This window comes from Eurosta solidaginis, chromosome 3 (assembly GCF_040869045.1).
Source record: "Eurosta solidaginis isolate ZX-2024a chromosome 3, ASM4086904v1, whole genome shotgun sequence".
NCBI classification, from domain to species: domain Eukaryota; kingdom Metazoa; phylum Arthropoda; class Insecta; order Diptera; family Tephritidae; genus Eurosta; species Eurosta solidaginis.
Genome location: NC_090321.1, coordinates 73726999 through 73864429, shown reverse-complemented (window position 1 = coordinate 73864429; position 137431 = coordinate 73726999). Strand labels below are relative to the sequence as shown.

The 137431-nt window shown below is 39.1% G+C and overlaps 3 protein-coding genes and 1 long non-coding RNA gene across 8 annotated transcripts; 1 reads left to right on the top strand and 3 right to left on the bottom strand.

Moving 5' to 3' along the window:
• Positions 1 to 21691: 21691 nt before the first annotated feature.
• Positions 21692 to 24901, bottom strand: LOC137243956 (uncharacterized). 2 transcript variants are annotated; one of them, XR_010950689.1, is made up of 3 exons: positions 24428 to 24878; positions 21854 to 22482; positions 21692 to 21772 (listed from the first exon to the last, which is right to left on the bottom strand). It is a non-coding gene; the product is annotated as an uncharacterized lncRNA (long non-coding RNA). The 2 variants fall into 2 exon arrangements; XR_010950688.1 differs by having other exon boundaries at positions 21692 to 22482; positions 24428 to 24901.
• A 4669-nt stretch (positions 24902 to 29570) lies between these two features.
• LOC137243954 (uncharacterized) lies at positions 29571 to 41516 on the top strand. Of its 2 annotated transcripts, XM_067772332.1 has the most exons (7): positions 29571 to 29749; positions 32228 to 32346; positions 32428 to 32865; positions 36036 to 36181; positions 36532 to 36780; positions 39579 to 39915; positions 41209 to 41516. In XM_067772332.1, exons 3-7 carry the CDS (start codon positions 32597 to 32599, stop codon positions 41315 to 41317), a joined length of 1110 nt encoding a protein of 369 aa, XP_067628433.1. In that variant the 5' UTR covers positions 29571 to 29749; positions 32228 to 32346; positions 32428 to 32596; the 3' UTR covers positions 41318 to 41516. The 2 variants fall into 2 exon arrangements, with proteins under 2 accessions (XP_067628433.1, XP_067628432.1); XM_067772331.1 differs by lacking the exons at positions 29571 to 29749; positions 32228 to 32346 and having other exon boundaries at positions 32366 to 32865.
• Positions 41517 to 54405: 12889 nt separating this feature from the next.
• On the bottom strand, positions 54406 to 122192 carry Galphas (G protein alpha s subunit). Of its 3 annotated transcripts, none has more exons than XM_067772325.1 (9): positions 122020 to 122192; positions 94443 to 95025; positions 94198 to 94294; positions 83367 to 83487; positions 80301 to 80429; positions 80050 to 80229; positions 76122 to 76246; positions 73836 to 73909; positions 54406 to 54647 (listed from the first exon to the last, which is right to left on the bottom strand). In XM_067772325.1, the coding sequence occupies exons 2-9, from the start codon at positions 94716 to 94718 to the stop codon at positions 54501 to 54503; spliced, it is 1149 nt and encodes a 382-aa protein (XP_067628426.1). In that variant the 5' UTR covers positions 94719 to 95025; positions 122020 to 122192; the 3' UTR covers positions 54406 to 54500. The 3 variants fall into 3 exon arrangements, with proteins under 3 accessions (XP_067628426.1, XP_067628427.1, XP_067628428.1); XM_067772326.1 differs by lacking the exon at positions 122020 to 122192 and adding an exon at positions 121860 to 121999; XM_067772327.1 differs by lacking the exon at positions 54406 to 54647 and adding an exon at positions 64329 to 65925.
• A 9774-nt stretch (positions 122193 to 131966) lies between these two features.
• On the bottom strand, positions 131967 to 134225 carry LOC137246455 (probable methyltransferase-like protein 25). The gene is made up of 3 exons (XM_067777543.1): positions 133702 to 134225; positions 133432 to 133638; positions 131967 to 133005 (listed from the first exon to the last, which is right to left on the bottom strand). The coding sequence occupies exons 1-3, from the start codon at positions 134092 to 134094 to the stop codon at positions 132067 to 132069; spliced, it is 1539 nt and encodes a 512-aa protein (XP_067633644.1). The 5' UTR covers positions 134095 to 134225; the 3' UTR covers positions 131967 to 132066.
• Positions 134226 to 137431: the final 3206 nt, after the last annotated feature.

Here is a 137431-nt window from a genome sequence, read left to right as displayed (position 1 = left end):
GGTCTACCGTAAGGTCCCTATTGAACACAACTAAGCACAACGACTAAATATCCATCGCATTCGGCGATAAAGTGCTTTTAGGTTCGAAAAACTGCGCGAACGGCTACCTCCCTGATCTCTCCAGTTTTTCGCCTCGCGAAACCTGACATTATCAGCGACGAAATCATCGGCGACCTTATTTACAACATGGACGTCGAAAATGTGGACCATTTTGAGCATCCACGTCAATGGTACTACGCTATCGACTGTCTTACACCGCAAAATAGCGTAGAGCCATCGACGTGGATGTTCAAAATGGTCGACATTTGGGACGTCCATGTTGTAAATAAGGTCGCGGAAGATTTAGTCGGTGATAATGCCAGGTTTCGCGAGGCGAAAAAACTGGAGAGATCAGGGAGGTAGCCGTTTATTTTATTGCATAGCTCATCGATCTGTGGGCCTGGGCCTGTGGCCATTACTGTGCAGTCATCGGCGTAGGAAACGATTGTGACTCCTTCCGGTGGTGAAGGTAGCTTAGATATGTAGAAATTAAACAAAAGTGGGGATAGGACACCACCCTGTGGCACCCCTTGTTTAATTCTCCTTGGCTTTGATGTTTCGTTTCTAAATAGCATCGATGCCTGCCGACCACCCAGATAATTTGCGGTCCACCTTTTAAGACATGGGGGAAGGGTAGACCCTTCCAGGTCTTGCAGTAACGAGCCATGGTTGACCGTATCAAAAGCTTTTGATAGGTCTAGCGCTACGAGTACTGTTCTATGGTGGGGGTTTTGATTTAAACCGCAATTTATCTGGGTGCTAATGGCATTTAGCGCGGAAGTAGTGCTATGGAGTTTTCTGAAGCCATGCTGATGGGAGGCTAGTTGCAAATTTGCTTGGAAATAAGGGAGCAAAATGGCTTCGAGCGTCTTTGCTACTGGCGATAGGAGAGATATCGGACGATACGACTCTCCTATGTTAGCTGGTTTACCAGGCTTTAGTAGCGGGACCACCTTGGCCATTCTCCATTTCTCGGGTATGACAAAGGTGGAAAGAGACAGGTTGAAGACCTGCGCTAAATATTTGAAACCCTCTTTCCCTAGGCTTTTAAGCATCGGCATGGCTATGCCGTCTGGGCCCACTGCTTTGGATGGTTTAGCGCGACCAATGGCGTCCTCAACCTCTTTAGCGGTGATGGTGATTGGTGACGCGCTGAATTTGTGTCTATGTGCGTGTCTGTTGGCCCTCCGTCTAACTTTGTCGACCGTAGAATGCATTATATATTGTCGGCAGAAAGCGCTCGCACATTTTTTCGCATCCGACAGCACTTTGTCGCCAAAGGCGATGGAAACTTTGTCTTTGTGCTTAGTCGGATTCGATAGGGACTTTACGGTGGACCAAAGTTTACCCACACCGGTAGAGAGGTTACAACCTCTTAGGTGCTCCTCCCATTTCGCCCGCTTGTGTTCATCCACAAGCAATCTGATGCGTTGGTTTATATCCCTTATTTGGGGGTCGCCTGGATCAAGCTGCCTTATAAGGTCACGTTCTCTCGCTAAGTTTGCGGCCTCCGCCGGGAAGTGGGGCCGGATTTCGGGAATTCTCCCGGCGGGAATGAAACGTGCCGCGGCGGATTCAATGACCTTGCGGAAGGCACGCTCCCCTTGGCGGGCATCAGTCGGGATAGGGAGGGCAGCAAAGAGGTTGTCTGTAAAGGATTTATATTCTTCCCACTGAGATATCTGGCGAACTGTGACAGCTTCCTACCATACGTGTGGGGGCGTCTCCGTTTATTGTGCAGAACGTCGTTTCTTCTATTTGATCCGCCAACATCTCGCCCCTACTGTTCGCCCGCAAATTTGAATGCCATAGATCATGATGGGCATTGAAGTCGCCTAAAATAATGCGATTGTTTCCAGTGAGTAAGGCTCTGATCAATCGGTTAGGTGGCTTAAAGAAAGATGACCACCTCAACATATTCCGTTAAAAAGCGATGTTGGGGTCATTTATATACTGAGTTGAGGCCATTTTCAGAGCAAATTTTGGCATTTCAGTATTGTTAAACTATATTTTTATTTACTCCCAAATTCATCTGGGATGATTTTCGCGAAATGATGCCCGCACCTGCTCTTTTATGTGATTCGAAAAGCAAGCGATGCGAAAGGGAAACACGATAATCACTCTTAATCGGCACAACTTGTTTTCTTTGACAGGAGCCTAGCTGAAAGATAAGAGCATGTCGAAGTGAACTTGACCTTAAAAAGGTGGATCAGCTTAAATTAGCTATCAGTAGTACCAACAAAACTGAGAAATCTGACTTTCAACAAATTCAAGGAGAAGACACAAACTGAATATCGACTATTAGGTGGAACATCGGCCCATCTCGGCTGCCGTTTCGAAAACGCCCTATCTCAGAAAACGTTTGAATAGCGCCCTATTTCAGAATTTGTTTTAAAAGCGCCCTCGGCATTCGGTTGAAGAACGGGCTATCTCAGAATTTGTTTCATAAAAGCCCCAGCAAGTGTCAAATGTATTGAATTTAAGCTTCGGTATGAATTTTATCTTTTACTGAGTTCTAAATAATTGTGTACAAAACAAGTGTGACATCTTATCCCTCCACTGCTTGACGGAATGTTCATGGCTACATAATGATGACGGCTACTTTTTAGCGTTTTGAGAGGATATTCAATACAGCGACGCATACAGTCGGCTATCTTCAGCGGGCGATAGAAGCATACAGGTTGAGACCACGATAGACACATTACAAATCAGGTGATCTGTTGTAATTGTTTTTTTTGCTTTTTTTGACGTCTATGCTGAAGATATCACACTTGTCTTACCGACAATGTTACAGAATAAACTTTTGCAGGAGCTTCATAGGTCTCGAAACCTACTCTGTCAGATTTTAAAAATGAGTGCAATGCGATTCTCAAAGTTATTGTGGAAGTTTGGAGTGATATGTTACATGAATCAAATCTTTCGAATAAGTAATGCCAAAACGCAGCGTATATATATGGGGTATTCCATCCCATTTCGACCAATTTTGAACCCGACCCCTTTAGAATTGGCTGAAAGTTTTTCTTCTTTTTCTAGCTTACGAAATACGTTTTTCAGAAGTTTTTCAAATTTTTTCATCCAACTCAAAAAAAGTTATGAATTTTTAAAAAACACCGTTTTTGTTTTCAAAATGCTATAACTTTTTCAAAAATTGACCGTTTGGGACCTTTTTTTTTTTTAAAATTTGTTTCTAAATGTACTTTTCGGAAAAAATGCAAAAAAATTAAAAACATTTTTTTTGTAATTTTTCAGTTTTTCGCGATTTTTCGAATTTCGCCCTTTTTTTCTCATAAAAAACTTCAATCAATTCTGCAATCATCCCCACTAATCCCGGAGTGGGCCGAGAACTTTTTTTTTTATTTAATTAAAAAAACTTTAAAATTTTTTTTGTATTTTTTCCGAAAAGCCCATTTAAAAACATATTTTTACAAAAAAAATGATCCCAAACGGTCAATTTTTGAAAAAGTTATAGCATTTTGGAAAAAACACCATTTTTTTTAAATATTTAAAACTTATTTTGAGTTGGAAAACGGTTTTTTCAAAATGCTATAACTTTTTCAAAAATTGACCGTTTGGGATCATTTTTTTTTGTAAAAATATGTTTTTAAATGGGCTTTTCGGAAAAAATACAAAAAAAAGTTTAAATTTTTTTTTTTCAATTAAATACAAAAAAAAAAATTCTCGGCCCACTCCGGGATTAGGGGGATGAGTGCAGAATTGATTGAAGTTTTTTATGAGAAAAAAAGGGCGAAATTCATAAAATCTCGAAAAACTGAAAAATTACAATAAAAAAACTTTAAAAATTTTTACGAATTTTTTCCGAAAAGTACATTTAAAAACAAATTTAAAAAGAAAAAGATCCCAAACGGTAAATTTTTGAAAAAGTTATAGCATTTTGAAAACAAAATGGTGTTTTTTAAAAATTCATAACTTTTTTTGAGTTGGATGAAAAAATTTGAAAAACGTCTGTTGTAAGCTAGAAAAAGAAGAAAAACTTTCAGCCAATTCTAAAGGGGTCGGGTTCAAAATTGGTCGAAATGGGATGGAATACCCCATATGTAGCGGTTTTAAAACTCACTTTTTTCAAAAGGCCAAAAGTGCGATTTCTTCATACATGATTCACTCAAGAGCTGAAATCTTTAAAAAAAAACACCCCATTTCAAGCTGTATAAGAAGTCGAGTTCTTACTCCGATCACTACTAGCAGCACTCTATTTTTCGTATTTTGATTTATTTAAAAAGCGAATTTTAGCATCACTAAGCTGTTAGTAAATAAAGGCACAACAACAATGAAGCAAGCTGTCACTCTTGTGTACATGAATACATGAATTTAATCCATTTACACACGTACATAAAAGGTCACGAAGAATAACTCACGTACACACTTGTGGTCATCAGTCGGAGTAGTTGCTCACACATACACACGCATATATGTAGCTCAATTACCAAGCAGGACATACAGCAGTTCCAGAAGGCGAAACGTCTAGACTTTAGTAGAAATATGCGAGAGAGGCAACGGAGAGTATAAAAGCAGCGCAAGCTGAGTAGTCAGCAATCAGTTTGATTTAAACACGCTATTAGTTGCGAAGTGAAGTATAATTGTGAAGTTTAATTGTACTACTCTCAAAGTAGTCTAATAAAGACCATTTTGCAATACAGAATATTGGAGTGATTTTTTCAACAGTTTGGCGATTCGAACGTTAGCAGAAGATTGCAAATAAGCAGAATTTCCCCAAATTCGTTACAATAAGATGAACAGGAAAATAACCTGCAATCCAAAAGCTTTCTATGTGTTCGTAAACTCTAAGCGTAGGGTTAAAGTGTTTTGTTCTGATATGAAACACCGCGATGATTTCTCTCCACGATCAAGATATTGTTAGCTTCTTTGCACAATTTTTCAAATCTAAATATTTTGCTGAGCTCAATTACATTACATAGCCCCACAGAAAAAAAAAAAACTGGGATGTTCAACGGAGGAGACAGGTCAATTCTTATGGATTTTTGGTCGCTGAACACGTATCCATTGTCAGAATTAAAAGTTAACTCTTTTTTTTTCTTCTAACCTCAAAAAACTCCCGCTTTTCGAGTTTTTGAGACATAGGAACAATCCACGAGTTCAATCTCGTAACTTAATACAATAATGACCTTGGATATTGATCACTCGACCCTCAACATATTGTAACGAATGTTAGCAGCACTGAGCGATGCTATCGTCTCTAAGCCGATGCTAAGCAGTGACGTGAATTCACATCCATAGATCAATCATTATGTATCTACATAAACGAAACAATAATTGCGTCTACACATATGTACCATGTACGTATACGAGCGGCGGAGAGTCACTGCACAAACACGTGCATATATCTGAGATACTCCTGAAAGTATGCAATGAGAAAAACTATAAAATCATGCAATTGTAGTTACAGCTGAGAAGTTTGAGAGCTGCTGGACTAGTAGATTCTGGAAGCACCTAGAAGATGCGAACGTTGAAATCCGAGAGTTTAAAAGGCGGCAATTGTAGAGGCGATGAAATTCAGTTTGATTTGAGATTTCGATTAAGACGCTATCTAGCGAGCAAGAGCAGTATTATTTTGAATAGTAAAGTTTCATTGGAGCTATCAATCAGTTTGGTTATTAAGCAAGCTATTCGTTGCAAAGTTTGAGTGTTATTGTGAAGTACTTTAATAAAGGCCATTTTGCATTATTAAATATTGGAGTTATTTATTCAACAGTTTAGTGAATCGAACTCAGCAGAAGATTACAAATAAGAGGAATTGCATGTAAAATCGTTACAATTGGTGTCAGAAGAGGAATTGTTGAATAAATTCCGAAGATTGGGAATACAACTTGAACATGGCAAAGTTCAGTGAATTGAAGATCCAGCAACTGAAAAAGGAGTTGGAGAACCGTGGATTAAATACAACCGGCAATAAGATCGAACTTCAAGCACGGCTACGAGAGGTAATGGAGTCGCAAGGAATTGATGTGGACGAGTTTGTCTTTTATCCTGATGGGGAAGAAACAACAACAAAAATTGAAGAGAAAAACGAAACATGGCAGACAGTTACGAGCACAGACTTGAACATGATATTGGCTGCAATAACTGCTCAAACATCGACAGTGGCATCTCAGCTGGAATCGCAGGAGACACGCATAACATCGAAGATTGAAGCACAGGAAACACAAATTTCTACACAGCTCGAAGAACAGAAGACATATATGGCATCCCAACTGGAAGAGCAGAAGACATATATGGTATCCCAACTGGAATCACAGGAGGCACGTATTTCAGAAATGACGTCGCAAGTGTCATCTCAACTGGAAGACCAAAAGACATATATGGCAACACATGGAAGCACAAGAGGCACGTATATCTGAAATGTCGGCAGAAATTTTGGAACAGGTAGCATTAAAACTGGAAGCGCAGGATGCAAAAATGGCTCAATTTCAGGCAGAAGTAGATGATTTAAAAGGTCGTATGGAGCAGATACAACTAAATCGGCCAGCTGTTTCAGCAAGAAATCCAAAGGTAAAAACATCATCCTTTGACGGGTGTGTTCCTTTCCAGGTCTTTAAGCTACAGTTTGAGAAGACCGCAACAGTGAACAACTGGAATGCTGAAGATAAAGGTGCTGCACTCTTCGTAGCATTGAAAGGACCAGATGCCGAAATCTTACAGACTATTCCAGAGTACGAACGGAACAGCTATGAAGCATTGATGTCCGCTGTCGAGGGACGTTATGGAAGCGAGCATAGAAAACAGATATTCCAAATTGAGTTGCAAAACCGTCAACAAAGAGCGAATGAGACTTTGCAGGAGTTTGCCTCGGATGTTGAAAGGTTGGCACATTTGGCAAATGCGGACGCACCCGTGGAGTACACCGAGAGGGTAAAAAGCCAGAGTTTTATAAATGGCATACGGGACGTAGAAACGAAGCGAGCGACATACGCAAACCCAAAACCTACATTCGCATAAACGGTATCCCATGCACTGACTCAAGAAACAGCGTCACTTTTGAGTAAGCCAGCGTACAAAGCTCATCGCGTGGAAATGGAAAGGCCAGACTGGGTAGACGCAATTTTGGAAGCATTGAAAGGTACGCAGCAGAAGAATAATGATGCAGTCAAATGCTTTAAGTGTGGAAAGCCAGGGCATATTGCGCGTTATTGCAACACCAACCCTAACAGTTCCAATAATGTGGGTGGTAAACGCAAAGCTGGAGGAGATGAGCAAGAGCGAGTAAGAGGCAGAGATCGAGAACTAGATCCAGCTATTGAATGCCCTGTGATATCTGTGTTGCAAATTGGTAGAAAATCGAGCAGTCTTACCGTCAGAGAGAATGTGGATGGCAAAGAACATGTACTGACTGTAGATACGGGCGCATCTCATTCCTTGATTTGGTCTACAGGAGAGTAAAGTCATTACCTGGAGCAAGGTTGCGTACGGTCACAGGCGAGTATAACCAAGTCCAGGGAGAAGTGATATGTGAAGTCCTAATTGGAAAGGTCATGGTTTTACATAAATTCGTTGTGGCGGAGATCGTTGATGAAGTCATATTGGGAGTGGACTTCTTGGTTGACTATGACATCAGGATCGATATGCGGAGAAAAATTATGCGCTATAAGAACCAGGACATACCACTTAACTTTAGTTTGGAAAAAGGGTTCAGCAGTAATCGGGTACTGGTGGAGTAGTTCATTGGCCAAACAACAGAGTGTGAAGGAACGGCCCAGGGTAATGAGTAGTAAGATGAAACACTGGCATGACAAGAACTTTAATTCGGAAGGTTTCTTGGCGGGAGATTTGGTACTGTTAAACAACCCTCACCGGCGGAGAGGTATTCCAGCCAAATTTCGGTGCAGTTGGGAAGACCCGTATAAGGTTGTGAAGAAGATCAGTGATACCCTCTACCGCATACAAAGCATTGAGAAACCACGGAGTAGAAGAGTGGTACATTTGGAGATGCAAGCGACGTTTAGATCGGGAGATTTGTCTGATCGGGACGATCAGACTTAGGTGGAGGGCAGTGTAACGAATGTTAGCAGCACTGAGCGATGCTATCGTCTCTAAGCCGATGCTAAGCAGTGACGTGAATTCACGTCCATAGATCAATCATTATGTATCTACATAAACGAAACAATAATTGCGTCTACACATATGTACCATGTACGTATACGAGCGGCGGAGAGTCAATGCACAAACACATGCATATATCTGAGATACTCCTGAAAGTATGCAATGAGAAAAACTATAAAATCATGCAATTGTAGTTACAGCTGAGAAGTTTGAGAGCTGCTGCACTAGTAGATTCTGGAAGCGCCTAGAAGATGCGAATTGAATAGTAAAGTTTCATTGGAGCTATCAATCAGTTTGGTTATTAAGCAAGCTATTCGTTGCAAAGTTTGAGTGTTATTGTGAAGTACTTTAATAAAGGCCATTTTTCATTATTAAATATTGGAGTTATTTATTCAACAGATTAGTGATTCGAACTCAGCAGAAGATTGCAAATAAGGGGAATTGCAAGTAAAATCGTTACAATATATCAAAACGTTACTTGTGACTCAAACTAACTAATCCTAAGCTAAAAACGGTCAAATTCGATCAAAAATACCGTGAAATTTTGTTCTTAAATGGTGCAGGCTTAAAACTTGGACAGAAAAATCCACAGCCACAGCAAGAACCTATGAGCGTAAAAACGTAACAGAACGCACCCAAAACTAACCTGACCCTACATAACCTAACTTTCCCTGGCCCAACCTACTCGATATCCTGTCTGAATATCTAATCTACACATCACATTCAATAAAGTATTTCAATTACAAAATTGCAAACTAAAAATACAGCATCTTAGCTATGAAAATGCAATTGCAGTATTTTTTTATACGAGCATATACATATGCACTTAAACATTGTATGGACTGCTAAGTGCATAACTTTATCTGCACTTATGAAATTGTTGCGCATAAAATTAGTACTAAAAAATGTGTGTTTCCATCGAAAAATGAATTGATTTCTCAAGCTTCAAGGCATAGAAGAGTGTTGTGTCTTTTGAGGCAGTGTAGAACTAAATTAAATAAACTTTTTCGGTGTTTGTGTAATGATTTGAACTCTCATTTGATATAAAGGATTAAATTTTTACCAGAAATAAAACTGTTCTATCCTATCTTAACACATAACAAAATAAAAATTTCTAACTGTTTATTACAATACAGGAGCCATATCCTGATATACGATCCGTGATCGAAATCAATTTTTTAATTCACAATATCTCTGAAATAGTGTACCTTTTGAATGATATATTCTTGCTAGTGACCATACGTACTCATTTGATCCCTGTTTTATTACAATTTTGTAAACGGTTGGACAGATTCCTAATTATCATTTGAGTGAAACTGGGTTTTCATCCGTCATCGTATAACAAGATACGCCAACAGTTTTATATCTCGACGCTTAACAAACGTCTATGAACGACTCGGCAAAAACAAAATCCGTTCGTGATGCGGATGCGCCCCTTGTGTCGACTGGGTACCAGTACAGTACCAGGTTCCAGCACAAAAAGATACACCAAGCCACTTGGCTGTACTCGGATCGAAGAACACGAAACCAAATCAGCCACGTAGTGATCGACGCCAAACATAGTTCCAGTGTCCTAGATTTGCACACTCTACGATGTCCAAATATCGACTCGCACCACTACCTTGTGACAGCCAAGATACGTACACACCTTTTCACGCAGGGCCGTAGAGAGAAAATGCGTGCCCTGGACTAAACAATTTACGCCGCCTATAAAAAATAAATAAAAAAGAGCTGACAATAAAATTAACACGGAATATTTACTATTTCTACTATTTTATTGTAACGTAGAAATAAAATTCTCTTTTAACAGCCACATATTGTCTCAAATAATCTTTTCTAGTCATTTGGTAACATTTTAATACATTTCTGATAAATTTAATGATGATTATAAATTTTAATTATTCAATATAGAAAGTTCGGATATTAAAGAGTGGCTTTTCTTGCTTTTTTGCTGCAAAATTTATAATAATATCAAAATTTAACTGTCCTGCCAAAACGGATTCAACACAAAGCGTGGCGAGTCCTGAAACTCGCTCTTGAGATGAACACGATCTATGAAAGTTTTTGATTCTGTGACAGGTATACTGCAAAAGAAACGTAAAGCAACACAAATGTATACAGACTTTGAACATATGTAGATGGCATTTAGCAATTCCAATGGTGACCGACCTTTATCAAAATTTGCTTCGTAAATATGTTTCAAGTGAATTATTTCGCATTCTAAACTTTGAGAAACGTCCGACTTTTATTTTTCGACAAATTTTGCTGCGCTCGCCCGAACCGTAGTTTCATCCATGTCTTCAAATTGCCACAAAAAAGAAAACGTCTCGCTCAAATTTCTCACACCTGCAAATCGTTCAGTAATGACAGTCATTACCGAATCAACGATCACCAGGAATGTATTGTTTTTAAAATCAGACTCTGAATCATCCTTTATCATCTCATTTAAATTATCTTCAGAACGTCTTTTGGGTTTTCTCTTTCGAAAGTCCGGAAACTTTGGCGAGATGTTCAATTGAATAGCAACTGTTTTGCATTCGTTTAAAATTGTTTCCCATTGGTTCCTGATCAACTTCAAATCAGCTAATAAGGCATCTAGATGTCGGACCTCAACATCTATGGTGGCGTCTCTAGCTTGGAGGACCACGCTTCTTTCATTAATGGTAGTCAGTATTTTGTACCAAATTAAGGACAGCAAGATGCATTCGAATTGTTGATATACTTGAGAATTCCGGTAACATCTCCGTATGCTTGCGCAGTCAAATTTGGCTTTTGGCTGAAATGCTATGAAGAGAGCTCGGTACATTTTTTTTGAGGATGTCCCATCGTTGTGGAGTGCCGCTGAAAATAGTAAAACATTTTTGTACAACTCCGAAGAAAGTAATTGCAGCCGTACAACATTCTGCAGCATCAATACCACATAAATTGAGACTGTGGGTTGCACAAGGCGAGTAATCAGCATTCGAGTTTTTGTCGAGAATGTGACGTAGTGCTCCGTTGTAAGCTCCTTTCATATTGGCGCCGTTATCGTACGTATTGTGCACGACAATCTTCAATCAAGTATGACGAATTAGATCATCGGTTTTATGACCAGTTTTTTGGTTACAATTCACGAAAGCCAAAACCGTTCTTGAATTGTAAAATTTGTTGCTTTCGAATTGAAATGGAGTTAGCGCAAAATGAACGTAGTCAACGTGAATAGCATCAGGCATAGCATCAACGATAATAGCAAAATACTTGTCTTTCTTGCCTTGATCTAATATAGTTTCCCTCACATGCTTTGCACAAATTTCTATAAACTCATTCTGAATGTCTGGGGAAAGATAGTTAACTTGTAAACGTTTGTGCTGCTATTGTGAAATCCTAACTTTCTCCAAATTATCTCTAAGTATCGGATCATATTGGCTTATGAGATCTTAGATTCGTAAAAAATGTCCATCGTTTCGTTCACAAAGATATATACTTTTGCCTTTGTAAGCTAGGCCTCTTTCACCCAAAAATAAAATAGTGTCCAAAATTCAATATAAAATTTCTTTCCACTTTTGAGTTTCAGTGATTAGCTGGTCATTGATAAGTGTATCAATTGTAGTCTCCTTTTGAATTAGATTTTGTAAAGATCGCCATTGAATATAACATTTAATGTGATCTTGAGTATTTGGCTTAAAATTTGCACATGGACAAACTAAAGACTCTTCTGAATTACAAAAAATGTCTTAGTACCTCTAAATCGTGGGCCCCCTGAGAAACACATTTTTGTTTGATGTTTTTATTGTCTCCTCAGGCCCACGCAAAAAATCATTATCAATATTCGTTTCTTTTGAAATTCGGCTTAAAATTTGCACATGGAACAACTAAAGACTCTCCTGAATTACAAAAAATGTCTTAGTACCTCTAAATCGCGGGCCCCCTGATAAACACATTTTTGTTTGACGTTTTTATTGTCTCCTCAGGCCCACGCAAAAAATCATTATCAATATTCGTTGCTTTTGAAATTCGGCTTAAAATTTGCACATGGAACAACTAAAGACTCTCCTGAAAAAATGTCTTAGTACCTCTAAATCGCGGGCCCCCTGATAAACACATTTTTGTTTAACGTTTTTATTGTCTCCTCAGGCCCAGGCAAAAAATCATTATCAATATTCGTTGATTTTGAAATTTGGCTTAAAATTTGCACATGGAAAAACTAAAGACTCCCCTGAATTAGAAAAAATGTCTTAGTACCTCTAAATCGCGGGCCCCCTGATAAACACATTTTTGTTTGATGTTTTTATTGTCTCCTCAGGCCCAAGCAAAAAATCATTATCAATATTCGTTGCTTTTGAAATTTGGCTTAAAATTTGCACATGGAACAACTAAAGACTCTCCTGAATTACAAAAAATGTCTTAGTACCTCTAAATCGCGGGCCCCCGGATAAACACATTTTTGTTTGACGTTTTTATTGTCTCCTTAGGCCCAGGCAAAAAATCATTATCAATATTCGTTGCTTTTGAAATTTGGCTTAAAATTTGCACATGGAAAAACTAAAGACTCTCCTGAATTACAAAAAATGTCTTAGTACCTCTAAATCGGGGGCCCCTGATAAACCCCGAGCCCGGGGGGAATCCCCCGGTGATGTCTAAGTTGTTTAGTCTGTAACTAAGAATTCGCTGACACCGCGTATTCCTCTTCTCCAACATTTTCACACGCTTTCAGCAAGTGCATTGAAGCAACTTATGAATGTGTGTACGAATGTGTATGCATACGCTTGGCTACATGACTTGTTATTTTGATAGATTTAGTAAGAATGTAAGAATTAGAGTAAATATGTATATGTTTATGTAGTTACTAAGTAGCGCATAAGAATTATGTATAAATACGCTAATAACTAATTTTAGTGTCAGTTGGCTACCCCTTCAATGTGGGTAATCTTGTCGTGGAGAAGGGGCTTAAGTAGCATGTTGGAATCTCCTCTGCGAAGGGGTCCCAACACGAGACGAACTAAGAGGAAAGCCCCATATGTCCTACAACATCGATGGCGTGTTCAGAAGAACGCATCACTTGTCGCTGCAGGAGATGTGAGGATTGCCGCACCAACAACACCCAAGCCAAGGTGTTGAGGTACCCGTGCCGATGGCTGTGTGGTCAGCGGGTGTATATTGAAAGGCTGATCGTAAACGGTCCCCTCCGATGCCCGGGCAAGGTAGGTTGTATAAGTGCCTTACCCCCGGTATGCTGGCTCTGCCGTGGGCTGACTAACCATTCCATGCAAACTCGTGGGAACTGTATGCCCAATGTAAATAAAAATAATAAAAAGTAGGGGGAGAAAGGGAGCGTTCTGGGAACGCTCTCTGAAGACGATCTTCTGGCGACGCCAACGAACTCCTGGGGGTGCTCAACCTGGCGGAGCTGGGTGAGGAGGGGTCGTAAATCCTCGGAAGGCGAGCAGGCGAGTCTCAACCCAATGCTCAGGGTGGCTAAAATTAACCTGCAGCACTCAAAAGTCGCCTCGGATAACCTGCCGGTCCTCCTCAGGGAGAAGGACATTGATATCTGCCTAGTGCAGGAACCATGGGTCTGGCGGTCATGGGCCTAAAGACCCGAAACTATAACCTCTTTTACACACATGGAGAAGGTAAACTGAGGGCTTGTATCCTCGTTAGGAATACTATTAATGCTTTCTTTTTACCTAATTTCAGTAGTTACGACCTTGCTGTGGTCAAGGTCGAGTCAAGAAGCGGCCGAAGCATGACGGTCTCCTCGGCTTATATGGCCCACGATCGACCCGCTCCTCCAGAGGAGGTCGCGCAAATGATAGCACAAACAACCAAAAAGGAAACGGTCGTGATGGGTGACGACGCCAACGCAACGCACGCGGTTTGGGGGAGTAGCGAGATAAACGAACGGGGTGAGTCTCTGTTTGAATTTATATATGCTAACAACGTTTACGTATGTAACAAGGGTAGCTCTCCCACCTTTAGTTTTCCGAGTACGGCGAACTACCCGGGGTGGGAGGAAGTCCTTGATATAACACTAACATCTAACTCCCGGGAGCTTACGGTAAGAAGACTTGGAAAAAGAAATAAGTCAGCCGCACAGAAACCCTAAACGGACGTCCTGGAGCCTATTTGACAAGATAGTCAGCGATAGACTCCATAGAAGTAGGAGGCCTATACAATCTACAGACAGTCTTGACGACCGAGTTCGGTCTCTGGAGAAAAGTTTTTAGGTGTCCTTTAAAGTTGCCTGTCCAATTTCGAGGAGCAAAAAGACCTTCCCCACCGTGGTGGGACATAAATCTCAGCGACCTGAGGTCAAAGCTGAGGAGGGTCTTCAACGACTGTCACTTCAACAACGATTTCTAGAAGTACAGGACGGCTCTGAGGGAGTATAAGAAAGCCATATGGACAGCAAAATCAAGCTCCTGGCGAGAACACTGCGAGTCGATTGAATCCACGAAGGACTCAACCAGGCTTGGAAAGATTCTTGCCAAGAGTCATTCAAACAAGATATTTGTCAAGCGCGCCGATGGAACATGGGCAGGATCGGCGGCTGAGACTCTAAACAACCATGTAGATGCTCACTTCCCGGATGGATCGGGCCTGTTGGCCTCATAAACAACCTTTTAGCGGAGAAGAAAATTGCCTGGGCAATAGATAGCTTCTCTCCATATAAATCACCGGGCGTGGATGGTATTCTACCTATTATGCTGCAGAGGACTCAGAAATCTTTGGTTAAGGAACTAAAGGAGATCTTCGAGGCATGCATTCGTCTCAACCAAATTCCGGTCTCTTGGACGAAAACAAGGGTGGCTTTCATCCCTAAGGCCGGCAGAAGGGGGCATGAAGTAGCCAAATAATTTCGGCCAACAAGTCTCACGTCCTTTGTTATGAAAACGTTCGAAAGGCTACTCGATATACATATACGGGAGCTTCTAAGCGAGGCTCCACTTTCCACGGCACAGCACGCGTACCTGAGAGTGAAATCCACAGAAATCGCGCTACATGAGGTAATTCGAACGGTGGAAAAGTCCCTTCATCACAAGCAGTTCACTCTGGCTGCGTTTGTTGATGTGGAATGCGCGTTTAACAATGTAAGAGCTGAAGCGATTGAGGCTGCCCTCGGTAGGGCAGGGGTTGAAGAACCACTACGGCTTTGGATTTCAACCCTGCTTCGCAACTGCGAAATAACAGCAGGCTAGTGTTGGCAAGCAGGTATGCAGAGGCACAACACAGGGTGTGCTTTCACCTCTGCTTTGGTTGATCACCATAAATTAAATCCTAAGAGAACTTAACGCAGGGGGGTTAAGATCGTGGCGTATGCCGACAACGTGTCGATCTTGGTCTCTGGTCCCTTCCCCTCCGTAATGAGCGAAATCATGGAAAGGGCCTTGTCTAAACTCAGCAGGTGGGCACAGGGATGTGGCCTTAGGTTAAATCCCGACAAGACGGACCTGCTTCTCTTCACGAGGAAGTACAAGCCACCTGCCTTCAGACTACCATACTTAAACGGCCAGCAACTAACCCTGTCATCGAGTACCAAGTATCTGGGACTAACAATTGACTGCAAGTTGAATTGGAAAGTATGTTTGGTAAGAAATGGGGACTCAAGCCAAGCATGGTACTTTGGATGTACGAGGCGGTGGTGCGACCGGTGCTTACCTATGGTTCCACAGTCTGGTGGGAAGCTCTTTGTAAGAGCTACAATCTCACCAGCCTGCAAAAAGTCCAGAGCACTGCGTGTGTTGGTGCCATAGGGGCCGGACGCACTTGCCCCACAGCTGCTTTCGACCCCATTTTGCACCTGCTTCCTTTGTACATCGTCACAAACCGCACTGAGACTCAGGGAGTCTGGGTGTTGGGAGGATACTCAGCAAGGGCATAGTAGTATCCTAAATAAACTTCCGGATGGTACATGTAGTACCGAGATAGATTACTACCCTCGCAAACTGAAGTTTGAGTACGGTTGTAATACCGCCATTCCAAGCAGGAACGAGTGGAAGAGAAACCCGGGCATAAGGGTCGACGACATCCAAATCTACGCTGACGGCTCCAAGATGGAATCGGGGGTGGGGCCGGAGTCTTCTCTGAGTCCCTAGATTTGTGTGCATCAATCAGACTCCCATCGCACTGCAGCGTGTTTCAAGCAGAAATCCTCGCGATTTGGCAAGCCTGCAAATCACTGGAGGGCTTGAATGTAGCTCGTAAAGTTTGCATCCTGTCGGATAGCCAAGCAGCGATAAAAGCGCTTTCCTCGCCACACATTAACTCAAAATTAGTGTGGGCTTGTAAGCGACTCATATCCCAGTTGTCAACCAATCTAGAACTACGCGTTATCTGGGTCCCGGGTCATAGGGGGATAGAGGGTAACGAGAAAGCCGACGAGCTAGCACGCAGGGGCTCATCGGAGATGAACGAGGAAATAACCAGTGTCAAAGTAGGCATACCCTTAGCAGTATCCAAGGGGAATATCTAAAGCTTCTACTTGAAGAAAGGACAAACAAAGTGGAATAACATCACCCCTGCGCAATATCAAAATCCATTTGGCCAAACTATGATGGAAAGAGGACGAGAAGTCTTCTGAACAAATCCAGGGCTAACACACACAAACTGATAGTAGTCTGCACCGGTCATTGAGCAGTAGGTAGGCATGCGGAAAAGATGGGCATTCCATATAACGAATACTGCAGAAGCTGCAAATATCCAAATGCCTCTCTCTCTCTAGCTAGAGCCCGGCTAATGTTCCTTGGAACCCCGTTTCTAGAAGACCTCAGAGGGTTATCTGTGATAGCAATCCCGAATATTCATAATTTTATCAAAAACTCTGGTTGGTTATAATACATTGACCGTAACATTCCGTAGGTTTTTAGACGAGTTACATGGCATCAAAACGGCTGTAAATAGCTACTTGGGCGACCAGGATGGCAGCCATTTCACCTACCTACCTACGCTCAACGGTGCCACCTCCTTAAATAATCTTGTTTAAACATTTAGGGGTATTCGGCACTTAATGGTGTCTCCACCCAAATAAATAAATTTATTTATTTTACAATGGTACGATGAGGAATGTTACGCTGCGTACGGGCGCGGCAGCTCGTTGTTAGGTTAGGTTAGGTTGAACTGGACGGTCCATGAGGACCTCACATAAACTGAATGAGTCCGTAGTGTTACCAGAAGTTGGTTTTAACGACCAAATTGAAAAACCCTATCAAAAACCAAGACCTATATTATAAAATAACTCCGTCCTCTTGGCAACTATTAGCAGCTTTCTAGGACTTAAGCCATTTGCTGCTTTTAGATCTGACAACTGTATCACTCCTTATATCTGAAGTCTTAGCCTGGCAAGCGCAGGGCAGGAGCACAAAACGTGCTCGATCGTTTCTTCCTCCAACCCGCACTTCCCACATCTGCTATCACTAACCAAACCTAATTTAAAGGCATGTGACGCCACAAGACAGTATCCAGTCAGATACCCGTCATGAGTCTCCAGTCCTCTATTTTTAATGATAGAATCAACTTTGTTAGTCTATGGTTGTAAGACCTACACATAATCTTCGACACTTTACAGCCCCGCGCTTGAACCCACGCCTTTCCTGCTTGATCGAGCATGTGCACCTCACACCTTTTAATCTCGCTCAGTCTAATTGGGACATCTACGGAGCAAGCTTCAAGAGATGCACCCTTTTTAGCTAGTTCATCTGCTTTTTAATTCCCATCTATTCCCATACGCCCTGGGACCCAATATAGATGTCCCGATTCTCTCCAGAGACTGCTTACACTCTAACACGCATTTAGATGCTGTGCTATGCGAGATTATTGCCTTAATTTCTGCTTGACTGTCAATATAAAAGATAACACGGTTGCAGCTTAAGCTATTATCTTCCATTGTTTCTACTGCTTTGGTTACGGCTAATATTTCCGCTTGGAAAATGCTACAGTAATCTGGCAGCCATACACATGTACACATGTATCGCCTCGTCCGCCCTTTGAGCACCCTTGTGCCAACCATCCACCTCTATTGTGGCCTTAAGATCTCCCTCGAAGCGCAGATAGGGAATCAGGTAGTCTGTTCGTCTTGTGATGGATGACGCAATACTACTGTGGCCGTATGGTCGGCGCTCAAGCTGCCCCGAGGCACCAAGTCTGGTTGCTATGTTCTTTGCTACAAGGTCTACAGGTGGAATGTGCATAATGGCATACAGTGCAGCCGTCGTGGTTATTTTCAGGGCTGCCGTAATGCTAAGCATTGATAGTCTGCGTACCCCCTCTAATTTTTTGAGGTAGGCAGCTCGCTGTATATTGGAGCGTTATCGTGAGGCGAAGGAGGAAGAGGTACGCCTACTTCGAAGGAAAAAACGTGAGGCAGAACGGCGTGAGTGCGAAGAGATTCAGATGCTGACTGATAGGAATAATTCACAAAAAATCCGGCGGATGACAAAAGGTTTCAAGACCGGGCAGATTCCCTCAGGAACGATAATGACGGCCTGGTAATTGACGTATTGAGTATATAACAGAAACTGCTTGTGGCAGTGTTTTGACAATTTTCTCCAGTGTGTTGCTTTCAGTAGCTAGGAGTGTTTCTTCGTCTTTGCCCCAAGTGTTTAAATATTTTCTTGCAGCTCTACACTAGAGGCGCAATAGCAGTTGCATGCTCCTCAAAATGCAGGTCATTATCGAACGGCACACCCATTTATTTTGGTTAGCGGACAGTTGATAGCACAGTGCCATCGACGCGAATATTCAAGATTGCTGACACTTGACACGTCCACGCCATAAACAAGGTTGGTTGGTGATAGATTCAAGTACGGGAGACGAAAAAACTGGAAATACTAGGAAGATATTTGTTAATTATACAGCATTGCCCATCTATGGAACGGACATAACATGATGCCATTACCATGCAGTCATCGGCGCAAGAAACAATAGCAACTCTTTCTGATGGGGAATGGAGCTTCGAGACATAAAAACTAAACAAAAGTGGGGATTGGGCACCGCCCTGTGCTACTCCTCGTTAAAGGCTTGGATGTTGCATTCTTAAACTGGACCGATGCCTGGCGACAGCACAGATAGCTTACCGTCCACCTTTTTGGAACTAGAGGGTAGAGTATACCCTTCCAAGTCTTGCAGTGACTTGTCGTGATTGACCGTTTCAAAAACTTTGACAGGTCTAGCGCCACGATTACTTTTCTGTGGTTGGATTCTTAGTTCAATCTGACTTTATTTGAGTATTAATGGCATTCAGCGATGTGGCGGTGCTTTGTAATTTTCGATGATGCTTCGCAACCTGCAGGATCGCAATGCTATAAGGAAGCAGGATGACTTTCCTGTTTCTTGAACTTTGAAGAAGTAAAACTCACAAAAATTTTTTTTTTAATTCCCATTTTTCAATTTTAACCAATATGGCGAGCTTTGTTGTTATGTATACAAAAATTCATAGCTCAGCTATATGGTTAGCTCATCTCTACAGCAACAACAATACCTTTGTTCAGATTGTCAAAATCTGTGTGTTAGTGTTAGGTAAATGGAATGGAATGAAAACATAAAACTTACAAATTTTTGTGTATTGTAAGAAAATTTTGTCAATGTGTTGGTTTCATTTTGAGTTGCCATCTCCTTTTGACAATCTCTACTCCAGTGAAATGCACAAAAAATAAAATCAGCTGATGTGATGAGCCAACGATATAGTTGAGCCATGCAAAAATCCAAAATATTTCTGTTTCCGTCAAAAATTTTCAAATGAACTTACATTGAAATTCTTATACCGCGATTTACATAGTTTCTATCTTCATATTTTAGCAACGCTTCTCGCTTCCACTTTGTCGTCAACCAAAGTATTGAATCATAACATAACTTTAATTTATTTTGAAGCAATATTTCATGTATAAAAAGCGGGAGGATTACATACCTGTTACCTACCTGTTATGCCAATTTTTACCAGGAGTCTTAGTTGCGGTCAGAAGAAGCATTATGCTATAAAGTTATAGCAAACAAGTAAGGAAGTCTAAGTTCGGATGAAACCGAACATTACATACCCATTTGTTTTGTGTGCTTAATAGTGTTGCAAGGCTGCGCAATAATACATATACATATGGTTCTATTCTGAACTAATTTTCGTTTAAAAGAAGCAAAAAGGATACAGAGGCTAACACCAATGACCTTGAGCGGGCAATAATGCAGATTTCCTTCAGATATGGGGATTTCCCTACTGTTTATTTTAAAATAAAGATATAACAGAACAATAAACACACAAGTGCATTGTACTAAAAAACGTTATTACAAAAAAAGGGCAGGGTTATTAACGAAATTTTCCAACTTTTACTAGAAATAGCTTATTACCTGCAACTACGCACTTTTACAAAGTCTGTTATATAAAAGAAGGCGATTTAACCGATTTAGTCCATTTTTACTGAAAATATTTCCCGTTATGGCGTTGTAATATGCATTGTAAGAAAGGAGCGGTGCCACGCCCATTTTTAAAGATTTGAATTTTTTCCCATTTCATGTTATGATGGCACAAAATACGATTGGTACAAAATTATTTTATTATTATTTTTGCCTACGACCCTTTTTAAAGTCATTTATATAAAAGTGGGCGTGGTTTTTAACCGATCTCGTCCATTTTTTCTAGAAATATTTCCTGCTATAGGGAAAATTTGTGTACCGAATTTTATTACGATCCGTTAATTTTTCTTCGAGTTATGGCTTCTGAAACATAGAAAATTGCTTAGTCATAAAAGGGGCAGTGCCACGCCCATTTTTTTCAATTTGAAGTTTTTCCTATTCATTGTTAAAAATCCACTTGGGAAATGAAATACCATTGATATAAAGCTCTTTTTTGCAAAGATATAGCTTATTTTATTCGTCCACGACCCTTTTAAAAATCTTTATATAAAAGTGGGCGTGGTCCTTAACCAATTTCTTTAATTTTTCTTCAAGGCATTCCTTATAGTAAAGGCAACCTCTCTGTCGCATTTTGTAATGATAGGTTTAACGATTTTTGATTTATGATTAATAATATTTGTAAAATTGATTTTATAACAAGTGGGCGGTGCCACGCCCATTTTAAACATTTTTTTCAAATTTTTATCAAGAGTCTCAATATCACGTTAAATTTCAACATTCTAGGTGTATTATTTACTAAATAATCAGGTTTTTTGTGTTTTCCAAAATGTTATATATATAAAAAGTGGGCGTGGTTATCATCCGAGTTCGTTCAATACCAATCTATTCTGGGTCCAGATAAGCTCGTGTACCAAATTTGGTGAAGATATCTCAATATTTACTCAAGTTATGGTGTTAACGGACAGACGGACAGATAGACGGACGGACGGACGGACGGACATGGCTCAATCAATTTTTTTTCCGATATTGATGATTTTGATATATGGAAGTCTATATCTATACCTGACGGATGGGCCGATCAATGGATAAGTAATGCCCCTCTGCTAACGTTCGTATCGCTGAACTGTCGAATAAATAACTCCAATATTCAGTATTTTAATATGGTCTTTAATTTCTTGTATTCCGGCCTTTTAGTTAATATATTCAAAGTGTGTTTGAGCTCTAGGCCAATATATACATATGTTTATTAAAATACAGCAAATGTGTTTAAACAATGTATATTTATTTGTCGAATGGTTTGTCTTGCCAATATTTCGACTTCAATCTGAAGTCATCTTCAGGACTGAAAAAAAAACGAAAAACATTTATAGAGACATTGGTACATACATACATAATTATACAATTGTCGCAAGTGCCAACTTACACTTATGACTGCACCTGGTCGACTAAATTTATATTTTATATTTTAACAAACAAGGGTAAAAGAACATTAAAAAACATAAACAATAAAATACAGTAATCGTAAACAAATTTTTATACAAACAATACATTAATTCTCCAACCGTAAGCGACGCTCACATCAGCAGCAGGTGAACAATTGTGCAAACGAAGTCACACTCTTATTATAAGCCTTTTTTGTTGTTGTTGATAAGTTCTCTATAGGCGTAGGCGCAATGGTCTGTGTCTGATTTGAAATTTATGCGTTTGTCACTTGGTGTATTTATTATGTGTAACATTTCAAGTATATAGCGTTTATTGCTGTTTCTCTCATGCTGCATTATTGTTACATTTTCCAAGTCGGGAGAGTGTCCAGTGGTTCTACAGTGCTGAGTTAAAGCTGTCTTATTGTCATTAGGGTTGTCACGATTTTTGATATTTGATTTATGTCCGGAAATCCTCGTCTTCAATTTCGATTTAGTTGTCCCCACATATACTTTGTCGCATACGTGGGACCAATTGTGGGACCAATTATAACTCGAATCATGACAAGGCAACGATAGTCAACACAGCCAAGAATTTTGTCAGAAGAGTTCTCTCCATTAGTGATGAAGTCTACCACGAGGAGAATATAAAAGCAATAAAAAACATATTAGAGAATAATGAGTTTCCAACACATATAATACAGAGCTATATAAGAGATTATTTCGTAAAATTAAATACAAATAAACCAACTAATGATACAAAGAAAATGTATAAATCGACCACATTTGTATCTGGTCTGTTTAATAGAATAAAATATTCAAACATATATGACAGAGAGAGATTTAAATTAGCTTTCACATACAACAATACGTTGCAACGGAGGATTTTTAGCAATACGAAAAGCAGAATAGAGAAATTTGACAAATCGGACGTTATATATAAAATTAATTGTAATGGCGACGGGTCCCACGTATGCGACAAAGTATATGTGGGGACAACTAAATCGAAATTGAAGACGAGGATTTCCGGACATAAATCAAATATCAAAAATCGTGACAACCCTAATGACAATAAGACAGCTTTAACTCAGCACTGTAGAACCACTGGACACTCTCCCGACTTGGAAAATGTAACAATAATGCAGCATGAGAGAAACAGCAATAAACGCTATATACTTGAAATGTTAAAAAAAATAAATGTAAGGCGCGATAACCTCCGAAGAGATCTAAGGCCTAGCTTCTCTTCCAATTTGCGTCGTGCTCCTCTTGATTTTTCCCTACAAATTGGCCGGACGGGACCTACATGTTTTTATGCCGACTCCGAACGGCATCTGCAAGGCAGATGAGTTTTCACTGAGAGCTTTTCATGGCAGAAATACAATCGGAGCGCTTGCCAGACACTGCCGAGGGGCGACCCCGCTTAGAAAAATTTTCTTCTAATTGAAAAATCTTATTTCTAAAATTTTGATGTTGCTTTGCCCGGGAGTTGAACCCAGGGCATACGGTGTGATAGGCGGAGCACGCTACCATCACACCACGGTGGCCTTGAAATGTTACACATAATAAATACACCAAGTGACAAACGCATAAATTTCAAATCAGACACAGACCATTGCGCCTACGCCTATAGAGAACTTATCAACAACAACAAAAAAGGCTTATAATAAGAGTGTGACTTCGTTTGCACAATTGTTCACCTGCTGCTGATGTGAGTGTCGCTTACGGTTGGAGAATTAATGTATTGTTGTTTGTATAAAAATTTGTTTACGATTACTGTATTTTATTGTTTATGTTTTTTAATGTTCTTTTACCCTTGTTTGTTAAAATATAAAATATAAATTTAGTCGACCAGGTGCAGTCATAAGTGTAAGTTGGCACTTGCGACAATTGTATAATTATGTATGTATGTACCAATGTCTCTATAAATGTTTTTCGTTTTTTTTTTTTTTCAGTCCTGAAGATGACTTCAGATTGAAGTCCAAATATTGGCAAGACAAACCATTCGACAAATAAATATACATTGTTTAAACACATTTGCTGTATTTTAATAAACATATGTATATATTGGCCTAGAACTCAAACACACTTTGAAAATATGGTCTTTATTTAGTCTACTTTGGGACTAGTAAAATTATACTTCAATATCGCGTACTTCACAAAAGCGTGGTTAAATCAAACAGATCCTACATTTTAAAAGAGGTTACTTCGGCTAGGTATTTTAGCTTATCTGTCGATTCGACTCCTCATGTATCGCATGTTGATCAATTGTCTATTATTTTAAGATATTTTTCTCCGAACGATTTTCAACCAGTCGAAAGGTTTATAACTATGTTTATAATTATTTTTATTGGGCCGAGTAAGAATTTTAATAATATTTTTATTGGAGCTTTTCGGCCGGGGTTTTTTTCCTTCTTAATAAAACAACGTTTTATTTAAACATCCTACGCGTTTCGACGCAATTTTTGCGTCTTCATCAGGGATTTTTTTAATTATCTGTTTATTACAAAAACGAAAAACAACTACATTAATACTTGCTATTTTGAACATTTTTTTAGAATTTAACAAATTTGACTTACAATTTTTTGTACATTAACACTAATAATTTTTTTGTTAAATAACATTTAAAGTATAGAACATACACATCTATAAATACATCATTGACACACTGTACACCCTTTGCTTTCACCAGTCAAAAATCTACTGTGATTGCGCTAGCATAGGCGCAGTTTATGCAGTCAACATCGTCTCTATAATTTACTGTTCTCGCAATGTTTTGATGTATGCGCAATCCTTCTATCGTCATTCTTCTTCTAATTTTGTTCTCCACATCCAGTATCTTTACGTTGTCAAAATCAGCTGTGTGGTTTTGATCAGTTAAGTGTTGCGCCAACGCTGTGTTATTCTTTTTGTTTTTGGCATCTAGTTTGTGTTCGTTTAACCTCGTTCTTAGCTCCCTTTTCGTTGTACCGATGTAAACTTTATCACAGTTTTCGCCTTCTTTGCCCATGCATGGGATTTCATAAATCACTTTGTGTAGTTGTTCCTTTTTGATTTTGTCTTGGGTTTTTGTGTAAATGCTTTGAATTGTGTGATTTGGTTTGTATGCATTGTGGTATTTAATATATAAATCACTATTTAATAATAAGCACCATTTATTTTTATAAAATATTTTTATTTAACCGCTCCTAAAAGTATGTTACAAAACGTTTTTTAAATATTTCAACCCAATGAAAATTTTTGAATGACAATATTTTACAATTGAAAAATAAAAATTAACAAGAACAAAAAAATTCAATTTATTTAAAGTAGGTACATTTAAAGTTGAATATAAATATAACCCTACAATACTCCCCCTTCCGGAGATTTAATGTTAAATAAATTAAAAGTAACTTTCTTTTTGTTTTTGTGTTAGGTATCTGTTTTTTATCAATCATTGCTGGTTTTAAACGATCAATAGGAATAGATTTAATTTCATTGTTTATTTCAATTTTAAAGTTTTTAATATCTTTTTCAATAACTCTATAAGGACCTTCATACGGATGTTGTAAGGAATGTTTGTTTATTACACGTACAAAAACAAAATGACAATCTTTTAAATCTTTTGGAACAAAAATACCACTAGAATTTTGATGATGTTCCAAATTTGATTTAAAATTTTTAAAATGTTAACGCAAACTACTTAAAACATCCGTTGAAGTTATATTCTCTGTAGTTGAAACAAATAATTCACCAGGTAATCTTAAATTTTGTCCATAAACCATTTCAGCCGGTGTTGCTGAAATATCTTCTTTAAAAATCGATCGCAAACCCATAAGTACTATTGGTAACTCTTCATACCAATCTCTGGATCCATTCCTAGCCATTATTGAAGATTTAAGCTGTCTATGAAAACGTTCTATCATTCCATTAGCTTGGGGATGATAAGGAGAAGTTGTTATTTGATGACTTCCAAGAAGTTTCGTTAATTCTGAAAACAAGTTTGAAGTAAATTGAGATCCCTGATCTGTTGTTATTTCTAATGGAACTCCAAAACGTGAAATATATTCTTTAAAAAATTTATTTACAACCGTAACTGCAGAAATATCTCTTAGTGCGAATGCCTCTGGCCAACGTGTAAATCTATCAATTATAGTTAATATGCAACGATATCCTTTTGAAACAGGTAAGGGTCCAACAATATCTAAGTGAATGTGTTCAAATCTAGATTTTGGAATTGGAATTTTCATAACTGGAGATTTTGTATGACGATGTACTTTCGATTTTTGACAACTTATACATTATTTAGACCAAGTATTAATATCTTTATTCATTTTAGGCCAAAAATATTTCTTAACTATCAAACGATGTGTAGCTATACTACCAGGATGTGAAATCCCATGTAACATATCAAATATTATTTTTCTTAAATTGTTTGGAATGAAAGGCCTAGGATTTTCTCCTGACACTTCGCACCATATATTAAAGTTAAGAACAGGAATTTTTATTAGTTTCAAATTTAAAAATGTTTGCTCTGAGGTAAGTTTGCTTAATTCACTGTCTTGTTGTTGTTCACTTTGTAAAATTTTTAAATTAATGTCCGAATTATTAATGTATCAGCTACAACATTTTCTTGTCCTTTAATATACCTAATGTCATTTGTAAACTGAGCAATGAATTCCATATGTCTAGTCTGTCTTGGACTGCGTTCTGTTTTTGAATTTAAAGAGGCTTGTGATCTGTGAAAACTGTAAATTCACGTCCTTCTAGAAGGTAACGAAAATGTTTAATGTCCAAATAAATAGCTAATAGTTCCCTATCAAATGCACTATATTTAATTTCGGATGGAGACAATTTCTTTGAAAAGAATGCAAGCGGTTCTGACTTATTATTAAACGTTTGATGTATGACACCACCTATTGCCGTATTGGATGCATCTACATTTAAAGAAAGTTTTGCATCTTTGTTAAAATGATTTAACAATATCGCAGATGCAAACTTTTCTTTAATGCATTCGAAAGCTTTATTAGATGTATCGTCCCAAATTAAAATCTTGTATCGCTTCTTATTTGTTCTATTAATTAAATCATAGATAACTGTCGTAAACTCTGCTAATTTTGGTATATATCGATGGTAATAATTAACCATACCAATAAATTTTTGTGCCTGCTTAATAGATTTTGGACGATCAAAATTTCGAATGGCTAAAACTTTTTCTTCTGAGGGTCTAATTCCCGTTTCAGAAATATTATGTCCTATAAAGTCAACATTTGTTACGCCAAAAGTACATTTACTTGGTTTTATATTTAAACCGTACTCCGTTAGACGCTGAAATAGTACGCGAAGATCTTTGAAATGTTGTTCCTCATTTTCGCTTGCCACTAAGAGATCATCAATATATGTAAAAACAAAGTCTAAATCGTTAACTACTTCATTAATAAATCGTTGAAAAGTTTGCGCGGAGTTCCTAAGCCCGAAAGGCATTCGTACAAATTCAAACATGCCAAAAGGCGTAGTGATTGCAGTTTTATAGATATCCTCTTCTGCCATTGGAATTTGGTGATAAGCTCTTACCAAATCTAATTTTGAAAATATTTTCTTATTTCTTAGATTCATGTTGAAGTCATGAACATGGGGCAAAGGATAACGATCAGGAACTGTTACGACATTTAATCTTCTAAAATCTCCACAAGGACGCCAGTCATTTAACTCCTTCTTGGGTACAAGATGTAAAGGAGATGCTACTGCTGAATTAGAAGGTCTACATATCCCTGTCTTTACTAAAAAATCGAATTCAGTTTTAGCTACTTTGAATTTAGACCCCATTAACGTTTGGTTTAGAAAATGGAAAATTTCCTTCAGTGACTAATCTGTGAACTGTTGTATGTCTAACTGGTTGTGAATAATCTGGTCAGAAAATAAAGAAGGAAATTCTTTTAGTAACTTTGTAAATTTGTTATCAACAGCGAAAACTTTTGGTAGCGAAACATTACAAACACATGAAATTGTGTTAACTGAAAGACTTGTTATCGGATCTACTAAGCATTTGCGTTTAACATCAACTAAGAGACCATATTTACACAAAAAATCAGCACCGATAATTGGTTTAGCTATATCCGCTATTAAAAACGTGAACGGAAATTCGCGACGCAGTCCTAAATTAATATTTAAAAGTTTTTTACCGTATGTCGAAATCGTTGAACCGTTAGCTGCAGTTAAAATAATATCTGATGACTTTTTCGAACTTGAAGATTTTGAAACCGGAAGCACTGAAATTTCTGCTCCACTATCTATTAAAAAATTAAGTTTGTTTGTTTTATCAAAAATAAATAAGCGACGTGTAAAGGTGTCTAAATGTCCGTTGTTTGTCGCCGTAACAACGGATAACTTTAGTTTGACGAACTATTATTTTTAAAAGCGCATGGTTGTTCGCACTTCAAAGCCTGATTACCAAACTTATAATGATACCTACAGAGCCAATTTGGGTTGTCACGAGACTTTGATCGATATCTAGAAGGACTTCTAAAACGATTCCTACTAAAAGATCGGGACCTTGAATAATTTTGACTCATCTGATTTTTAATTTCACTGATCTCTAATGACAATTTTTCAAAATTTTTGCACATCATGTTAGTTGTTTGAATCAAATTTGAAATAATTGCATTTTCGCTTTTAGAATTTGGAAAATTACTAACTGAGGCTATTTCATTTTTATTATAAACTTCCCAAATAGTATCGGCTAATTTAACTAATTCACTTATTTCATTCAAATTCGAACTAGTAAGAATAATACTTAAATTTTTGGGCAACTTCCTTATCCAAAGCTTTTTAAGAATTTCTTTGCTAAAATTGTTTCCAGAGAGTAGCACTAGAGACCGATAAAACTCAGAAGGTTTACGATCTCCCATTTCTGAATCGGATAACACTCGATCTAATTTGGCATTCTCACTTAATGAGTGCCGTTCAATTAAAATTTTCTTTAATGCAGAAAATTTGTCATTTTCAGGAGGATTTTGAATAAAATCAAGAATTGTCATAATTACATCCTGTGGAAGTGCAGTTATGACATATTCATATTTTGTCCCTTCCTGAGTAATGTTCTTTCGACTAAATTGCATTTCAGCATGGATGAACCATGCTTCAGGGCAATTAGTCCAAAATTGGGGAAGTTTTACCGATGTAGCAAAAATTTCATTTTTTTGATTCGCATATGGATTTGGTAAATCATTTTGATAATTTTCATTATCCAAATCAATAAGTGAATCGTTTACTTGATTTCGTGGTGTAGATGTACATGTATTTGATGGTGAATGAAACATTGTTAATAGAAATAACTACAAAAATTATATTATAGGAAGAAATAAAAATGTCCGGAAAGGAGCGTTTATAAAACCCTAATTATTAATCTTTTTTGATACATATACAGATATATATAAATAATATTAATACTAGATACAGCTCACCAAATATTTGTCGCAATGGTTTTAAAATTGATTGATGAATTTAGACAATGTATTGTGCAATGGCTTTAAAATTGATTGATGAAATTGGACAATGTATTGAGCAAAGGCTTTAAAATTGATTGATGAAATTAGACAATGTATTGTGCAATGGCTTTAATTGTTTTGTATTTGTAGCTTTTGTTGTTGTTGCTCTTGCAATGTTTGATTGAAAGGCTGATGTTAATGATGCAGCGGTAACGCCTGAAATAATGACAATCCAAAAATACGACGAAGGCGACGTCGTGCAGTTGAAAATAAACTAATTTTATAGAAGTGAATCTAGTTTTTGGACCACCACGTCTACGTCAAATACGCGTTAGAGAGGGCTCTTGTGATGTTCACGATATATTTGGTATATATTTTCAACTTGTTTTTCAGATAATTCTTCGAGTAGTGAGGACACTTCACACTAGTTTAAAGGTACGAATTACAAAACTTTTAGCGAGTTAGAGCTGGACGTTGCAAGATGTTACGCACTTTATTTGAAAGTGAATTTAAATAAATCTCTTCGCTGGTCTTTTGTAAATCAATTAAAGTTTGTTCAAGTGCACCACCTTTAACAATTTGTTTAAGAATTTGCTGATAAAAAACGTAATAAGTTGGATATAGTAAACAGAACTATGGTATCGTTTTCGGAAGTCAATATGGTTTCCAATCGCATAATATATAACTAGGAAGAGAATAAATCGATTTTTGCTGAACATCAACTGGTGGCGTTATTATTTCATACAGCATACAAGAATTAAAATTTGATTAGTTGTTTTTGAAGGACGGTTTTTATGTTTGGCTGGCTAGATCGCCAATGTGGTATTTAATATATAAATCACTATTTAATAATAAGCACTATTTATTTTTATAAAATATTTTTATTTAACCGCTCCTAAAAGTATGTTACAAAACGTTTTTTAAATATTTCAACCCAATGAAAATTTTTGAAAGACAATAATTTACAATTGAAAAATAAAAATTAACAAGAACAAAAAAATTCAATTTATTTAAAGTAGGTACATTTAAATTTGAATATAAATATAACCCTACATGCATAGCTTATGTTGTTGGTTTTGATAATTTTGTGCAAGGTGTTGTTGTCTGTTAGTCTTGGTATATATATGTGACTACTGTGTATATTCTTCTGTTGCTATCATATGTTGTTGTTGTTGCGGTATTACTCTTTTTATGTTTTGTGTTATTTTCGTTGTTTTATTAAGAAGGAAAAAAACCCCGGCCGAAAAGCTCCAATAAAAATATTATATGTTTATAACAGTTGGAATGTTATACTGGTGACAGTCTAGCGAATCAAACATTAAAGTTTCTTACTGAAGACTGTGGTTTAGATATTCAAAATTGTAGAGGACAATAATACGGCAACGCTTTAAACATGTCCGGAAAGTATAATGGTATGCAAGCAAGAATATTGAGTTTGAATGAGAATGCGATCTATGTTCCCTGTTCCGCGAATTCCCTTAATTTGGTTGGAGAGCATGCTGTGAAGTGCTGTTTTTATGCAGTAGATTTTTTCACCATTATGCAGACATTATATAATTATTTTCCGCCTCCACCTAACGTTGGGGTATATTAAAAAATAAAATAAACAATGAGAAAACTTTGAAGAAATTGTCAACTACGCGCTGGGAAGCACATTCGAATGCAGTTTACGATTCATTTGATATCATATTAGAGGCTCTAGAAATCATTACTGATGATGGATGAATCACTAAATACTGATACTCGGTATGAGGCGACGTGTATCGCGAATAAAATGCAAAAATTCGAATTTGGCTTCATATTGATTTTATGGAACTCTATTTTGACTGCTATGCGTTCAGTGAGTAAGTCATTGCAAAGTGAAAAAGCAGATTTGCAAACGTGTGGTTTTTTGTACGGATTGTTTAGTTTCATTCCGTGAAAAGTTCAATGATTTCGAGAAAAAACAAAACAATTATTACCTGGTGTAGGTTATACAGAAATCGTAAAACGTACTCGTCGTAGAAAAAAAAACAACCCAATGACGGAAATACTACAGAAGTAGAATGTTCGCCTGGCTATGATTTTAGGACAAAAGGTTTCCTCGAAATCATCGACAATCTTCACAGTGAAATCAAACGACGTGCGAAAGTGTATATGGAAGTTTCAGAGAGATTTGCATTTCTCATGAACTTTTTTCTAAGTCATGGAGACCTCCACGAAGCTATAAATAACTTAGTTCGTTTTTCAAGGTTCGATTCGAGCTCAACGCCAGAACAATAATTTTTTCCTAATGATAATTATTGTTATTTTTTAATTTTTCTAAATTTGAAAAATTGTATTTTGTTTTTGGAATAGTAAGTAGAAAAATTTTCAGACAACCTGCCATAGCTGCGCAGATAGATCCATTTCGAAGGGTGCTAAGCCTTCATCATCAGTGCGTTTTAGGCACGCTGCGCTAACCATTTCTATTCTAGAGATTTGGAAGAATTTTTAATTGAAATGAAACAATTCCAAAGTTACGTGAACTCCTGATACACTGATGCACAAAAAACTCATAGTCATTTGTATAAAATTCTAATGGAAGATCAATTAGCCGATGTATTTCCTAGGACAGAAATAGCTCTTCGGATTTTTTTAACATTAATGATCACAAATTGTTCTGCCGAACGATCCTTCTCGCAATTAAAAAGAATCAAAGCTGCTGAAAGAGCTACAACGCGACAAGAGCGACTCGAGATGTTAGATATACTTTGCATTTTGTCAGATTTATTGAACAAAATCGATATTGATGATATAATTGATGAATTTGCCGAAAACAAATGTAGAAAACGACATGTTTAAAATTTAGATAGTAATTTTATTGATATTATTACATTGTGACAGTAAAATTTGTATGAAAGATATAATTTTGTATTTTTTAATCCAAAAAAGGATGGAACGGACGTGAAAAAGGGCCCCCAAATTGATGCTTGCCTAGGGCCCCGTTGAGTGTTAATCCGGCCCTGCCTACAATAATGTCTCTCTGGATCTGCTCCTGCGTACATACATACGTTAGTACTGCTATTTAAAATTTTGGTTTGCCTTTATTATCTACCAGCATGTAAACTACATTGTTAATATTTTCTTTTAAGCTTTGCTTTGGTGAATCAATGTTGTTTTGGGGAAATAGTTTCTCAACTTTGATTGCAGAGGGCATACAGCAATCAGCGCTGACAACATATTACCATCATAACTCATAAATAATAGGCAAAAATGGTAGCAAAAAGTGTCGCACAAAACAATATTTCATAATGACTAAAAATGACTTCGAAATATATATATTTACATATTTTAATTATTTTAATATTAATAAAAGTGAATTTTGGCAATGAAGAATATGAAGATCTACAAGATCCAGATGAAATAGATCAAATAGGAAGTGATGAGTTAAGAAGCGGACGTAGTTGTCAACGTTGTATTGGGAAACTTCAACCATCGGGTTTAATTAAACAATTAAAGACCTTGAGAATAAATAGACGGTGGGAAAAAGAGAAGGAATTTCGCAAAGGTGTACGCTTCAAATATTACAGGTAAATCAACTTACATATGTATTTACATACAGTGGTGGCCACATAATAGAAACACGAATGTTTTAATAAAAATATAGGTTGTTTTTATGGTTTTTAATAATTTTTATCTTTTATTGATTTCGAACAAGTTTACATCTTCACTGTCGTACCTAACTTTAATCAGGAATAAAATAACTAGATTTCTCATATAAAGTCCACCATCCGCTAATCGGTGGTTATGAACGAATTTCAGAGAAAGACAGGCGCGGATCTACGGGGGGGGGGGGGGGGGAATAGGGGACATTCCCGCTACTGGAGAAAAATGATATATTTTTCGTAGGCCTAGAGATTGTTTCATGCTTAAATGAAAATACGCTTTAAGAGTAAATGGGCAGTAAGTAAACAATATGGCCGTCGACGGATGACAGTTAATAATAAGCTTTATGAGACGAAACACATGTGAACTACACCTTTTCCAGTTTAAGTTCAGAAACTTACAATTCAAGTTCAGAAAATTACAATTCAAATTCAGAAAATTATAAGTAGGGTGTATTTTTTAAGTTATTCCAATTCATACTACGGTATGTAATACTTATATATGTTATTTGCGGAAGTGTTGATGCTTCGTTGACAATGGTGGTTGGATACACAGTACCCCAAGTTTTCTCTAAGGAGTGAACATCCCGAGCTAAGAAATCAAAAGGAGGATAACTCTTTGCAACAAGTGCATGAATATACTCCGGCCATGTAAGAACTTGGAAAGTAAGTGAAAGGGGGAGACCTCCAAAGAGTTGCGAGAGGCAGGTGGAGGTAGACTACATAGATCTGTGCACACAGTACTTATACGTTACTTGCGGGATTGTGTACGCTCCGTTGATTTCGTCATGACTACTGTCATACTTAATGCAGATAAATGCTTGTGACCTTTAGAATTAGCTAGATGTACTTGTAACTGAACTCTTATTAGAGGAGAGAGAAGAGAGGAAAGTTTATTTTCCTAATTATCTCCTTCATTTGAGCAAAATTGATTTCATATCGTTGTATCAAATTATAAGTGCTAGCATTTACCATCTTACATACTTTAATTTGCATTGCATGAAAGAAAATATTCCTTAAAAACTTTCTGAACTTGAATCGTAATTTGCTATGTAAACTTGAATTGTAATTTTCTGAACTTGAATTGTATTTTTCTGAATTTAAATTGGAATTTGTGAACTTTAATTGAAATTTTCTGAACTTCAATTGGAAACTCTGAACTTGAATTGTAAATCTCTGAACTTGAATTGTAAATTTCTGAATTTAAATTGGAAATTCTGAACTTGAATTGTAATTTTCTGAGCGTGAATTTTAATTTTCTCAACTTAAACTGGAAAAGGTGTAGTAGATAAAGTTTTGTGGTTTTACTGTAGATTAGTACATGTTGCTGTAAACGTGCTCTTAAGGCCACACTTTGGATCAGCAGACCTCGAGATCAAATATATTATTAACCAGCTATTACCGTAGAAAAACTAGTTTCACAAATCAGCACTTGTTTGATAAATCCATAATTTTAAAATATAGGAAATATACAGGTACAGTTCATGCTTGATGTACTGAAATGGTTGAACGTACGGCAGATATTGAAGCTGAATACGGTTATGTTTGTACACCTGACTACTATGGGGAAAAGCCACACTTCCTTAGTTCCTTTAATTTTCCTTCCTACCTACATCCTATTTTCCCAATTCATATCTTTATCCTTTACACCTCCTTCTACGTTCCGTATCTCTCTCCCCAAGCTGTTTTTCTGTCGTCCTTGTTGATCTTTCTCTACTCTTAGCTCTCTTTCTAAACCCTCTTGCTCCTGACGTTGCCAATTCACTGCACAAATAATATAATTTATAATAGGTCGGTACTTGGTGTACCTCCCGGTAAGAAAAGTGTTTCAAATATTAACCGAGCCAAAGTGGTAGCTATGTACCAAATGTCTAGCGAATCGCACAATAAATAATATTTTTTAGAAAATTTCAGTCGCATGAATTCCCGAGAAAAAGGGAACTCCTAAGATCTAGTGAATAAATAGTTTCGGAAAATTGCTAAGGCTACATTTAAAATAAAAAAATATATGTTAGGCGCGATAACTTCCGAAGAGATTTTAGGCCGAACTTCTCTTCCAATTTGCATCGTGCTCCTTTTTAATTTTTCCTACAAATTGGCTGGACGGAACCTTCATGTTTTATGCCGACTCCGAACAGCATCTGCAAGTCGGATGAGTTCTCACTGAGAAGCTTTTCATGGCGGAAATATACTTGGACTGCCTGGCAAATCACTTCCGAGGGGCGACCCCGCTTAGAACACTTTCTTCTAATTGAAAAAACTTATTTATAAAATTTTGATGTTGCTTTGCCCGAGGCGTGATCCCAGGATCTTCGGTGTGGTAGGCGGAGCACGCTACCACCACACAACGGCGGCAGCCGTTTGGAAAATGTAAAACGGTGGTTAAGTACACTTGCATTTTCCGCGTAATTTTCTTAGTTTTTTTCTTTCATACGAGCCCTGTCCTGAGAATAAATCTCTGGGTGCAAAATAAAAAAATGCATTTTAAAATAATTAATTAAAGATATCCTTGCCTGAATATTTCTAGGTAATCAACTCGCCAATAATTTTTTTACACGCGAAATTGCATGCAAAGTGTAAGAGCAACCTTCACAGTTGTTGTTGTTTTTGTAGCGATAAGGACACTCCCCGAAGGCCTTGGGGAGTGTTATCGAGTTGATAGTCCTTTGCCGGATGCAGATCCGGTACGTTCCGGTACCAAGACCGACCATCTCGGGAACGATTTGTTATGACCACATGCGACCTTCTAGGCCATCCCGCCATACCGCCCTCCCACCTCCTAGATCCATGGGGAGTTCGGGGTCACCAGAGCCTCGGCTGTCAATGAAACAGGATTCGCCACGGATAGGTGAGGTTGACAATTGGGTTTGGAGAAGCTGTGTATTGCGCTGGCAACCTGAAAGGCATCAGTCGTATCCCCTACTATAATAAAATAGTCAACATTTTGTTTCGAAAACTGATCTTTCTAATTATGTGACCACCACTGTACATCCGCTAGTAAATGATAATGGGTGGGGCTTAAACACATTACATTACCGAAACAAGTTGTAATATCATTTACCAAACATAAATTAAAATAAATTGTATCAATGTAGGGATGGTGTAAAAGTTTACGAAACTGCTAGTGACGAAACCAAAGCCCTCGCGAAGTCAGGCTGCTCGCCGGATGATAAATTTGCGTTTATACTGCATGGTTGGCGCCAAAGTTGTGAGACCGAGTGGGTATTAACACTTATCGAACGTAAGTAAAACTTGATGTTGGAATAATAAAAATAGCGCCAAGCTAATTTTTAAATAGCCGTCCATAAAATACAATTTAAATCGCTTTGCACCTGGTCATTCCCGCGGAGTGGGGGCCGCCCTCTTCCTCTGCTTGCATAGTCGGGTTCCGATAAAAATACTTTTTTGACCAGAGCATCATCTTTCAATCGTATTGCATGGCCTAGCCGGCGTTACCGCTGTGTTTTAATTCACTGTAATATGTTGCTGTCTTCTTAAAGCTCGTACAGCGGATCATTAAATCTTCTACGATTCGCAGCGTCGCCGAATTTTTTATTGCCGTAAATCATTTAAATTTTTCTCCATTTCTAGGTCTCACCTACCATCGTGGCGGTTGCATAATATGCATTGATTATGAAGTTTTTGCTAAAGATTCCTATATGTGGTTATATAGGAGTTTCCGCCGAATATTAAATATAATCACAAGGCGAATGGAACTTTTAATTAGCGAAGGTTTCAATCCGGATAAGGGATACATGTTTGGCTTTAGTTTTGGTGGGCAGTTAGCGTCGGCAATCGGACGGAGTTTAGAAGATCGATATCTATTTCGCAGCATCGATAGTAAGTGCAGAATAAGTATTCCTGCTTAGAAAATATTTTGGATATCTTCAATGTGCGGATATCTATACCCAGTGGTGGTTACAGCTACAAATATACAGACCAAGGTTGAAGAGAAAGCTGCAAGTGCAACAGTTCTTGTACTACAGTACTAGTTTCAGTTTGACAAGATTTCTACAGATCCAACTTTTTATCTTGTTTTAATAGTTGTTATTGTTGTTGTAGCAGTGCTTCGTCCCATCCAATAGGTGCGACCGATCACAAATTGTCAACAATATCCTCTAACGGGAGTCCAAGGAAACTTGCTGTTTCAACAGGGGTGGACCATAATGAGAGGGGTGTTAGAGGCGTTGGTTCCACAATACAGTTAAAGAGATGGTTGGTGTCATGTGGGGACACATTGCAAGTAGGGCATACATTTTATGTCGGGGTTGATTCTGGATAGGTAAGCGTTTAGCCTGTTACAGTATCCAGAACGAAGTTGAGCTAGAGTGACTTCCGTTTCCCTATGGAGTGTGCATTCCTCCTCTGCAAGTTTGGGGTATTGTTCATTGAGTACAGGATTCACCAGGCAATTCCTGGCATAGAGGTCCGACGCCTGTTTGTGAAGTTCACTGAGGACCTGCTTGTGTTGTTTGGCTTCATACGGCTATGTTCTCAGCTGCCGTATTTCCTACATAATGCTTACGGGGATGGCTCCTTAAGCCCCTGGGCGGTGTTGGCTCATCAATCAGATGTCTGTTGGAATGCACAGGTTTCTGGGTATTCAACAGGGTTTGGTTAGCATTTCATTTCTCTCCCTAATGGGGAGTATTCTCGCCTCATTATGTAGATGGTGTTCTGGGAACATAAGAAGACAACCCGTGGCGGTTCTGAGGGCAGGCTTGTAGCTTCTTCAAGTGAGTAGTCTTTAGGCTTGGCGACCATATCGGGGACGCTTTGTAAGTGGTTATGAGCGTTTCTTTATCTTCACCCCAAGTACTGCCAGCAAGAGATTTGATGATTTTATTACGGCTCTGGATTTTCGGTACAATTGCGGCTGCATGCTCACCAAAATGTAGATCCTGATCAAACGTCACACCCAAGATTTTGTGGTGTAAGACAGTCGGTAGCGTATTGCCATTGACGTGGATGTTCAAAATGGTCGACATTTGGGACTTCCATGTTGTAAATAAGGTCGCCGATGATTTAGTCGGTGATAATGTCAGGTTTCGCGAGGCCAAAAAACTGGAGAGATCAGGGAGGTAGCCGTTTATTTTGTTACAAAGCTCATCGACCTGTGGGTCTGGGCCTGTGGCCATTATTGTGCAGTCGTCGGCGTAGGAAGCTATAGTAACTCCTTCTAGTGGCGAAGGTAGCTTTAATATGTTGAAGTTAAACAAAAGTGGGGATAGGACACCACCCTGTGGCACCCCTTGTTTAAGTCTTCTTGGGTTTGATGTTGCGTTCCTAAATTGCACCGATGCCTGCCGTCCACCAAGATAATTTTCGGCCTACCTTTTAAGACTTGGGGGAAGTGTAGACCCTTCCAGGTCTTGCAGTAACGTGCCATGGTTGACCGTATCAAAAGCTTTTGATAGGTCTAGCGCAACGAGTACTATTCTATGGTTGGGATTTTGATTTAAACCGCAATTTATCTGGGTGCTAATGGCATTTAGTGCGGTGGTGGTGCTATGGAGATTTCTGAAGCCATGCTGATGACAGGTTAGCTGCAAATTTGCTTTAAAATAGGGGAGCGAAATGGCTTCAAGTGCCTTGGCTACTGGCGATAGGAGAGATATCGGGCGATATGAACTCCTATGTTATAATAATTCCTTCGTTGGTTTCGAATGGCTAGGATACGTACTTCCCAATCTTGCTAGTTATCCAGGTTAACTGATAGTCTGACAACTCTCGTTGGACAAATTCCTTTATTTGAACCTAACGGGAGTCGAAAGAAATTTGCAGTTTCAACAGGGGTGGACCAGAAGGAATAGCAATTGAAAAGATGGTTGGTGTCATTCTCCCCACATTAGGGCGGTTGCTTTCCTTTACTGCGAGTTTAGGGTATTTGACTTTAAGACCGGTGTTCGCAGGGCGATTCCTGGCATAGAGGACCGATACGTTCTGATGAATTTCTCTGAGGACCTTTTTGTGCTATTTTTCTTCATACGGCTGACTTCAGGTGCCGTTGACAAAGTGATAAGGAACTGCCTGTGTATTCTGACAAGGCGACGATCTATGGTGTGTTTTTTAACTTCATCGTGCGATGAACGTCAACAAGACGAGACTGTTGCTATACCCCAAAGAGATATTCGGCGCACCTGAGCCTTGGTAGCTTCGTTAAATTAAAAAGTAAAGTCTTCTCTGGACTAACAATAGTCACGATGTATATGTGTCTCATCATATCTGCTCTGATATATTGCCCGAACCCTGTCAGAAGCATATGATATGATTCTAGGAGTATTCGAAAGAAAATATGTCTGGAACATTTATGGTTCTTCCAATTGGTCCAACGGCTAGTATCGGAAGAAGTTTAATAGGTTGGATGAGCTCTACGGATGTAAGAACATAGATGAAGGGTGACGTGGCCTAAGCTGGCTTGAGTTATTCTTATATATTTAGTACCCATAGGGAATGTATCTGGTATTATATATAACCATATTTCAGACCACAAGAGCGCCCAGTCTCGCGACTAAGGGCGATTAAACCGCCATTGCAATCTGTTTTAAAAGCTATCAAAATTTACCACTGGGTATGTGTCACACGGTCGGTTTCATTAAAAGTAAAATCATCTTGTTTGCTTTTTCTTCTTTGTGGAGCTTGTGATATGGCTGGGCCTGGTTTCGATGTATTTGCCAATATCGATCATCGAGAAGCCGCACGTCATGTACAATGTCTACATTCGAGTAGCGATAAAGGCACACAAATATACAAATGTCATCAGAATGTCCGATTAGGTCGATGTGGTTATTCCCAACCGGCTGCCGCTAGTCAACCCTATTACAGTAGTCATGGATTATGCGTACAAATTTACATAAACGCCTTTGATTATCCGTTTTATGCTATGCAATATGAGCCGACATGGTGTGCTTCAAAGCGTGCTGCCACCAATATACCATACAAATTCACAATTGGCTACAATGAGACACCTGATTCGTAAGTATTAACTGTAATAATAGCTGCTTTTTCTTGCAAGTGAGCTTGAAAAAAATGCTTCAACTAGCTAAATAGTTTCATCATGGCGGGTTCATACAGGTGGTGGAAGGAAATGAGCTAATTGATACTTTTTTAGCTGCTTTGACATTTCTACTTCTAGTGCAGTACGTTTTTGACACTAAAGGGCCAATTAAACTTCCTTAACCCTAACGCCATAGTCGTAGCCATACCCATATCCAGAACCATCTCCAATGTGATCGATTCATGGTGTCTTAAGCTAAAAATCGTGAAAATTTTAGAAAAACGAAGAAAACGCAAAAAATTACAAACAAATTCCACAAAAAATAAGTATCTTAGTCATAACGTATCCAAAACAATGAATAAAATCTACAAAAAGTTATTAAATTCACCAACTCAAATATTTTTAGGTTATGGATATGGAGAAAAACCAATTGGTTGGCTATGGTATGGTTATGGCTTTAGCATTATGGTATGGCACCATTAATCGATTACTTACATTGATTTCCATAAGGTTGGTTCGATCAGCTGTTTTATCTGGTTATGGTTAAGTCACCACTAACTGGCCCTTTAGCTAGCTTATACTATGTTCAAACAGAAAAATAAATTGAGGAAATTTCGATTTGAATTGAGTGCTGTTCATACAACTCGATTTAGCTTACACAATAGTAATTTGATAGCTAGTTGGCTCATCTCTACAGCAAGAACATACCTTTGTTCAGACTGTTAAAATGAACACGCACATTATTAGGCGAATGAAATGGAATGAAAACATAAAACTTTGAAATGTTTGTGTGTTGTAAGAAAATGTGTTCAATGTTTTGGTTTCATTTTGATTTTGCCATCTTCTTTTGACAATCCCTACTCCAGTGAAATGAAAGACATAAAATCAGCTGATGAGATGAGCCAACCATATAGTTCAGCCATGCGTAACTGACGTTTAAATATATTCAATAAACACACTTTACAATGTTGCATTTGCAGTTTGGAACAATTTATTACGCAATTTTTTTTAAATTGGCAATTTATTATTACAATTTATTATATGACAAATTGCGTAATAAATTGCCCAAATAGTATAAATTGCCAATTTGGTGTGTGTTTGAACCTAGTATTATTACTTTGTGTTGTTGCTTTCTATGCAATTCGCTAATCTACCTAGCGTTTTATTTCCCCTAGCTTGGAAAAAAAATGCGGTTAATACAAGTCTATCTTAAAAGAGTGCAGAAGCTGCAAACATTTCAATAATTCTGGTTAAATATTTTTATTTTTTAGATCAATCCGTGGTGAAATCTTTGTGCCAACTAGTCTACATTTCCCATATAACTTTTCTGAGAAAGAAATGCTAATGTTGGGATTTTTCGATGAAGATGAAGAAATTTGAAGCGCCAAAGCATTTGAATGGTTTTATATAATAATACCTATATACCAACATTTAAGAAGTTTCAAGGAAATTTTTGACAAAGTTTGATAAAAAAAAACTTCATATATTAAAGGATTAATACTCAAGATCACTCATGAAAGATAAATATACTATGTATTACGAATTGAAGAAACAAATATAAATTGCATGTAGGATAAAATTTTCTGGTACTTACCTATGCATATTTGTTTGTTGTCGCTTTGTTATTGCCTTCTCTGGCTTGAATTAAGAAGCGAAAAACTGGGTCTTACGGTAAGCAATGATAAGGCGATCAGCGCCATCATTCGCGCTTTGGCACCCACGTCACTGTTGAGGGATATAAACTCGAAACAGTAAAAAACTTCATCTGGGAACCAGCATAAACAGCGAAAACAATGCCAGTTTTGAAATCAAACAGAATAACTCTTGCTAACAAGTGCCACTTTAGACTGACTAAGCAATTGAAAAGTAAAGTCCTCTCACAACAAACAAGAATCTTGCTCTATAAGTTTCTCATCATACCTCCTAACCCCACTTAATAGGTTTTCCCTTTTTTCGAATATTGTTCGGTATAAGAGGAAATATATTTTTATTCTAGAGTAAAAGGAATAGAAGACGGGAAAAAATTGACGAGGAATTTTTGTTTACAGTCGCAATGAGATACTTCTTCACGAATAATAGAAATGATAAACTGTATGGGAGCATGGATATGTGACACGCCTAGGAAAGGAGGTGGGAGAGGTAGTTAAGGTCAGCGTCATCTATGGATCTATCACTTTCGCCAGCAAGCAAGCGTCAGTATGCGTCCTGCAGGAGGAGGAAGGTCAAAAAGCAAAAACATGGAGCATCACGTAATTTATGCAGCGTCCTATGCCAAACATCGGCGAAGCGCGGTAAAATCTGCTTACTCCACTTTTCACTTAAAAAGACTTTTTGATACTGATGCAATAGGAGACGATCTCTGCATAGTAAAAAATACAGTGCGTATTTAATATCCAGATTAGCTAAAAATTACTAAAAAATAAAATCTGCAAACTCCAACAAATATATGAAAAGCTCAAAACGTTATGTTTTCAATTTCAACGTTTTCATGCAACTGCATTTTTTGTTCTATTGTAAAACTTTGTTGGAGTGAAAAGGTCTTATCGCGAAGATATCATGTTTGAGCGATTATTTTGTGATAAAGCTTAAATAACTGTGGAACTCGTCCTGGAATAACTTTTAAACTAGTCAACTTGGCAAAATGTCATCTCAGAATTTTTTTATTGATACTTAAATTTTCTATAAGAACATGAATTTTACAATAATTCTATCAATAAATACAAAATCCTCCATGCAATTTGCATAGGATAACGAAAATCGCGTCGAGGCACCTCTAAACATTAAAAATAAAATTCTGGAATTTTTACAAGCTAACTTTTGAGTGTCCTTAACAATATTTTCACTATACCAATATTTTTATTTGTCCCACCTATATTTACATATATACATATAAAGCAAGAGTTCGTGGCTGTCAGGTGGGAGTATGTGCTGGCGAAGTTTGAGCTTCTATAAAATGCCGAAGATTTGGGAGTCACGGGCTCTTAGACTATTAATTTTGTTTACTAAATTAAGTTAAATATTATATATTTCATATTTCTAGATTCCATTTAGATAATTGATTAATTGAAATTTGGTCTGGGAGACCGGGTATGAATTTGTGCCATATCACCTGTATGAAGAAAAGTTAGAAAGCTGTACTTCGGATTCTGTACAGAAGCAGTTTACCAACTTGGCGTCATAATACTTGAGTAACACAGCAGGCAATCTTTCAGAACCCGCAAATTTGTTGTTTTTTAATCAGTGTGTTATAACTCGTACCTCCTCATAGTCGCGGGTATTGAGTATGAATTGTGTCATCTTCGATTGTAATCTTTTGTCCACTATATGTAATCTCTGGTTGCTGTATAATATTTTTTCTTCGTCAGAGTAATCTTTAGTCGTAAATACTTTTTGGATAGATCACATAGCAGACACTAGCGCAGTATCAACAACACAAGAAATGAACAAGTAAGGGTGTCTAAGTTCGGGTGTAACCGAACATTATATACATACTTAGCGTAAGTTTCAACTGTACAGTTCATTTGCGATAAATTACTTTTATAATCCTACTGAGGCATATTTTAAACTCAAACTATTCCCAAAAAATTAAAGGAGTCTAAGTTCGGGTAAACCGAAGTTGGATTTACGCTGCTGTTTATTTTACATATTTATTTACATATCTTCATTTTACGGAAACATACCTTAAACTTGAAGCTTTTGATATGTTTAGATATTATGCATTTTTGTAACATAACGGTTGATCGCATCGGTATAAACGAATCGAGATATACATATATACACTTCCATATATCAAAATGCTCAGGATGAATGAGATGTCTTATTCAAATTTGGTATATGGGTTCCTTGACATTCATATCCCATCGCTATTTAAAATTAATGAAATCGGATGATAACCACGCCCACTTTATATATATATATTAGGGCGGGTCGATTTAAAAATCGCTCATTGCTCTGTGAAAATCGTATTCTAGGGATCAAATTAAGAAACTTTGCCGAAGGAACCATACCTCTAAAACGAATTCTGATGTCCCCCCCTTTGGGTGGAGCTTTTGAGTTGGGGCAATTTCAATTCTACCTGCTGTGTCTTGTGGTGACTTAAAAAAAACAACACAAGCAATTTTACGATCTGCAATTGTGTCACAGTGATACCTTCATTTTTTAAAACGGTTGAATAAAAAACCCACACAACTATGTTTACGACATGCAAATGCATCACAGTGATGCCTTGGTTTTAAAAGGGAGTTGTAGAAACGCTAATTTCTAATAATTTTTTTAATTTCTTTTCTATTACTAGGTTAAATTCATTTTTTCATTTACATATGTTCTGACTAAATAAATTTCTAAAGAGAAAAATAAACTCCAAAAAGAAAAAACATAGGCATTTCAAAGTGGGATTTTTCAAAATTTGCCCCTACGACCCAAAGGGGGGGACATCAGAATTCGTTTTAGAGGTATGGTTCCTTCGGCAAAGTTTCTTATTTTGATCCCTAGCATATGATTTTCATAGAGCAATGGGCGATTTTTTTGCCTCCCCACAAATCGACCTGGCCTAATATATATATAACATTTGGGAAAACACAAAAAGCCTCATTATTTATTAAATAATACACCTAGAATGTTGTTTGTTATGAGACTTTTTTTGTTGTGTATCGCCTAATCGAAATAGGGGCGTGGCACCGTCCATTAAAAAAATGTCTCCCAATTTCCTCTAACAATAAAACTTGTTATGTGAAATATCATTGATACAAAACTATTTTTCGCAAAAATATAGCTTATGATTCTAGTCTACGACCCTTTCAATCTACTTTTTTGTGTGTGTGTGGTCTGTAACCGATCCCGTCCCTTTTTACTAGAAATATAATAGACAGTTTTTTGATTTATGATTAATATTTACAAAAATCGGGCATGTCCTTGTAAAAAGAACTAATTCCGTTTTTCCCGGGTTGACCGCCAATCCACATGATTCAGCCCACCTAGCTACAGTATCCAGGTAGACCTGCAGAACATCGCGCAGGGTGCCCAGAAATTTGCCTCTGACTAGGATAGCGAGGTCATCTGCATAGGCAACCACCCGACAAATATTGTCTTTCAGGTCCACAAGAAGCTTCTTGACTACCACAACCCAGAGCAGAAGAGATAGGGCACCCCTTGTGGCGTGCCCCTGCACATCTTCCTCTCAATTATGGCCCCTCCTCACTCCGTTGCGACAATTCTGCCGCATAGAAGTTTGCTAATAAATTCAACCAGAGCCGCCTCGACTCCTACACCCACCATAGAGTGCTCTTTCGATTTCCCCCGGTAAGACACTGTTAAAAGCTTCTTCGATGTCTAGGAAGGCACCCAGAGCAGACTCTTTGTGTATTAGGGACCCCTCTATTTGCTTTACAATCGAATGAAGAACCGTTTCCGTCGATCTACCCTTGCAGTACGCATGCTGTGAAGCCGACAGTAACACCCGAGGTATCATTTCCCGTAGGTACAGGCCAATCAACCGCTCAAACGTCTTAAAAAGAAACGACGAGAGACTGATTGGCCTGAAATCCTTCTTCTTCTGCCGGCCTTCGGAATGAAGATGACCCTAACCGTGTGCCAAGACTTCGGGATATAGTTAAGCCTGAGGCAGTCAGTGTATATGATGGCCAACCAGCGGCAGGAAATCCCTAAAGGCTTTTGAAGTTGCGCAGGAATGATCCCACCCGGGCCCGGAGACTTATGGGCTTGAACGACACTATAGCCCAGCTTATTTGACTTTATCGTAGTGGAATGGCAGGCACTTTTGCATGGCCAACAACCGCCGACCATGCAGGCGAAGATCCCTGCGCAACTGGGACATCGGGAAAATGATTGTCCAGTAAAATCTTTAGGGACTCCTCGCTACTCATCGACCAGTCCCCACCATCATTTCTCAGACACCCCACGGGGGCGGGATTCCTAGAGAGTATTTTTCTAAGCCTCACCTTGAATCTCGCTTGGCTATCCATATTTCATATTTATAAATCCCCAGACTCACCTTATAGAGCTCTCAGTCCGAGGACGCTCTTAGGTCGTCAAGATAATCGGACCACCAGGGCGGCTTGCCTTTCCCCTGTAAGCTTTCAATGGAAAGGACAGTTGAAAGGCGATATTGCTTGCCGAGGTGAAGTTTTCCACCAGAACGTCTATCTCAGATTCGGACAGGTCCGAACTAACGGTGGGCGCCGCAGGCAATAGCTCCCCAGCTTCCTACAAGTCTCAGTTAGTACTTTTAGGGTTCCTAAAAGATATTTTACCGGGACGTCAGATATCCGACCTTCCAGTTCTCTACTAACCAGGGTGAGGTCCAGGACCTCCTCCCTTACCGCAGTAATAAAAGTCGGGTCATTTTCCTTATTACACATACAAAGCACCTCATCTACAATAAAAGTAAATAAAGACTCACCTCTAGTGTTGGTATCCGAGCTTCACCAGATGCTATGAAGGGCATTAGCATCGGCACCAATGATCACGCCAACACCTCTCCGCCTTGCTTCAGCGGTGATTTCGCCCAGTATCGCAGGTGTTGGCCCCGCTACGTCCCCATGGGGCATGTAAGCTGAGACCACCCATATTTCATTACTACCTCGCTCGAGGCATACCATGGTTACGTCAGCATTGCTGAAATTAGAGAGAATAAAAGCTTTAATCTCTTTTTTAACAAGCACACAGGATCTAGGCCTACCTGCCTCCCCATGCACCAAGGTGTTGAATTTTCCAGTCCTTAATCCAGAAATCTTTCTGCCGTTACTACTCAGCCACGGCTCCTGGACAAGGACTATATGCACTCCGCCTTTTTTAAGGCAGAGCAACAAATTTGCTGAAGCCGCCTTAGAGTGCTGAAGATTGATTTGACGGATTTCCATCAATACCGCTCTTCTTCCGCACCCCATCCTTGGCGGATTGGTGTTAGTCGTGTCCATTCTAAAAAGTCCCCCCTCAAGGCGGCTATCCGGAGCCGATTGTATAGTAGCCCTTCAACGGTCTCGTGGTTATCTATGCTACGCAGGGAGGCCACGCGATGGTTGACGCAATACCTTATGGGTAATGCGTTCAGAGCCAGACAGGACGCAAAGCGGGAAAATTTTCAACCGCACCTACACCACCAACTTAACGACGACGGAGCCGGAATGTATCTTGAGGCCCGCCACGGTTTTAATGGGACGTGGGCAGGTGCAGCATTAGCCTACCAGCCATTTCGGTAGGGTCTCACCCCGACCTACTAAGGTAGCAGAATACCGCACCTACCAGCCCAAAGGCATCAAGTCAAAAATCAATGTAAATAATCAAAAGCCCTAATATTCCAGTTCGTCCCCATTATGTACCGATCTTGACACCTAACAGAGTCCTCCCTCCCCTCAGCTCGGCACAATGACTCAGGGGTGCGGGTTTTATCGAGTTGTCCTCTCTAGATCCGCCATTATCAGTAGAAGCAGGGGCACGTCGTGCAAGACGTGATAACTAACCACGCGTAACAGTTTGTCACTATGGCCGGTCTAAGATTGATAAGAGTGCCTGATCCAGAGCCCAGAACCACGTATGATATCAAAGCCAAGTATCTTAGCCACCGTTCACAAGGGTAGTTCAAGAAACCAAAACGCAATAAGTGCACCCTTAACTTTTTTTGAAATATGGATGGAATTGGCTTCTTTTTCTGAAATGAATGCAATAATCTTAATGTTAAGTAAAAAAGAGAAAGATTAGATTATCTGGAACATTCCAAAAAATACGTTTCATAGCAAAACGCAATAATTTCATAAAATTTTTACATTTTTTGAGTTGAAAATTTTGTTATGTTTATATGAATGAGGATAAGTCGTGGAGTACTGCTATACTTCTTAAAGCTAATTTAAGGCATACTTTAGGAGTATAAGAGGATGAAAAATGTGGTCCTTGGCCGAGATCATCTGCTTCAGTTCGGGATACTCCTTCAGAGTACTCCATGGAAGACCTACGGCCGAGAACTTTCCAAAAAATCCCAAAAAATTGCTTAACGAACTACTCCCAAGCAAAGCTAGAGTTGGGCCATGTACTTCATATTGGAGTAATAATATGTCAAAAATGGTACACATGATTCACCCATCTTTTCCACATTTTTAAGAAGGTTTGCCATTTTTAGGGTTGCCACCTCACCTTCTTTTTTATATTTCTTTGTATATCCACTACCATCTCGGAAACGGATTAACCGATTTGAATCAAATTTGGTACATCGATATAGTATTACATTTTAAGACTTTTCACCTAGGTGTTGCCACTGAGGATGTTTTCACAAGGTTGCCACCTTTTGCCAATAAGGGTAACAGTCTCTTACAAAATTGATCACCACTCAAAAATCGCGGGTATGCGCATCCGTTTTTGTTATTAAACTTTGAAACAAACACAAGCTTGTGTATTGCCAAAAAATTAATAACATGATATGCCATAAAAAAAATATCTTTTTATGTTTGTTTGTTTAATGGTGTGTTCAATTTATACTTATTATTTAAGAATTCATGAGCTTAACACCGGCTTATAATAATTGAATATTCAATTATTATGTTCTTCTAAGAGAAACTGAAAAGAAAGAAAGCAACATTTACTGGCATATTGCGATGGTACCATTTCGAAAACCGCCACGAATTCATCATGAGGCAATTTTCGTTTCTTTTTTTCCTTTCAGTTTCTCTTAGAAAAACATAATAATTGAATATTCAATTATTATAAGCCGGTGTTAAGCTCATGAATTCTTAAAAAATATATTTTTGTTTGCCAGGTTTTTACAAAATTTAATATTGAAAAGGTATTACAAGTAGAATAACTCAGTTAAAACATGCGGTATAAAAAATCGAATATATAAGTTAAAAACATAATTACCTGTCCTAAAAGAAAATGTAACTACGAGTTGATTAAGGCTAAACAAGCACGCATTTAGGTAAGAAGGGTATATTGCTTTTTAATCCAAAACTACATCGAACTGCATAAAATTTTTATACAACTTTAGATGTGCGCGGTTAGCTCCGTTGACGTTGCAGATGGGTTTTTGGGGTATGTATACTATTCAGTGGACATCTAGGAACGCTAGGGGGAATATTTAAAAAAATTGGAAAATTTTGAAAAATCGATTTGTGGCCAGCTAGATTTATCAAATACTCCACCGTCCGTAGCTTCTTCGTTGGGCTAACTGGCGTCAATTTAAATCGTTTTCTTTCTGGCCCTTCCAGCGGAGTGGGGCCGCCTTCTTGCTCTGCTTCCACAGGCAGTTACCTATAACAATACTTTTTTGGCCGGAGCATATCTTTCATCCGCATAACAAGACCTATCGAGCGTAGCTGCTATGTTTTAATTCACTGGACTATGTTTTAATTCGCTGGACTATGTTGGTGTCTGCATAAAGCTCATACAGTTCATCATTAAATCGCTGTCGCTGACGCGTAGAGGCCCATAAATCTTTCGAAGAACTTTTCTCTCGAACACTCCGAAACCCCCCTCATCTGATGTTGTTATGGTCAATGCTTCTGCACTATATGCGATAAGCGACTTGCAGAGCATAATCTTCGTTTGCCGAGAGGAGACATTCTTTTTCAACTGCCTACTCTTATTCTTCGCTGTATCTAGACTTACGTTGTTTGCGTTAATTCTGGTTCCCAAATAAACGTAACCGTTTACTATTTCGAAACAGTGATGTGGTTGGTTGCCAAAGCGCAAATGCGCTGACTCTTTGCTTAATGACATCAGGTACTTGGTTTTGTCCTCATTCACCATCAAATCTATCTTTACCGCTTCTTTTTCCAGTTTGGAGTAAGCAGAACTTATGGCGCGGGTGTTCAGGCCGATAATGTCAATGTCTTCAGCATACGCTAGTAACTGCATGCTCTTATAGAATATTGTTCCACAGCGGTTAAGTTCTGCTGGCTGTATTATTTTCTCCAGCATCAAATTAAAGTAATCGCGCGATTGGGGGTTAGCCTATATGAAACCTCGTTTAGTTTCGAACGGCTCGGAGAGGTCCCTCCAAATTCTGACTGAGCTGATAGTGTTGCTTTTTTGCACAGCCGTATAAGTTTTGCGGGGAAAGCAAATTCGGCATATGGCTCCATTTTGTGCTGCCGTAGACGGTTTTAAAATAGACGAAGATGTGATGTTTGTCAATTATTTTTTTGCGGTTTTTTTTCAGATTCGGCGCATAGTGAAAATGTGGCCGATAGTAGATTTACCAGGTCTGAAGCTGCACTGACAAGGTCCAATCAGCCGATTCACGGTTGGCTTTCGATCAATACACTTGGCAGGACCTTATATGCGATATTAAGAAGGCTGATTCCACGACAGTTGTCGTAGTTTGCAGGATCCCCTTTCTTGTGGACGGGGCAAAAAACACTTAGATTCCAATCGTCGGGCATGCACTCGTCCGACCATATTTTGCAAAGACTCTGATGCATGCGCCTTACCAATTCCTCGCCGCCGCACAGTGGTCTAGATTTGGACTTCAGTGGACTTAGGGAAATGAAAAAAATATTAGTTAATAACACAAAATTTTGATGGGGATCGATCTTAAGTCTCATTACATGACGTTTTTATATATGAGTATTTTTTCATAAAGTCTTAAACAAAAAAGTTATAGCAAATAAAAAAATTGTATGTATGGGAAAAATCACATTTTACCGTTAAGTCATTTTCCTCACATTTCCTCATAACTTGATTAATTTATTTATATAGTTAGGGTTATATACTATGCAATGTACTCGGTTTCATGGTTCGAAAAGGTTCGCTTTTTTTTTGTTTTTGTTTTTTTTTTTTTATGTTTGTATTGTGATTCACTTTTTAATTCTGGGTAATATTTAAAAAAAAATATTTGATAATTCATATTATACATTTAATTGTTTTATATTGAATTTACATTTAACAATCCAAAAAAGGTTCGAATCAAAAATTTAGCTATTCCAGCTTGTTCGTAATTTTTTTTTTTTTTTTTGATTATATGATGCTTACTATTCCAGCTTGTTCGTTAGCACCAAAAGAGTGATTAAAAGCAAAAATTTTTCGATGGGTCAATAGTCCGTGAAATCTCCAAATATACATATAGGTATATGGCAAAAAAAAAAAAAACACTAAAAAAACAATTTTTATTAGTTTAAGTAAATGTTGCGTTTCATATGTAGTATGTATATTCGTGCCCAATTAAAATTATAACCTCTAACCCTCGGCGAGTTCTCGCGAATTATCCACACATTTTTAAAATAAAATCGAAAGCTTCTGGGTTAGACCTTGATACATATTTTTATTGAGAAATAGTAAAAATTATTTTAGTGAAGCCAAAATTGCTGGAAATTGGAAAAAATACCTAGATGTACACATATGCTCGTTAGGGTATGTCGATATGAAAACCGGTAGGTTTTACGAAAAACCGTTGTATAACAATAAATTATGGAAAAAGATCACAGAATACGAAAATGTACATTTAAAGTCCAAAGTCCCAACTTTTCAATTTCGGTCCACTGTGCGCCGTATTTGAAAAGCACCGTAGGCAAACCATCAGCGCTCGCGATCTTGTTGTTTTTTAATATTGTTACGAATATTAGCAACACTAAGGGGTACTGTCATCTCTAAGCCGATGCTAAGAGTGACTTCTATGCACATCCATAAATCAATCATTATGTATTTACATAAACGAATCAATCATTATGTCTACACTTATGTACGTACACGCAGCGGAGAAGCAACGCACAAACACATGCAGATATCTTATCTGAGATGCTCCCAAAAGTATGCAATTGTAATTGAGGAAGTGTCGCTCACAAATACACGCGCATATGAGAAGCTATACACGTGCATCTGTAGTTATAATTATATGGCAGTAACTAAGTAAATTCTGGAAGCGCCTAGAAGATGCAACGAGGAAATCACAGAGTATAAAAGCACCAACAGTAGAGGCGCGAGAGTCAGTTTCGATTAAGCACGCTATCTGTCGAGCAATAGAAGTATTATTTTGAAAGTACTTGAATAAAGGTCATTCTGCATTATTAAATATTGGAGTTATTCATTCAACAGTTTAGTGATTCGAACTTAGCAGAAGGTTGCAAATAAGAGGATTTTCAGTAAATTCGTTACAATATGGTTATTGCTACTGTAACTTCATAAGCAGGTGTGGAGACATTAATCATCTTCGATTGCGGGATCGGGTTCATCATCCCTGGGCGGCACATCGGTGTATCCATTTAGAAGAACATAAGTGTTCCCACCGTAATTTTTCTCTGGGCATCGGTTACAAGGTCGCCGTTTTCATTCTTACAGGAGTTTGCCCTGGACTAAAAACGTTCCGTCTGTCGCCGAATTTTTTTGTAAAACTCGCGGATGGCCAGTATCTCAAGCTCTTCACACTCACGCCCTTCTTCATCTGCGGTAACTTTCACACTCTACTTTTTGCGCTCGCTTTTAGCGTAGCCCTGTAGACAGCGTCTTTTCTTTCGGCTGCAAAAGGGAATTCTTTATCGTACCAGTTGTAATTCCATGGTCGCCGGTAACCAATTTTTCCTAGGCGGGAATGCTTTCCGGCCGATTGATGTGTGCTCTCAGCGAGCAGGTGTGAGAGTCAATTTGCGAAATCATTGACAGTCTGTTACGATTGCAGCCTTTCGACGTCGAGCTTTCTTTGTGTTTTTTGTTCCTTGGTTTAAGCCACGCAGAGGTGGGCTCGTATTTTGGCTGCGACGAGATAATGGTCGAGTCGATGTTAGGTCCTCGGATCGTGCGAACATCTAAAACACTGGAGGCATGCCGTCCGTCTATCACAACGTGGTCGATTGATTTCATGTATTTCGATCTAGGGACAGCCATGTAGCTTGATGTATATTTTTATGCATGAACCTCGTGCTGGATATGACCACGTTTCGAGCACTGGCGAAGTCAATCACCCCAGTGCATTACGAGAAGTTTCATTGTGTAGGCCGAATTGTCCAACTTTGGGGCCAAAAAACACGTGGGCAGCGCTCGTATGCGCGTTCTAAACGTTCATAGAAGGCATCTTTCACCTCAACGTATTTCTCCTCTGTCCGTGCATGGGCGCAAATGAATTATATATTGATAAATTTTGCTTTTATTCGTATAGCGGCGAGACGTTCGTCCACAGACGTGAACGCCAGTACTTGGCACAAAGTCTCTTTCCCACCACGAATCCAACGCCGAAAATTGCATACACATAGTATGGCCGCTCCAGTAGATATCACAATTTTTAATCTTCTTCCTTCCTTGCATCGTCCAACGCATTTCTTGGATGGCGCTGATGTCGGATTTTCAGCTATTACATTCAATTAATACGAAGCAATTCGTACAATCACGTATTTTGTAATCCCAAAACAATATTTTTACTTACTTAATTGGCGCTTAACCGTTTAAACGGTTATGGCCGTCGAACAAGGCGCGCCAGTCGCTTCTTCGCTCTGCCAACTGACGTCAATTGGTCACATCAAGGGAGTTTAAATCGTTTTCCACCTCGTCCTTTCAGCAGAGTGGGTGCCACCCTCTTCCTCTGCTACCAGAGGCCCGTTCCGATTGAAACACTTTCTTAGCCGGAGCGCCATCTTTCATTCGCATAACATGGCCAAGCCAGCGTAGCCGTTGCGTTTTAATTCGCTGGGCTATGTTGATGTTTGTGTAAAGCTCGTACAGCTCATCAATAAATCTTTTTCGGTACTCGCCATCGCCAAGGCGTAGAGGTCCATAAATCTTTCAAAGAAATTTTCTCTCGAACACTCCCAGAGCCGCTTCATCTGATGTTGTCATGCTTCTGCACCATATAACAGGACGAGATCGTTACGTGACTTGTCAAGCATGATTTTCGTTTTCGAAGTAGCATTTATTGGCAAGAGTGATTATTTGCTGGATCTCAGAGCTGATGTTGTTGTTAGTGTTAATGCTGGTTCCCACATAAACGAAGTCTTTTACTATTTCGAAGTTATGGCTCTCAACATAAGCGTGGTTGCCAAGGCAAAAATGCGCTGACTCTTTGCTCGATGAAAGCAGATACTCCGTTTTGTCCTCATTCATCATTAAACCCATCTTTACCGCTTCTTGTTCCAGTTTGGAGTAAGCCGAACTAACGGCGCGGGTGTTCAGGTCGAGCAATTGCACGCTTTTATAGAATATTGTTCCAGATCAGTTAAGCTCTGCAGCTATCAGCTTTTCTCCAGCATAAAATTAAAGAAATCACACGATAGGGGTTCACCTGTCTGAAACATCGTTTAGTTTCGAACGGCTCAGAGAGGTCCTTCCCAATTCTGACTGAGCTGATGGTGTTGCTCAACGCCATTTTGCACTGCCGCCTTCATAACTAAAATTTTTCGTATGTCGACTTGAGTGGTTATTGCATAAGACCGCCGATATACTTTCTTAACACATACATATATGTACTTTTGGAAAATTGAACACATTAGTAAAAAATAACACAAAAAAAAAAATAAAATGGAAAATAAAAAACAGAATAATCTGTCTTTGATCAAACATGGTATTTTTATTTAATTGTTCTTAAAGAATTTTTTTTATTTGCATATTTTTATTTCCACTGACACTAAAAATAAACCTATAACAACTCATATTGGCGAAGATGCATTCTTTGAATTATATCTCGACAATCATTAAACACTCTTTTGATATTTTCCGTATCAACTGCACATGTAAAATGCGGATAACAGTAGTGTTTGCCATCGCCACTAGCAGTTGAGATACGCTGTAATGAGGCACAAGAACAAACGAAAGGAGCAAATTTATATTATTTGTTGGTTTTATTTTGTAATCAATTTCGGGGTAGTGTGTATGTATGAATGACCAATAATGACATAATGAAGGGATGTTTGAAATTTGAATTAAATGATTGTTTTATTTCGGAAAAAATGAATCAGACATACGTATTGTCACGGATATTAGCATCACTAAGCTATACCATCACTAAGGCGATGCTAAGGCCATGCTAAGCGATATTTACGTCAATAATCAAATCATGTATACACATATATAAGGCATCCGAGAGATGCCACACACAGATGCATTTACTTATACGCCTATGTGTGCGCGAGAGACTGTAAACTACAAACATTCACATCAATAATTCAATCATTATGTCCACACATATGTAGGTAGACGCAGCTGAAAAGGCACAACCATATGCAGACATCTTATTTGAGATGCTCCTAAATGTAGGCAATTATAATTGTGGAAGTGTCGCTCACACATACAAGCATGGGGTATGAGAGAAGCTATAAAATCGTGCAATTTTAGTTATAGCTGAGAAGTTTGAGAGCTCATGGACAATGCTAGTAGATTCTAGAAGATGCGAATGAGGAAACCAGAAAGTATAAAAGGCCGCAGATGTAGAGGCGCTGGAATTCAGTTTGATTTGAGTTGTCAAGCAGTTACGACTAAGACGATATCGAGCAATAGCAGTATTATTTTGAAAGTCAGTTTCATTTAAGCTATCAGTTTGGTTATTAAGCTATTCGTTGCACAGTTTGAGTGTTATTGTGAAGTATTTTAATAAAGGCCATTTTTCCATTATTCAATATTGGAGTTATTTATTCAACAGTTTAGCGATACGAACCTAGCAAAAGGGCAAATAAGAGGATTTGCAAGTAAATTTGTTATAATTGGTGTCAGAAGAGGAATTGTTGAATAAATTCCAGAGGACAACAAGGACATGGCAAAGTTCAGTGAATGGAAGATCCAGCAACTAAAGAAGGAGTTGGAGAGCCGTGGATTAATACAAGCGGCGTTAAACCTGAACTTCAGGCACGGCTACGAGAGGCAATGGAGGCAGAAGGAATTGATGTGGAAGAGTATGTCTTTCATCTTGATGGAGAAGAGACAACAAAAATTGAAGAGAAAAACGAAACATCGCAGACGGTTACCAGCACAGACTTGAACATGATTTTAGCTGCAATATCTGCTCAAACATCGACAGTGTCATCTCAACTGGAAGAGCAGAAGACATATATGGCATCACAACTAGAATCGCAGGAGACACGCATAACATCAAAGATTGAAGCACAGGAAACGCGTATTTCAGAAATGTCGGCACAAATTTCAGCACAGATATCATCTCAGATCTCCACACAACTAGAAGAGCAGGAAGTCCGTATATCATCTAAACTGGAAGCGCATATGGAAGAAAAACTAACCCAGTTTCATGAAGGCTTCAGTGGTCGACAGGATAAAATCGAGGCCGAGGTGGATGCTTTGAGAGGACGTATCGAGCAGTTACAACTAAATCGTCCAGTCAGCGAGTAATCCAAAGGTAAAAACACCATCCTTTGACGGTTCTGTTCTTTTCCAGGTCTTTAAGCTACAGTTTGAGAAGACCGCAGCAGTGAACAACTGGAATGCGGAAGATAAAGTTGCTGCACTGTTCGTGGCATTGAAGGGGCCAGCAGCGGAAATCCTACAGACGATTCCCGAAAGAGAGCGGAACAATTATGAAGCATTGATGGCAGCTGTAGAACGACGTTATGGAAGCGAGCATAGAAAACAGATATTCCAAATTGAGTTGCAAAACCGCTACCAAAAAGCAGATGAGACATTGCACGAGTTTGCTTCAGATATTGAAAGATTGGCTCATCTTGCAAATGCGGACGCACCCGTGGAATACACTGAAAGGGTAAACATCTAGAGTTTCATAAATGGCATACGGGACGTGGAAACGAAGCGAGCTACATACGCAAACCCAAAGCTGACATTTGCTGAAACGGTATCACATGCATTGACTCAGGAAACGGCCTCACTATTGAGTAAACCAGCATACAAAGCTCATCGGGTGGAAGTGGAAAGACCAGATTGGGTAGACACAATTTTGGAAGCACTGAAGGGATCACAACAGAAAAATGCCGGAGTTATTAAATGTTTCAAGTGCGGCAACCCAGGTCATATTGCACGACATTGCAGCAGCGGTCCAATAGCTCCAACAATGTGGGTGGTCGTAAACGCAAAGCAGAAGGTGATGAGCAAATCTCCAAGACCACTCAATCGTTAAACTAAATCGAGTCAGCCGCAAGGGCCGACAGCTGGCTCCCGCAATTGAATGCCCCATAATATCTATCTCGCATATTGGAAGAAGATCGAGCAATCTTACTGTTGGAGGACATGTGGACGGAAAAGAACGTTTACTGACTGTAGATACGGGTGCATCTCATTCCATCATTCGAGCGGATTTAGTCAACAAAAAGATAAGACCATACTTGGAGCAAGATTACGTACAGCCACGGGAGAGGACACCCAGGTAATTGGAGAAGTAGAATGTGAAGTCGCAATTGGGAACGTCACGGTAGTACACAATTTTATAGTGGCAGAAATTGTTGATGAAATCATAATTGGAGTGGACTTCTTAATCGACCAGGACATCAAGATCGACATGCAAAGCAAGACGATGCGATATAAAAACATGGATGTACCACTTAATTTCGGCTACGAGAGAGGCTACAGCAGTAAACGAGTGCTGGTGGAAGAGAGTCAGCAAATACCACCAAAATCCGAAGCAGTCATCTGGGCAAAGGTTGATGGAGATTGTGGGACAAACAAATTTCGGGTTGCCGAAGCAGCAAACAAATCAGCACTAAACATACTTGTAGGAAAAACCCTGTTTATGACAAAACAAGATGGACGTATTCCGGTAAGAGTACTCAATGAGTTCAAGTCACCACTCAAACTGACTAAAGGAGCTATTTTGGGAAGATGCCAAGAGGCTGAAGTAGTTATTAACTGTGAACAGCTCCAGGAACACGTTTCAGCTAGTAATACTGATCTTTCAAATGACATCACGGCATGGACGTAGGGGCTAGAGGAAGCATATCAGAGTAAGGCAAAACAACTGCTCCTAAAGTACGCGAACATATTTGACCAGGATGATTCTAAAGCAGGCCGCACCAACGTTGTGAAACATCAAATTGACACTGGAGATGCGAGGCCGATCCGTCAAGCTCCACGTAGTGTTCCACTGGCGAAGCGGGAAGTTGTGAGTCAAATCATTCAAGATATGAGCGACAGTGGCGTCATCGAACCATCAGCTAGTCCATGGAGCTCACCGGTAGTACTTGTAAAAAAGAAGGATGGAAAAATGAGGTTTTGCGTGGACTACCGGAAGTTGAATGACGTAACGAAAAAGGATAGCTACCCATTGCCAAGAATTGACGACACTCTGGACTCGCTATCTGGTACGAAATGGTTTTCCACGCTGGACTTGAAAAGCGGCTACTGGCAAATGGAGGTGAAGGAGGAAGATAAAGAGAAAACAGCCTTCAGTGTCGGTGATGGTCTTTGGCAATTTACAGTGATGCCTTTTGGACTTTGTAATGCACCAGCTACTTTTGAGAGACTCGTGGACCAGGTACTGAAAGGACTACATTGGAAAACATGCTTGGTGTACCTGGACGACATCATCGTATTGGGCAAGAATGTTGATGAACATCGTAGGAACTTGGAGGAAGTTTTCCAAAGAATAGCTGGCGCTGGTCTGAAGTTAAGTCCCAAAAAGTGTGCGCTGTTTAAAAAGGAAGTAAATTATTTGGGTCACAAGGTAACGAGAGAGGGCATCTGCACTGCGAACGAAAAGATAGAGGCTGTAAAGGATTGGCCAAGACCACAGAACCTACATGAATTAAGAAGTTTCCTTGGGCTGTGCACATATTACCGCCGATTTGTACCAAATATTTCCAGCGTAGCCCATAGCCTCCATGAGCTTTCAAGAAAAAAATAAAGCTTTTGAATGGAAGAAGGAGCAAGAAGTGGCTTTCCAAACATTGAAGGAGCGTTTGTGCACTGCCCCAATGTTAGCATATCCGATTCCAGGAGCAACATTTATTCTAGATACAGATGCGAGTGGATATGCTATAGGAGGCGTTTTATCACAACTGGTCGATGGACAGGAGAAGGTAGTTGCATATTACAGCCGTTCGATTGGAAAACCAGAGAGAAAGTACTGTGTTACGCGGAGAGAGCTGTTGGCATTGGTAGAGTGCATTAAACATTTTTACAAATACCTCTACGGCCAGCGATGCCGTGTCAGGACAGATCACGCAGCGTTGAAATGGCTTCTGCAGTTCCGTAATCCGGAAGGACAATTGGCACGGTAGATCGAGCGACTACAAAGCTATGACTTTTCCATTGAGCAGCGAAAAGGTAGTACCCATGGAAATGCCATGCAATGTCACGAAGGCCATGCAGTTTGGGATGCAAGCACTGTTCAAAGGCCGAGGCTAATGACTATAACGTGTACGGATGAATGGGACAAGGAACAACTAAGAAAGTGTCAGCTAGAAGATACAGATCTGTCACATGTTATGCAAGGGCTCGAACGAAACGAAAGACCAAGCAGAGAGGAGATGTCAGCAGAGAGTCCCATTGCGAAGTCATATTGGGCACAGTGGAACAGTTTAGAATTGATATCCGGTTGCTTGCATCGAGTATGGGAGAGTGAGGATGGTCAATGCAAGAAGAAACTGATAGTTGTTCCCAGAAAGAGGATTCATGACGTGCTCAGCGAGCTGCATAATGGTCCAAGTGGAGGTCATCTTGGAATCACGAAGACACTCGAGAAAATTAAGCAGATATTCTATTGGGTTGGTTGCCGTCAGTCGGTCACCGAGTGGATTGTCAACTGCGAGGTATGCAACAGAGCGAAAGGGCCCAAAACCCGAAGTCATGGCCAGATGAAGCAGTATATTTCAGGTGCACCATTTGAAAGGATCGCCATGGATGTCACAGGTCCATTTCCTACTAGCAACCGCGGAAACAAATACGTACTGGTGGTTATAGATTATTTCAGTAAATGGCCAGAGGTATACCCAATCCCAAACCAAGAAGCAGAAACAGTAGCAGAAGTGGTTAAAAAAGAATGGGTTGCAAGGTATGGTGTACCAATGGAGTTACATTCTGACCAAGGCAGGAATTTTGAATCAGCTGTGTTCCAAGAAATGTGCAAGAAGTTGGGCATTCGAAAAACACGGACAACTGCATTGCATCCTCAGTCCGATGGTATGGTGCAACGTTTCAATAGAACATTGGAGGAGCATTTAAGGAAAGTAGTAGACAAGTACCATAAGGACTGGGATAAACACATATCATTAATTTCTTGATGGCCTACCGATCGGCAGTACATGACACAACAGGCCAAACTTCCGCAAAGGTAATTTTTGGCAATGACCTTCGACTGCCAGCTGATTTGAAGTATGGGATAGATGCCGATGCGGAGAGGAATGTCAAGAAATCCACTGGTGTCTTGGAAGAAGAGCTGAGAGAGATACACGATCTGGTAAGGCAACGAGCAAAGATTATGAGTGACAAGATGAAAGCGAGGTACGATAAAGCAATTAATTCAGAAGGGTTTCAAGAAGGAGATTTGGTGCTGCTATACAATGCAACGAAAAAAAGGTTTGTCCCTGAAAATGCAGTGTAACTGGGAAGGCCCATACAAAGTTGTAAAACGGATCAGCGATGTAGTGTACCGCATACAAACCACTACCAAACCACGAACTAGTGCTCCTGAAACTGTTTTATCAGGAGAAGCAACTAGCATTGTTCCACTGGTTGCTAAATTATTTCCTACATGTGAAATTGTAAAATCGAGGAAATTAATTCGGAATATCGAGTCATTCCATTTCTGAGTTTTGGGCAAAGGTGCGATTATTGAAAAATGAACTGAACGAGCCGTTTTTTCCAAATACATATATACAGAATTGCACAGGGGTTTTATCAATTTCACATTCTTCAGCGAATGTTGAAAGAATATTTTCGATACAGAATATAATTAAAACCAGGTGTAGAAATCGTTTACTTGTTGAATCTGTTTCTTCTTTAATAATAACAAAGGATTTTATTAAGGCCAGGGGCAATATTGTTATGCAAATTGATAAGGGAGTTAGTGGTGAACAAAGTTTAATCGTTGACGAGTATGAAACATTTTTTGATTAACAAACATACATACATATATGTAAATATTTAAAATATATCTATGTAATAATAATATGTTTTATGTATGTATGAGAAAAGAATATTTATGTTTTTCAAAAACTTTTATTGAACTAAAAAAAATGTTTCCTTCTAAATAAAAAGAAAAATTAATTTCAAATGAATACACACATTAAGCACGTATTTTTATTTTGGTAATAAAAAGTAAAAAAAGTAAATGAGTAATAGTGCAATATATGTAAATCCATACACAAAAAAATTCAGTACAATTTGAACGAAAATAGTACGATTTTTGAGTGGATTTAGCACAATTCATGAAATGTCATTTCCCAACCCTGGTTCATCCACCCGAAGTACCTGCTGTCATCGAGCAAAGAGTCAGCGCATATGCGCCTTGGCAACCACGCTACTGTTGGCAGCCATAATTTCGAAATAGTAAAAGACTTCGTTTATTTGGGAACCATCATCAACACTAGCAACAACATCAGCTCTGAAATCCAGCGAATAATCACTCTTGCCAATAAATGCTACTTTGGACTAGGTAGGCAAATGAAAAGTAAAGTCCTCTCTCGGCAAACGAATTTCATACTCTACAAGTCACTTATCGTACCCGCCCTGCTGTATGGGACAGAAGCATGGACCATGACAACAGCAGGTGAAGCGGTTTTGGGAGTATTCGAGAGAAAAGTTCTTCGAAAGATTTATGGACCACTACGCGTTGGCGATGGCGAGTACCGAAGAAGATTTAACAACAACAACAACATGAGCTGTACGAGCTATACGCAGACATCAACATAGTCCAGCGAATTAAAATGCAACGGCTGCGCTTGCTAGGCCATGTTATGCGAATGAAAAATGACGCTCCGACCAAGAAAGTGTTTCTATCGGAACCCGCCTAAGTTCATCCACCTTTTCCTTCCCATCTATTCCCATATGCCTTCTCCCTATCACTTACACTTTTAGATGCTATGCTTTGGGAGATCATTGTCTTAATTGCTGCTTGGTTGTCAATATACAGACCAATTCTAAATATTCTCGCGGAATTTTGTTCTCGCGGATTTTTTTATTCCCGCGGAAAAATTCCTCCAATTCTGTTCTCCTAGGGAGAACAATAATTGGGGAATAGGAATTTCGAATTTTCGAAGTCAGCTGTTTTGTCAATTGAAATTTCGTTGCACATTTCTTATTTTGTTTAAAAAATTGAAAAGTTTAAATATTGTTGCAAATTTGTTGGAAATTAAGAAATAAAATATAAACATTGCACAGTATTTATTGCATTTCATGTGGTATTCACTTAAATGAGTAATGAATTGGTGCCACAGCAACATCAACAGCGGAACATAAGAAGAAGACGGCCGCATAACACAAATCTGCCGGAGTTGCCTGCTTTCATTCAGCAAAGCAATTTTCTGGCGGCCAAGTTGAGTTGAATTCGTCTTCATCATATGCCTAAATCTATTTAAGCCTTATTAAAAAATCCTTGCGCAATTTCTGGATGGCTGCATCAAATTTGCATGCATTTTCAACTTAAAATAAAGAATATTGTGGTTGTAGTTGTTGTTGTATTAGAAGTGAGAATATTGTGGTAGAATATAAATACATCTTTTAGCACAAATTTGTACAAATAAGTGTTCTTTCTTAAAATAACCAATTTCCTTTAACTATTTTGATGCATTCCCTTTAATTTAACAAGTGAAAAAACTCCTATGAAATGGCAGAGAAATCTCCCTCTCCCTCACATTCATAATACCTACTTTTCTCCCATAACCGGTTTCCGCTTTTTCGAACATTGTTCAGAATAGGAGGAAAGGGAGAAGTGAAAAAACTCACAAGGAATTTTTATTTAGAATACGAGGAATGGGAGAAGGGAGAAAACTCGCACGGAACTTTCGTTTAGAATTGGGCTGATAGAACTTGACGCAGCTGCAAGTTAAGCTATTTTCTTCCAGTGTTTCTACTACTTTGGTTACGGCTACTACTTCCGCAAGGAAACCGCTACAGTGGTCTGACAGCTTGTAGGATCTGTTTATTTTCGGATCAGCACAGTATACTACAGACCCTACTCCTTTCACTACTTTGGACCAATCATTTAGGCACCCTTGCGCCAACCATCTACCTCTATTGTAGCTCTAAGAGCCCCTTTGAAGCGCAGATACGGAATCAGGTAGTGTGTTCGTCCTGTAATTGATGACGCAAAACTGCTATGGTCGTATGGTCTGCGCTCAAGCTTCCCCGAGGCACTGAGCCTCGTTGCAGTTCACAACTACGTTCTTTACCACCAGGTGTACAGGCGAAATATGCAGAATGGCATACAGTGCAGCCGTAGGGGTTGTTTTCAAGGCTTCCCTAATGCTAAGCATTGATATCCTACATACCCCCTCTAATTTTTTGAGTTAGGTTCTTTTTTGTGTAGCTATCCACCACACAAAGACTCCATATTATAGGATTGGCTTTACAATCCCTGTAAATACCCAATGAGAGAGAGAGAGAGCGCGATGGACCCCACATACACCCCAACACACTTTTACATTTACGTGTCGTGCAGGGAAGTGACGCCGCTCCAGAGAGAACTGAGAGATAAAGGAAATGTCAAAATTACTTGGCTGCTGCTAATTCTCACACAACAAATAACGAAATTTTTCTTGAGCGTTTTCTTATGATTCACAAAAACATTCTCAATATACAAGAAAAATACTTGCTAACATACATATTTTGTGTCGTATTCATTTGTTAAACTGCAGTTTTTAACTGTGAAAAATTTGAGAAAAGTACCAACAAGTGGGAAAAATAATTTCACTTGCAAAGTGTGAAAGCACCCTTAGCCAAATCAAATGTCAAATTCTTTTTCTTTGCTTTGCTTGCAACAAAAGTTGAAAGATGGTTACTTCTTCATGTCAGATGGCGCTAGTGTCGCTCGATCTGCCGTTATCAATAAAAAAATACGTGCAACTACTCATAATGCATAAGATTGTGTTAAACGCATCTATATGAAAAAGTGCTTATGTGACGGGGCTTTAAGAGTATTATGGTCGTCGGGTTAAGAAAAGAGTTAGCTCTCAAATATCTTTCACAAAGAACAAAATCAACAGAGCCACACTGTGGATCCGAAACTGGTTCAGATAAATATCAGGATCCCAATGTTGTTGATGCATTTCCATGTTAAATTTTTATGATAGTTTCTCTTTAGAATATTACAGTCAGTTTTGAAAAGACTTTGACAGTTTGTCTTAAATTAGGAAGTGAAGTCATTTACTCATATACCCGACTGATTTCGTAGTCCCAGACGCCAAATTCCCTATAAAAAAAATTTGTTGACAAAAAATTTTTCGGACAAATTAACCTAAAAGTTTACATGAGAACACTACGCTAAGTTTTATATTTTATTACTTTCTTTAAGTGATACAATTTCAAAATTTAGTTATTAAAGAGAAGTTACTTAAAATTTGAGTCGAAATCTAGTCAAAAATGCCACACCATTCTGGAGTACCCAATATGTTTGTCACGTAGGGATAGTCAAAATAAGGCAGTGGTGCACTCGAAAGCACTCCCCGGCGGGTTAGGGGGCTTAGAATATACCCGCGACAAGTACCCCTGTCGTGAAAGGTTACTAAAATACCAAATTGATTTCAGGGGTTGTGTAACGCAACCCTTTCAAGGGGTTGCCAGCTTCTCCAACCCAATTGTCACCCTCACTTACCCTTGGCGAATGCTGTTTCTTTAACAGCCGACGCTCTGGCGAGCCCAAGATCTTCATGGATCTAGGAGGTGGGAGGGCGGTATGGCCTTGAAGGTTTCATATGGTCATACTAAATCGTCCCCGAGATAGTCGGGCTAGTACCTTAACGGTGCTTGTACGCGGAACGTACCAGATCTGCATCCGGCAAAGGACCGTCAACATCGATAACACAAGTACTTCGGGGAGTGTCGATATCGCTACAACAACAACAACAACAACAACAACAACAGAGCTTCGTAGAGTTTCGGAAAACAGTTCGGCGTTCAGACAGTTTTAACTTGTACTTCAAGCAGCAAACATCTCATGCGTGAATTTTTTGCTCAAACATTATCTATGTAAATTGCCGGCGTTGTGCGGCACTGAAATGAGATCGTTCTCAACTTGCGGCGCCATTTAGCTTTATTAAAGTTGTAAATGAATTAAGAGTTACCCTACTTTACATTTTCCTTTCAGCTTGTTGTTGTTGTTGTAGCGATAAGCACGCTCCCCGAAGGCCTTGGGGAGTGTTATCGATGTTGATGGTCCTTTGTCGGATGCAGATCCGGTAAATTCCGGTACCAAGCCCGACCATCTCGGGAACGATGACCACATGCGACCTTCTAGGCCATTTCGCCCTCCCATCCCCAGATCCATGAGGAGCACGGGGTCGCCAGAGCCTCTGCTGTTAATGAAACAGGATTCGCCACGGATAGGTGAGGTTGACAATTGGGTTTGGAGAAGCTATATATTGCGCTGGCAACCTGAAAGGGGTGCGCTACACAACCCATTGAATCTATTTGGTATTTTAGTCGCCTCTTACGACAGGCATACCTACCGCGGGTATATTCTAACCCTCTACCACGCTGGGGATTCCTTTCAGCGCGATACATTTAGTCATGCATTTTTCTGGTTTCTTCATTTGACTAGAATTTCAGTCCCAACGGTCGTCGCCTGTACTATGAATTTTCACCATCGTGTCTGCATGCGTGTGTTGTACCAACTTTGGGATACCTTTTTATACCAAATATTCATGAAGTGTCATGTGCCTCTACATTTACGATGTGACGACATCTTTTGGGCAACCTGTGCATTCGTCACGCATCAAAAGATTATGTCTTCCTCCACCTTTTTATTCCAACTCAGTGGAGGTCTCCTCCTTCCACTGCTGCCAAATACGCATAATAATAGGAAAAATTGCTAGGTCGGAAAGTCTGCATCCGTTCGCACAACATGGTCTGGCCAGCGAAGCCCTAGGGCTTTTATTCGTTGCACTATGATCATGCCTTCGTAAGTGTTTTACAGCTCATTATTACAACTCCTTCGATACACTCCTTTGGCAGCCCTGAAGAATGAAATCAATATCTATAGATAACTAAAATACAATAAAAACACGATTTCCGATGTATTTTTAAGTAGACAAAAAAATATGAGAATCCGAGACCCTCTCCACATAAGCTTTAAGTTTAGAGTGGTTTTTTTTTACTAACTTTTTTGTTTGGGCGCCCCGCACTCTTTAAAATACTCATACTGAAAATAAATCAAACCCCGCTTACGGATGCATAGAAAAAGGGCGGCTCCCACTCCGCTTATAGGAAAACGTTTTAAATTCCGTTGATGTTACCAATTGGCGCCAGTAAGCGCAGCGGAGAAGCGACTCGCGTGCAATATCCAAGCACGTAAATAAGTTAAAGCTGTGGCTACTTTTCCACACCCCCTTCCGATTTAACTCAACCTTTTAAAATATTTGGCTACAAAGTGGTATGTTCCGGCTATTTGACTTACGAGCAAACTAAACAATACTTGGCATTTCAATACAAATTCGTTATAAAAGACATTCACAAGAGGAACTAGTGATAATGAGAAACTGCTATTTCATAGACTAACATAAATGAAATCTAATTGACAGGCACTTGTTTTATTTTTTAGCAAGTATGGTACATACATACCTCTCACGACCGTTGTTTCCAAAATTGATATTGGGTAAAATGTGGAAAATATTTAGTATATGCACTATATGATCTTTACGAAGCTCACACTTTTTGCAAAACATTACACATTTCGTAAATAAACGAAACAAGCTTTTGTGATCAAATAATTAAGGTTTTCCACTCTCATTCATTATTTAATAAAAGCAGGTAAATAATATATCTCGCCATCCGTTTACTACCAAAGTTTTAGCAAAATGTGAATTGAATAATATTTTCGAGATGAAATGATTGTGACAATGAAAGATGAGATATAGTGTTTCAGTAATTTGTTTTTAATATTTAATTTTTCTTTGCATTCAGTATATATGTACATATGTATGTGCACATGGTAAACGTGTCAGTTCATGCATTTACAATATTGAGAAAATATTAAAAACAAAGCTATGCGATTCTTTCATTTCTACAAATTGAAGAAAGCAAATCAGTTCTTAAAATTTACCGCCAACAACATACATAAGTTGGGCACAAGCTAACATGTTGTTGTTGTTGTAGCAATGCTCGCCCCACCTAATAGCCGCGTCCGATCACAAATTGTCATCAATATCCTCTAACGGGAGTCCAAGGAAACTTGCCGTTTCAACAGGGGTGGACCATAAGGAAAGGGGTGTTAGAGGCGTTGGTTCCACATTACAATTGAAGAGATGGTTGGTGTCATGTGGGGACACATTGCAAGCGGGGCATACATTTTGTATGTCAGGGCTGATTCTGGATAGTTAAGAGTTTAACCTGTTACAGTATCCAGAACGAAGTTGAGCAAGAGTGACACGCGTTTCCCTGGGGAGTATGCGTTCCTCTTCCGCAAGTTTTGGATAATTTTCGTTAAGTACTGGATTCACCGGGCAATTCCCGGCATAAAGGTCCGACGCCTGTTTATGGAGTTCACCAAGGACCTGCTTGTGTTTTTTCACTTCATACGGCTGGGTTCTCAGGTGCCGTATTTCCTCAAAATGCTTACGGATATGACTCCTTAAGCCCCTAGGCGGTGCTGGTTCATCAATCAGATGTCTGTTGGGATGCCCAGGTTTCTGGGTATTCAACAGGAACTGTTTGGTCAGCATCTCATTTCTCTCCCTGATGGGTAGTATTCTCGCCTCATTATGCAGATGGTGTTCTGGGGACATAAGAAGACAGCCCGTGGCGATTCTGAGAGCAGTATTTTGGCAGGCCTGTAGTTTCTTCCAGTGGGTGATTTTTAAGCTTGGCGACCATATGGGTGACGCGTAGCACGTAATCGGCTGGCTAATTGCTTTGTATGTAGTCATGAGCGTTTCTTTATCTTTTCCCCAAGTACTGCCAGCGAGGGATTTGAGGATTTTGTTACGGCTCTGAATTCTCGGAACAATTGCGGCTGCGTGCTCACCAAAATGTAGATCCTGATCAAACGTCACACCCAAGATTTTGGGGTGTCGGACAGTCGGTAGCGTAGTGCCATCGACGTGGATGTTCAAAATGGTCGACATTTGGGGCGTCCATGTTGTGAATAAGGTCGCGGAAGATTTAGTCGGTGATAATGCCAGGTTTCGCAAGGCGAAAAAACTGGAGAGATGAGGGAGGTAGCCGTTTATTTTATTGCATAGCGCATCGATCTTTGGGCCTGGGCCTGTGGCCATTATTGTGCAGTCATCGGCGTAGGAAACGATTGTGACTCCTTCCGGTGGTGAAGGTAGCTTAGATATGTAGAAATTAAACAAAAGTGGGGATAGGACACCACCCTGTGGCACCCCCTGTTTAATTCTCCTTGGTTTTGATGTTTCGTTTCTAAATTGCACCGATGCCTGCCGACCACCCAGATAATTTGCGGTCCACCTTTTAAGACATGGGGGAAGGGTAGACCCTTCAAGGTCCTGCAGTAACGAGCCATGGTTGACCGTATCAAAAGCTTTTGATAGGTCTAGCGCTACGAGTACTGTTCTATGGTGGGGGTATTGATTTAAACTGCAATTTATCTGGGTGCTAATGGCATTTAGCGCGTTGGTAGTGCTATGGAGTTTTCTGAAGCCATGCTGATGAGGGGCTAGCTGCAAATTTGCTTGGAAATAAGGGAGCAGAATGGCTTCAAGCGTCTTTGCCACTGGCGATAGGAGAGATATCGGACGATACGACTCACCTATGTTGGCTGGTTTCCCAGGCTTTAGTAGCGGGACCACCTTGGCCATTTTCTATTTCTCAGGTATGACAAAGGTGGAAAGAGACAGATTGAAGACATGTGCTAAATATTTGAACCCCTCTTTCCCTAGGTTTTTAAGCATCGGCATGGCTATGCCGTCTGGGCCCACTGCTTTGGATGGTTTAGCACGACCAATGGCGTCCTCAACCTCTTTAGCGGTGATGGTGATTGGTGACGCGCTGAATTTGTGTTTATGTGCGCGTCTATTGGCTCTCCGTCTATCTTTGTCGACCGTAGGATGCATTATATATTGTCGGCAGAAAGCGCTCGCGCATTTTTTCGCGTCCGACAGCACTTTGTCGCCAAAGGCGATGGAAACTTTGTCTTTGTGCTTAGTCGGATTCGATAGGGACTTTACGGTGGACCAAAGTTTACCCACGCTGGTAGAGAGGTTACAACCTCTTAGGTGCTCCTCCCATTTCGCCCGCTTGTGTTCATCTACAAGCAATCTGATGCGTTGGTTTATATCCCTTATTTGGGGGTCGCCTGGGTCAAGCTGTCTTATAAGGTCACGTTCTCTCGCTAAGTTTGCGGCCTCCGCCGGGAAGTGGACCGGATTTCGGGAATTCTCCCGGCGGGAATGAAATGTGCCGAGGCGGATTTAATGACCTTACGGAAGGCACGCTCCCCTTGGCGGGCATCAGTCGGGATAGGGAGGGCAGCTAGGCGGCTGTCTGTAAAGGATTTATATTCTTCCCACTTTCCTTTTTTGAAGTTTATGAAAGTGCGTTTTTCAGTGACGATGAAGTCGGCGTTACGCTCAAGCGAAATAAGTATGGGCAGGTGGTCGGATGCCAATGTTACCATCGGCTGCCAGTTGACGCAGTTTACGAGTTCTGCACTCACGATTGAGATATCTGGCGAGCTGTGACAGCTTCCTACCATACGTGTGGGGACGTCTCCGTTTATTGTGCAGAACGTCGTTTCTTCTATTTGATCCGCCAACATCTCACCCCTACTGTCCGCCCGCAAGTTTGAATGTCATAGATCATGATGGGCATTGAAATCGCCTAAGATAATGCGATTGTTGCCAGCGAGTAAGGCCCTGATATTAGTGCGGTATCCACTGGGGCAGCAGGTGGCAGGAGGGATGTAGATGTTGATGATTTCTAGGTTTGCATCGCCTGACCGGACAGATAGGCCTTGACGTTCTAAGACATTGTCCCTGCGGTCGATGCCAGGATCAAATATACAATATTGCACAGAGTGGTGTATGATAAACGCGAGACCGCCTCCATTTCCACTTTCGCGGTCTTTCCTGTGGACGTTATACCCAGAGCAGTTCTGCAATGCAGATCTTGCTGTGAGTTTAGTCTCTTGAATCGCAGCAATGCGGATGTTGTGCCGCTTCATGAAATCGACTATCTCCGTAATCTTCCCAGTTAGTCCATTACAGTTTAACTGCAGAATTCTGAAGTGCATAAGGGGAGACGTCGCCACTCTGGGGGTAAGTGACGGGTGACTACGCCTGGGTTGGGGAAGGCCAGGACGCAATTGCTGTTGTGGCCCTAGGACTGGGCGTTCTTGGGCAAGCATTGGGGTACCCGGATGATTTGAGTTTGCGGCCTGGCAACATGGCGCGATGAAACCCGTCGGGGGGTTGCCGTCGCGGAGACCAGAACATCTAGGGAAGTGGCACCACCCAAGGTAGGAGCTGCATTGGGCGGATGTCGCAAACATATATATTCTGTGCTGGCAAACGGTGCAAACGGAGGTAGGGACTAAGAGTCTGTTTCCCTGACCTACACGATTGCTGCCGGAAAAGAGGGGGGAGAAGACGGGGGCAGGGGCTGCTGCTCAGCATTGCTTCCTACTCTACAACGAAGATTGTAGTTATGAGTGGTAGCAGCTGTTTGAGTTGTTGGCGCCGTGGGGCGCGAGCAGCAGCGGGTACTTGTTGTGGCTTGCTGAGCAGCGGGGCTGCTGGAAGGTAGTGGGGGCGCTTAGACGTAGACTACGGGACGCCCTTGGGCGTGAACAGCAAGGAGCTACAAAAGATTTATAAAAGTTACGTGGACGTCGGGTTTTGGGATCAAGCCCAGAACAACCTGTCCGATGCAACCATCCCTTGCACGAGACACACTGAACAGAGTATGACCGTCCTAAAAAGATTCTTTTCCGGCAGATGCAGCAAAACCATTTCTCAGGACCGGGGTCAGGAGACGGACCCGGATTGGATTCGATGCCTTCCCGGAGTAAGAGAATATGGAGCAGTCCTGCTGCAAGGAGCTGCTGGGAGGATGACAATTTGTGGGAGGGACGAAACAAATTAGATGGGGTCACACTGAAATGACAGTCCTTGGTCGGGAAAAATCCAGAGTCGCTCCGGTACATAGAACCGACTGCCTTGGGAAGTGAAGCTAACATGTAAAGTGTTATTGTCCAAAGATTGCTAAAAGCAATTGGGAAAAGTTGCACAACAACAAAGGCATAGGTTTGGCTTAATGTGTTTGTCAACAGTTCGTTCAATGATCACAGGAGTGCAGGTTCGAATCGCACTTCCAGGAGAAAAGTCTTTAAAGAGATTTAGAAGGTATAATCGGCACCTATCGCCTTCTCCGTCCTGATGTCACTTTGTTTAAATTTTTCTGAACTTATTAAATAAACTATCATTTTTAGTTTTACAGCCCAATTCTAAATATTCCCTCAGAATTTTGTTCTCGCGGATTTTTTTATTCCCGCGGAACAATTCCTCCGATTCTTTTCTCCTAGGGAAAACAATAATTGGGGAATAGGAATTTCGAATTTTCGAAGTCAGCTGTTTTTTCAATTGAAATTTCGTTGCGCATTTCTTATTTTGTTTAAAAAATGGAAAAGTTTAATTATTGTTGCAAATTTATATGAAATTAAGAAATAAAATATAAACAATACACAATATTGCATTTCATGTAGTATTCACTGAAATGAGTAATGAATTGGTGCCACAGCAACATCAACAGGTGAGCATAAGAAGAAGAGGAGCAATATCCCACCCTTGTAGAAGAAGAAAGCACACTACCAAAGGAGACACGAGTCACCCTGGCCCAACTTCGTTCTGGATACTGTAACAGGTTAAACTCTTACTTGTCCAGAATCAACCCCGACATACGTAATGTACATATGTCCTACGTCCTGCATGTGATGTGTCCCCACATGACACCAACCATCTTTTCAATTGTAATGTGGAACCTACGCCTCTAACACCTATCTCCCTATGGTCCATAGTACAGGTCTACAAGTGGGATATGTAACAGCACGCACATACACAGCCACGCTCACCTGATAAAATGTTTGTTCTTGTTCGTTTTTTTGTGGATGCTATTTGGCACTGTTGTCTTAGGTTCAAGAAAAGTGTAGTAGCTGCTAACGAAAACTGCGTAACATTTTTATTGTAAAATTACAGAGAAATATCCTTATTTACTTTCAAACGAGCACTTAATTACATCTCTCCTTAAAATCCATATGTTTTGGACAATTTTAATTAACAAATTGTGATACTTTATTACCGGGGACGATGGCTAAAACATGACCAAAACCGTTGGAGGAAGTATTAATAGACGCGTTTTTGCCTCACTTAAAATAATTCGAATACTTTTTCGCCTTTAGGCTATTGATAACAGGACAAAACGCCTATTTTCATTTCTCTCTCCTCATTTTTGGACGGGTTATTGCAGTCGACCTCGGTTTCAAACTGTTTTTCGCGGAGAACTTTTGAACGGGTAGAAAAACTCAGCACCCGTGTTTGTATTCTTAATACTGGGATAACTACGCGTCCTCAGATACCCCAATTCATGACTTTTGTACAACTTTTTGTATGACCCATATAAGTGCTAATTTTCATACTAAATTCGTTTAAAAAAAATTTACCATCACAGCAACCCATATCTGATATTCCGCTCCTTTTTTGTTTCCCTGCGTCGCTTTCCACGACAGCAACCTCGGTAATTTCTGCACTTCGTTCAGTGTCAAAGGCATGTTCCACGCATGTTCCACTGAGTTCCACAATAGTTTGACACTGACCGAAGTGTCAAACTGCAGTGTGTTAGAAAGAGAAGGGAATTGTTTCCTTCTCATACATATCATACTTGTAAACCTGTACTATGCTATGGTCCGCTCCTGTTGAAACAGCCAGTTTCCTTGGACTCCCGTTAGAGCACTTTGATGACAATTTGTGAGTGGTCGTGCCCATTGTATGGGGCGAAGCACTGTTATTACAACAAGAAGAAAACGGCGGGATAACACAAATCCGCCGGAGTTGCCTGCTTCCATTCAGCAAAGCAATTTTCTGACGGCCAAGTCGAGTTGAATTCGTCTTCCGTCATATGCCAAAATCTATTTAAGCCTTGTTAGAAAATCTTTGCGCAATTTCTGGATGGCTGCGTCAAATATACCAAGAGCTCTTCCGTTGCTTATGATATACTTTTCGACTTAAAATAAAGAATATTGTGGTATAATGTAGATATGTAGAAATAAGTGTACTTTCTTAAAAGAACCAATTTCCTTTAACTATTTTGATGCATTCCCTTTAATTTAGCAAGTTAAAAAAACTCTTAAGAAATGGCAGAGAAATCTCCCTCTCAGCCACATTCATAATACCTACTTTTCTCCCATAACCGGTTTCCGCGTTTTCGAACATTGTTCAGAATAGGAGGAAAGAAAGAAATGAAAAAACTCACAAGGAATTTTTATTTAGAATTCCAGGAATGGGAAAAGCGAAAAACTCACAAGGAATTTTTGTTTAGAATTGGGCTGTTCATGTGAATTTTGTTATGAAATACAATTTATTGCTTTTGGGTTCCGAATTCTTAAAGAAAACTGTTTTGGAAACAGCTACGAAATGTTTCAGAAAATTAGCTAAATGGTCGCAAAAATAAATTTTTCAGAAAAATTCTCTATACAGTTACGAGAAAGTAAAAAAGGAGAATCACGATATGGTACCGAAAAGGACCTTAAAATAATACGTTAAGTTATTAAAAACATTTTAAGAGAAATGAAATTGTGATAAATTTTCGAATTTCAATACTTTTTAAATTATCAAATTTCAAAGAAAAATTTACTTTATTTTTAATATATTTCTCAACAATGTACGCGTTGTTGATTAATGTAATATTTTCTTACCAAAAATTCATCTCGTATGAAATATTTTGCTCTGATCACTTCTGGGTCATCCCCAGATTCTGTTATAGCGTCACCTATAAGAAGAAATAATGAGCGTTTGAGTAACTGTTAGATTTTGTTTTTAGTTTATCAATCACACTTATGTATGTATATTGAAAACAAATAAGAAAGCGAAAATCTTAGAAATACTTAGTTAATGCATACTGGCTCGTGTTGGAAAACTATCGCTACTCAATGCTATGGATAAGTTTGAATTGACAATCGATGGACTGACGATAGTTTTTATTTTAGGCTAACTGGGCTGAGACACTAGGCTGCAGTACCTAAGGAAAAGCAAAGAAACTTCGTTAGGAACAAAAATGACATTCGAGAGGCTGAGGTTATACTGAGATTTGCTTTTAAGGCTTCCGCAGGCAACTAGAACCGAAGGGACGAAGTTAAGAACCGGTCAGAGCACCACTCTAAGACAAACGATGTGCTCCTTCGAGCCGGGGTCGCCCTTTGACAGTGCTTTGGCAAGCACTCCGAGTATTTTTCTGCCATGAAAAGTTTCTGATTAAAAACGCATTTGCTTTGCACTAACTCGCCCTAAAATCTCTTCGGAGGATATCGCTCCTCGAATAATACTTAGTCTGGGTATAAAACTGAACCTTCTTATTGCTCCACTAAATTATAAAAAAATATTGCGACTGATTCCTTATATCTATTATATACAAATTACAAGTTTATGATGATGTTAGAAAAATAACTTGTAATTTTACAACTTCGAGACATTTTCAAAATCAGTTAATTTTTAACGGTCTGAATTAAATATTCCATAAAAAATACCTCTTCACTTTTTAACAGAACTTTTTTGTTGTAAAAAGTGTGGTATTACAACTTTTAGAAAAAATAAATCAAATAACCAGACATGTGCCAGTTTTCGAATTCAAGTAATTTCCTCAAGGTCGATTTGAACTGGTTTAATTTTCCCATTTATATAAAAATGTTCCGATTTCAAGTCGAGTAGCCTAGAACAACTGAACTGAAGGTAATTGAATATTTCAAAACAGTTAATAAAACTGCAAAGAACAAACCGTAAGATGTGGATTCAAATTCGATTTAAAACAGGTTTGAATGTAACTTTTGTGACCGTTTTTAAGATATTTCCGCCCGGGTTTTCAGTGCTAGTTTAAGTTAACTAGAGTTTAAACCTGTGCTTTTGGTCCCTTTAATTGTGGTAAGCAGTCAACTTTTATGTAAACAGCAATAGTGGCAGAGTTTGATGGTGAATGAGGACAAAACGAAGTACCTGCTGTCATCGAGCAAAGAGTCAGCGTATATGCGCCTTGGCAACCACGCTACTGTTGGCAGCCATAATTTCGAAATAGTAAAAGACTTCGTTTATTTGGGCACTGAAATCCAGCGAAGAATCAATCTTGCCAATAAATGCTACTTTGGACTAGGTAGGCAATTGAAAAGTAAAGTCCTCTCTCGGCGAACGAAAATCATACTCTACAAGTCACTTATCGTACCCGTCCTGCTATATGGGGCAGAAGCATGGACCATGACAACAGCAGATGAAGCGGCTTTGGGAGTGTTCGAGAGAAAAGTTCTTCGAAAGATTTATGGACCTCTACGCGTTGGCGATGGCGAGTACCGAAGAAGATTTAATGATGAGCTGTACGAGCTATACGCAGACATCAACATAGTCCAGCGAATTAAAACGCAGCGGCTGCGCTGGCTAGGCTATGTTATGCGAATGAAAGATGATGCTTCGGCCAAGAAAATGTTTCTATCGGAACCCGCCTATGGAAGCAGAGGTAGAGGGCGGCCCCCACTCCGTTGGATGGACCAGGTGGAAAACGATTTAAACTCCCTTGGTGTGACCAATTGGCGCAGGTTGGCGGAGCGAAGGAGCGACTGGCGCGCCTTGTTGGACGGCCATAACCGTTTATAACCGTTTAGACGGTTAAGCGCCAATTAAGTAAGTAAGTAATAGTGGCAGGGAAAGATTGAAATTAAATTTAACAACAGCTTAAATTCGCACTGCAATATTGAGCCTAGGCATCCAATATGGCATGGGTAAATTCTAGTCAAGTTTAACTCTAGTTTAAACTCACTTCAAATTTGTACGTCAGTCATTAAATGTTTCGAAAAAAATTTGGAACTTCGAAAGTGATTAGAATTTCGAAATATTTTCGAAGTTGTATGAATTTAATACGTTATTTTTTTCTTCCACACAAAACATATATATACCGATTTACACATTACTTTTCTTTATAATTTTGGTGTTGCCATACTTACTTGGTGTTTGATACTTGATAAATTCGGAAAAGTATTCCGAAAGTTTACTCTTTCCAGCTTTGATTTTTTCAGCTAACAGATCTTGCTTATTTAAAAATAAAATTACAGAAATTGTGCGTAACCATCTGCAAATATGAATAATGAAAAAAATATTACTTAACTTTAACTGTTTTCATTAAATAATTTAAATCTGTGCTTTTCAATTTTTTATCATTTAAAATTGGCAACATTTTAAAATCTTTGATCTCGTGAAACACAGACATATACCGTATTTTCATGATACAAGAAAACAAGTCAATTTCACTTTGAAGTATTTGACAGACTGTGTTAGTAGTCAGAGATGTAATTTGTCAAATGTTGAAAAAGCATTGCCCTCTCAACAAAAGTATGTTTTGGAAATTTTTCATTTTTTATGGGGTATTTTTATTCAACGATAAATATTTACAGAGCTATTAAAAGGTGTGAACTGATTGAAATACAACTAAAATGCCGCATCTAGAAAGTAAAGCAAAACTTGTATAGTCCTTCAAAGAGTGTAGTGCTTCTTAATGGGATTCATGACCTGCCTATGGAAGTTTTGAAAATTTCACGAAACTATTTCAAGGTGTTAATATTCTTTTCAACTTAATTCCATTGTATTTGATGAATTGAAAAAAAAGGCGGGAGGTTTATTTGGTTCCTCCCGCATTATTGTCACCATGAAATTTAGCAGCTCCTGTCAAAGGCTTAAGGCGCTAAGTCAAAAATAAACTACGATCTCTGTTTGCGATGGTACTTATGTTCTGGGGCCGATGTTGGGTTCAATACCTGCCAAGAATAGCTCATTAAAATTCAAAAAATATACAAAAAGTTATTCGTATGTAGAGGTCCTAAGTCTTACGTAGGAGTTTTTCCTTTGCTTCATGCAATCAATACATATTTCAGACGCTTCGTAGCAATTAAAGAAATAGGCAAGTAGAGTTGCAAAAAAATATATATCCTTCTGGGACATTTATTTTTTAAAAATATGGTAGCTCTGTTTCATAAATTCAAAGCACAGTTTATGTCAAATGGGGCAATGGCGATCAAGAAAAAGAAGAAACTACCTTTCTATATTTACGAGCCGGACCCGTGCGAATCTTGCGCAACCAATATAAAAGTCTCTTATCAAATATCAACAGAAATCAGCTGTTCTATCAATCAATTAAAACTTACAGCTTGCGCTGTCATCGGGCGTATGGTAGCAGCTGTCGCCAATGCAGTTCAAATATTCACAATAGTGCCATAGTACAAATATATTTCTTTGTGTGCTAATTGTTTATTTTTAAAAAATTATTTTAATAAAATATAGCTAAACAAAAGCAATACGAACAAAGTTGCCCAAAGCTCGCTAATAGCCCGAACCTCCATCTTTACAACCAAAATTTTATTTATAGATTTTGATTCCAAATAAGACAGAAAAAGGGACCTGTACATAAAAACAGCAATTAGAAATAATATATATGATGATATCAATGTGAATGCATACAAGTGGCGAATGTTTAAATAATGATCACAATAGTAAACAGCCTCGACCACCTGTTAAATCGCTGTTCCATTACAGAAATCATTTGCTCAATAGTTTTTTAAAAATTTTTTCTAATGGAATGAGGTATTGCATTACTTACATATTTAAAAATGTTTGCTTGCCTGGCCGTTTTCTCTATTAACTAGATTTAGTCATTTACTCATAGTCAAAATAAAATAGGTTTGAAATTTAGTTGCGGGCTTTTTTTCAGATATCTCATAGAAAATTATGTCAAAAAGCTGCAACTAAATTTAAAACCTATTTTATTTTGACTATGACTATGCGCCATTGTATCAAATAATAGCTGACAGGGAGAATGGCTGTCGCGAATAGCCAGAGAATGGAAGAACTGTTCTTTTTTGAAGTGCCATTAATTGCCCATTTCTATTTCAAATCTGCTTTTCTTTTAAATGTGTATACAGAAAATCAGACTACATATAAATATACATTGCTAAAATCTAATTAATAGATAAAATATGAACAGCCAGTTAAGCAAACATTTTAAAATATGTAAATAATACGGTGCCCCCAAAAAATTCGGGAAAACATTTCAGAAAGCATTAGTCAGAACAGAGGTCAAAACTCAGAAGTCAAATCTCAGAAGTTTAATTTCAAAAGTCAAATTTCAGAAGTCGAATTTCACAAGTGAAAATTCAGAAGCCAAAATTCAGAAAAGTTTATTTATTTGGAAGGAATTATGGATAAAGAAAAAGTAGTACAATCTAGAATTTTAAATTATGCGCAATAAAAAGCATGTAATTAATTAAATCTTTTCGCGTTTATCTTTTTCAAATGAAATTACAATGTTAAATAAAATAATTTAAAAAAATAAAACAGTTTAGCTTAAATTTTTTTTAAATTATTTTATTTTCAAGTTTTTAGTCTTTATTTAATTACTTATTATTTCTCATTATATTTAGTTCATTTAGTGACTCATTATTACAAGGACTCTTTCCTGATAATTTGTTACAATCTAAATCCTCAATACATAATCCTTCCAAAGACTACGCTTGTCCCTCCTCCAACTCCAAAATATTTTGATGTCACTTCTATCGGACTGTATGTAATATTTGTTCCAAATATGAGCCAAATCGGACATCATAGGTCGCTTTCTATTCATGTATGTATTATGTGTTCCAAATCAGACCACAAATACGATTTTTTTGAATATCTCGACCCTTGCGCCACCTAGCGGTATTTTTTTTTCATAGGTCGGTTTCTATTCTTGTATGTATTATGTGTTCCAAATATGAGCTAAATCGGACCATAAATACGATTTTTTTGAATAGCTTGATCCTTGCGCCACCTAGCGGCGATTTTTTCTTATTATTGCATTGGCATCGAGCTCTGAACTATATTCCAAGTTTCAAGCTTGTAGCTTATCGGGAAGTTAGTTAAATTTCAATTACAAAATTCGTGCCAGCCAACCAACCAACCAACCAGCCAGCCTGTCAAGTCAAGCTAAATAAAACCGTTTAAAAACGAAGTCTTTATATTTTATCTTGCGTTTCGGATATGACTCGCCTCCAGCTGAAAATTGCTTCAGTTTTGTTTCTGTTATTGTCTGTTCGTTTTTTATTTTATTTATAAAATTAAATAAGTTAGGGTGTGTCCCAAACGGCTGTCGATAGAATTATTTGTACGGACTTCACCCAATTTGGTGATATTATACATATTCCATAATTCGACATTGCTGTGTTCCAGGCTGAAATAAAATTCAAATTGCGCAAAATTTTATGTTTTTTTTTTTGCTGTCTGATTACTTTCTGAATTTTGACTTCTGAAATTTGACTTGAAATTTGACTTCTGGATTTTGGCTTTCTGAAACAAGGGTTCTGACTAAAGTTTTCTGAAAAAAAGTATTTCTGAATTTTTGTTTTCTTATTTTATGGGGGCAACCAAATAATGCAATATACCAGTCGTCTACAAAACGTTTGAAATACACTATTGAGCAAATGATTTAAGTGACCGAAGAGATGGGCGATGCTGTTCACTATTGTGAACGTTTTTTTCAAACATTCGTCACTTGTATGAATTCACAATGAATTGTATATAAAATTGTCTCATATGCTTTAGTATGTATTTAGCTTTCAAAATGGAGTAGAAGATATCAGTTCTATCTATCAACTCAAATAAACAATTAGATTCGGAAACTAATAAAAGTCTGCTAACTTTTGTAGAGAAATAAATATATTTACCAAAACTAATAAATTGAAAGATGTCGCTTCTATCGTAAGGTTGATTTCACAATTAAAAAAATAGATTGAGTGATTTTCCACATATTTACTGTTATAACGCAAAGTTTTCTTTTAAATAAAAGCTTATTTAAATATATAATTATTTATAATAAACAAATATACTACATTATATTTGCGTGCATACCTGTTATTCCAAATGCTTTTGAATAAGTCCAATGATTCACGTAAACGATTTTGCGTTGGATCCTCTCGCAATACCATATTGTAGCTAGAACATGCAGTTACAAATATTATGGCTGTAACATCATTGAAACATTGAATCCATTTACGCCGTTCATCACGCTGGCCTCCAACATCGAACATGCTTTTTAAATAATGTGTAAGATGTATAATAATAAATATATGTAGCTCGGAACAAATAAAATATTGACTTACTGAAAATTTACTTTATCCACTTGAAATCGTGTTTCGAAAATGCCAGAAGTCAAAACACGGCATCGTAAAATATCTTGCTCGCTTGGTGTATAATCTGATTTCTTTATTATGCTTACTCGATCCAAAAAACTTGAAATTAAAGAGAACAAAATTTTTAAAATTTTAATAAATAACATATAATAATATAATATAAATCTTATTAATAAAATTCTCGTTGCACAGTGTCTGTGGTTGAACTCCTTCGAAACCGCTCGACCGATTCTCAAGAAGTTTGAGTAGGTTTAAGAATCGAATCTTCAGCCCAATTCTTAATATTCCCTCGGAATTTCTCGCATTTTTTCATTCTCGCGGAAAAAATTATTCAAATTCTCTTCTATACAATAACAACAATAATTATAAATAAATAAATATAAGGCGCGATAACATCCGAGAAGATTTTAGTCCGAGCTTCTCTTCCAATTTGCGTCGTGCTCCTTTTTAATTTTTTCTACAAATTGGCGAGACGGGGCCTACTTTATTAATGCCGACTCCGAATGGCATCTGCAAGGCAGATGAGTTTTCACTGATAGCTTTTCATGGCAGAAATATACTCGGAGTGCTTTCCAAACGCTGCCGAGGGGAGACTCCGATTAGAAAAATTTTCTTCTAATTGAAAAACCTTATTTCTAAAATTTTGATGTTGCTTTGCGTGCACCCAGGATCTTCGGTGTGGTAGGCATATCACACCACGGTGGCCGCCGACAACAAAAATAATTGGGGAATAGGAATTTCTAATTTTCGAAGTCAGCTGTTCTGCCAATTGAAAATTTGTTGGGCATTTCTATTTTTGTTTAAGTAATTGAAAAATTTAATTACTGTTGCGAATTCGTTTAAAATTGAGAAATAAGATACAAACAATGCATAGTATTGCGTTTCGAATGGTATTGGACAAAATGAGTAATAAATTGGTGCCACAGCAGCATCAACAGAGAAGCACAAAAAGAACCCCAGGGTTAGGGGGCTTAGAATAAACCTGCGGTAGGTATGCCTGTCGTAAGAGGCGACTAAAATACCAAAATGATTCAAGGGGTTGTGTAGCGCAACCCTCTCAAGGGGTTGCCAGTGCAATATATAGCTTCTCCAACCCAATTGTCAACCTCACCAACAGTGGCGAATCCTGTTTTATTAACAGCCGATGCTCTGGTGAACCCGAACTCCTGATGGATCTAGAGGTGGGAGGGAGGTTTGGCCTAGAAGGTATTACCGGAACGTACCGGATCTGCAACCGGCAAAGGACCATCAACATCAATAACACTCCTCAAGGCCTTCGGGGAGTGTCCTTACCGCTATAGCGGCAACAACAATAAGCACAAAAAGAAGGCTGCGCGATAATACAAAACCGCTGGTGTTGCTTTCATCCATTCAGCAAAGCAATTTTCTGGCGGCCAAGCGGAGTTGAATTCCTTTTTCGTCATATGCCAAAATATATTTAAACCTTCTTAAAAAATCCTTGCGCAGTTGGGTATAGTTACGACTATGACGTTAGGGTTAAGGAAGGTTAAGTGGCTCTACAATCACGCAACAACAAAAACATGAAGCAGCCACTCTTATGTATATGTACACATTAAAGCTAGCAGCATTTATGTAGAAGGCGACGAAGAGCTATTTCACACACACAGATGTAGTCATCAGCCGAAGTAGTTACTCACACATACACACGCATATGGTTACAAACTACAAATATACATTAGACTGGGTTGATCCCCATAAAAAAAAGTAGCTAATGTCCGCCCCTAAATTTGAACATTATGTTGAAAGGGTTTCGGAAAAATTTTTTTTTAATTTTTATTGATCCTACGAAATACAGCCGAAAATGTTTTTTCGTTGTAACTTGGTTATTTGACGTCCGATTTTTAAAATTGATATGTCATTATTTTGGCCTTGAGAAGCTTCACATTTCCGTTTAATGTCCTTTTAAGCTATGAAGTCGTTTTCACATGATTAGGTCAGCTAGACTTCGTGGTGTATGGCGCGCTAACAACCTTCGAACTGAAACAAAAATAAAAATTGTTAACGCACTTGTGAAGTCTGTTTTGTTGTACGGCTCGGAAACCTGGCTCGTAAATGCTGAAACTAAAGCCAAGCTACAGTCCTTCATTAACCGCTGCTTGAGAAATATAATGCAGATATGGCAGATATTCAATAACCGCTGCTTGAGATATATAATGCAGATATGGCAGATATCGAACGAAGAGTTATGGAGGCTCACCAACCAAACCAGTGTACATATCGAAATACGGAAGCGTAAATATGGCTGGATAGGCCACACATTACGAAAGCCATACGATGACGTTGCACATGCTGCCTTAACCTGGAATCCTCAAGGGACACGATGCAGGGTCCGACCAAGGATGACTTGGAGGAGAACGGTTCTTCAGGAAACTGGCAAATCGTTTAACGAATTAAGGCAAATAGCACGAAGAAGAGATAATTGGAAAACTTTTGTTGAATCCCTAAGCTCCCAATGGAGTATGGAATAATAATAATAATTTTGATGAATTTCCTTCAATTTAACAAGTGACAAAACTTCTAAAAAATGGCAGAGAAGTCTCCCTTTCAATGACATTTATAATACTTACTTTTCCCCATTAACCGGTTTTCCCTTTTTTCGATCATGGTTCAGAATAAGAGGAAAGGGACAAGTGAAAAAAATCCCAAGGATTTTTTATTTAGAACACGAACACGGAATGGGAAAAGCGCGAAACTCACAAGGAATTTTTGTTTGGAATTGGGCTGTTTATCTATTCTTCATGCCTAAAATTTCATTTCGCTGTACTCCTGCCAAAAACATGAATGTGTAAAAAGCAAGATGTTAGGAAATCTAGTTTTAAGGTTTACTATTTTCGAAAAATCCATGCATTTTTAAATACGTACTTAAATTGTAGAAGGGTGTGTTTATATTTTATGCGTGATATTCAGAATTCAAATATAAAATGGAACATTCAATAGTTTACCCAGTGAATTAAAATAAGTTTGGTTTAATTGCAACTAATACCAAAGAACCAAAAAAGATCGAAATGAACTCACTATTTTGCGCAGTCAATCAGTTGATATTCATTTGATCTTTCAAATGTTTGCAATACTCCTCGATCTTTCCATAGTTCCTCTGTATGCTCATAAAATTCCGGAGGATAGTTAAAATCGGGACCTAAATAGACATTTTTAAAATTTGAATCAATATATTAAATAAGTATAGTATATATATATATATGGTATAGTATATATATAGTATAGTATAAGTATATATGTAGTATGAGGAAATGATAAATGTAAATTTTCTAGGTCGACAATACAATAAATTACATTTTTAAAGCTAACTTGTTTTTTAGCTAAGTTCATTTAAAAAATGTAAGTACGTAAATCAAGTTTACAATATAAACTTTATAATTTAGTGAAACTCCACTTATTTGCAACCTTCTGCTAACGTTCGAATCGCTTAACTGTTGAATAAATAACTCCAATATTCAATAATGCAAAATGGTCTTTATTAGCCTACTTTGAGAGTACTTCACAATAACACTTATACTTCAACAATAACACGTATGCGTCACAATAACACTTATACTTCACAGCCAGTAGCGTGCTTAAATCAAAACTGAATCTAACCAATCAGCTTGCGCTGCTAATTGAGCTACATATATGCGTGTGTATGTGTAACAACTTCGGCTGATGACTACATCTGTGTGTGTGAGTATCTCTTCGTTGCCTTGTATGTAAGTGTATGAATGATGATTGATTTGTTCATGTACACATGAGTGGGAGCTTGCTTTATTGTTGTTGTACCTTTATTAACTAGCCTAGTTATGTCAACATTCGCCACAATATTAAACGAATTAAAAAATTAAAGAGCTTTGTTATCTACATTTGGTTGTGCTTCACAATTTTACTACCCGGGATTACGTTATACCCCCACAATGATTTTCGAGAGGTGTATTTTTTATTTACTTTTTAGAAGATTGAATAATTTCGATACAAGTAGCTCGGACATTTGACTGTTGTGCCATTTTCCGCTTTACACCACGATCTAGCTTTGAATAAGTAATGCATAATGTATTTCATACGTATAACCAACTAGTAGTCCCGATCTCGAACTTTGGCTTTCGTTAATTTCAAAATGTGAACTCACCTTCTCTATCTTTGTCCCACTTCCACTAAATTAGTAGCACAACCATTTATACTACCACTCCAACTCTCACACTCACTCCATCTTCCTATTTAGGATAATTTAACCAAATATTTACCACATACACTGGTGGTCACATAAATAGAAAAAACTGCTTTTATGTTAATTTCCAATTAAAATATAATGGTTTCCCATGATGTAATAAACCAAACAGGTGATGTCAATATTACAAAATGGAGTCGCATTTTACACTACTCGTCCTCATAAATTTATGTGTTGCTTCTTGAAAGGATATGGAAAAGTTTCTGTCAACGAAACTGAATGGCTGGATCTTTAGAGTATCACATTGTCAACAACTAAGGAATAAGCAAATATACTGCTGACGTCAATGAGATGTCTGCCGGTCTGGAACAGTATCATGATGAGTATCTGAGAGGCTTGTGATAGTATACGATCCAAGGCCCAACATTAATCTATGTAAAACAAGCGTTGAGGTATGCTCATTGAGCAGAAAGTGTTGGCTGGTGTAAAAATATGAAGTGGTAGAGGTTTTACAGCAACGATCCTTCAACAAATCAGAACATAGATTTTCCTGATGGCAAAAAAACGTTGGCTTATCAGAACTTTATTTTAAGCAGCTCTGGCTAACCCTGGAAACGTTTAGACCAATATGAAATACTCCCAGGCGTTCTGACTTTCCTTATCTATCCATCTGCCACTCCTCTGTCTAACCGTCTTCTTACTTTATTTCCTCTCCCCTCTGCATTTCCTAGTTTATCTTAATGGTCTCATTCAATTTCCCTATCCCTTTCATTCTTCAGTTAATAATCCCGCTCTTTCTCTTATCCAAGTCTAAGTCCCGCTATTACCCTTCATCTTCTTCTTAGCCTTGATCCTTCTGTTAATCTCTTTTTACTACTCTATCTGAAAACATTGCCCTTATTCTTACTTTTACTCTCACTCTCCATCTTCCTCAGGTTCTCTTCGCTTTTCCATCCTCCTTCCAGCTTCCTCTACTTTTTCTTCCCATTTCCTCTGTTTTTCCGTCTCTTATCTTTCATGCCCCCCTTTTCCAATGTGGAGATATATCGAGTTTGGCTTTTTTCCGCACATTACTAATGTAGAATAGGTAAGAAAGTCTAAGTTCGGGTGAAACCGAACATTACATACCCGCTGTACACTTTGAATGCTGTTGTTGTTTGTTTTGTGTGCTTAATAGTGTTACAAGGCTGCGCAATAATACATATACATTAGGCCGGGTCGATTTGTGGGGAGGCAAAAAATTCGCCCATTGCTCTGTGAAAATCATATTCTAGGGATCAAAATTAGAAACTCAGAGTACGTTTTAGAGGTATGGTTCCTTCGGCAAAGTTTCTTATTTTGATCCCTAGAATACGATTTTCACAGAGCAATGCGCGATTTTTAAATCGACCGCCCTAATATACATATGGTTCTATTCTGAACTAATTTTCATTTAAAAGAAGCAAAAAGGATACAGAGGCTAACACCAATGACCTTGAGCGGGTAATAATGCAGTTTTCCTTCAGATATGGGGATTACTGTTTGTTTTAAAATAAAGATATAACAGAACAATAAAAATACGATTGGTACAAAACTATTTTTCGCTAAGATTTGACTTATTATTTTTGCCTACGACCCTTTTTAAAGACATTTATATAAAAGTGGGCGTGGTCCTTGACCAATCTTATCCATTTTTACTAGAAATATTTCCTGCTAAAAGGAAAATATGTGTACCCAATTTTGTTACGATATGTAAATTTTTCTTCGAGTTATGGCCTCCGAAGCATTGAAAATTGCTTAGAAAAAAAAGGGCGGTGCCACACCCATTTTCAAAAGTTTTAGTGTTTTCCAATTTAATGTTATAATTCAATTTAGAAAGTAAAATTATATTGATACAAAGCTCTTTCTCGTTAAGATATAGCTTAATATTTTCGTCTCCGACCCACTTAAAAATCTTTTATATAAAAGTAGGCGTGGACTTTAACCGATCTCGTACATTTTTTCTAGAAATATTTCCTGCTACAGGGAAAATTTGTGTACTTAATTTTATTACGATCCGTTAATTCTTCTTCGAGTTATGGCTCCCGAAACATAGAAAATTGCTTAGTCACAAAAGGGGCGGTGCCACGCCCATTTTTTTAAATTTGAAAATTTTCCTATTTATTATTATAAATCCACTTGGGTAATGAAATACCATTGATATAAAGCTCTTGCAAAGATATAACTTACTTTATTCGTCCACGACCCTTTTAAAAATCTTTTATATAAAAGTGGGCGTGGTCCTTAACCGATTTCGTAAATTTTTTTTCAAAGCATTCCTTATAGTAAAGGCAACCTCTCTGCCGAATTTTGTTACGATAGGTTTAACAATTTTTGATTAATAATATTTGTAAAATTGATTTTATCACAAGTGGGCGGTGCCAAGCCCATTTAAACAATTTTTTTTTTTCAAATTTGTATCAAGAGTCTCAATATCAGTCCACACGTCAAATTTCAACATTCTAGGTGTATTATTTACTAAATAATCAGGTTTTTTTGTTTTCCAAAATGTTATATATATAAAAAGTGGGCGTGGTTATCATCCGATTTCGCTCATTTTCAATACCAATCTATTCTGGGTCCAGGTAAGCTGGTGTACCAAATTTGGTGAATATATCTCAATATTTACTCAAGTTATCGTGTTAACGGACAGACGGACGGGCGGAAGGACATGGCTCAATCAAATTTTTTTTCGATACTGATGATTTTGATATATGGAAGTCTATATCTATCTCGATTCTTTTATACCTGTACAACCAACCGTTATCCAATCAAAGTTATAATACCCTGTGTACAAGTACAGCGGTTATAAAAAAATAGCAATATAGTACCAACAATTTTTCCTCCCTACTACTTTAAAATTCATGACTGGATTGATGAGGGTCATAAAATTTGTGTTGTTGACTTCACCTGTCTGATTTTATTACGTCATGATGCTTTCCAATTTTCTGAGGATTCAACTTCAATACTTAAAACAAATTCACAGGAATTCAACGAATACCAAAAATTTTACATCACACTTTTCAACTTTTTACTTGAAGTTTTTAAAAGTAAGAGTAGGCAGTTTTGTAGCTCGTTGTAGCTCATTCAAAATACGCTATCGACAAGGTACCGTTTAACTTTGAAACTTTTTTTGTTCTAGATTGTTTTAAGTACTATCGAAGTAGTAATTACGATCATTTTGAGAATTATATGGAATTTCTTTCGAGATAATTTGCGGAACTGTTTTGGGATAAGACACTCCCGGCTTCAATAAAAAGTGTAACGATTTCAAATAATAGTGTACGATTTTTTTGAGTAGTACCGTTTAGTCACATTTATGAATATATATATCATAGATTATGGTCTTGTTTGGTGAACATACTGGCTATTTTTTCGGAAAAGGCGCATTCTACGCCCCCTAGGAAGTAGTTACTTTCGTTTTTTTTATCGTGCTGAACGGATTTTGATGAAATCTGACACAGAGATAGACTATAGCCTTGTCCGGCAAAAATATAGTTGAACCATTATGACGACGTAGGAGGAGCAGATGTTTTTGAAGACACTCTTTCTCGTAAATTTTTGCGTTGAAGGTTCCCATGGTTAAGAGCGGCATGGATTTATGCCCGAATTCACAAATAGGCTGCCTTTGCTATATGGATGGCTTTTTCTGAACTAGCAATCTCCTCTCCAGACTGCAAGCAGTAAAATTTGGTACCTGGCAACGTTTTCAGATTCATTTTTTCCAAATACCTTTTGTCGTCCATAATCACACCAAATTGGGTCTCATTGAGCTCACGTGAAATTCTTTTTGACGTCGGGTTTTCACGTTTGGACGTTTTTCTTATTGTACGTTTAAGTACCATTTCTATGCTTGGTTCGAGTGACTTGCACATGTGTGGTTTTGGCTAGTTTAGCAACATTTTTTGTTGACATTGATCAGTTTTTCCTTATTAGCGATAAAATATTATTTTCCAAATGGACGTTTGGTCAGTTTGAGCGGCCACTTTTTGGCTTGTCCTTCTCTAAGTCATTTTCCTTCAAGCGCAAAACCATTCTTCGAGCAGTGTCATAGGATGATCTGTGGGTTTCGAGTGATTGTTTGGCCAAAAGTACAGACATTTTTTACGTAGCTCTTCGTTTGTATTCAGCATAGCGGAATGATACAAGGTGGCAGCATGGCGACATACCTACAAACATAAATAAAAATTCCATGTACTTTGTTTTTGTAAATTCGATGGACAAATGTCAAAATCGTACTGCACCGGAAGTTGATGTATCAAATCAAATAAAAAAAGTTTATAATCAGCTGTTCCATGCTGCCACCTTGTATCGTTGCGCCATGGTATTCAGTTTTCTCGTTGTTCAGGTACTGACTTCAGAACTTAATATATTTTTAAAAAAGTCATGGAACTCCAATTCAGAAACAGTTTATTCAAAGCGTACTATGCCTTAACAAAAAAATGTATAGGGAATTCTAAATTTGCAGAACTTCTGTACCAGTCCTTAGTTCGGGACCGCTTGTGTTCAAGATCTTCTCAGGACTGCTTCGGAGCAGTTTTTGACTGTTTCCATTTCGTGACTATTGCGGAATTATCTCCATATAGAAGATATCGAAATTGTTTTCGAGTGTATTTCAGGACTAATTCGGACCGTCTCGGGAATATATTCAAAGACTTTTCGAGGCTGTTCGAGAATCATAACGGCAGGACTGCTAGAGCATATTGTTTACCTATCGCCACCGTATCTTTTCGAGATTGTTTTCGGAACTTTTTCAAGACCATTTAGGGATTACTTCGTAAAAACAGAAGAGATTTACAAGGCATAATTTAAACAGCTGTCGCCTTGTCCGTCCTGATGTCACGTTGTTTAAACTTCCCAAATTATTAAAAACATAAATTAAAAATTGTTTTAAAAAATGTTTTATACATATAAAAGCAATGAGTTTAATTTATACAGAATTAAAAATCTTTTTCAAAAAATATAAAATGTTTCCTTAAGTAGAGCTAATATTAGCCGTTTTCTTTTACGTATATACGTCTACATTTGCGGGTAAAAAAACGCTTATCATCAATTAGATAATGTTTAGGAGACCCATCTAGCGGCATTTGTTAAATAACTAGTTACAGAACAGGTTGTACCGAATAGCGGAAAGACGTACCTCTGTTGGTCATAGTGTATAACCTATAGCTGAATCGGTTGCGGTGAATAGAGGACACACACCATTTGTAGAGGTAAACATAGACACACATTTCAGTTGCATCTGAGTATAATGCGTATTGAAATTTAGGAGTACTAATTTTCTGCACAGCAATTTCAGAAGTGTAGATAAAGTTATGCACTTGGCAGTCCATATAAAGTTTAAGTGCATATGTAGTAGTAGTAGTAGTGATTTATTTATTTTCTTGCAACTAGTTATTACAAAAGTAAAGCAAAATGAATTAAAACTATAAATATATAAAAATAAATAAAGCTTACAGACAATAACAATAAATGTTGTGTGTCTTAATATCACTTATAACTAAACAACTCATTTAGGAAAATTCGCTGACAATAAGTTCTTTATACTTAAGGCAATTTCTTATATAAACAAAGAGTGAATTATAGTTATAACCCTTAAGGATATTTACCATCTTCTGCAGATCTAAAACTTTCTCACCAAAATAATTAAACCGTATGTCTTTATATATAGGGCATATCCCAATGAAGTGATAGGTGTCTTCAGCTACACACAAATTGCACATTGAAAAGTTTTTGGAAAACACATTTTTAAAACATCGAGCATTAACACTTAGCAAGCCACCCCTTGCTCGGAAAATCAGACTTATGGCGTACGCAGCATACTCATCGTTAAAATAGGTAGAGTACATAGGGAGCAAGTCGGAGTAAAGATCATGTGACGACTGAAAAGAACTATCGGCATAGTCTGCAAACTCTCTTTGAATTAATTTCTCTAGTAAAATTGGTATGCTCATATTAAGCGATGCGGAAGAAAAGTCAGACAGAGGCACCATGTCGACACTTTCATAAACGCTTCTCCACTTTTTGACTCAGTACGACCCTTGTCTCACTGTCTCCTCTGCTATAACTCGGGGCAGTATATTTGCCGGCAAACTTAAACAGAGCGCAATATAAAGCATGTGAATGCGTAAGGTGTGACTGAATAGCGACGATAAACCTGATTCAAGGTGCAACATATAGTTTAGTGTATTAGCTGGTAAAAAAAAAAAAAAAAAACTTTTTTAGAAGGAAGCGAAGAAGTTCCTCTACGCATTCAATCTTATCAATACCCCAGACATGTGCACCATAAAACATAATGGACCTACATGCTGCCTCGAAAATTTTCATCTTATTTGAGATACAAATGTGAGGGTTACTTATGTATTTTGACCAGGTAGCATTTATCGCTGTTTTAACCTCAGCTAGTTTTGCCTGTTGTTGTTGTTGTTGTAGCAATGCTCGCCCCACCTAATAGCCGCGACCGATCACAAATTGTCATCAATATCCTCTAACGGGAGTCCAAGGAAACTTGCCGTTTCAACAGGGGTGGACCATAAGGAAAGGGGTGTTAGAGGCGTTGGTTCCACATTACAATTAAAGAGATGGTTGGTGTTATGTGGGGACACATTGCAAGCAGGGCATACATTTTGTATGTCGGGGTTGATTCTGGATAGGTAAGAGTTTAACCTGTTACAGTATCCAGAACGAAGTTGAGCAAGAGTGACACGCGTTTCCCTGGGGAGTATGCGTCCCTCTTCTGCGAGTTCTGGATATTTTTCTTCAAGTACTGGATTCACCGGGCAATTCCCGACATAAAGGTCCGACGCCTGTCTATGGAGTTCACCAAGGACCTGCTTGTGTTTTTCCGCTTCATACGGTTGGGTTCTCAGGTGCCGTATTTCCTCAAAATGCTTACGGAGATGACTCCTTAGGCCCCTAGGCGGTGCTGGTTCGTCAATCAGATGTCTGTTGGGATGCCCAGGTTTCTGGGTATTCAACAGAAACTGTTTGGTCAGCATCTCATTTCTCTCCCTGATGGGGAGTATTCTCGCCTCACTATGCAGATGGTGTTCTGGGGACATAAGAAGACAGCCCGTGGCGATTCTGAGAGCAGTATTTTGGCAGGCCTGTAGTTTCTTCCAGTGGGTGGTTTTTAGGCTTGGCGACCATATGGGTGACGCGTAGCACGTAATCGGCTGGCTAATTGCTTTGTATGTGGTCAAGAGCGTTTCTTTATCTTTTCCCCAGGTACTGCCAGCAAGGGATTTGAGGATTTTATTACGGCTCTGAATTCTTGGAACAATTGCGGTTGCGTGCGCACCAAAATGTAGATCCTGATCAAACGTCACACCCAAGATTTTGGGGTGTAGGACAGTCGGTAGCGTAGTGCCATCGACGTGGATGTTCAATATGGTCGACATTTGGGGCGTCCATGTTGTAAATAAGGTCGCGGAAGATGTAGTCGGTGACAATGACAGGTTTCGCGAGGCGAAAAAACTGGAGAGATCAGGGAGATAGCCGTTTATTTTATTGCATAGCTCATCGATCTTTGGGCCTGGGCCTGTGGCCATTATTGTGCAGTCATCGGCGTAGGAAACGATTGTGACTCCTTCCGGTGGTGAAGGTAGCTTAGATATGTAGAAATTAAACAAAAGCGGGGATAGGACACCACCCTGTGGCACCCCTTGTTTAATTCTCCTTTGTTTTGATGTTTCGTTTCTGAATTGCACCGATGCCTGCCGACCACACAGATAATTTGCGGTCCACCTTTTAAGACATGGGGGAAGGGTAGACCCTTCCAGGTCTTGCAGTAACGAGCCATGGTTGACCGTATCAAAAGCTTTTGATAGGTCTAACGCTAAGAGTACTGTTCTATGGTGGGGATATTGATTCAAACCGCAATTTATCTGGGTGCTAATGACATTTAGCGCGGAGGTAGTGCTATGGAGTTTTCTGAAGCCATGCTGATGAGGGGCTAGCTGCAAATGTGCTTGGAAATAAGAGAGCAAAATGGCTTCAAGCGTCTTTGCCACTGGCGATAGGAGAGATATCGGACGATATGACTCACCTACGTTAGCTGGTTTCCCAGGCTTTAGTAGCGGGACCACCTTGGCCATTTTCCATTTCTCGGGTATGACAAAGGTGGAAAGAGACAGGTTGAAGACATGCGCTAAATATTTGAAACCCTCTTTCCCTAGGTTTTTAAGCATCGGCATGGCTATGCCGTCTGGGCCCACTGCTTTGGATGGTTTAGCGCGACCAATGGCGTCCTCGACCTCTCTAGCGGTTATGGCAATTGGTGACGCGCTGAGTTTGTGTTTATGTGCGCGTCTATTGGCTCTCAGTCTATCTTTGTCGACCGTAGGATGCATTATATATTGTCGGCAGAAAGCGCTCGCGCATTTTTTCGCATCCGACAGCACCTTATCGCCAAAGGCGATGGAAACTTTGTCTTTGTGCTTAGTCGGATTCGATAGGGACTTTACGGTGGACCAAAGTTTACCTACACCGGTAGAGAGGTTACAACCTCTTAGGTGCTCTTCCCATTTCGCCCGCTTGTGTTCGTCCACAAGCAATCTGATGCGTTGGTTTATATCCCTTATTTGGGGGTCGCCTGGATCAAGCTGTCTTATAAGGTCGCCTCGAAGTGCTTTGTAAGATAGTTTGTAATTCAAGAGAACTCCCAGATATTTGTAGTCATTTATAATCTCAATAAACTCGCTACCATAAGACCAACGAAAAGAAGGGCACCTGCTACCTACCGTGATCACTAATAGTTTAGATTTGGCCAAGTTAAATCTCAAACCCCACTGCGTACTATACACGTAAAGCCCATTTATCATTTTCTGTAAGACAGTGGCAGAGTCTGTTAAAAGAACGATATCGTCGGCGTAGATATGTAAGTACTTTTACTGTTGTGTCAGCAACCTTTACACCGCCGGAGACTGCCACTTAAATCGTTGATGTATAGTGAGAACAGAGTTGGACTCAGCAAGCAACCTTGCCGTACACCGTGGTTAACAGTAAAATGATCTGAAAGCACTCTATCCATCCATATCTAACTGGCTGTTTCCTCATAAATGGAGCTGTGCTAACTTATAGAAAAGCATATTCCGTGGAACTGTGTCAAAAGCACATGAAAAATCAACAAAAAATGCGAAAGTTTTCTTCTTCGCGCCAAAGTTTAACTGAACTATACTAGTTAAATTAAACAAATTGTCCATTGTAGAATAGCCTTTACGGACACCCGCCTGGCATTCAAAAATTATATTGTTACAATCAATCCAAGCATTGAGGCGGCTCAGAAGCAAACCAGCGAAAATTTTGTATATTGAATCAAGCAGTGATAGCCCCTTGCAATTGGATGGAAGATCGGGATCACCCTTTTTGAAAAGGGCAACTATGATAGAGTTACGAAACGATTGAGGAATTTGCTTCTTTAAAAATATTATGTTGAACAAAGCAAGAAGCTCAGTTAAGAGACACTCTGGTGCGTACTTGTAAAACTCATAGCAGATACGATCTTGACCGGGAGCCTTGTTGTTTTTAAACCTAAGTGCATATGTATATAGATGTAAAATAAACACAGCTATTGTTATATTATACGTGTGTACACTTTCCTTTGACACTGACTGTATATCAAAAACGTAATGATACAAACAATTATTATGTAATAAATATTTAAATATTTCTTACTGGAAGCGTAATCCTGAATGTATTCAACCCTTGCCTCATTTTCCCTCTTTTCCAAAGATACAGGTGGATTTAATGTGCTCATGGCACCAGTAATTGTCTGTAGAACAAAAAAAAACAATACTTAGTCATACTTTGCATACAAACATTCTTACAAACATACATACATATGTATAAAAAGTTAATAGTATTTATCTTTGACAATAAATAATTATTTTATAAACTTAAATTTATTTGTATTTACATACCAGGATTGCATCGCGTATATTTTTCTTAATATCATCGACTTTTTGCTTCTTCTCCTGCTCGGAAAATCCATCGACATGCAAAATTCGCATTTGCTTAACAATAGTCGATTTACCGGACTCACCAGCTCCTAGCAATAATAGTCGATGGGTAGCTCGATATAGTTGCTTATCCTTTTGTAGCTGCTTTGATATTGCATCACTGCGACGCTTTTGACTTTTGGAGTCTTCTGAATTCACATCCGTTTGCTTGGAACTGGGTGATCCGAAGCAACCCATTGCCGTCCAAGGTGTCCACCAACACGCTGCTCTGTTCTCTTGCGCCCCGTCGGGAGACTCCGCCTCCCTATTTCCTCCGTTTTGAGCCAGTCTAATTAGCTCAAGTATCAATTACCGTCGTTAAGATATGTGCGTCGCTAGTTTCTTTTTAAGTTCTAATAGTTTCCAAAAAAAAAATAATAACTTTGTGCTGTACTTAGTATGTAGTGTGTAAGTATTTTATTTGAAATTAAATCTTTGAACTCTCGATTTCTTTTAGTTTTGTGTACAATGATGTGTGCGTGCCAGTTCCCAACCTATTGCATATCTGGAAAGAAATAAACATTGTGTGAATTTTGTTTTATCAAAGTGGCTATTCACCCGGCAATTCTTTTTTAATCCGGAATGAAGACTATCAACCAAAACAGACGTAAAAAAATAAATCGGAAAATTTCGTAAGGATAGTAAAGGAAACAACGATTTGATTTTTTTTATCATAAAAATAATAAAAAAACAAATATTTTCTTAAAAATTAACTTTATTTTTTTCCTTGGTTTTAGAAATAATTTACTTAAAAATAGTTAAAATGGTATTAAAAAAAAAAAGTAAGGACGGGACTGTCCTCGGCTGTGCCGAAGACTTCATACCTTTCATGAATGGGGCTGAACAATTCGTAATGTCCAAATAATGCGCTGTATAAGATAAGAAATTTATAGTGAACAGATGGACATACCTAAACGATTTCAGGATAAATATAAAAAAATGGCAAAAAAAAACCCCTTATCTGAACGATCGGTGGTATATATATTCTATATAGCTCCGATCGAAATGATTTTTAGAGGAAATCTTCTATGATATATTAGAATATATATCACCAAGTTTCACGTTTTTATATTGGAAACTAAGAGAGAAATGGGCAAAAATCTTTCTATCTGAACGATCGGTTGTATGGGATAAGTATATACTATGTACATGTGGGAAAATGACAGGACGGCAACTCCAGTCCTTACAACTCTGATTGACAGTGAAATTACAGAGACGAACGAGAACGAAACGTTTGAGACGGACATTCAATTTTCTACCTCCGAACTGTGCTGACGACCGCCATTAAGCAAAGTCTTTATATTTAAAATAAAGTTTGTTAATTCAGTATATCTTAAATCCGAGTAATTTTTATTAAGGGAAAGTAAATTCCCACAAAGTGGTGTCAGAGTGCGATAAAAACCCAGCCATAAATCGCGTTTTATTAAATTTTTATAACAACGAGGCGGCGTCAGCACAACGGTTTAAGTAAAACAGCGCTGTCGCAAACGCTGTGCAACAGTTAGCGTCAACCAACCAGTAGTAGCGTAACACGAACCGGCAAAGGCGCAGTAGCAGAATTTTGTGTAAAATAAAAGCATCATCAAAACTGAAAAGCGCATCGTACCAGCGGAATCATTGATAGTAGCAGCAGGAAACAACTCGCATAATTATTAGAGGAATTTCAACATTTGCAAGTGTGGACAGCAGCAGTTCGAGGCAAGCAACGAAAGTCACAAACAGCGTACGCACGTAAGAGTGTTAAAGTCAAACGTGCGTGCTACGATAAAATCGAATTTGCTTGCAATTTACGACGTTGTCACCAGTTGAAAATAACGGTAAATCAAAGCAGCGAAGCGCTAATACGCCAATTACACGGCTCAAGTATCCTTGTGCCAATTACCAATTTGCACAAGGATTTGCCCGGTGTGTGCACTGGTTGCGCTATTTGCGCAGAAAACTGCGCTAAAATCAAAACGATTTTGATATTTACGCATGTCTGCAAATATTGCACATGCTTTTTTCTTCGTGTGTGGTGAATCTTACACAGTTTACCTGTGGTTCCTGATAATATAACATCAGTAATTATTGCTTAAAAATGTTAATATAGAAGGCGCAAGGACCATCTCTAGCTTGTAACAGGAATTCACACAAATTCAATAATAAATAATACATTTTTATTCAATTAGAACACATGTTTCATTTGTTGCGGTAGTTGAAAAATGAATATTGCGCAGTGCTGCAATGATTTGAGCTGGTCTTGCAATTAAAATATATATTTTATAAATACAATGGAAAATAAATGCTTCTGTGCGAGTTTTTCGACTAATACCGTGAATTACCAGCACTGTGGAAAATAAATAGTGAATTGTTATAAAATTAATGCCTTTTTTATACAATTAAAATACATGTTTCATTTGTTGCGCTACTTTAAAAATGAATATTGCGCAGTGTTTTTGAGCCGTGTATGTAAAAATTTTCATTTGCACAAATTTCGTCGTTTTATATTTGCGCAAGGTTTTTGTGTCATGTATGGGCCGTATAAGGTAAAGCAGCGAGGCGCAAACCTAAAACAGCGAAGGGAAACCTCAGAAAATCAAACGGTACGGCTAACGGTCCCATTGGGCAGAACTCACTGCGAAGTTAACAGCTGAAGGTTTCAAAGCACGTTGGCGATGATACAGCAACGGGCAGCAATATAGTGACGCTGATAAGTAGAAATGAAATTTTGTAGTTTTGATGTAATTTTTATAATTTTAACTTTTAACGTACATACATACGTATCCATAATCTTAACTTTGATCGTAAATTCATATTTCATTTGCTTAACGCCAACTATAACCTGGCATAAATTTATTTCATTTTTCGTTGTAAATCAAAAGGTATTTGTTTTTTTGTAATCACACGGCACAATGGAACGTGACGAAATACTGCCAATGACGGTTGCAGAATTAAAAGAAAAGTTAGTAGGTTTGGGGTTGTCGACTGTAGGGCGAAAAGTAACCCTGCAGGATAGACTCATCGAACACTTCGCCTTGATTGCGAGCGACATTGAATCTGACTATGATGAGGCGGCAAGTAGGCAAAGTGTGGTTGAGGTTCAACTAGAGAGGTCGATTTTCACTCTTCGCGATATCGAAGACTCGATGACTAAATTTTCTGGTTCGGTGTAACCCAGTGTGGAGCAATGGCTCGAAGATTTTGAGCAGAATGCTACAGCCGTTGACTGGAACTCCTTACAAAAATTCATTTATGGTAAACAGTTGTTAAAGGGGCCGCAAAAATGTTCGTTCGCAGCCAAACCGGGATGAGCAGTTGGGAAGCCCTCAAGCTAGTACTGCGTAAGGAGTTTGGCACAGCCCAATCATCGATTGAGGTCCACCGATTATTAAAGAACCGTCACAAGCGACAGGACGAGGATTATCTGGAATACCTCTAGAGTTTAATGGTAATCGGAAAGTCGATTAAATTAGACGATGCCAGTTTAGTGGAGTATTTCATAGAGGGTATCTTAGTAAGTGACCTGAAGGAACAGATAAGGGTTTACGATAAAATTCGCGCAAATAGGCCAACTTCCCAAAATCCGACGCAAACCAGACCTTCAAGCCAAGGTGCAGTCAGACGGCAGGGGAAAGAATCAAAGAAATGTTATGTGTGTGGTGATCCAGATCACTTCGCTAGAAATTGCTCAAAGCGCTCAAAATGTTCCAGCTGTGGTCAGGGCGGCCACAAGGGCGAGGAATGTAGAAAGAAAACGAAGAAGTGAAGCCGGAAGGAAGTAACGTCAACGCGATGCGAAACGAACAGAGCGCCGTAAAGAAGAAAAGCGGCTTAATCTTCAAAGACTTGTTGCTGAACGGGTTAAAGATTTCAGCGTTAGTAGACACTGGCTCCGATCTAAGCTTGATTCGTTACGACACATTGATGATGTTGCAGTTGGAGGTCGAGCTAAATCATAATAAAAATAGGTTATTTGGTATAGGCACAAGTCAATTAACCACAATAGGTAGTTTCAGCGCGGAGGTAACAGTAGACGGCGTGACTCTTGCATTAATATTTCACGTCACTAGGGAATGCGATTTACAGTACACAGCAGTATTAGGCAGCGACATTTGGCAAAAAGTCGATTTGGTAATCTCAAACGAGGAGACGCAATTTAAGAAGAAAGGCGTGGAGGTGAAGGGTCAATTTGGCATTAACTTAGGGCTGAAGAAGCCAAAGAGCGACAGCGGGATTCCGGCGGGTGTTTAACTCCAGGGTGATTGTAGAAGCGTCGGTATTAGTAAAGACGCGGTACATCAAACGGCTAGCAACGTTAGTAATTGGGCGGAGGCAAATAAGTCCCGTAATCCGTCGAGGTGTGTACAAGATGTTACAGCAGTGAACGCGGTAGAACGTAGAGTGGAGGCGAGTAACGCCCGTAATCCACTAGAAAACGTTACCGACCCGCCAGGTAACATTTGTAACAACGTTGAGGATGAGTTTGCGAAAATGTGTCTTATTTCTAATGTCACCGAGGGTGAGCTGGACCTGTTCAATTTTAAATGTGCGGATGCTGAGAGAATACAAAGTTTAGTCACCTCATATGAGCCTCAGAGGAACACCGAATCACCAGTAGAAATGAAGATCTTACTAACTGACGATATCCCAGTTTACCAGCAACCGTGAAGACTATCCTATGCCGATATATGTGTAGTGGATGATCAAGTGGCTCACGGAGGGTATCGTCCAACCGAGTTGCTCCGAGTATGCATCACCGATCGTACTGGTGGCAAAGAAGAACGGCGGTTATGCTGCGACTATCGGCTGTTAAACCAGAAGATTGTCCGAGATTATTTTTCGATGCAATTAATCTATGACGTTATCGAGCGACTACAGGCAGCAAGAGTATTCACTACTTTGGATTTGACGAACGGATTCTTCCATGTTCCAGTTGAACCTGGCTCTCGTAAGTTTACTTCGTTTGTCACACCAAGTGGACAATACGAATTTTTGTACGTTCCGTTCAGTATATCCAACTCTCCTGCCGTTTTCACAGGGTATATCTCGGCGGTACTAAGAGAGCTTATACGAGATGGAACCGTAGTAGTCTACATGGATGACCTCATTATTCCCGCTAAGGAGGGGAAAGAGGGTTTAGATAAATTGGAACGGGTTTTATCGGTAGCATCGGTGAAAGGTCTGAGAATTAAATGGAATAAGTGTCAGTTTTTAACTAAAATGGTAGATTTTCTAAGCTATGTTATTGAGAATGGTTCCATAAAGCCATCAGAGGCCAAAACTAGCGCCATCAAGTGCTTCCCAATCCCTCACGATCACAAGGCCTTACAACGATTCCTTGAACTTACGTCATATTTTCGAAAACTTGTGGATCGCTACGCGGTAATAGCCAAACCGCTATCCGACCTGCTCAGAAAAGAGGTAAAATTCGTGCTGGGGGCGATCAGCTGGCAGCATTCCAACAGTTGAAACACGCTCTGACACATGCGCCGGCACTAAAACTGTAGAATCCGAAGGCGGTGACGGAAGTTCATGCGGATGCAAGTATGATGAGATACGGTGCGGTCCTTCTTCAAAAAGACGTCGACGACCAGGAGTTCCATCCAGTGCAGTGCATGAGCCGCAAGACGAAGCCTGTGGAAGAAAAGTACCCTTCATATGAACTGGAGGTGTTGGCGATCGTCGAAACGTTGAAAAAGTGGAGAGTATATCTAATGGGAATCCATTTCAAGACTGTGACGGGATTGTAACGCTTTTGCAATGACAATGCAGAAGCAAGACGTGCCTGTGAGAGTTTCTCGGTGGGCGATTCTTCTCCAAGAATTCGAGTATGCAATAGAACATCGATCAGGTACTAAGATGACACGTTGACGCCCTAAGCAGAGTATCCTGCCTCATCCTGGAAGATGGATTGTTCCATCGGCTGCGACAAGCCCAGGAAAACGACGATTGGATAAAGGCGGTGCCCAAGGTTTTGGAGAAAGAGGAGTATGAGGACTTTTACGTAAAGCATGGTATACTACATAAAGATCCCGTCAAGGAACTTATTGTCGTTCCATCCCTTATGGAAGGTGAAATCATCAAGATCGCACACAACCAAGGGCTTTTTCCGCTAAGAAGACCCAAGATGCTATAGAGAAGAACTTGCTTAAGCGCTAAGGCGGCGAAGGTAGTTAAGAGCTGCATTAGTTGCATCGTCACTGAGAGTAAACGTGGAAAGCAAGAAGGTTATCTGAATCCCATTAACAAGGAGGACCGTCCATTGGGAACGTACCACATCGATCATGTGGGACCTATGGAGATGACGAAGAAGGCTTATAATTACATCTAAGTTGTCGTGGACGCATTTTCTAAGTTCGTATGGCTTCACCCGACCAAGAGTAGTGTGGATCGTCTTAAGAAGCAAGCGGTGGTATTTGGGAACCCGGCAAGGATCATCACGGATAGAGGTTCTGCCTTTACTTCGCATCTCTTTGCAGATTATTGCGGTAAAGAAAATATAACGCACTTGTGCATAGCGACTGGTGTCCCGCGTGGGAATGGCCAGGTCGAGTGGATGCACAAGATTATCGTGCCCATGATTTCGAAGATGTATCAGGGGAACCCGAGTCAGTGGTATCGTCACGTGGAAAGAGTTCAGCAGTACGTGAATAACTCGCCTCCGAGGCGCACCAAGTTTGCTCCGTTTCGAATCTTGACTGGCGTGGAGATGCGGATCCCAAACACGTCAGAGCTGCAACAAATCTTGCAAACTGTAGCTGTTGAAGAGCTTGAAGAAGAGCGCGAAGCTGTGCGGAAGGAGGCCCAACAGAACATAGATTACATCCAAAGTGAAAATCGCATATCCTTTGACAGTAAGCGTAAACAAGAAGAGCAATACGAAGTCGGCGAGCTTGTCGCCATCAAGCGCACCCAGTTTGGTTCCGGCTTACGACTGCAGCTAAAGTTCTTAGGACCGTACAAAGTGACCGAGAAGTTAAATCATTGTCGATAAGAAGTTCATAAGGTTGGCGACTATGAAGGACCAGCCCGCACCACTACTATTGCCGAGTATTTGAAAAAGTGGGACCCCTCATTCGGGACGAATGAGAACGCAGGATGGCCGATTGTGGGAAAAGGACAGGACGGCAACTCCAGTCCTTGCAGCCCTGATTGACAGTGAAATTACAGAGGTATAAACTACACCTATATCAATTGTGTGGGCGCTATTTATACATAAATGGGTCGTGTGAATAAACAATAAGCAAAACCATTTCCTTCTAGATTTCAGGAATTTGAACAATAGTTAATAATTTAAGTTAAAGCAATTTATACAAAGGCAATTTTTTTTTCATACTCGACCTATTATAGCTTGAGTAAATTTTTGGTTCAGGTGCCTAATTAAAATTTCAGTGGCCTTAATGATGAAAAATACAAAATATTTACACAGCTTTTTAAAATGACATTCCTATAGAAATTTCTTACTATATTAGCTTTATATTTTTATGAAAAGAAAAAAGCGTAAACTTAATTAGTTTTTTTTTAATAATTTGGGAAAAATTTAAACAACGTGACATCAGGACGGACAAGGCAACAGCTGTTTCGATTATACCTTGTAAATCTCTTCAAAGCCTTTTCTCCCGGGAGTGGGAGTCGAACCCGCACTCCTACGATAGTTGAAATGGTTATAAACGCTTTCAGCTACGTCATGCCTTAGTTGTTGTAAAGTTTTTCCCAATTGCCTTCTTTTTGCATAATTTAATCTTTTACACATTGCATACTTCGTATGCAATTATGTGTTAAAGCTATGCTTGGTACGGCGGTTTTCAAAGAAACTTTGGTTTTGTTGCTGTTTTTGTTCTATTTATAGAACTACAACGAATTAACCAATTTTGTCTGTTTGTATGATTTAATAATCGGGGATTGCCCGTATTGCTTTTTTTAAATGCATGAAAACATTTATTTGAAGCAATTTTTTTAATTTTATAATTTATTTAATAATTTGGGAAAAATTTAAACAACGTGACATCAGGACGGACAAGGCGACAGCTGTTTCGATTATACCTTGTAAATCTCTTCAAAGCCTTTTCTCCCGGGAGTGGGAGTTGAACCCGCACTCCTACGATAGTTGAAATGGTTATAAACGCATTCAGCTACGTCATGCCTTAGTTGTTGTAAAGTTTTTCCCAATTGCCTTCTTTTTGCATATTTTAATCTTTTACACATTGCATACTTCGTATGCAATTATGTGTTAAAGCTTAAAAAAAGCAATACGGGCAATCCCCGATTATTAAATCATATAATTAGTTTTATTTGTTTCCAAACTGCTATTATGTTCGCACGCATTTAAGAGCCTAATTAAAATTTCAATTGCCTTAATGATGAAAAACACAAAATATTTACACAGCTTTTTAAAATGACATTCCTATAGAAATTTCTTACTATATTAGCTTTATATTTTTATGAAAAGAAAAAAGCGTAAACTTAATTGGTTTTATTTTTTTCCAAACTGCTATTATGTTCGCACGCATTTAAGCGCCTAATTAAAATTTCAATTGCCTTAATGATGAAAAACAAAATATTTACACAGCTTTTTAAAATGACATTCCTATAGAAATTTCTTACTATATTAGCTTTATATTTTTATGAAAAGAAAAAAGCGTAAACTTAATTGGTTTTATTTGTTTCCAAACTGCTATTATGTTCGCACGCATTTAAGCGCCTAATTAAAATTTCAATTGCCTTAATGATGAAAAACATAAAATATTTACACAGCTTTTTAAAATGACATTCCTATAGAAATTTCTTACTATATTAGCTTTATATTTTTATGAAAAGAAAAAAGCGTAAACTTAATTGGTTTTATTTGTTTCCAAACTGCTATTATGTTCGCACGCATTTAAGCGCCTAATTAAAATTTCAATTGCCTTAATGATGAAAAACACAAAATATTTACACAGCTTTTTAAAATAACATTCCTATAGAAATTTCTTACTATATTATCTTTATATTTTTATGAAAAGAAAAAAGGGTAAACTTAATTGGTTTTATTTGTTTCCAAACTGCTATTATGTTCGCACGCATTTAAGCGCCTAATTAAAATTTCAATGGCCTAAATATTTATACTGCTTTTTAAAATGGCATTTCTATAGAAATTCCTTACTATATTAGCTTTACATTTTTATGAAAAGAAAAAAGCGTAAACTTAATTAGTTTTATTTGTTTCCAAACTGCTATTATGTTCGCACGCATTTAAGCGCCTAATTAAAATTTCAATGGCCTTAATGATGAAAAATACAAAATATTTACACAGCTTTTTAAAATAACATTTCTATAGAAATTTCTTACTATAGCTTTATATTTTTATGAAAAGAAAAAAGCGTAAACTGAATTGGTTTTATTTGTTTCCAAACTGCTATTATGTTCGCACGCATTTAAGCGCCTAATTAAAATTTCAATGGCCTAAATATTTATACAGCTTTTTAAAATGGCATTTCTATAGAAATTCCTTACTATATTAGCTTTATATTTTTATGAAAAGAAAAAAGCGTAAACTTAGTTAGTTTTATTTGTTTCCAAACTGCTATTATGTTCGCACGCATTTAAGCGCCTAATTAAATTTCAACGGCCTAAATATTTATACAGCTTTTTAAAATGGCATTTCTATAGAAATTCCTTACTATATTAGCTTTACATTTTTATGAAAAGAAAAAAGCGGAAACTTAATTAGTTTTATTTGTTTCCAAACTGCTATTATGTTCGCACGCATTTAAGTAATTAAAATTTCAATGGCCTTAATGATGAAAAATACAAAATATTTACACAGCTTTTTAAAATGACATTTCTATAGAAATTTCTTACTATATTAGCTTTATATTTTTATGAAAAGAAAAAAGCGTTATCTTAATTAGTTTTATTTGTTTCCAAACTGCTATTATGTTCGCACGCATTTAAGAGCCTAATTAAAATTTCAATGGCCTTAATGATGAAAAATACAAAATATTTACACAGCTTTAAGTTTAACGTTTTTATATTGGAAATTAAGGGAGAAATGGCTAAAAATCTTTCTATCTGAACGATCGGTTGTATGGGATATATATTATATATAGCTCCGATCGAAATGATTTTTTCATGAAATCTTCTATGATATATTAAAATAAATATCACCAAGTTCAACGTTTTTATATTGGAAATTAAGGGAGAAATTGCCAAAAATCTTTCTATCTGAACGATCGGTTGTATGGCATATATACTATACATAGCTCCGATCGAAATGATTTTTACAGGAAATCTTCTATGATATATTAGAATAAATATCACCAAGTTTAACGTTTTTATATTGGAAATTAAGGGAGAAATGGCTAAAAATCTTTCTATCTGAACGATCGGTTGTATGGGATATATCTATATATATAAAAATGAATGCCATTTTTCGTTGTGATTTTATAACTCAAGAACGGGCTCACCTATCCAAACCAAATTTTTAAGCTTTGTTCTGACTATTCAGTAGTGGTTTGTGTTTTAAAATTTTAAGAATCGGATACCAGGGTCTCGAGATATAGGCCAAAACGTGGACCCGGGTAACCCCAGGATATGTTTGTACAATATGGGTATCAAATGGAAGCTGTTGATGAATGCTATATGAATGCCGCTCCGTGACTAGGGTCTCGAGATATAGACAAAAACGTGGACGCGGATAACTTTAGGATGTGTTTGTACAATATGGGTAGCAAATGGGAGCTGTTGATGATTGCTATAGTATAGATTATTTTTCATGCCCCTCCGTGACTAGGGTCTCGAGATATAGACCAAAACGTGGACCCGGATAACTTTAGGATGTGTTTGTACAATATGGGTAGCAAATGGGAGCTGTTGATGATTGCTATAGTAGTTATAGATTATTTTTCATGCCCCTCCGTGACTAGGGTTTCGAGGTATAGACCAAAACGTGGACCCGGATAACCCTAGGATGTGTTTGAACCACATGAGTATCCATTGTAAGTTGTTGATAAATGCTAATGAAAAGAGGGCTTTTATTATCGCTGGGTAACTAAGGACTCGAGATATAGACCAATTGGGAACTCGCCTTCAGGTTAAGAGATTGCATCCTTATGTACTACAACCAGTTAAAATGGTATATTCAATCACATAAAAATATAATATTTTTACCTGAAGGCGCTGAAAAGCGCTCAATGTAAGGTTGAAATTATTTTTAAAAACACACTAAAAACCCATTTGTTTGGTCAGATTCATCCCACTTAGCCAGCGGATTATACGTTTTCATATTAACATACATACACCAATATTAGTTTAATCATTTACTAAACGATTTGTGACCTACTTAGCTACGCTCTTTCGCTCTCAAAATTTATGTACTTTCGTCTTAACTAGCTTACTTATTATTCCCTCCTACAAACTTACTTGATCGACAAACAAAGTAGGCTTTGAAAAGACATCGAACAATATTACGGTGCATTTTTTTTTGCACAGAGAAATACATGAATATTTTGTATAGATAGGCATATGGAGCTTTGGCTCTTAGCATTAAGAAAATTCAAATTAGGAGAATAAATGACATTGGAGTGTAAACATCGCTGGAGCGTTTTCTTTGACCTCAACACCATTCGTTAGCAGAATAAACGAAGCAGCCCAATACGTTCAGTAGTGTCCGAAATTACCGCGGTGCAAATTATTACATAAAAATGCAAATAGTGTTTTTGTTTAATAATTATTAAAGTATGTGTGAATTTGTGAAAAGAAGAAATATAGCGCAACGCGAATTTCCGAGCAAATAACGGTAAGTTTTGAACTGTTGAAGTGAATTACACGAATGCACGTGTGCTTCCTTATTTGAAAAAAACATATGGTGTATCACTATTAATGTAGACATTTTTTAAAATTTAATTTATTCTTTTTTAATTGAAAGAAAAATGCCACGACCCACACGAGGAAATATAGGTCGCCGAACGCGTCATGCACATGCTGCGGCATTACAAAGGCGATCACAGACTCCAGATGAACGAGCACAAGCTAATGCATCGCAGCGTGAACGTAATGCACGAAATAGATCTGTTGTACCTGAAATTATGCGTGCTGCTTTTAATAAGAACAGTCAGATTGATTACAGTATGTACGGATATATTGGAATAATGGACGCAATATGTCCACATTGTGATGCGGCTAAATTGCCAGGTGAAACGCCCGGCATGTGTTGTGCTAATGGCAAAGGAAACTCCAGCCGAACCATTGTCTTCATTGATTTTTGGGACTTCTGAAAATTCGAAGCACTTTTTGAGTCATATTCAACAATACAATTCGGTATTTCAAATGACTTCTTTTGGTGCTACTAACATTATTAGAGATAATTGTATGCCGACGTTTAAGGTAAATACTTAAAAAGGATTGTCCCAATCAATCTGAATCAAAAAAGTCTTCTATAGTTTTAAAAATGACTGCAACATATACCTAAAATTGCATACAAGTTGCAGATTCAGGGCAAAATTTATCATCAAGCTGGTTCGTTATGGCCATACCCCGACGCTGATTATAAATTTTTGCAAATTTATTTTATTGGTGATGAAAATCGTGAATTGGATCAACGTTGTGCAATTGCTTTGAATACAAGACGAGAAATTATTTGTGAGCTACAAAGGTTTTTCCATCAGCATAACGCATTAGTTCAAAATTGCTCTCGATCGTATACCATCTGATAATCACAAAATCGTAATAAGGGCTGATAGAACACCTTTTGGAGAGCATGAAAGGCGATTAAATGCACCGACAATTGATGAGGTTGCAATTGTAATTCTTGGTGATCAGTTTCAATCCCGTGATATTATACTTCATCGCAGAAATGAGCAATTGCAACGTGTTTCGGAACTTCATCGTAGTTACGACGCATTACAATATCCAATATTGCATTGGAAAGGTGACGATGGCTACCATATCAATATACCAATGATTGATCCACGAACAGGTAAATAATATTTTCAGTGTGTTGAAATTTCATCATTTGTATAAATTTCTTAAGTCACATTTTGCACTTATTTTCAGGTCTACATGTACAGAAAAAAGTTAGTGCCATGAGTTTTTATTCGTATGGATTGATGGTTCGTCCACAAGAACAAAATTATATCTTGAGATGTGGTAAACTATATCATCAGTAAAAAAGTTAGTGTCATGAATTTTTATTCGTATGGATTGATGGTTCGTCCACAAGAACAAAATTATATCTTGAGATGTGGTAAACTATATCATCAGTACATCGTTGATATGTATGCCAAAATAGAAACAGAGCGTCTTAATTTTATTCGTTTCAACCAAGCAAAATTAAGATCTGAACAATATATTCATTTGCAAGATGCGATAGCGAATGATGCTAATATTAATGACATCGGACGTTTAACTATATTTCCAAAAAAATCAAATCGAAAACCTTATATCAGCTGAAATTCCTGATCACACTGCTGATCCTGAGTTATTTCAAGTTGTCGTTAAAAACATGATACATGGACCGTGCGGTGAACTAAATGTGAATTAACCATGTATGATTGATGAAAAGTGTTCGAAACGATACCCAAGGCAATTTACTTCAGACACAATAACGGGCAATGACGGATATCCGTTGTATCGACGTAGATCACCCAATGATAATGGCAAAACGGCAACCATTAGAATGCATAACCAGGAAGTTGAAGTTGATAATCGTTGGGTGGTTCCGTATTGTCCATTATTATCGAAAATATTCAATGCTCATATAAATGTGGAATATTGTAATTCTGTCAAATCCATTAAATATATTTGCAAGTATGTAAATAAAGGGAGAGACATGGCAATTTTCGGTGTTGCTGGTGATAATACAAATGATGAAATTACTCAGTATCAAATGGGGCGCTTTATTAGTAGCAATGAAGCTGTCTGGAGGATTATGTCGTTTCCAATGCACGAAAGACATCCTGCGGTTGTTCACTTGGCTGTACATCTTGAGAATGGCCAACGTGTTTATTTTAATGTACCAAATGTATTGGAAAGAGCAGCACAACCACCAGCATGTACGTTAACAACTTTTTTCAAATTATGCGAAACTGATACATTTGCGATAACTTTGTTATATTCTGAAGTGCCTCAGTATTACACATGGAATGTGTCTTCGAAAAAATTTCAAAGACGTAAACAAGGAACAGCAGTTCATGAGCATCCTGGCATTTTCCATAAAGATGCAATTGGGAGAATATACACAGTACATCCAACCAATGTTGAGTGTTTTTATTTGAGATTGTTATTAGTTAACGTGAATGGCCCAAAATCATTTCAAGAATTGAGAACAGTCAACGGTCATTTGTGTTAAACATACCGTAAAGCATGCCAAATTTTGCATTTGTTGGAGGATGATGCACATTGGGATTCAACACTTCATGATACATCTATTTCGGCTCATCCTCAACAAATACGAATGCTATTTGCCATTATATTATCAACATGTATGCCATCAAATCCACTAGAATTATGGAACAAATATAAACATTATATTGCAGAAGATATTTTAATTCGTATGCGTCATTATGCAAGAAATCCTGATTTGTTGATAATTTTGGAAATGTACAACGAAGCTTTGATAATAATTGAAGATATGTGTCTAACGATTGCAAATAAAACATTTGTACAATTGGGTATGATCGCACCAAATCGTGAGATGCATGATCTGTTTGATCGTGAATTGCAACGTGAGCAGGAAGTCAATTCTAATGATTTGCGTTTATTTGTACAATCGAATATAACCAAAATGAATATTCAGCAAAAACATGCATATGAAACAATCATGCAAGCCATTTCCAATAATGCAGGTGGATTATATTTCTTGGATGCACCTTATGGTACAAGCAAAACGTTCGTTATATCACTGATTTTAGCGACTATTCGATCGGAACAGAAAATTGCATTGGCACTTGCATCTTCGGGAATTGCTGCTACATTATTAGAAGGTGGTCGGACAGTACACTCTGCATTAAAATTGCCATTGAATGTACAGGTGATTGAAACTCCAACTTGCAATATTTCAAAAAATTCTGCGATTAACGACAATTATTTTATGGGATGAGTGTACAATGGCGAATAAAAAAATTACTAGAAGCATTTAATCGAACAATGCATGATTTACGTGGTAATCAACAGCCTTTTGGTGGTACTTTGATATTACTGTCAGGGGATTTTCGACAAACATTGCCTGTCATTCCTCGAACAACTCCTGCTGATGAAATAAATGCCTGTTTGAAGTCATCAGTTCTTTGGAGATATGTACAAAAATTGACACTGAACATTAATATGCGTATTCACCTACAAAATGATCCAGCTGCCCATGAGTTTTCAAAACAATTGTTAGAAATTGGTGATGGCAAAATACAAATCGACAGAACCAACGGATTGATCACTTTACCGAACAATTTTTGTACAATTACGAAATCGATAGATGATTTGATTGAATGTGTTTTTCCAAATATTCTTCAGAATTACAGAAATCATGATTGGTTGAGAGAACGCGCCATTTTAGCACCGAAAAACTTTCATATCAATGCCATTAATTTTCAAATTCAAGCAAAACTCCCAGGTGTAGTCACGACGTATAAATTAATTGACAGTGCTATGAATCAAGATGAGGCAATTAATTATCCAATTGAGTTTTTAAATTCATTAGAACCGGCTGGTATGCCACCGCATTGTTTGAATCTGAAAGTGGGTTCTTTGATTATATTATTGCGAAATATTAATCCACCAAAACTGTGTAATGGCACCAGATTGGCAGTGAAAAATTTATTGCCAAATTTGATTGAAGCTACTTTGTTTAATACCGCGTATCCGGAATCATACAACTGATATGCCATTTGAATTCAAACGATTACAATATCCTGTGCGTTTATCATTTGCGATGTCCATCAACAAAGTCCAAGGGCAAACACTTAACGTTTGTGGTGTGAAATTGGAGGAATCATGTTTTTCACATGACCAACTTGATGTTGCCTGTTCCAGAGTTGGTACCCCAGCCGTTTGTTTATTCATGCTCAAAATGAAAAAAAAAAATATTGTTTATCCAAATGTTTTGGATTAAGTTTTAAAATAGCTAGCAAATAATAAAATATCTTTTCTTTTTGTAATAAATGAGTCTGATTTAATATTTCACTTTATACGTAGCGAAGCACGTACCGGGCCGCTAGTATTATATATAGTTCCGATCGAAATGAATTTTCATGAAATCTATGATATATTAAAATAAAGATCACCAAGTTTAACGTTTTTATATTGGAAATTAAGGGAGAAATTGCCAAAAATCTTTCTATCTGAACGATCGGTTGTGTGGGATATATACTATATAAAGCTCCGATCAAAGTGATTTTTTCAGAAAATTGTCTATGATATATTAAAATATATATCACCGAGTTTCACGTTTATACGTCGTCTTAACTGAACGATCGGTTGTATGGGAGATATATGTTATAGTGGTCCGATCCTACCGGATCCGACAAATGTCTAATATAATACAAAAATACATCGTTGTGCCAAATTTCATTGAGATATCTCAAAATTTGAGGGACTAGTTTGCGTTCAAACAGACATACGGACGGACGGACAGAGGGACATGGCTATATCAACTCAGTTCGTCGCCTTGATCAATTCGGTATACTTATTTCTCAACGTTACAATCATTGGACCAAAGTTAATATACCATTTCATGTTCATGAAAGGTATAATAATTATTGTTAGACCTTGAGCTCGATTCGAACCCGCGATCTTATCAATCAGTAGGCCGATATACGAACAAAAATTGTTAATACATCCCAGAGCACGGGGAAAAAGTGTCAATTAATAAGACAATATGGCATAAGTGCCATGAAATAAGTCCAATTTTCACGACGGGCATGCCTGCCTCTTAAATCGTCTAGGCTCCTTAATATTGTGTAGGTTCCTGCCCTTACCGTCGGCTGGCAAACTGAAATTCCGGGAGTCGTGGTATACTTATAAGTGACAGGAATTTTAAGCCAATCATAGCCATCGCTAGTTCGGGGATCCGATCTAACATTTACCTGCGCCTTCATGAAATCGGTTATCTGCGGTATCTTTCCAGTTAATCCTTTACAATTTAATTGTGATTGGTGTTGTTATTGCTAAAATACTCTCTGAAGGTTTAAAGAATTGCGAAAGAGGGTCGTCCTTGGTCTGGCTACCTTTCAGTTGTCGAACAACTCTTTCACCTTTTACAAAAGATTCTCATCGACAGGAGCGCTCTAACAAGTTTAAAAATGGGGTTTAAATGGTCACCTTGTAGTCAGTGTACCATTAATATTCAGAGAGCAATACGCTTGCCTTGTCGAGCAGGTGGTCATACGACCAAAAAGATTAGTAACAACCAAAATAAGACGCAAACAAAAGCAACGCAAATGACGACAAAAGCAACAAAGACAAAAAAATGCAAGAACAATAGTCGGACGAGGCAAGTCACTGATAGCACCAACCTGCGAAAGAATATACTTCGGCGCGAACAACCTTATCGCTACAACAGGAGCAACAGCCGATTGCATGCCACGCGTCCCCGATATGGTCGCCAATCCCTCAGAACCGCCACGGGTTGTCTTCTTATCTCCACAGAACACCATCTACACAATGAGGGAGAATACTCCCCATTAGGGAGAGAAATTAACTGCTAACCAAACAGTTCCTATTGAATACTCAGAAACCTGGGCATCCCAACAGACATCTGATTGATGAGCCTACACCACCCAGGGGCTTAACGAATCATCTCCGTAAGCATTATGAGGAAATACGGCACTTGAGAACAAAGCCGTATGAAGCCAAAAACGACAAGCAGGTCCTAAGTGAACTCCACAAACAGGCGTCGGACCTTTATACCAGGAATGGCCCGGTGAATCCAGTACTCAAATAACGGAAGAGGAACGCATACTCCCCAGGGAAATGCGAGTCACTCTAGCTCAACTTCGTTCTGGATACGGTAACAAGTTAAACTCTTACCTATCCACAATTAACCCCAACTTACAAAATGTATGCCCCGCTTGCAATGTGTCCCCATATGACACCAATCATCTCTTTAACTGTATTGTGGATCCAACGCCTCTAACACCCCTCTCATTACGGACCACCCCTGTTGAAACAGCAAGTTTCCTTGAACTCCCGTTAGAGGATATTGATGACAATTTGTGATCGGTCGCATCTAATGGATGGGGCCAAGCACGTCATAAGAGGCGACTAAAATACCAGACTCAAGAGGTTGTGTAGCGCAACCTTTTCGGGTTGCCAGCGCAATACATAGCTTCTCCAACCCAATTGTCGACCTCACCTACCCGTGGCGAATCCTGTTTCATTCACAGCCGAGGCTCTGGCGACCCCGAACTCCTTATGGATCTAGGGGGTGAGAGGGCGGGATGGCCTAGAAGGTCGCGTGTGGTTATGGAATGTTCCCGAGATGGTCGGGCTTGGTACCAGGTCTGTATCCGGCCAATGACTATCAACTCGATAACACTCCCCAAGGCCTTCGGGGAGTGTCCTTATCGCTACAATAACAACAACTGTGTGAAAAGCTTTGGACAAGTCTAGCGCTACGAGTACTATCCTAAGGTGGGGTTTTTCGTTAAGCCCGCAACTTATTTGTGTGTTAGTAGCGTATAGCGCTGGGTGGTGTTGAAAAATGTTTGAAAGCTATATTGATTCTTGGGGGCCCTCAAGATCTTGCTGTCTACAAGGTGCTCTTCCAACCGGAATACATAAAACGAGCCGATGAAGACTCAGTGACCTTCCGGCAAGCGCGTTCCTATTAACGTACATAAGTCGGAAGTGGGAGGACAGCAAAAAGATTGTATACGATTTATGTTCGTCCCACTTTGATTTTGAAGGTGATGAAAGTGCGTTTAAGTGATAAGTAGGGTGTGAAAGTGATAGGTAGGGTGTGACAGTAATAGGTAGGGCTGATAGCTGAAACGAAAGGAGTGTGTGTAGGTGGTCGGATGCATATGTAACCATCGTCTGCCAGCTGGGATAACACCTAGCTTCTCCAACCCAATTGTCAACCTCACCTTCGAGCGGCGAATCCCGTTTCACTAACAGACGAGGCTCTGGCGACCCCAAGCTCCTCATGGAACTTGGGGTGGGGAGGGAGGGATGGCCTGAAGGTTTAATGTGGCCATATAAATCGTTCCCGAGATGGTCGGGCCAGCACCTTAATGGTGCTGTGTTACCGGATCTGTATCCGACAAAGGACCATCACATCGATAACACTCCCCAAAGCCTTCGGGGAGTGGCCTAATCGCTACAACAACAACAACAACCGTGTTCGTACGCTTCCCAAGGCAGTCGGTTCTATGTACCGGAGCGACTCGGGATTTTTCCCGACCAAGGACTGTCATTTCAGTGTGACCCCATTTAATTTGTTTCGTCCCTCCCACAAATTGTCATCCTCCCAGCAGCTCCTTGCAGCAGGACTGCTACATATCCTCTTACTCCGGGAAGGTATCGAACCCAATCCGGGTCCGTCTCCTGACCCTGGTCATGAGAAATGGTTTTGCTGCATTTGCCAGAAAAGAATCTTTTTAGGACGGTCATACTCTGTTCAGTGTGTCTCGTGCAAGGGATGGTTGCATCGGACAGGTTGTTCTGGGCTTGATCCCAAAACCCGACGTCCACGTAACTTTTATAAATCTTTTGTGGCTCCTTGCTGCTCACGCCCAAGGGCGTCCCGTAGTCTACGCCTAAGCGTATCCCCACTACCTTTCAGCAGCTTCGCTGCTCAGCAAGCCACAACAAGTACCCGCTGCTGCTCGCGCCCCACGGCGCCAACAACTCAAACAGCTGATACCACTCATAACTACTACCTTCGTAGTAGAGCTGGTTGCAATGCTGAGCATCAGCCCCTGCCCCCGTCTTCTTCTCCCCCCTCTTTTCTGGCAGCAATCGTGCAGGTCAGGGAAACAGACTCCTAGTCCCTGCCTCCGTTTGCACCTTCTGCCAGCACAGAATATATAGGTTTGCGACATCCGCTCAATGCGGCTCCTGCCTTGGGTGGTGCCACTTTCCTAGATGTTCTGGTCTCCGCGACGGCAACCCCCCGACGGGTTTCATCGCGCCATGTTGCCAGGTCGCAAACCCAAATCATCCGGGTACCCCAATGCTTGCCCAAGAGCGCCCAGTCCCAAGGCCACAACAGCAATTGCGTCCTGGCCTTCCACAACCTAGGCGTAGTCACCCCTCACTAACCCCTAGAGTGGCGGCGTCACCCCTCATGCACTTCAGAATTCTGCAGTTCAACTGTAATGGACTAACTGGGAAGATTACGGAGATAGTCGATTTCATGAAGCGGCACAACATCCGCATTGCTGCGATTCAAGAGACTAAACTCACAGCAAGATCTGCATTGCAGACCTGCTCTGGTTATAATGTCCACAGGAAAGACCGCGAGAGCGGAAATGGAGGCGGCCTCGCGTTTATTATACACCACTCTGTGCAATATCATATATTTGATCCTGGCATCGACCGCAGTGACAATGTCTTAGAACGTCAAGGCCTATCTGTCCGGTCAGGCGATGCAAATCTAGAAATCATCAACATCTACATCCCTCCTGTCACCTGTTGCCCCAGTGGATACCGCCCTAATATCGAGGCCTTACTCACTGGCAACAATCGCATTATCTTAGGCGATTTCAATGCCCATCACGACCTATGGCATTCAAACTTGCGGGCGGACAGTAGGGGTGAGATGTTGGCGGATCAAATAGACGAAACGACGTTCTGCACAATAAACGGAGACGCCCCCACACGTATGGTAGGAAGCTGTCATAGTTCGCCAGATATCTCAATCGTGAGCGCAGAACTCGTAAACTGCGTCAACTGGCAGCCGATGGTAACATTGGCATCCGACCACCTGCCCATACTTATTTCGTTCGAGCGTACCGCCGACTTCATCGTCACCGAAAAACGCACTTTCATAAACTTCAAAAAAGGAAAGTGGGAAGAATATAAATCTGCAACAGACAGCAGCTTTGCTGCCCTCCCTATCCCGACTGATGCCCGCCAAGGGGAGCGTGCCTTCCGTAAGGTCATTGAATCCGCCTCGGCACATTTCATTCCCGCCGGGAGAATTCCCGAAATCCGTCCCCACTTCCCGGCGGAGGCCGCGAGCTTAGCGAGGGAACGCGACCTTATAAGACAGCTTGATCCAGGCGACCCCCAAATAAGGGATATAAACCAACGCATCAGATTGCTTGTGGACGAACACAAGCGGGCGAAATGGGAAGAGCACCTAAGAGGTTGTAACCTCTCTACCGGTGTAGGTACTCTTTGGTCCACCGTAAAGTCCCTATCGAATCCGACTAAGCACAAAGACAAAGTTTCCATCGCCTTTGGCGATAAGGTGCTGTCGGATGCGAAAAAATGCGCGAGCGCTTTCTGCCGACAATATATAATGCATCCTACGGTCGACAAAGATAGACGGAGAGCCAATAGACACGCACATAAACACAAACTCAGCGCGTCACCAATTACCATCACCGCTAGAGAGGTTGAGGACGCCATTGGTCGCGCTAAACCATCCAAAGCAGGGGCCCAGACGGCATAGCCATGCCGATGCTTAAAAACCTAGGGAAAGAGGGTTTCAAATATTTAGCGCATGTCTTCAACCTGTCTCTTTCCACCTTTGTCATACCCGAGAAATGGAAAATGGCCAAGGTGGTCCCGCTACTAAAGCCTGGGAAACCAGCTAACGTAGGTGAGTCATATCGTCCGATATCTCTCCTATCGCCAGTGGCAAAGACGCTTGAAGCCATTTTGCTCCCTTATTTCCAAGCACATTTGCAGCTAGCCCCTCATCAGCATGGCTCCATAGCACTACCTCCGCGCTAAATGTCATTAGCACCCAGATAAATTGCGGTTTGAATCAATATCCCCACCATAGAACAGTACTCGTAGCGTTAGACCTATCAAAAGCTTTTGATACGGTCAACCATGGCTCGTTACTGCAAGACCTGGAAGGGTCCACCCTTCCCCCATGTCTTAAAAGGTGGACCGCAAATTATCTGGGTGGTCGGCAGGCATCGGTGCAATTCAGAAACGAAACATCAAAACAAAGGAGAATTAAACAAGGGGTGCCACAGGGTGGTGTCCTATCCCCGCTTTTGTTTAATTTCTACATATCTAAGCTACCTTCACCACCGGAAGGAGTCACAATCGTTTCCTACGCCGATGACTGCACAAATAAGGCTCAGGCCCAAAGATCGATGAGCTATTCAATAAAATAAACGGCTATCTCCCTGATCTCTCCAGTTTTTTCGCCTCGCGAAACCTGGCATTGTCACCGACTAAATCTTCCGCGACCTTATTTACAACATGGACGCCCCAAATGTCGACCATATTGAACATCCACGTCGATGGCACTATGCTACCGACTGTCCTACACCCCAAAATCTTGGGTGTGACGTTTGATCAGGATCTACATTTTGGTGCGCACGCAACCGCAATTGTTCAGAGCCGTAATAAAATCCTCAAATCCCTTGCTGGCAGTACCTGGGGAAAAGATAAAGAAACGCTCTTGACCACATACAAAGCAATTAGCCAGCCGATTACGTGCTACGCGTCACCCATATGGTCGCCAAGCCTAAAAACCACCCACTGGAAGAAACTACAGGCCTGCCAAAATACTGCTCTCAGAATCGCCACGGGCTGTCTTCTTATGTCCCCAGAACACCATCTGCATAATGAGGCGAGAATACTCCCCATCAGGGAGAGAAATGAGATGCTGACCAAACAGTTTCTGTTGAATACCCAGAAACCTGGGCATCCCAACAGACATCTGATTGACGAACCAGCACCGCCTAGGGGCCTAAGGAGTCATCTCCGTAAGCATTTTGAGGAAATACGGCACCTGAGAACCCAGCCGTTTGAAGCGGAAAAACACAAGCAGGTCCTTGGTGAACTCCATAGACAGGCGTCGGACCTTTATGTCGGGAATTGCCCGGTGAATCCAGTACTTGAAGAAAAATATCCAGAACTCGCAGAAGAGGAACGCATACTCCCCAGGGAAACGCGTGTCACTCTTGCTCAACTTCGTTCTGGATACTGTAACAGGTTAAACTCTTACCTATCCAGAATCAACCCCGACATACAAAATGTATGCCCTGCTTGCAATGTGTCCCCACATGACACCAACCATCTCTTTAATTGTAATGTGGAACCAACGCCTCTAACACCCCTTTCCTTATGGTCCACCCCTGTTGAAACGACAAGTTTCCTTGGACTCCCGTTAGAGGATATTGATGACAATTTGTGATCGGTCGCGGCTATTTAGGTGGGGCGAGCATTGCTACAAAAACAACAACAACAACAGCGAGCATTGCTACAACAACAACAACAACAACCGTGTTCGTAAGTACCGAATCCGAAAATATTGTTCACCAAGATGTTCCCTTATACACAGGGAAGGCGGATAAAGCAACTCTGTGTTTGTTTGTCCCGGTTTGTGACAATTTTGTAAAACTGTCTGTTCATCATTAATATCCTTTAAAAAGATGGACGCAAACTACCTGAAAGGTCAGCAAGCGTCGGTTCAATTAACGAACGAATATTTAAAGCCTAGGAAAATTTAACTATGGCTACTACAGGGTGGTGGGCCACTCCTGCTTCTGTTTAATTTCTACATATTTAAAGGTTCCGTCTCCATCAGAAATAGTTACTATCATTTTCTACGCCGTCGACTGCATGATATTGCCAACGGGATCTGGCCCTCCAATAGAGGATTATGTTTCTACAATAAACAGACATCTCCCCAGTGTTTCTAGTTTCTTCTCGCGCCACCTGGCATTATCACAAGGGACAGATGACGCAAATATAGGAGTTTCACGTCGTTGGTGTTACACAGTCACCCAAAGATCTTTGGGGTAACGTTCGATAATACACTCACCTTCAAGGCACATGCCTCCGAAACTGTATCTAAAGTAAAAAGCCGCTACGGATCACCGGTTAGGTCGCCTGGTTTTAAAAACACATACTGGAAAAGGCTACAGGCATGTCAAAGGTCTGCACGCATAACTGCCACGGGATGTCTACTTATGACAACTGAGCATTATCTACATACATAGCGAGGCCAAAGAGACATTAAAGAGGCATTAAAGAGCAAAACATACAAGAATCGGTAAAGGCCTTCGCCAGGACACGACCGGTGAACCCCGTTATCACAATACACTAAAGGTTAAGCTGTTACTTGTCAAGAATCAGCCACGACATACCTGATGTATCTCTAGCATGTGATGTATTTCAACATGACACCAACCATATTTTAAATTGTAATGTGGAGCTTACGACTATAACACCAATTTCCCTATGGACCATCCATGTTGAAACTGTTAGTTTCCTTGGACCCCGTTAGAGGACCTTGACGACAATTTGTGAGTGGCGGCATCCATTGTATGGGGCGAAGCACTGTTAACTCCCCTAGCGGGTCAGAATATACCCGCGGTATGTGTACCTGTCGTAAGAGGCGACTAAACTACAAGATTCAAGGGGTTGTGTAGCGCAATCCTTTCAGGTTTCCAGCACAATATATAGCTTCTCCAAACCCAATTGTCAGCCTCATCTATCCGTGGCGAATCCTGTTTCATTAACAGCCGCGGCTCTGGCGACCCCGAACTGCTCATGGATCTAGGGGGTGGGAGGGCCAAGAAGGTCGCATGTGGTCATAACGGATCGTTCCCGAGATGGTCGGGCTAGGTACTAGAACGTACCGGAACTGCATCCGGTAAAGGACCATCAACATCGATAACACTCCCCACGGCCTTCGGGGAGTGTTCTTATCGCTACAACAACAACAAGCACTGTTAACATAACAACAATAGCACATGAGCGGGAGGCAGCGTTTCTATATCTTCGAGTCAAGTTCTGTCCGAAAGTGTCTTCAAGTTCATATTGTGGAGCAACAACAGATAGACTAGAGATTACAACAAAAAAATACGGAATCCAAACATTATACCCGAGTCTAACTTCGCGAATCACATGGTCGAGAATGAATGTTCCCCAGCAAACATCAATAAAACAGTTAGGGTTCTTCACATACAAGAAAAGGGCCGACGTCTTAACGTACTCGAAAACATGGAAATCTACAAACAGAAAACATTCGACGGTAGAATAATAAACGAACAGATAAACACCATTTCTGACACAATATTCGAGCCTTTAAAACTTGTTTACAGGAAACAACTTAATCACACAGGTACAACAGACAAACGCACAACAACAAATAAACACAAAACAATTAACACACCAAAACAAAAAACCGACAAAGAAGGTCAAACGACTAAAATCACAGATTTCTACCTACCCCAGTCAGCCACACAAATCGATTAGTAAACCACCCTCGGTTCTGAACGAACACACAGCACATACACATAACTAAATATACACAAGCATCAATTTGACAATACCTGCTCATATACCTACGAACTATAAATACAGGACAAATGACAACAACAGATCAGAACGAAAATCGACACTGATGATGGCACAACGCCGAAACCGGTTTGTCTCAAAACCAAATTTGACAAGGGATGACGGAAAATCGTTCCAATATACATCACAAATACAAGTGTCTTCTCGTCTCCATTTCACCGATTCTTGAAAAATTGCCATTATTAAAACATTTTAAAATTACAAAGTTCAAAGTAACTAAAATACGAAGTTAAATAAAAATAATAAGAACCCTACAACCATCTTCAAGGGATTGGAAAGGATTAATATTTTAGTGGTAGACTATGGGTGCTTTTTTATATATCTCATAACCCTCATCTTTCTTACTTTTAGAAAATCACAGATCTGCTGCAGCTGAATGTATTGAAAACCTTTTCGCTAATCACTCCAAATTTTGAAGGTAATAGTCTAGTTGAGGGGTCGACTGCTAATACGCTACCAAAAATATCGAGTGAGGTGTCAAAAGACGCGTATTAATCTCGAGAACAATAATCCGAGGGCGGAAAAGAAAAATTTTATCTCTGTCCGGAGATATTTGCAGTTGAAGTTGGCGATTTCCATGTGGTTGTTGTTGTGTTTGTACCCACAAAAAAAATTGTGCATCACCGTGGCGGTAGCCACGGTTATACCACACACCCGGACGTGACATGGCGTAGCCCAGGGTTATTTTTTATAATCGCGGCCGAAGGCCGCCAACGCAGAAAGGTGTTCTGCGCAAAAATACTGTGGATCCGACCCCCGGTTTCGGAGGTACCCACGGGTCTTTTTTCGGTTTTTCGTTAATATCTTTTGAACGCGTTTAAATTTTTATTTTCCGCCTTCGGATTATTAATACTGATGTCAAGACGCGTCGTTTGACACCTCTCTCGATATTTTTGGTAGCGTATTAGCAGTCGACCCCTCAACTAGACTATTACCATTTTGAATTATCCACATTAGTATTTTTATCGTATACTATACAAGTATGTGTGTGTACATCAGATTTTCATACATATGTGCATACCTCCTATAAACGTACATATTTACATAGGCACATATTCTTTATTTATATTATTAACCTGCCTGAAAACTTAATATCAGCTGTGACCGTCGTTCACTCTACTACTTAATTCCCTGCTTTTATTATTATTATTTTTTTGTTTTATGCAACAAACCAAAAACTTCTCACTTCATAATCTTAATCACTTTCTCCACATCCCTTCCTAAATGAGCCTTCCTTCTGCTAGCTGCTGTTGGTATGAAAAAAATTTACCTATGCCTGAGGCGCAGCATACTTTTGGAATATACATACGTACAAACATTCATTCATGTGTACAATGTATACTTTTGTTTTCCATATATGTTTTTAGAACTCACAGAAAAGTGACGATTACGACTAATATATTTTGCGAAAAGTATATTTTTACACTTGATATCATGCCTTTTGACTCAACAAGTCTTCTTTCATCCTGTTTCACATGAATATAAAGCAAACAAGGATGAGGCATATAAATTTTTTGTGAGGAACACTTTGTCACACATTAATATGGACATGTAAATATACATATGTATACATATATGTAACTACATATACCCCAAGTATATAAAAAAGTGATCTGCTCATATTGTACTTTCTTTGGATACCTAAAATATGTAGTTTTAGAAATGAAAAAAGATGCCACATTCACTTATTATATCGTTGGCGAAACAACTTTAGGTATATTCACACACATAAAACAATAATTATATATATTTATTATAAAGTAAGGGTACGACTTCAAGTATAGATTCATAGTTTTTTTTTTGCACAAATGAGGAAAATCTAGGCGTGGTATGCAAACATTCACCCTCCAGCAAATTTCCTTTATATGCCAACATAATAACAAATTCACATACGGTATTTATTTTCATTTTCACGCATATCATTTGCATATTGCAAAACACTTCTTCCAATTTATACACGAGTTATTATTACTGACATTGTCAATTTTTATGTATCGTATAAGAAAATTTATACTCGAATATCTCTATATAATGCACTGGCATTCATACATACAATTATGTGTGTGTGTTTGTGTATTTGCAGCCAAATGAAGACTTTACAATTAAACTATAGCGTTACATTACAAAATATATAGTTTAACTTTTTCTCTAGCTAAATAGCTAAAAGTGATTTTTGTCAGTATAATTGTATCACTTTTAAGAACCCACTTTGCACTATCTTAGTGATGTGCGATACATACTTATCTAAAAGCTATCGCAAGTTTTAGTATTTCTCCAAATGGAAAATAGCGCTGCCAGATGTGTTTAAAATTGCGAGACATGCCCTGTGATTTTTCGTAATTCAATCGGCATGTAGCAAAGAGGATGGATATACAAGAGGGCGCATTGTAGCGCACGACCTATTGCAAATCTAGGCAACCAATTTGTATGCATTTTTGGACCCTATCACTTTGGTCAGTGTAGAAAATAGCCAAAAAGTTTATTTCACCGAATTTTCAGTGTATACTTTATTTCCAGGATACGCACAATTGTTGCGTTTCGGTCTGAATTCAAATCCATTAATTGATCACATATATCTACGCCTCCCATGAACTTGTTGTATTCTCACACTATCCTTGAAGCTGGTACTTCAGCACACATATTTTCCTTTTTTCCTAGCGCAACTGGAAACTGGTCCGCAACCATAAGCTGATGATGCCAAGATTACCGCTTTGGAATCCTTCCACTGGACCACGACAATATTATCCTCGCTATAACAAAATTCTTCCATATCACCCCTTTTCATTGCCAAAAACCTTCTGGAAGTGTTTCAACCAACGGTAAAACGAAGACTGGAACGCCTAAGTTCGTATTGGAAAGTGGTGTCGTCTTTCCTTGGTGGATTTCAAAATCGAGTACACGCCCTTCAGACGTCGTTAATACTTCGTTCTTTAATCCCACTATAGGTTTCTTAGGAAGGCTTTGTCTCACGGGGCAACGACCAGTAAAAGAGATAATTTTCTCATCTATGGAATAATTATCACTTGGCTTTCTAGGAATGTTCCAACATGCCGATCTTACAACTTCAATTAATGAATTAATCATCCAAAAAACATTTGATTGTTTCTCTGCCTCTGTCACTTCATTTTCGTCCATAACAAGGAGGCACATTCGCAAAAGAAAAAAGCGATCACGGCTTATTGTATCAGCAACAATGTAGCTCCCAGTGGTTTTCCTTTCGAAAACATATGGTATCTGTTTGTGTATTCCGCAACGTTTTTGAAAAAGTCGTCATTAAAATATTTATAGAAATAGTATTTAGGGGACTCCACATCTATGTTAACTTCTACAGAAGTGGAAGCACTCTCTTCTATATATGAAATGGTCTTTTCCTCCAAATATCGCGGCGATTGCTGTTTTCACACTCATTTGGTGGTTCCTCAATACCTTCGTCACTGTCATCACTTTCATCATTTGCAGATTCACTGTGCGCGCCAGGTAATTCCCAAGTGGCATCTCGGAGAACATCATCGCTACTAAAGTTCTCCAAATCCGACTCTAATAGTGCACCCAATATTTCGTCTTCAGCCTATTGCTCTGATTGAAAAAAAAAGAAATATTTCGTTAAACAAGTCCTAACACACACAATTGTGTCACTTCAAACTAAATTGGCTGTACAATAATTAACGTCACAAATATACACTTAATTTCACTTTTTAATTAAAACTTCTTTTGTTATTATTATGACAACACCTTTCTTTATATAAATTTCACGGTTTACACAATTTAAATAATTTTTATAATTTACTTTTTCGCCTCATTTTTGCAAATGACTAAAATGCAACATCAAAATAGCGAAATTCGTGAAAAATAACGGACGCCAATAATTGCTCGTTGTGTTTTTATTAAAAAAATAGCTGGCACAAATGTGTATATCAGGTTAAATTGCACTACTGCAGATATTTTCGGATATATTAGGATTCAAACTTATACGCACAATCGTGCGTACCCGGTCGGAAAGGGGTAGGGTTGCAATATGGGTCTGAAACAGGCTGGTGTTCATCTAGAAAATCAAGATTAGGGGTCCACCACACGTTTTGTTTGTCTGTCCGCACCAGGCTGGTCTGTCATTTTCATTTCTTGTTTGCTTTGTTCGTTGCGCGCTACTATTTTCGACAGTTTCGAATGTTTATGTTTTTATTTATGTTGTTCGTTTTGGTTATCCAAAAGAAAACAAGTGTTTTTCTACTTGATCGGTTAGTCGTGATTTTATGCTGTTGTAGATAATTAATTTTACAAATTGAATATTCAAATTTAAAATCAAAATTTTAAGTGATAGTGCAAATGTAAATTTGTGTAGTAAAATTCCCTAAATGTGAAAAAAGTGAAAAATATATATACTTATGCCCCTATTACCGTTTACAACTCAACTCTGGTTGGGTTGAAATTTCGCAATTTGGTATTACAGATTACAACTCAACCTGTCAAAAAAATTTCGGTTGAGTTGTCTAGTCTTACAACTTTTTGTGGCATTGCCGTTTACAACCTTGTGTTGGTGTAGTTGTCAAAGACGTCAAAATTTTACAACTGCTTACTAGCAGTTGTCTCATGCAATTTTGCAGTTGTTTTGAAAAAATTTTACGTTTTAGAAGACGGTTCACCACCTAGTTTTTAACAAAAATGTTCAAAGTTGGTATCAAAAGACACGTTTCGACCTCCGATTTAAGAATCCGAAAACAAAAATTGTAATTTGCGACAGCATGACACTGGTAATACGCATCCAAAAATATTGAGAGAGGTGTCAAAACACGCGTATTAATCTCGAGAACAATAATCCGGTGGTGGCGGAAAAGATACATTTTATCTATGTCCGGAGATATTTGCAGTTGAAGTTGGCAATTTTCATGTGGTTGTTGTAATGTTGTTGTCTTTTTTCGGTTTTTGTTTAATATCTTTTGAACGAGTTAAAATTTTTATTTTCTGCCTTTGGTTTATTAATACTGATGTCAAGACGCATCGTTTAATACCTCTCTCGATATTTTTGGACACGTATTAGTGTCATGCTGTCGTAAAAAATTACCACAAAAATTAAAAATTTTATTTCTAATAAAATCTAATTTCATGTGGTTGTTGTGTTTTGCCAGATTTTTTGTACACAGTAATGCAGAATGGTGTTGGACACAACCAGAGTTATTTTTACGAATCGCGGCCAAAGGCCGCCAACGCAGAAAGATGTTCTGTGCAAAAAAACTGTGGAACGGGCCTCATATTTCGGACCCTCTTGGGCCATTTTGTGGGTCTTTGTAAATATCTTTCGAAAGAAATAAAATTTTTAATTTCCGCTTTCGAATCCCAAAAACGGAGATGGAAACCTGTCTTTTGATACCACCTTTGCTAAGAGTTAGATGGTGCACGGGCTTATAAAACGTTACCAAAAAAAAAGCAATAGTCACCAATTTTGTACACATTTCTAGAAAAAACAACGTTTAAACGAATTACATTGAATAACTTTTTGACTTTATGTAGCGACATTCCATAGTTGGACGAGGCTGGCCGCAGTTCGGATGCAGTCAAAATAGGTGAAATTATGCGAGTCCCATTGATACTTATCACTACTCCTGGGAATCCTATTTGAGTAAAATACAATTTTTTCTGTTTGGGTTTTAATCTACTTCGCACAAATACGCTCCTCAATAATATCTAAAACCAGTCCAACACCAAAATCATAATTTTAAAATACGAACGCGTATGCGGAAATGGTCCTTAATTTTGTTTAGTACTGAGTAAAATGCTTCCTTTCAAATCTGCAAAATAACTTCATATGGAACTCATTATTTGTCACTTAAACATTTTCTTACTTGGTGCTTGGTAGTTCCAAGGGATTGGAATGATCACGCGAATGTTTTGCGTATTCGCGACATGTCAGTCACCAACATTTTTGTCATTATATAATTTCATATAATATTAATAAAAAAATCACATTTGAAAATGCTTAAATTTCTGCCACAAATTGATCAGCTGTTTAATTATCTGTCAAATCATCACTTTCTGAAGTTGGCGACTCAATTCAATTTCAATTGAAATAAGTTGTAATTCGTAATACCAAACAGGAGTTGAGTTGTCTTAAAGTTGGGTTGTTTTAATTACAACCCAACTAAGTTGAGTTGTAAACGATAATAGGGGCATTATACTGTTTTCACACAGACGGCTTATTGAATAATTAAGGCAGTTTTCTACATTAAGACGCTTATTGAGCTCAATCTTCCCTACAAAATTCAAATCTATTATTATTTCATTAGTAGCTAATCGAATGCCTAATGAAGTCAAAAGCACAATGCAACTCTGTTGGCAGCGTTCCACTTCCGTTTCCGCTTCTTAGTTTTCAAATCAAATGTCATTGCTGCATGGCGGAACTATACAAGGTGGCCGCATCGAACAGCTGATTATAACATTTTTTATTTGATTTGATACATCAACTACCGCCGCAGTACGATTTTGACATTTGTTCATCGAATTTACAAGTACATGGAATTTTTTTGTTTGTAGGTATGTCACCATGCTCCCACCTTGTATCGTTCCGCCATGATTGTCTGTCTCATCCTTCATACCATAGCGGAACGTTACAAGGTGACAGCATGGTAACATACCTACAAACATAAATAAAAATTCCTTGTACTTTGTTTTTGTAAATTCGATGGACAAATGTCAAAATCGTACTGCGCCGGAAGTTCATGTATCAAATCAAGTAAAAAAAGTTTATAATCAGCTGTTCCATGCTGCCATCTTGTATCGTTTCGCCATTCTTCATACTAATCGAGCAGTTACTTCTGTCTGAAAGCAAAAAATTTACGATTTCATTAGCAGGTGAAATGAGATCATTCTGTGTGCTCTAGACCATAGTGTACAAGTACAAGTGTGTTGACTTATCTGTCAAGCATTCTGACAGGCACTCACTGGATTCGGCATGACAGCGAATTCAAAATGGATACCATTACCGAATGCGCCGAATGATTGAAAAATTGAAAAAGTCGAGACGATTGGTAGACAAAAATGTTGTCGTTGAGACCAAAAATGCGACTCTAGACCTGAGATTTCCATCAGGTGAGCGAGGCTGTTTGTAGTTTTGACGTTTATCGCTTAGTGAACACACTTGGTATAGGTACACTATGGGGTCGACTGCTAATACGCTACCAAAAATATCGAGAGAGGTGTCAAAAGACGCGTATTAATCTCGAGACCAATAATCCGATGGCGGAAAAGAAAATTTTTTATCTATATCCGGAGATATTTGCAGTTGAAGTTGGCAATTTCCATGTGGTTGTTGTTGTGTTTGTACCCCCAAAAAAATTGTGCATCACCGTGGCGGTAGCCACGGTTATACCACACACCCGGACTTGGCATGGCGTAGCCCAGGGTTATTTTTTATAAGCGCGGCCGAAGGCCGCCAACGCAGAAAGGTGTTCTGCGCAAAAATATTATGGATCCGACCCCCGGTTTCGGAGGTACCTGCGGGTCTTTTTCGGTTTTTCGTTAATATCTTTTGAACGCGTTAAAATTTTTATTTTCCGCCTTCGGATTATTAATACTGATGTCAAGACGCGTCGTTTGACACATCTCTCGATATTTCTGGTAGCGTATTAGCAGTCGACCTCTCAACTAGACTATTACCCCATGGAGTACTCTGAGCTGAAGGACTTCGCACACATTTTGGTAATAGTGCAGTTTACGGTACCCACCGAAATTTGGGCCAAAAGACGCGTATTCACGTCTAGATCAAGAATCCTAAAGCGGAAGTTAACTTTTTTTACCCGTTCAAAAGATATTAAGGAAAAACTGAAAAAAGACCAGCGGGTCCCTCCGAAACCGGGGGTGGGATCCATAGTATTTTTGCGCAGAACACCTTTCTGCGTTGAAGGCCTTTGGCCGCGCTTATAAAAAATAACCCTGGGCTACGCCATGCCAAGTCCGGTGGTGTGGTATAACCGTGGCTACCGCCACGGTGATGCACAATTTTTTTTGTGGGTAAAAACACAACAACAACCACATCAAAATCGCCAACTTCAGCTGCAAATATCTCCGGACAGAGATACAATTTTTCTTTTCCGCCTTCGGATTGTTATCGAGATTAATACGCGTCTTTTGATACCTCATTCGAAAATCTTGGCCCAACTTTAGGGTGGGTACCATAAACTGCACTACTACCCACATTTTTTATACGGATCAGTCATCTTCCCAAGTTAGTCGGTTCGATGTACCAGAGCGACTCGGGATTTTTCTCGACCAAAGACTGTCATCTCAGTGTAACCCCATTTAATTTGTTGCGTCCCTCCCACAAATTGTCATCCTCTCAGCAGCTTCTTGCAGCAGGACTGCTCCATATTCTCTTGCTCCGGGAAGGTATCGAATCCAATCCGGGTCCGTCTCCTGACCCCGGTCCTGAGAAATGGTTTTGCTGCATCTGACGGAAAAGAGTCTTTTTAGGACGGTCATACTCTGTTCAGTGTGTCTCGTGTAAGGGATCGTTGCATTGGACCGGTTGTTCTGGGCTTGATCCCAAAACCCGACGTCCACGTAACTTTTATAAATCTTTTGTGGCTCCTCGCTGTTCACGCCCAAGGGCGTTTCGTAGTCTACGCCTAAGCCCCAGTCTTTTACAGACAACCTCTTTGCTTCCCTCCCTATCCCGACTGATGCCCGCCAAGGGGAGCGTGCCTTCCGCAAGGTCATTGAATCCGCCTCGGCACGTTTCATTCCCGCCGGGAGAATTCCCGAAATTCGGCCCCACTTCCCGGCGGAGGCCGAAAACTTAGCGAGAGAATGTGACCTTATAAGGCAGCTTGATCCAGGCGACCCCCAAATAAGGGATATAAACCAACGCATCAGATTGCTTGTGGATGAAAACAAGCGGGCGAAATGGGAGGAGCACCTAAGAGGTTGTAGCCTCTCTACCGGTGTGGGTAAACTTTGGTCCACCGTAAAGTCCCTATCGAATCCGACTAAGCACAAAGACAATGTTTCCATCGCCATTGGCGACAAAGTGCTGTCGGATGCGAAAAAATGCGCGAGTGCTTTCTGCCGACAATATATAATGCATTCTACAGTCGACAAAGATAGACAGAGGGCCAACAGGCACGCACATAAACACAAATTCAGCGCGTCACCAATCACCATCACCGCTAAAGAGGTTGATGACGCCATTGGTCGCGCTAAACCATCCAAAGCAGTGGGCCCAGACGGCATAGCCATGCCGATGCTTAAAAGCCTAGGGAAAGAGGGTTTCAAATATTTAGCGCAGGTCTTCAACCTGTCTCTTTCTTTGTCATACCCGAGAAATGGAAAATGGCCAAGGTGGTCCCGCTACTAAAGCCTGGTAAACCAGCTAACATAGGAGAGTCGTATCGTCCGATATCTCTCCTATCGCCAGTGGCAAAGACGCTCGAAGCCATTTTGCTCCCTTATTTCCAAGCATATTTGCAGCTAGCCTCTCATCAGCATGGCTTCAGAAAACTCCATAGCACTACCTCCGCGCTAAATGCCATTAGCACCCAGATAAATTGCGGTTTAAATCAAAACCCCCACCATAGAGCAGTACTCGTAGCGCTGGACCTATCAGAAGCCTTTGATACGGTCAACCATGGCACGTTACTGCAAGATCTGGAAGGCTCTACCCTTCCCCCGTGTCTTAAAAGGTGGACCGAAATTAGCTGGGTGGTCGGCAGACATCGGTGCAATTTAGAAACGAAACATCAAAACCAAGGAGAATTAAACAAGGGGTGCCACAGGGTGGTGTCCTATCCCCATTTTTGTTTAATTTCTACATATCTAAGCTACCTTCACCACCGGAAGGAGTCACAATCGTTTCCTACGCCGATGACTGCACAGTAATGGCCACAGGCCCAGTCCCACAGATCGATGAGCTATGTAATAAAATAAACGGCTACCTCCCTGATCTCTCCAGTTTTTTCCCCTCGCGAAACCTGGCATTATCACCGACTAAATCTTCCGCGACCTTATTTACAACATGGACGTCCCAAATGTCGACCATTTTGAACATCCACGTCGATGGCACTACGCTACCGACTGTCCTACACCCCAAAATCTTGGGTGTGACGTTTGATCAGGATCTACATTTTGGTGAGCACGCAGCCGCAATTGTTCCGAGAATTCAGAGCCGTAACAAAATCCTCAAATCCCTTGCTGGCAGTACCTGGGGAAAAGATAAAGAAACGCTCATGACTACATACAAACAAATTAGCCAGCCGATTACGTGCTACGCGTCACCCATATGGTCGCCAAGCCTAAAAATTACCCACTGGAAGAAGCTACAGGCCTGCCAAAATACTGCTCTCAGAATTGCCACGGGCTGTCTTCTTATGGCCCCAGAACACCATTTGCATAATGAGGAGAGAATACTCCCCATCAGGGAGAGAAACGAGATGCTGACCAAACAGTTCCTGTTAAATACCTAGAAACCTGGGCATCTCAACAGACATCTGATTGATGAGCCAGCACCGCCTAGGGGCTTAAGGAGTCATCTCCGTAAGCATTTTGAGGAAATACGGCACCTGAGAACCCAGCCGTATGAAGCGAAAAAACACAATCAGGTCCTTGGTGAACTCCAAAAACAGGCGTCGGGCCTTTATGCCGGGAATTGCCCGGTGAATCCAGTACTCAAAGAAAAGTATCCAAAACTCGCGGAAGAGGAACGCATACTCCCCAGGGAAACGCGAGTCACTCTGGCTGAACTTCGTTCTGGATACTGTAACAGGTTAAACTCTTACCTATCCAGAATCAACCCCGACATACAAAATGTATGCCCCGTTTGCAATGTGTCCCCACATGACACCAACCATCTCTTTAATTGTAATGTGGAACCAACGCCTCTAACACCCCTCTCCTTATGGTCCACCCCTGTTTAAACAGCAAGTTTCCTTGGACTCCCGTTAGAGGATATTGATGACAATCTGTGATCGGTCGCGGGTGTTAGGTGGGGCGAAGCACTGCTACAACAACAACAACAACGGATCAGTCATGGAGTACTCCTATACCCCTTAAATACTAATAAAGCCCTCCTTACCAGTACTCCAGAACTTTTCCCTATTCATATAAACATAACAAAGTTTTCCACTCAAAAATTTTATGAAATTATTGCGTTTTGCTATGAAACGTATTTTTTGGAATGTTCCACAATGGCTAAATTTTGTTCTTTTATACTTCGCATGTATATACTGGACGATTTTATATATATTAATATATACTTTTTACCCTCGGCAGAAGTTTCCTAATAATAATTTTGCACTCCGGCGAATGCAACGGCTGTTTTATATACTGCCGTATCCAATTTTTTTCTTATAGCGATGCCACTTAAATTAGAAGTCTGGCTATATGAGGTATATATCACATCGCATCGTAAGATATCACGTGCTATATCGTATCATCACACAATCATACCATTACAGTTCACCTGATTTCATATCTAACCATATATTTATTATTTTTATTTTCTTTCGCGAATTGCTTCTGGGTATACATGGCGGAACGATACAAGGTGGCAGCATGGGACAGCTGATTATAAACTTTTTTTTTATTTGATACACCAACTTCCGGCGCAGTACGATTTGGACATTTGTCCATCGAATTTACAAAAACAAAGTACATGTAACTTTTATTCATGTTTGTAGGTATGTCACCATGCTGCCACCTTGTATCGTTCCGCCATGTGAGTATATGAAGTGATATATGTCACATCGCAAGATACCACATGCTATATTGTTTTATAATACAATCATACCATTGTACTTGATCTGATATCATATAATAAATTTTTTTTAATTTTCTTTGCAATATAGTGTAAGAGCATTCATAAAACCGATTTGCTAATTAATTTATCAGATTTGTAGACACAGCTATGTTACATTTATGGAGGAAGAATGTCACGTGATATATTTTGCGCTGGAGAACGTTATAAATACATACATACGTTGTAATATGAATCTGGTAACAACAAAAGTAATAAAGGGATTAAGACAATATAAAAATAGTTTTTATTCAAATATAACTGAAAACGTTTTACTATAAACTGCAAAAATATTTAATTCTGATTTTGTACACATCCTGACCTCTATGTAGGCCCGCTATCGGCGCTCTTCATCGCTATAATTCCAAAATGACGTGGTGATATAACCGCATCGAATATCGATACTAAATAACTTTTTCCATATCCCAGTTCCCTTAGAAACAACAAACGATCCAACATTATTAAACCCTCTAACACTTGCGCAAAAGCCATGCGAAGCAAATAAAATAAATGCATGTAATGCTCGTCCTTTGAAAACTTTTTTTGTACTCTATCAACAGTATCACAAGTCCAATGCAATTTGGGATCAATTGATGAAATCTTTTTGCTACACAATTCAATATATTCATTAAAATTTTGAAACTTGCGTATTTTTCCTACTTGTACTTGCTGTTTCAGTTCGCTAGCATTTTCGCATATCAATACTTCTAGAAGTGCACGATAGAAAAGGGAAATGTTGATAGTGCTACGCTCATTGCATACTCGTTCAAAAGACTGTGTGGCCAACATTCTTGCATTACGCCCAAGTGTTGTACGCTTCTCATTTAGAAATTGACTCATAGGAAAGCCGATTGATGTTTGAAATGCTGGTATGGTTTCATTTTCAAGGTACTCTGGTTGGGCAAAGGCTTCTTGCAACAGATGATAGCAACAGCCAATATTACACAAAAGTCTACACTGCGGCTGTTCGTGAAAAAGTTTCAAACAGGTGGGACCTAAATTACCGCAAGTATGTAGCCCAGTTAAGCAAATGAGAGATTTTTCGCTGGCTTTGGTAAATTGTTTTTGTAAAAGATGTGCTAAATTCATATCGGGTGTTATGAAGGCATCTGCTGTTTTGTAGAGTGCTTCTTGTCTTTCATTTGATTTTCTTGGTGACAGCAATGGAGCTTTTATATTTGCTTCGAGTTTTTTCTTGCGCCGCTTAGGGGTTAATCCTTGTTGATGTAGTTCCGCACGATTCACCAAGCCATTCCAAGCACGCTACGATTAAAGAAAAAAATCTTAACGTATTATTAATTTTTCATCATAGACGGTTGTAAGACGGACAAGTCTGAAATATTGTTTTGATTTTATAGCTATTTCGGTCCCGAAAAAGGTACTCAGCAGAAAACTACTGAGCACATAGTCATTCATTGTTAAAAATCGCCTATTTGGTTGTTGTTTTGGGGTAGTTTTGTCGAATCTGGTGCTTATGCACTCCTAACACAATAACAACACTAAAACACACCCTTCTAAGAGTTGCGGCATTGGTCTGAATGATTGGGTTTAAATGATTTAACATACTATTTTGTTTGCCATTTTTCATTTCCCCGTTTTTCGTCTGCTCTGCAATTTGGTTATTTACAGTTCACGTATCTGAATAAAAAAATAAATGCAGTTTATTGCTCATAGAAATGTTGAAATTACCTGCAGTTTACGATTCCTCTCCATAGCATTTTCTGTATTCGATGCTTGGAAGTCAACACCGAGCACCTGGTGTCCATACTGCAAAGCTAGACGCGATGATAGATAACCTTTGCCATCACCTGCGTCCACAATGAAAACATCTGCATTACAGTTTTGAGCCTGCACTCTGTGAATCAGACGATCCACTAGAGTAGCAGTCAGCTCTACCTAGAAAATAGGAAAATAAGAATAATTCTTTCAAATTACTTTTCTGTAAGGGTGTCTACTTACTTCATGCCTCTTCTTTGCACTCATAAATTCATTGATTGTAAGATTTTGCTTCACATCGTCAATCAAAACAAGCTCAGTGCTCAAAGATGACATTGGCGTCAGTACCCCATTTAATTTATCCAAATGCAGGCTTTCACATTGATCTAGCAATCGTTTGAATTCTGCAAATTTCCCACTTCCTTCTTCGTTAAGGGTGCTTTTCCAAAAAACTTCTTCAATGCATTTCTGCGCGCTATCCACATCAGGCACTTCATTCTGCAATTCCACTGGAACATAGCGCTTCCAATGTCTTTCTGTCAAATAACTAACCATGTGACAATTTACGAACTCCCAATGTGGTTGCATGAAATGTAAAATGTCTTCCAAACAAACACGCAAGTGATTGATACTCATTTTTGTTGCTCGATCACTACTCAAAACGTCAAGTCTTTGGAAGCTTCCCTCACTCCACTGCTATTGGTCGCATTACCTTCACTCACCAAGTTTCGAATTTTACCAGCAGTTAGCACGCGCACGCGTTTATACTGATTGCGTATGTTCTCTATTGCTCCTACGATATCAGCTTCTGGATTATTATCACGTGGAAAATCATCTATACTTCTGCGCAACTGGCTTAGGGCTCGCTGCACTTTCTTCGTATGCGCTTGTGTTTGTTGTACTACAACAAAAGCATAAATTTGCGCCAGCTCCACTCCCAGTTTTACCCCTTGTGAATATCCCAATAGATAACCTTCTTTTGAACCTTTTGTCCGTCCAACTTCTAAACCTTCTTCGTACCCTTCGCGATTTAGTTGCTCTTCTGTCAAAAGAATGTCTTCTAGCAAATCATTGAAATCTTTTTCATTTGCAGACATAGCCAGTTTATAAAACAATTGTTTTTACGTGCTTTTCAGCAGGAAATTTCATATATGCTGACAAAAATTTGGCGAAAAAAGAAATACAATCAGCTATTCGCAGTCATGCTTCTTCTTACTTGAAATATATTCACAAATGGAGACACGAATTTCGATACGACTAGTGATGGACGATATTTCCCTATCGGTGATTGCATCGCCGCGAATGAAAAATCGCTAATAGTGATGGGTATTGCTATCCAAATATATCAGTGATGGGCGATTTTCCATCATTCGATTCTTTTGAATGACAATCACCTCTGACAGCATTTCGCCAATAGGACATTATTTTAAATTGAAATTTTTATAAACGACGTTTTAATCTGGTTGGCTTAGAACATTTGGTTGTGTTAATTTATTAATAATCCGTTTTAATACCGAGCGAAAGATGACAGCAAATTATAGTAAAAAAGGAAGTGAAATGTGTCAATTGTATGAGCCCATAAATGAAACGCATACAAAAAAAAAATGTCGGGGAAATTTAGACAAATCATTACAGAATCAGGGCAGGGAAAGTTGATCACTTCACCACAATTCGAGATGTCGTCATCTGAGGTACCTGGTTCTAGCAAAAAGATACCCACCAAGCTACTTTAACCACAGAACACAAAATCAAAGTCGATCCATCATGATAGACGGCAGGCATATCAGCAGTGCGGACGTGCGCATTCTTGTAGGTCCAACAATCGACAATGACCTCGCTTTCCACGTAACATACAGTTGATGATTTCTCCACTTGGATCTCACACCTACTCCGCCAAAAGGAATTTTCGACCTCATCGTGTACTCACGTAGTGGTAGCACAATTCTCACTCATTGCGATTTGTAACTGATTTGGCCTGTTTATATAATTATCTCCTTTGAGCTTTTTTTTCATTCGCGTCAGTCATCGAAATGAATAAATGAGCTGCTTTCTTTGTGACCTGACCGCTAATTTTGCATTATTTATTACATATTCACTTTGACGGATTAAAGAAATCAATAGAAATACGTTCAGAAATTGGCATGTGTCATAGAACGAACCTGTTTGAAAAACTTTTAGTAGTGAGCTCTGGTGGCAGTACCTCCAAGCAAGCACCTATGTATATTATTATGGTTCCGAAAAGATGGCAAGGCGAACATGAAAAGGTTCGAATTTATTTTGAAACCCATCATGTACCTTTAATGGCGCTTGTTACCAAAACGTATCGGATCTACATATACCGGCAAATGGTCGCTGGAAAAGGGACGCCGTATCAGAAAATTTTAAATAAAAGCAAAATTTTTTTTTATTTTTAACAATAAAATGGAACTATATTTCAACAGGTGTTAACATTTTAATACATGGGGGTGCATAACAAAATAATTGACCTTGACTTTCCTGGTTGTTTGGTTGGTGGCTATGCTGCCCGGTCGGAGAGACCTCGCCCGCTCTATTGCCATTTTCATGCACATGGTATTCCCATGGAACCAATTACGTAATATACTCAAACCATTTGGTTAAATCAAATTGTCGCCTGATGTCTTTACTGGAGCATTTGATACAGCCATTAAATCGGGTAGCACAAAATAGATTTTAGTTCGATACCTAATGTTCTCAAGTGTTGGGCACTCACAGACGAAATGGGTGACTGTTTCCTTACAACCGTCTTCCCCTGCCGTTGAAGGGGATTAAAATTCTATCCCAATGCAGGCCAAACGACCAATATTCTCTTCTTGTGGATGTGATCCTGAATGTCTCTTTTCTAGGCATATTTAATAGAAACTCCGTTCTTTTCTGGTTGTAATTAGGCCAAGTTTGCTTGGTGATTTTACAGGTGTCCGTTGTTATTTTGAAGTTGGAGGGTATGTCACTCTGTATTGATAAAAACAGCCGATTCAGCATTACTGCCTGAGAGGTGTCTCGCGATACACCAGCGTACTATCGCTTAGCTGCCCGAGTATAGGCATATCTCACCGCCGCTTACATGATTCTTTAATAAGAAACTACAGGCCCTCTATACCTCGTAGCTCTGCTTTATTTGTATTAACCTCGTTTTATGTGGCGGGTTCCAAGCCCAAGACGCGGATTATGACTACATTACACCTTTGTATAATGACCCCACTGATCTATAAGTCAGCCGCCCATGATGATCATTTCCAGTGAATGGCTATCAGAAGCTTTTCTACCTTGTGAATAGGGTGGTGTGAACTAGAAGGTTGAATTTGGTTATATCAAATCATTTCCGAGATGGTCGTTCTAGAACCTTAATGGAAGGAACCGAATCTATATCCGGTAAAGGACTATCAACATCCAACATTCCTCCAAAGCATCTGTTGAGTGTCTTTGGCGTTAAGGTAACAACGTGCGCTATATAATGAAGACGTAATGCTCGTTAGAATATACACATGACGATGTCCCGAACCGGCATCTGAAAAGTTGTAGCAGCTCGCTCGGTATCTTTACTATCAGCGAAGGCTTGGCCAGATGTGTACACGATCTCTTCGGCTCCGGAGCCTCTTCCTACAGTTCGCCGCAGCGTCGAATTCAATGTTAGGTGGCAAAAACGGATCTCTCAGCTCAAACATCTCAGGTTTAAGGGATCAACACTAAAGCCAGAACCTCAATTAATATTCCACTAAATTAGTATACCTGCTGCCTTGTCCGTCCTACTGTTATGTGTTGAATATCTTTTCCCATCATGTAATATATTAAAAACTACCTTAGTTAATTCTCCAGAAGAGGAGTAGACTCTTAATACACGTCCCAAAATGTCGAGAAAGTGATCAAAATACACGTTTTGACCTCGGCACCAATAATCTGAGCAATGACCCTGGGCCGCTCCAAAACCGTGGGTAAGATCCAGGTTATTTTTCGC

Excerpts from the sequence above, each read along its gene's own strand:
- LOC137243954 (XM_067772332.1), top strand. The coding sequence starts at position 32,597 with ATGACTTCGAAATATATATATTTACATATTTTAATTATTTTAATATTA. Across the intron at positions 32,866-36,035 it reads GTACGCTTCAAATATTACAG|GGATGGTGTAAAAGTTTACG; the intron begins GTAAATCAACTT and ends GTATCAATGTAG. Across the intron at positions 39,916-41,208 it reads TACAATGAGACACCTGATTC|ATCAATCCGTGGTGAAATCT; the intron begins GTAAGTATTAAC and ends TTTATTTTTTAG.
- Galphas (XM_067772325.1), bottom strand. The coding sequence starts at position 94,718 with ATGGGTTGCTTCGGATCACCCAGTTCCAAGCAAACGGATGTGAATTCA. Across the intron at positions 94,295-94,442 it reads ATATACGCGATGCAATCCTG|ACAATTACTGGTGCCATGAG; the intron begins GTATGTAAATAC and ends TTTGTTCTACAG. Across the intron at positions 83,488-94,197 it reads CATTCAGGATTACGCTTCCA|GTCCCGATTTTAACTATCCT; the intron begins GTAAGAAATATT and ends ATGTCTATTTAG.
- LOC137246455 (XM_067777543.1), bottom strand. The coding sequence starts at position 134,094 with ATGAGTATCAATCACTTGCGTGTTTGTTTGGAAGACATTTTACATTTC. Across the intron at positions 133,639-133,701 it reads GTGCAAAGAAGAGGCATGAA|GTAGAGCTGACTGCTACTCT; the intron begins GTAAGTAGACAC and ends CCTATTTTCTAG. Across the intron at positions 133,006-133,431 it reads AGAGGAATCGTAAACTGCAG|CGTGCTTGGAATGGCTTGGT; the intron begins GTAATTTCAACA and ends CTTTAATCGTAG.